The sequence below is a fragment of the Cucumis sativus genome, chromosome 6 (assembly GCF_000004075.3).
Source record: "Cucumis sativus cultivar 9930 chromosome 6, Cucumber_9930_V3, whole genome shotgun sequence".
NCBI lineage: Eukaryota > Viridiplantae > Streptophyta > Magnoliopsida > Cucurbitales > Cucurbitaceae > Cucumis > Cucumis sativus.
In genome coordinates, this window is record NC_026660.2 from 586,552 (window position 1) to 723,647 (window position 137,096).

General features: G+C 32.0%; 16 protein-coding genes, 1 long non-coding RNA gene and 3 other non-coding genes across 24 annotated transcripts; 11 read left to right on the top strand and 9 right to left on the bottom strand.

The window, feature by feature from the left end:
* Positions 1-7,634: 7,634 nt before the first annotated feature.
* Positions 7,635-12,665, bottom strand: LOC101218841 (E3 ubiquitin-protein ligase TRAIP). Of its 2 annotated transcripts, none has more exons than XM_031888204.1 (9): positions 12,348-12,665; positions 11,971-12,237; positions 10,651-10,752; positions 10,226-10,308; positions 10,012-10,128; positions 9,675-9,777; positions 9,004-9,607; positions 8,693-8,886; positions 7,635-8,224 (listed from the first exon to the last, which is right to left on the bottom strand). In XM_031888204.1, the coding sequence occupies exons 2-9, from the start codon at positions 12,112-12,114 to the stop codon at positions 8,135-8,137; spliced, it is 1,437 nt and encodes a 478-aa protein (XP_031744064.1). In that variant the 5' UTR covers positions 12,115-12,237; positions 12,348-12,665; the 3' UTR covers positions 7,635-8,134. The 2 variants fall into 2 exon arrangements, with proteins under 2 accessions (XP_031744064.1, XP_004138487.2); XM_004138439.3 differs by having other exon boundaries at positions 11,971-12,244.
* Positions 12,666-13,328: 663 nt separating this feature from the next.
* LOC105435724 lies at positions 13,329-14,259 on the bottom strand. The gene has a single exon (XM_011658058.2). The coding sequence runs from the start codon at positions 14,127-14,129 to the stop codon at positions 13,470-13,472; it is 660 nt and encodes a 219-aa protein (XP_011656360.1). The 5' UTR covers positions 14,130-14,259; the 3' UTR covers positions 13,329-13,469.
* Positions 14,260-15,480: 1,221 nt separating this feature from the next.
* On the top strand, positions 15,481-17,582 carry LOC105435725 (reticulon-like protein B5). Its single transcript, XM_011658059.2, has 5 exons — positions 15,481-15,700; positions 16,168-16,348; positions 16,446-16,587; positions 16,968-17,037; positions 17,118-17,582. The coding sequence occupies exons 1-5, from the start codon at positions 15,481-15,483 to the stop codon at positions 17,282-17,284; spliced, it is 780 nt and encodes a 259-aa protein (XP_011656361.2). The 3' UTR covers positions 17,285-17,582.
* A 589-nt stretch (positions 17,583-18,171) lies between these two features.
* On the bottom strand, positions 18,172-31,101 carry LOC101211976 (golgin candidate 4). The gene is made up of 15 exons (XM_004138408.3): positions 30,608-31,101; positions 28,565-28,663; positions 27,712-27,828; positions 25,743-25,892; positions 24,980-25,112; positions 24,770-24,834; positions 22,905-23,072; positions 22,682-22,795; positions 22,304-22,450; positions 21,533-21,829; positions 21,351-21,416; positions 20,550-20,752; positions 19,666-19,720; positions 19,241-19,426; positions 18,172-18,738 (listed from the first exon to the last, which is right to left on the bottom strand). The coding sequence occupies exons 1-15, from the start codon at positions 30,830-30,832 to the stop codon at positions 18,397-18,399; spliced, it is 2,367 nt and encodes a 788-aa protein (XP_004138456.1). The 5' UTR covers positions 30,833-31,101; the 3' UTR covers positions 18,172-18,396.
* Positions 31,102-33,605: 2,504 nt separating this feature from the next.
* LOC101215907 (delta(8)-fatty-acid desaturase 2) lies at positions 33,606-36,368 on the bottom strand. 2 transcript variants are annotated; one of them, XR_004217404.1, is made up of 2 exons: positions 34,556-36,368; positions 33,606-33,964 (listed from the first exon to the last, which is right to left on the bottom strand). XR_004217404.1 is itself a non-coding variant. In XM_031887268.1 (2 exons), the coding sequence occupies exon 1, from the start codon at positions 35,964-35,966 to the stop codon at positions 34,623-34,625; it is 1,344 nt and encodes a 447-aa protein (XP_031743128.1). In that variant the 5' UTR covers positions 35,967-36,368; the 3' UTR covers positions 33,606-33,964; positions 34,604-34,622. The 2 variants fall into 2 exon arrangements, 1 of the variants encoding a protein (XP_031743128.1); XM_031887268.1 differs by having other exon boundaries at positions 34,604-36,368.
* Positions 36,369-40,464: 4,096 nt separating this feature from the next.
* On the top strand, positions 40,465-40,537 carry TRNAA-UGC. The gene has a single exon. It is a non-coding gene; the product is annotated as a tRNA-Ala (tRNA).
* A 2,659-nt stretch (positions 40,538-43,196) lies between these two features.
* Positions 43,197-43,269, top strand: TRNAA-UGC. The gene has a single exon. It is a non-coding gene; the product is annotated as a tRNA-Ala (tRNA).
* Positions 43,270-46,232: 2,963 nt separating this feature from the next.
* Positions 46,233-52,308, top strand: LOC101215664 (UDP-D-xylose:L-fucose alpha-1,3-D-xylosyltransferase MGP4). Of its 3 annotated transcripts, XM_004138424.3 has the most exons (6): positions 46,233-46,387; positions 46,487-47,307; positions 47,955-48,116; positions 48,493-48,708; positions 50,726-50,976; positions 51,900-52,308. In XM_004138424.3, the coding sequence occupies exons 2-5, from the start codon at positions 46,828-46,830 to the stop codon at positions 50,933-50,935; spliced, it is 1,068 nt and encodes a 355-aa protein (XP_004138472.1). In that variant the 5' UTR covers positions 46,233-46,387; positions 46,487-46,827; the 3' UTR covers positions 50,936-50,976; positions 51,900-52,308. The 3 variants fall into 3 exon arrangements, with proteins under 3 accessions (XP_004138472.1, XP_011656364.1, XP_031743972.1); XM_011658062.2 differs by lacking the exon at positions 51,900-52,308 and having other exon boundaries at positions 50,726-51,221; XM_031888112.1 differs by lacking the exon at positions 51,900-52,308 and having other exon boundaries at positions 46,254-46,387; positions 46,527-47,307; positions 50,726-51,221.
* A 2,984-nt stretch (positions 52,309-55,292) lies between these two features.
* LOC101212216 lies at positions 55,293-64,832 on the top strand. Its single transcript, XM_004138409.3, has 14 exons — positions 55,293-56,072; positions 56,337-56,423; positions 57,151-57,260; positions 57,380-57,430; positions 58,500-58,671; positions 58,972-59,289; positions 59,364-59,567; positions 61,210-61,695; positions 61,805-62,014; positions 62,720-62,908; positions 63,300-63,463; positions 63,566-63,718; positions 63,827-63,905; positions 64,036-64,832. The coding sequence occupies exons 1-14, from the start codon at positions 55,638-55,640 to the stop codon at positions 64,489-64,491; spliced, it is 3,114 nt and encodes a 1,037-aa protein (XP_004138457.1). The 5' UTR covers positions 55,293-55,637; the 3' UTR covers positions 64,492-64,832.
* Positions 64,833-65,264: 432 nt separating this feature from the next.
* Positions 65,265-70,242, bottom strand: LOC101212461 (BAG family molecular chaperone regulator 6). Its single transcript, XM_004138410.3, has 3 exons — positions 70,042-70,242; positions 67,483-69,400; positions 65,265-67,095 (listed from the first exon to the last, which is right to left on the bottom strand). Exons 2-3 carry the CDS (start codon positions 69,298-69,300, stop codon positions 65,452-65,454), a joined length of 3,462 nt encoding a protein of 1,153 aa, XP_004138458.1. The 5' UTR covers positions 69,301-69,400; positions 70,042-70,242; the 3' UTR covers positions 65,265-65,451.
* A 1,768-nt stretch (positions 70,243-72,010) lies between these two features.
* TRNAG-UCC lies at positions 72,011-72,082 on the bottom strand. Its single transcript has one exon. It is a non-coding gene; the product is annotated as a tRNA-Gly (tRNA).
* A 2,920-nt stretch (positions 72,083-75,002) lies between these two features.
* LOC101214146 (BTB/POZ domain-containing protein POB1) lies at positions 75,003-79,279 on the top strand. The gene is made up of 6 exons (XM_004138418.3): positions 75,003-75,577; positions 76,446-76,571; positions 76,679-76,794; positions 76,890-76,953; positions 77,069-77,348; positions 78,233-79,279. Exons 1-6 carry the CDS (start codon positions 75,325-75,327, stop codon positions 79,044-79,046), a joined length of 1,653 nt encoding a protein of 550 aa, XP_004138466.1. The 5' UTR covers positions 75,003-75,324; the 3' UTR covers positions 79,047-79,279.
* Positions 79,280-81,778: 2,499 nt separating this feature from the next.
* On the top strand, positions 81,779-83,432 carry LOC105435727. The gene has a single exon (XM_011658064.2). The coding sequence runs from the start codon at positions 82,301-82,303 to the stop codon at positions 83,195-83,197; it is 897 nt and encodes a 298-aa protein (XP_011656366.1). The 5' UTR covers positions 81,779-82,300; the 3' UTR covers positions 83,198-83,432.
* A 610-nt stretch (positions 83,433-84,042) lies between these two features.
* Positions 84,043-88,707, bottom strand: LOC105435728 (GDSL esterase/lipase At4g01130). The gene is made up of 5 exons (XM_011658065.2): positions 88,325-88,707; positions 86,993-87,262; positions 86,109-86,275; positions 85,666-85,936; positions 84,043-84,608 (listed from the first exon to the last, which is right to left on the bottom strand). The coding sequence occupies exons 1-5, from the start codon at positions 88,587-88,589 to the stop codon at positions 84,340-84,342; spliced, it is 1,242 nt and encodes a 413-aa protein (XP_011656367.1). The 5' UTR covers positions 88,590-88,707; the 3' UTR covers positions 84,043-84,339.
* Positions 88,708-89,079: 372 nt separating this feature from the next.
* Positions 89,080-90,462, top strand: LOC105435729 (S-protein homolog 1). The gene is made up of 2 exons (XM_011658066.2): positions 89,080-89,206; positions 90,015-90,462. Exons 1-2 carry the CDS (start codon positions 89,131-89,133, stop codon positions 90,386-90,388), a joined length of 450 nt encoding a protein of 149 aa, XP_011656368.1. The 5' UTR covers positions 89,080-89,130; the 3' UTR covers positions 90,389-90,462.
* A 2,962-nt stretch (positions 90,463-93,424) lies between these two features.
* On the top strand, positions 93,425-98,767 carry LOC105435731. Its single transcript, XR_969683.2, has 2 exons — positions 93,425-95,016; positions 98,464-98,767. It is a non-coding gene; the product is annotated as an uncharacterized LOC105435731 (long non-coding RNA).
* A 4,670-nt stretch (positions 98,768-103,437) lies between these two features.
* Positions 103,438-105,260, top strand: LOC105435732 (UDP-glycosyltransferase 75C1). The gene has a single exon (XM_011658068.2). The coding sequence runs from the start codon at positions 103,668-103,670 to the stop codon at positions 105,063-105,065; it is 1,398 nt and encodes a 465-aa protein (XP_011656370.1). The 5' UTR covers positions 103,438-103,667; the 3' UTR covers positions 105,066-105,260.
* A 3,380-nt stretch (positions 105,261-108,640) lies between these two features.
* Positions 108,641-110,920, top strand: LOC105435733 (probable xyloglucan galactosyltransferase GT14). Its single transcript, XM_011658069.2, has one exon. The coding sequence runs from the start codon at positions 108,963-108,965 to the stop codon at positions 110,433-110,435; it is 1,473 nt and encodes a 490-aa protein (XP_011656371.1). The 5' UTR covers positions 108,641-108,962; the 3' UTR covers positions 110,436-110,920.
* A 2,120-nt stretch (positions 110,921-113,040) lies between these two features.
* On the bottom strand, positions 113,041-116,605 carry LOC101213660 (selenium-binding protein 2). The gene is made up of 7 exons (XM_004138415.3): positions 116,297-116,605; positions 115,862-116,057; positions 115,134-115,361; positions 114,541-114,772; positions 114,330-114,437; positions 113,900-114,172; positions 113,041-113,490 (listed from the first exon to the last, which is right to left on the bottom strand). The coding sequence occupies exons 1-7, from the start codon at positions 116,421-116,423 to the stop codon at positions 113,209-113,211; spliced, it is 1,446 nt and encodes a 481-aa protein (XP_004138463.1). The 5' UTR covers positions 116,424-116,605; the 3' UTR covers positions 113,041-113,208.
* Positions 116,606-122,302: 5,697 nt separating this feature from the next.
* LOC101212704 (probable acyl-activating enzyme 16, chloroplastic) lies at positions 122,303-133,476 on the bottom strand. Its single transcript, XM_004138411.3, has 18 exons — positions 133,002-133,476; positions 131,386-131,577; positions 129,761-129,875; positions 129,585-129,672; positions 129,057-129,268; positions 128,249-128,367; positions 127,811-127,960; positions 127,279-127,346; positions 126,269-126,374; positions 125,555-125,713; positions 124,618-124,671; positions 124,460-124,540; positions 123,854-123,991; positions 123,597-123,756; positions 123,314-123,393; positions 123,037-123,182; positions 122,810-122,867; positions 122,303-122,681 (listed from the first exon to the last, which is right to left on the bottom strand). The coding sequence occupies exons 1-18, from the start codon at positions 133,176-133,178 to the stop codon at positions 122,589-122,591; spliced, it is 2,196 nt and encodes a 731-aa protein (XP_004138459.1). The 5' UTR covers positions 133,179-133,476; the 3' UTR covers positions 122,303-122,588.
* Positions 133,477-137,096: the final 3,620 nt, after the last annotated feature.

Genomic DNA, 137,096 nt, shown 5'->3' on the forward strand with positions numbered 1-137,096 from the left:
CACATTTCCTTGCTACCCTAAATGAGGACAATCAAATTGGAGAATATATACATATTCTTTCACTCTCTTTTTGTCATTCATTTATATATTTAAATATTTCTGTTATATATATATATTATTATTATAAATAGTAAAATCCATAAAAATATTTACAAAATATAATAAAATAAAAAATTGATAGAATTTATATCGATATGAATCAATGAATGAATCATGACGGATAGAAGTCTAATTTCATGAGTCTTTCTTTATATAATTTATTCTCCACCAACTCCTAAATTTAGTAATATTTTACGCTCTAGAAAGAAACTTTTCAGTAATATAAATAATTTTGAATCAATTGTAAATCTAAACTCAATACATAAAAATAATTAAATAATTTTTTTCCATGCCATGCTTAATTTTAGGATAAAAATTTAAACAAGTGACCTAATTTAACCCAAAACAGTCAAATTGATTAAATTTATTTTTCAATAGAGTCATTTAGATTGAATAAATAAATGAATAAAGTCATTTAGATCCAATAAATAAATGTACAACTTGAATATCTAATTTTGGTGTAAAATTAAACATGAATTTTTATATAATTATAATTTCTAAAAAAATTGTTGTTATACACAAAATGAATAGTCATTTATTTCAACACATAATACGTCCTACTCAATCGTTACACACGTTGGATCTCATACTTAATTCTCAACCTCAAATACAAAGGAAGAGTATCAAAATTAAATAATCAACCATAGCCACAAATTTCTAGTCTTTTGTGTTAATCATAACTTGTTTCAAACTCTATTTTAACTATTCTTGTTTTTTCTTCTTAATCAGTCATTAATTTTTCTATTATCGTATCTTTATCTCAAGCCTTTAAATCCCTTAATTCTTTAACCAATATACCTAAAACATTTCACCTCCAAAAAGGAGAAATCCATACTTTATTAGGTTAAATATTTAAGTTTAGTAAACTCCATATCTTGGAATAAAAAAGAAGAAATAAAAAAACAAAAATGTTTAAATATAATCGATGGGCTTGACTAAGAAAATGTTGAGAAGAAAAGGTGAAACAAAAGGGTTACTATTATAAGTCGGCATCACATGGATTTTCTTATTTTAAAAAGATACAAAAGTTTCAATATTCCAAACTTTCTGTATTTGATACGTACCTTTAAAATTCTAGTGGATTTTCTTATACCTATTTATAGTATAAACGTATTTATATATGTTCTAAGATTTTGTTGGTGGGGAAAATGAAAAGAAAACTCAATGGGGACTTCTATGAAATCAACCCCACGTTTCATTAATGGATAGGTATAAGAAAGGTCAATGGAGAGGTTGTTTGTTGTCAGTCTAAGTGTGATTGTTTTGATTTTCAGATTGGAAGAGGAAATTAATAAATAAAATGAAGATAAATTCAACATGAGTCGAATTAAAGTAAAATTTGGCTTTTGAAAATTTTAGATATGGAAGATTGTGTTTGTGATCCACAATTTTGTTTTATGTGACTTATTGTTCTTAGAATTCATGAAAAGAAAATAATGGAAGGAATCGGAGTAAATATTAAAAAATAGATGTGACCAATAAAATTGAAATATAGAAATATTTTACTTGTGTTGTTGTGTTGTGTGAGTGAATAATTGGTTTGTCATCTCTCATTTCTCTTATTCTAACTTTCTCGACTCCATATATTTTTACGGCCATATTTTTAAAACAATAATAATAATAAACTCTATAGACCTTTTATTTGAGAAATTGAGAGGCTTGGAAAATTAATAACATTTTCTTAAACAATTTTAGGTTGCAAATTTAGGAATTGAAAGAAGGGGGTGAAAAGTAGGGTAGAAAAGAGTAGAGGTTGCATTTAATGAAAAGGATGATTAAATGTAAGCATTTGGAAAGATTTGAAAAGGAAGAAGGAAGGAAACTTACATTTATTTGTTTTTTATTTTTTATTTTTTATTTTTTTGGTCAACTTAGGATCACATTTAGTATTATTTAGTACTATGGTCGGTGGGAAATCCTTAAAGAAAATTATGTAAATATGATGTTTGTATTTTGTTGTTTTTCTAATTTTTAAGAAGAAAATAAATTAATTGTTTGATATATAAAATTAAGTTTTCCCCATTTTTCTTTTTTTAATGTGTTTTGTCAATTCCTATTTATGTGTTTCAAACAAAATTTATTTGTAATTGTTGGCCTATGCAGACTATATACCTACTTTCTTCCTCTTTTCATCTCTTATATATTCTTCTTTCTTTTCTTTTTCTTCCTTTCTAACATTTGTCAAACTTAACTAATTTTCTCTCGCCTTCCTACAAAAAAATTCAAAAAATTATGTTTACTATTAACAACAACTTCCCTAGCTAAATGGTAGTAGTATCGTGTGGCATTAGAAACGTAGCTCAACTAGTATAAGTTTGAGATATCAATCCTTAAAGCTGAAGTTCACTTTTTCAACCAAATATATGTTCTAAAAAAATAATAGTAATATTGTCATGTACATATAAAAAGAAAAATGTTCCTATGTATAATATTAAGTTGCACTACTCATATTTGCATGGAGTTGTACAACAACATTTTATCACATGATAATTTTTTTCGGAACAATTGTAAATATACTAATTAGATTTAAAGTGCAAACAACAATTGTAAATATACTAATTAGATTTAAAGGGCTTTGCATAGATAGCAATATTTTAAAAATTAATTACAAATATAGAAAAATCTATCAAATTAGTCTATAATAGATTATGAAAGTCTAGATTTTGTTTTAAAGTTTCTTCCTTAAAAAATTTCCTTTTAATGTAAGATTGAAGTAAAGTGCAAATAGATTATTGGTGGGACGTTCAACCTAGGATATATTCAAATATATATGGCTTAAACAACAAAAATGGGACTGTTTTTGTTTTATTATGTCAGCCTAAAAATGAGAGGAAGATAAGCATATAAGCATATAAACATATAATTATAATAGCCCAAATAAGCAGCCACAGAAAAACATACGAGTGTGATATAAAAGGTTGATGGATGAAATGACAAGAGACAGCCTACATACATTCATCCATCCATATTTATTCTTCAATCCAACCAAATTTGAATTATCTAGACAATGTGGAAACATACAAATGTAAAATAAAAAGTGATCAAATAATAATGTTGGAATTAGGAAGGAAAGGAATAGAAAGGGAAAAGGAGAAAAGAGAGGGACAAGACGATGGAGGCTAGAAAAAAGGTTGGAAGGTGGGAGGAAGGTGGAGAAGGAGGAGGAGAGGATGATAAAGAAAGAGGAAAAGAATAGAAGAACAAAATATTTTTTTTATTTTAAAACAATCAAACTTTCGGAGTTAAAATGTGGAGTTTGAAAATTAAATTATCAAAATAATGCTACTATTATACATTGTTTTGTTGTTATTTTATCTTTTTGGTCTAGTGGCCACTCTATTAAAAAAAAATTAATATGTGTATTGAAAGGTATTTAAAACTTACATAGAACTCTGAAACAATATTTAAAAGAAAAGAAAAGAAATGTTGTGGCTAAATAGATAGGTCATGAAACATTATGATTGTTGACATCATGTATGACAAAGTTGCTTATGAGAAAGTTGGTTAAGTAAAGTGTTAAATGTTGGTTGTTGTTATTTATATTATTATTTTTTTTCAATTACCTTTCGACCAAATATGTAAAGGGTTTCTTAAACATATTTTTCTAATGAAAAATGGGTTTAATTAAAATTAATGAGATTTGTGTCCGTCACATTTTCGTAACAATGACTTCAATTAATATAGGATTAATTAAAAATTAAATCTGATTTTTTTGGTTCTTTTATTTATTTTAATTTTACTCACATTTTGTGTATGAATTATGTATGTTCACATATACTTTGTTTTAGATAATATCAATTAACCAATCTAACTTATATGACATATATCATCACTGTTTTCAAAACACAACAAAAATAAAAGTAAATATTTATAATTATAACAAATAATTTTGCTATATTTATAAATATTTTTAGCATTTTCATCGTTGTAATAATTTTTCATATACCATTTATGAATTGATGATATAATGTGATTTTGATAATTATACAAGAATGAAATTTGTTTTTACCTTTTGTTTCATCTGGATACTCTATTTGTTTTTTCATATTTGATTAGTTTGATCTAGGTTTTTGGCTTTACTTTTATTAGGTTTTTAAATTTGTCATCTAACTTTGATGGTATTATAAATTAATTCTAATTGTGTCTAACTACGTTATAACTATGAATTAATTTGCTATATATTTTTAAAAATTGATAAGGTGTTGATGTCATGTTAATTGGTATTGAGTTAAGGTCATTTTTGCCAACCTCATTTTCATTGTATTATGCATTTTACATAAACACAACCAATATTGGTTTGATTTCTGATTTTTTTTGGAATAGATATATATAATATCCTTGTAAGAAAATTAAAAGAATAAGTTGAGAAGGAAACTAAAAAGTTTACATGAAGGTATAGATGATTTGAAAAGATGAAAGTTAAAAGAAAACGTTTTTGTGTTTATTCATTCATGATTTTTGCTCTTATCCTTTTAAGAAATATAGATATAGATTTGATAGGAGACATGATGTGTTGTGGATTTAGTTGAAGTGATGTTGGAAAGTTTATGGTCAAAGGGAACAAACTTCAACATTTTGTTATATATATCTTTTTTAGTAAATAATAATAATAATAATAATAATAATGGTGTAGTGAGTAAAATATTTTGTATGAGCTGCCCACGTGGATGGGCTGTTTGGTCCATTTTTCCATTATTTCGCCTAAATATTATGTCCACCTCATCCCTACGTTGAACTTCCACAGACACGTGCACACTCCTCCTTCTACTACAATTTTCTTCATTCTCATACCTACCTTTTCTTCAAACCCTACCTCAACACAAATTGTAACGCACAATACATCATATTCAAAATACCTTTTTGGTTATTGAGTTTTTGCTTTTATTTTATTTGAAATTCATTCATACAAAAAAAAAACACTAAATTATAGAATGAAAGATGGAATCTATCATTTATGTTGATGAAAAGTATATAAAGGTTATAGGATGTTACGTACAACTCAATAACTCACTTAAACTTGAACGTACTATCAACTTGGAAGTTTTGTTACGTACTGTTAAAATAAAAGTTATATTGAAGGTCAAAAGGTGGAGAAGAAGAAGTTGATTTGGAGGCATGTGTGGTAATGTAATTGGTTAAGCAAGGGAAATTGTATAGGTGAGAAAGGGGCAGGTGTATGATAATAAAAGGAGATAGTAGAGGATCACGTTGAAGTTTAAATGCGGTCAGCTTCATCATCGGCGGGCAGCAGACAGAAGAGAAAAAGAGAGAGAAAGAGAGAAAGAGAGAGAGGGAGGGTAGAGAGATGTCACTTTCGGGCAATGCAGGAAATAGAAAATGAGGGCAGCAAACTTAAAAAGTCAAAAGCGTGTATATATATGCCTATACAATTTCATGGCAACTCATGATCATAACACAAACACCCGTTTTTTGTTTCGTATTAAATGAGACAGTAAAAATTTGTTAGATAACAAGTTAGTACAAGACAAGAGATGAGATTCAAACTCATGATGTGAAAGATATAAAAGAGGACAGACATTGCACTAAAAATCAATTTTATAATTAAATAACCATTATTTAATATATTTTGTATTTTTAAACTTCAAAATTAATATTAAAATAAAAAGATCAAGAATATGAGGGGCACGTACTCCCGACCTATTCTTAAATCCGTCCTCGATGCTTAGTATTGTAACCTCAAAGTTAAATGTTGAATTTACTCCCTCTATGAACTTGAAAACTAAAAGTAAAATTATTATGAACTTATTCATTGACTTACTCGAAATCTCACTTGATTCCATTGCGGAAGACACAAATTTTTCCAAAGAATTCGCTATGACATAATATCATAAAAAATGAATACAAATTTTTTTGGCTGTAATTAATCCCTTGTAATTGTATAATTAAATTTTAAAATAAAGTAAATTTTTATTTGATACTTCATATTTATATATATATATTTTTTTTTGTCATCAACACATGCTTGTTTACCTATATTATTAGAAAATGTTGATTGATGTGAAGTTGATCATAATTTAAACAATATTATTGAAACTTCAAAATTTTATTTGATTATGTAAACTTTTTTTTTTGTATATTTAGTTGGTTTCCTAATATTGTTGACTCAAGTTCTATGAATTAACATTTTAAATAAATTAACATTTTCACTTCTATCATTATTAAATAAATTTAAAAACAATATAAAGCATCGGTTCAAATAAAGATTTCAAATTAATATTTTGTTTGTTGTATTTATTTTAAAATACAATTTTATTTTTTTTTGGCATAATTACACTTCTTATTAAAATCTTAGAAGATATAATTAAAAAAGATTATTAAATATTTTAAGTTAAAAAGGTTTTTCATGTCTAAATTTTCATCCAACTATTGATTTAATCTTTTAATAAGTTAATTTCACTTTAATCTATAACAATTTTGTTAATATACTTTCAAATTTTACATTTTAGTCCATACTAATAATAAAAAAATGTTTTAAATTTTAATCAAGATTTCTTACGTATCAAATACACTGATTTCGACTAAATATATTTATAAAAAGTAAATTGACTTGATTACACATTTTACATTTTTAAATTACTAATTTAAGTTAAGAAAATATTTTAAAGAGAAATTATGAATCAAACATATTTTACGAAGTAAATTAAAATAAGCAATTTCAACGTCTTTCATATAACATAAAATTCTCCTACCCTTAATTTCTTCTTCTTATTTTTTATTTTTATTTTCAAACTTTTTGTCAACATTTAATCATTAATTATTCTCATCGAGTTGATTAGACATGTTATATTTTTAAATTTATATTTCAAATTAAGAAAACATTTTTTAAAAAATATTAATCAAACATAGTTTTGAAAATACTTTTTATAAAGTGAATTAAAATAAAGAATTTTATTTGAACAATCTCAACACCTTACTTATCTAGATAAATCAAAACCTTCCAAATTCTCTCTCTCTCTATATATATTATATCATAACTAGTGGATTATAATAAATGTTAAATAGAATGTCAAATGATAGGAAGAAGTTGAAATAATAAAATAAACATAACATATAACATCTGAGAAGTAATAAATAATTTATTTTGACACATCAAAAAAATTCCCCACTGGATGAGGTTGTAATGGGAATATGACTTCAAAGTTCAAATCTTGGACCATAAAAAGAAACAACCTTTTTAACTTGGTTAACTTTTTTTATAAAATGGATTCTTAAATTAGGTTTAATTTTTTTTAATATATAATTATTAGTCCAACAATTTGTATTCAAAATAACACTATATAAATAGTGTTAATTTTTCTTTTATTTCCATTGTTAGAGCATATAAAATAGATGTACTATGGTCATTGACATATAATTGGAATACTTGATTATATAAATAATCATCTAATCTAATCTGTTTAGAAGTTCGAATTCCTACCTCGAAGACCAATCTCAAAGACCAAAGACTTCTTTTTCTTAACAAAAACTAAAAATTATAAATTAGAAACCAGCAATGAAATACAATATCAAACATGGGATGAGCAATTGGCAAAGTTATATCATTAGTCATCAAAGCATAACCAGGTTGGCTTTGAGAGGTAGTACTCAAGGTCGTATTTACAGGATGAAACTAGAGAAGTTGGCACTTGTAAGCAGAGGTGAGTATAAATAAACTAAAAAACCAAGATGACCAACCAAATTAAAGGCAATTGGTTGGAGATAGCAATGGGGTTCAATCAGTGTCAGTTGAAGAAAAGTCCAAAACTAACATTAAATTTAAAGGCTAAACGAACTGATTGACTAACCAATGGCTGGATTGTATTCTTTTGTGGTTGGAGTTGGTTTGAACATTTACTAAGTCGATCATAGTCGGTTGGTGACAGTTTAGTCAAAAATCGACTCCGACTTACTAATGCTCGTCCCTACTTGTAAGAACAAAAATCCTCTCTTCACCTGCCTAATTCATTTCTCTACCTTCTTCAATCTTTTATGAAAACTGACTAAATTTACACCCACAAAACAAGCTATCAAATAGCTAGCACTTTGAAAAGAAGTTCTCTATTCGCATATTAACATTTTTTACTCCATTCTTGAACCTCTTTGTTCCTGCTGATGTGGCGTCACTCTGCACCAATTCACAGACAACAGATGGTCAGATATGGTTTGTTGCAAGCTGCTCATTAAATTCAAATTTTATGTTCTATTCACTTTAGTCCATCTAGAAACTCTAAAGGGATGTTGACTATCGACTTCAACAGTTTGGCATTAGATAACTCAACTCCACCAATCTTAATAGCATTCACTATCTGTGCACCTATTGATGAACTCCATCTTCCTCACTCTCTTTTGCTCATTTTTCGAGAAACTCCAACTCTGCTCCCCAAACAAACTTCCTAACTTCAACTAAACAACTTTGCACTCAAAGTACAAATTTTCTGACTTCAACATATTAACTCTAGACTTTAAAGCTCAACTCAACTGTCCAAACAAACACCCCTAAAAGTGAAATAATCCATTATCCAAGAAAAATAACATGAAAACTAGATATATTCCAGAGAATGACAGAAAAGAAGAAACAATTTCATAAAATTACCAGTGAGGATTCATTTTGAGATCTCAGGACTTTTATTTGTCCACCTCTCCCGTCAGCACCAACGGCAATCAGTTCACCTGAACGTGAACCTTGCATTGCACTTGAGTCATTGGTTTGTCCACGTTTGCACCATTTACCCAAATACATATTTGATCCACTAGGGCCAAGTAGTCCACCAGAAAAAGACATACCTCCTGGATATGGTAATGTCACCACCTCAAATATGTCAGTATTTATCAGTTGCTTTTTTTAGGAAAAAGAAGAAACCAAGTATGTGTTACCAAACTCTACGCTTAATAATGTACCATTACCTAGCTTATTGAGTGATATGTGGCTAGAGGATTCTCGCCTAATGTTAATAAGGACAGCTTCAGGTTCTGCAGAGTCTTCAACCAACAAGGGCATGCATGCATCCCCCGGGACAGCAGTTCTGACTATATTACTGACTGTAGTTGAAGGCATAGGATTTACTGAATTGGTTGTTCTTTCTGATGCCTTTTTCCGGACCAAATTGCAGCTGGTCAACTGCGGATGGTAAGACACTCGGTTTCCTTCCTCACTTATTTGGCTTTCCATGGTAGAATCTTTGGCATTCTCAACTTGAGAACATTCTGAAGTTTTCTTATTCATTGAGGAGCATGTGTTCTCAGCTATATCTACCGTGGTCAAATGGCTTGTACGAGTATCGCTTGGAAAGTCATAAATTTTCTTTTTTCTAGAAGATAACGGTTCGTTGATCTGGCTTGCAGTTGAATCTAAAGTATCTGTTGCAGCAGCGGACTTATTTTTTGCTGATACCATGTTACATTTACAACAAACACTACCCTGAACTCCTAGTTTTTTTGCGTCTTTCAAGCCTCTTAGAACTTCATTATCTTTTTCTTCAATGGCTTTCTCTAGTTCTTGGACCCTTACCTGATAATAATCATACAACATTAAATCGGAGCCAAAGAATAAGAGGAAATTTTTGTTATGAGCTCACCTTCAGCTTATTTATTTTCTCATTTGCCTTCTCAAGTTTCTTACAAGAGCGAGCCTCTCCCCTTCCAAGAAGATTGCACTTAGCCATCAGTTCTTTATAACTCCTGTGGAAAAATTAAGATTTTGTCAAAGAACATTGAAAACGAAGAACTAGCCAGAGAAAATACAAACATATTCCAATCATTGGTCTGATCTTCAAGAAACATTATTATATACTTGAACAACATGGCTTTTGATTCATTAAAGTTGCTCTAAGATTTGATTTAAGGCCAAATAACACAATTGTGAAAAGTTAAATTCCATTATTTCAGATTCCTTAGGTGATGTGAGATATTGACCTATTACGCAGGACCAAGGATTTCCTTAGAATGTCAATTGTATCTTTATTGTCTGCTCCACTACCCAATGAAGAAAGCTTTAGGACCTCCTCTTCATCAAGATCCACTTCAGATATTCTGTAATAAAAATGATAACACTGTTGGTATGCAAAAACACAAAAGAGGAAAAAAAAACCTTTTCTTTTTATTTTCTAGCAACAAAACTCGCACTTACAACTTAAAAGCTGCAAGTTCTTTAGCTAAAGCCATACTTCTTTCGTGCAACCTTTTGCACTCAACAGTTGTGTTTTCGAGCTCCTGCCAGATCAGCAGGCAAACACCATGAATGTATAACATAATCAGTTCGTAAAGGAAGAGATTGCAAGGGAAAAAAACATAAAATCTTAAAAGGTATTGGAAGTAGAGACGAAGAACAAACACAAGTTTTACATGAAAACCCTAGTTCAAGGAGAAAAATCAGTGCAAATCTTTCTTACTACTTTCTTATAAAACTAATGATACAAGCGAAGCGAGAATTAATTTGTAGGTAATAGAAGCCTAAGTAAAATAATGAAAGATATTAGGACAACATAAAAAGACCTTTGGACTTTCAACATACAACAAACAAGCCCACTAGTTCTAACAAAAGGGATTGTTGACCTCAGATTTGAGATGAAGCAGTTGAGACATTGAAGTTTTTTGTTTCATGGCATCATTCCTCAATCCTACTTCTTTCTTCAGTTCATCCTGGCAAAGTTGAAGCTGAAACAAGATAATGTGATTAAGTACCACGTGTATACATGAATGATGAACCCATCAATAGTTAACATGAGCCAATAACAGCAGATAAAGCTTTCTCTAGGAGCTGAAGAATTCAAATTTTGATGTTCAGAAGAAAATCATTGCTGAATGTCTCAAGTCGAGTCGTTTAGGACACAAGTAAACAAAGAAACTATTAGTTCTGAAGTTAGATTATACTGATCCATGTAGAGAAGCCTCCTTGCTAACTACTCAAAAGAATCAAAATATGCATTATTATAATAAACCAAAATGTAGAATAAAAACCAGTTAAAAAATCATTCCTTGAGAAACCAAGTACGTTTTCAATTTTCATAAGAAAGATTAAATAAAAAGTACAAAGCTATAACTAGAAGCGGCGTCGCCATAAAACATCACCTAAGCCCCAACGCAACTAAAGAAATACCAAACATTCCTCAATTACTATCTTATGATATAAGAGGAATAGTTACAAACAGAAAACTCCTATCAACCAAGCTCCAGTAGAGGCCAATAAAAAAATATGAAACTACACCTACTTTCTGTAGCTACCTTACAAAGGCCCAGCATTACTTTCCTATCAAATGTTCCAAACATAGAGTAGTAAAATCATCACACCACACCACAGATGGTCGAGGATCCCACGTTGAAAAAATTAAAAAAAGAAACCTCACATTGTTTAAAAGATACATGGGTTACTCTCTCCATGCCAATTAGTTTTGGGTTGGAATCCCACTTTAACTAATATGGTAATATAGCTTATGAAGCCCAAATAGACATGCAGTCCAAAAATGAAAATTGAGACCAATCTCAAAATGGCGAACCCAAAGAGACACTTGTTGAGTGGAAATATTGAGGATATCACATTGGAAAAATTGAGAAACCGCAAAAATTTACTAAGATGGATTACCTCCCTTCTTTTCAATTGATTTTGATATAGAAGCTATATCCTCCCAAAACAACCACTTATAAAGACCTAAAGAAAGCACCATTAAAACTAAGCAAGTACAACCAAATGACAATTAGTGCAAATTCTATCACTGTGAAAAGAATCAACGCCGAAGACAAAGTGAAGACTAAACCTTTTCAAAGACTGCTAATTTCTAAAGTTGTAAGCATTATAAAGATTAGAAATCAAACATCCAAGCATTCAGTATCAAACATCTAACCGTTCTAGTTTTCTCAACAATCAAACAGAAATACCTCCTCATGAAGCTCTTTGATATCTTTCCCTTGAGTTTCCAATGTCGAATTAAGCACCGATACCCTCATCTCCAACCTCTTGACCTCACTTCTCAACAACTCCGGATCTTTCTCAATCCAATCAGCCGGTTTCTTAGCCAGCATTGAATCATTCGCATCCCCCACAGATTGAAAATACAACCGCGCAACATCTTTTCCCACACAGGTCTGCTTACACACAGGACAACTGTATTTCTTCTTCCCATTCGAACAATACTCAAACCACTGCTGTAAACTAAAGAACCCCAATTACAAAATTTACAACTCCTCAATGTTCCAAACGAACAAGGAAAAAAAAAAGTCAATACAGAGCGAAAATCAATAAATGGTTTCCTTACCAGAGCTCGTGGAAGACATGGCCACAGATTGAGATGGATTGAAGATCCTCGATGATGGGTTTTAGATCCTCGTAGCAAATTGAGCAAATGGTTTTGGCAAAACCGCAACCATTGTCCATTGATTATGCTTTCTGTAGGTTATTGAATGAAGAATTTGGGAAATGGGGTTTTGCAATGTGTTATGAGAAGAGAATTGGAGGGAAATTTTGGAGCGGAAATAAGAGATATTTGAAAAAGGAATTGATTGAAACCATTGTTGTAGAGCGGGAAAGAGTGGGAGAGTTTTCACGAAAATTCAATTTTTCCCTCTTCTCTTTTCTGGGATCTCATTTTGTTCTTTCTTTTTTTTTACAATTAATTACAATTCCACAATTTTATTTTTTCAATTTCTCATTAAAAAGAAAAAAGAAAATAATCAAACATAGCATCAAAATATTTACCCTTTGTACCAAAAAAGTAAATGTAATAAATTTTTGTTGGATTCTTTCGATAAACGGTAGCAATTTTAAGCTTAATAATTAAGTATATAACATCGAATATAAGTGAATATTAATTTGTGTAGTTAGAATTATTTTCTCGTACATTCTTATAATATTTTACTTGTCTAAAAAAACACAAAATCTAATGAAAAATTACTATAAAACTTATTTCACCCAAAGGAATTAATAATAACATGAAAATTGTTTTTGATCCTTTTCAAATTATTAAAACTTTACTTTACTTATATGTGTGTAAGAGTAGGTATCAACCATAAGTTAAAATCAATTTTACCAATATTTATAGATTCTTTATGGTTGAACAATATAATGATAATAATTTGAATATACGTGTAACGGTTTAAATCATATAGTATTTTTTATCGAAAAGTCAAGTAATTGAATCTCTAAATATTTTATATTTACCTAACAATAAGCTTCGTCTTTCTCAAACAATATATAATAAGGTATGTTAGATTTTGATATTTTGGTAAAAGATCAAATGAGTGAAACAACTTTTGTAAAGGCTATTCGTATATATAGAACCAAAAGAATAGAGGATATAAGAAGATTAACATACTCTAAATTTCACAGCGTGTACAAAAAAAAACAGCCTTCGAATGAAGAACAAATATAGTATTAAAGTCTACATCTTCATCTTCCTCTTGCATTTCTGATCCTCAATTGACTTACTGAATATATTGATCACGAATGTACAATTCATCTTGACAACAACGTTTCTCCCTATAAAATGCAACAACTTCACTTTTCCTGGGATCCTCGAGAAGCTTCTCAATCTCACCTTCCCCAAGCTCACATCGTTGTTGAGGTTCGACAAAACTCGATCGGCAACGATGTCAATGGTGACATTCATTCGCACAGTTTGTCGTGCCTTGGCTTTCCCCGACGGCCCTCGTACCTCCCCTATCACTGTCTCATTGATGAATAGAGTTGTAGTGGTGTTACTGTACTTGAACGATGCCATGTTGGGATTTTTTACTGACACATCGGCAGTCAGTGACACGTTGGATCCTGGCTTTGGTATGACATTGTTGATCAACTCCAGCTTTGTGATTGAAACTCTATTCATTTGGATTATGGGATCCTTGATTTGAAATAGAGTGAACATCAAGATGATGATGATTACTATCGTTGGAATCATGAGAAGAGCTACTATGAAACTGCAACATTTTATGAATCTTTTTCGTTGGATTCTCTTTAGATGTAATCTTGTTTCGCCGTTGTCGCTACTCAAACGATTGAGGGTAGCTGGAGTGAGAGGCTGAGCTTGGTCCTTGTCCACCATGGTTATGGAACAGTGGAGAAAAACTTTAAGGTTATGAGAGATTTTAAGTACTGCTTATTGAGTTTTGTTTATAAGGCGATGGTTTAGGGAAGTGCCCAAAATTTGAAGCCATTGAACAATGTTGAATTAAAGGCAAGCAAAGACATGCATGACTTTTAGGCTATGATGTAGTGGTTGTAAATATGCACTTAATGAAGAGAAGAGTGGAAAAAGAAGTCAAGTTGTTCATATTGTATTCTGTGTTTGTGTTAATTTGTAATTGGTCCATGTGTGTGTTTTGTGGGATAAGTAGGGACAAATTGCTTTAATTATGTGTGAAAAATATTGTTTCCAAATAAATTGGATGGGGCCTAAGCTTTGACAAAACAAGCTACAAATAAGTTTGATATCAATCCCAAGTAAATTTACGAGGCTCTAAAATGTGAAAGTTGTTAAAAATACGCGAACCACTTTAAACATCGGGCATCGTAACATCAACTAATTAAACCAAAAAACGACACCGATCCATAAGTTAACTATCACAATTTTAATTAATTTTGGTAGTAGAAGTCATACTTTGTATGAGTGGTCGACTTTGAATGTCATTGTCCCTATTGATATCAGATTTTGGACAAGAAAAAGGTACACACGACTTCCACGTAACATCAACAGTAAATTTATTTGAGAGGAAAAAAAAATGTAACTTATGGAAGCTAAAAAATTTGAGAGTAAAAATCAAATTACCTTGTACAAAATGATAATGATATATTATAGAGAAACTTGACCTAATTTTGTTACTAGAATTTGAAAGTAGCTTTGGGATAATTAAATGATGTTTAACTCGTGTTGGCATCAACCTTGTCAAGATTGAACTTCTTATTTAAACAATATTGCAGATTAAGCATTTAGCAAAGGTTAAATATTGGATCAACTCCAAGCCAACACTTTTTCGTTCCCATTTATATCAAACGTATGTTCCATCATTTAGTCAAAATTTATCCTTAATAATTCTCATTCAATAGGGAATTTCTTACTAATATTTTCTTTAAATATTCAATTAGGTAACATTTTAGAAGTTTGTTCTTTTTATATATCACCCAGTAGTAACATTTTGAAAGTATAAGCAAAACAAATATACTTTTCTCCCAAAATTAATAACAATAAAAATTAGTTTGATATTATCTAAAAAATCCACAAAAAAAAGAGTTTTTGTTATGTGTCATAAAAGTTTCACCGCCACGTGGAAGGTCTCAAGCGTAAACAGCCGTCGTAGTTTGACACTCTGGCCTGGCCACGTACTGTAGAATTGCCACCTCGTTCATCCATTTATATAATAATTAAATTTCTTCACTTACTTTCTATTGCACTATCCATGGCGGACTCTTCAGAAACTGTACAACCCAAGGCGGTGGAAATCGCCGACGATAATATTAACAATGATCAACACCCCATTACTCCATCTCCCCCGCCATCCTCTAATTTCAACAAAATGGACCATTCTCTGCCACTTTCGCCGGAGGACGAGACGGCAGAGAGTTCTCAAATGTTAGAGAAAAAGCAACCTGTTCATCGTGTTCTTGGTGCTGGAAAGCGTACGGCTAATCCCTCTTTGTGTTTTTCCAATTCTTGTATTTTTTTTTTCATCTCTAAAAATGAGTGAAAATGTTTACAAAGTAGAACCAACTTTTATATTCTATGTTTATATTTCATACATAAATTATGATATTTTTTGAAATTATTGTTTTATTAACATACATCATCTTATGTATATATATATACGTATGGAACTCGAATTTTTGTTGGTGCATCATATACTGTTATGCATTTAATTTTATTATGCTTGTTCAGTTGGTGACATTTGGTCTTTTTCTTTTTGTTTTGGAATTATGTTAGTACTTCCATAAGTTTTGTTCAATAGTTTCATCTTGTAACATTGCAAATTCAAAACGACCCTAAGTGCTTATTTTTATCCAAACCAATAAATATTGGAGGCAGCATCGAATGAGGTCGTGCATGTTGATTAACATTTGGCATTATGTAATGATCTTGTTTTTGGTAGTTGCTGACGGGTTGTTATGGCGGGACAAGAAGGTGTCGGTTGCGGTTGTTGGTGGAGCAACGATAGTTTGGGCGTTTTTTGAATTGCTTGAATATCATTTGCTTCCAATCTTATGTTATGCGTTGATCGTGGTTGTTGCTCTCTTGTTCCTTTGGTCCAATGCTCATATACTCATCTACAAGTACGTTTCAATACCTAAAATCTCTCACTTTCATTAAGTATGATGGTAGTGTATGCTTGAACCTAGCTCTTACAAAAAAAATTGAGTGCATTAATAGGAGCCCTCCTCATCTTCCGGAAGTTCGTATTAGGGAGGAACCATTTCTACAGGTAGCTTCTGCAGTAAGGACCGAGATCAATCGGGCCATTGCGATCTTGCGTGATGTTGCATCTGGGAGAGATGTGAAGAAGTTTATTGCTGTAAGTGCTGTTAAAATAAACTGCCCAATGCACTAATTGCCTTCAATACTATATGAACTTTTTAACTTTAGAGCCTACTTAATTAGATTGAACTGCATAATCTTGTTTTTTTATTAATTTTTTGATCCAATGAATGAAATAGCTCCATTCATTTGATATGTTCAGATTATTTGTTTTAATTTTCTCTACAACATTTGTTGTACTTATTATAAGTTCATAGAAATCAATCCTAACCTTAATTAACAACCTACGTGATCATGTTTATGTTTATTTATAAGAGCAATGACGAGGCAAAAAAAGCACCATATGATGGGCTATGCAGCCCAGTTGTAACCAAGTATTCTCATATATTCTAATAGTGTTGAGTTTTACAATGTCAGGTGGTTGTTGGCTTGTGGTTCCTATCAGTAGTAGGAAATTGGTGCAATTTTTTGACCTTGTTTTACATAGGTAAGATTTACTTTCACAATACACCTCGAAACTCCCTGACCATTTCGACATTACTCAATTTTTTTCTTCTTTTTTTACAGTTGTGGTACTGCTGCACATGGTACCGGTCTTTTACGAGAAGTACAAGTACAAAATCGACTCATTTGCGGAAAAGATCGTGGCCGAGATTAGAAAGAAGTATACAGTTTTTAACGAGAAAGTGGCGAGTAAATTTTCCAAAGAACCATTAAGAGACAAGAAGGATTGAAAGAAAGGGAGGAAAAGAGTATAATGTGTGTTCTCTTTTGGACTTGAAAGTCTTCATTTTCGTTCTGGTTAATGTTGTGTAAATGTTTTGATTTGAAGTTCAAACCAAAGCTTATATGTGTCCTTGTACATATCAAACTTTTAGTGTAAGGTTACTTCTTTTCTTGAATTTGATTCGGTAGATGGATTTTGAATAGTGTGGTGAATTGATGTGGTTGTATTATGTGGTGATCGTTGAGACTTGTATGTGACAAAATTGACTAGGGAATGAATGTGAATGGGTATACTTCTGCCTATAATATCTTGATTGTTTGCCAAGTAATGTTTATGATTTATATAGTACGTTTGCAATGGTTGTGAGTTTGAAAATTCAGGTCGGCGCTAAGGTTATATATGATCCGCCTCACCAAGTTCGAAACCAGCGAGTTTCTGACTTCTTTGGACCGTCCTGTCTAACTCGAGAGTACACACTTAATGTATGTAATTTGAACGGGGTGGATCGGTCTAACTCAGAAGTAGACATACACCTTTGCATGATCGCTATTGCTATTTCATTTATCGATCGTAAATTTAGGTTCATTCTTCATAAATTTAGATTTCACATACGTTTTAACCATATCATGGGCATAGTTGCGCTATACTATACAGTAGATTATTAGTCTTATTGTGCAAATGAGTGAGCAAGAATGAGTGTTATTACGCTTTGAGGTCGATGTTTTATTGAACGATCAAAATTGTAAATTTTCTAGTTGCAACTTTAAAATGGAGGAAATATGTCATTTGTTCCTTTGTAAAGCGGGATGCTTATGAAACTTGCAATCATTAGCACAAGAGCTGTGCTCTAGATCGTGATTTTGCACGTGAGAGAAACAAAAATATTGAAACAAATATGAACAAAAACACCCCATTTATTCGATTCTTTGCACAACAAATGAAGTTTCAAGATATCGAAAACATAAAGCTGTGAGACTTGTAGCTCTTCAAACGACTGCACCCGGATAACCCAACACTAACCACCCAGTAAAAGAATAAATTGAACATCACATGGCTTTATCGTCATTAACAAACTCAATACTCTGTAGTTTTCTATTAATTTGAAAACGAAAGAAAATCTCAGTATTTCGGAAGCGGTCTTGAGTTATAAGTGTTCTCAGACGATGATGATGTGAGAGGAACTGTTGAGAACTCAGAATCAGAGTGGTGTCTTGAAAGGCGAAAATCACTGCCAAAAGGAAGGTGAGTCGATTGAAGATGAGAAGGAAAACCTGTTCTTGAAGGATTGGGTGTCGAACCAATCGTCTTCGTTCTGGGATCAAGTAACGGTGAACCAGCACTGGCAACATCTGAGCTGCTAGATTGGGATGCTTCCCGAAGCTTGAGGCTTTCCTCGGCTTCTCTCTTCTCTCTCTCCTCATTCTCCTTGAGAAGAAAGTCAACCCATAAATCTGCAAAGGACTGAAAGGAAAATCCAAGCTTAGAACAGACTTTTACTTTTATTGACGAAGTTAAAAGAATTAAAATGTTACCACTTAGTGGAGATCCCAAAACCATATAAAAATGTAAAATTTCTAAATATGTAGGTTTATTCGAGATCAGTCTTCGAACACTCCGAAAATAATAGCAATAAATTACTGCTACGGTCCCCTGTACTAGCATATCATCATTTTGTTGGATAGATGAATACCATGACCGGATATGTATATTATTAACGAAATGAAGTGAGCATATCTATGGCCATCGTGGGTTTTGGATGTGATCAAAATTGATGATGGAATTATAATATGAACCGAAGTATGTTCTTTCGTGAAAGTGTGGAGACTAAAATGTTTTCTTTTGGAACTTGACCACAATGAATCTGAAAACTCAGAGACCAAAATAGGATTTCCTTGCCCAATATCTCAAGATCTTACCAAAATAGAAGTTACAAATACTTTTGTCATGTAATGAGTTGACACACCTGATTATCAGAGGCCATATTAGCTGGCGTCTCTGTTGTGCTTCCTCCCAAAATCCCGCCCACCAGGCGTCCAGGAAGGCCCAAAACTCCACGTACAACACCTTTGCTTGGGCCTTGTTTAGCAGCTCCTATCCTCAGCTTCTCATCTTCAGAGAATCCAAGCATACGGACCATAAGATCCAAAACCTGCATGAGCAATGCACAAGAACCAAGTGGATGAAAAGTTTTAAGAGGGGAAAAAGAGCAGTTATGATTTTGATTCTAGTCAAACCATTATCTATTCAAATATCATCCCAACCAACCAAGTTGCCTAGTCTAAAATAACATGTTTGTATATTGTCCACATATCTGCAGACATTGTCAATGCAGGGGACATAACACGAAGCTTACATATGGATATGTTGATTAAAAATAAATAAAAATACCTCTTTACTGTGGTTTCTCTGGAAGTACGTCACCAGTAATTTGATCACAATACGCCTGCCAAAACCTCCCAATGATCATCAGTATTACAACTCCACATGGTCGAATTGCACAGAAACAACACAATTGAATTACGTACTTCAAAAGAGTAGATACAATGGGATAGCCAGAGTTTCAATTTGAAGAGACAATAATGGCTAGTCAATCTAACAATGGTTGGTAGCTTATCTTTGTGGAACTTAACAACAGATCTCTCATCTGCAATTTGAAAAGGCAAGTACCATATGGATACCTCGTCTTTCACAGTCCTAATGCATCTGATATATTAGTACCTAGATGATATGTCTTGAAACCATCTTGGTGTTCTCTTTCCAAAGGAATGTATCATTAACTAACAGTGTTCCTTTAGCTAGCCAATATGTCTCTTTGACACAAATTTCAGCGACAAAGTTTCAGCTGTGATTCACTCCTAATTGTTTCAGTCCTAATGCATCTGATATATTTTGTGGACTACAGCTATCTGTTCTTTTTAAAATAAAACACAACTTGTCATTGAATTAATGAAAAGAAAGTAATGCTCAAATCACAAAGGACTACAGCTATCCTGTTAAACCTTTGGAGCATTGAAGCTAAAAAGATGCAACAAAATTTTCAACAAGGCTAACGTTTGAAACAGGGATGCATAGGTATATTGGAACAATTGTTAAGGCTAAATTAACTTTTCACACATCACACGTCAATGAAAAGTTACGTCTTTTTTTTTTCAGAAAAACCAAAAACAGAAGCAAAAGGTATCCAGAAGTAGATTTTTCGAGTGCAATGCCAGTGGGTGAGGGAAATGAGCAGGGGTGTAAATTCCCAACAACAAATATTTACGAGGATTTACCTGTCAACAAGAAAATCTGAATCCACTGACATCCTATTCAGCCTTGTCATACTCTGATCAAGAGCACGGCGCAGCTTTGAATTATCTTCTTCAAGTTTATTAACTCTGCTTTTCCATTCTCCCAATGCTCTTTCAGAAATTGAAAGCTTTGACAAAATTTCTTCCTTCTCCTTCTTTAACGCATCTTCTCTTTGGTTAGCATCCTGAGCAATGAAACATAGCATTAAGCAAAAATGAGAAAAATGAACAAAGGAGAAAAGTGACAAGCGTTGGCAAATTTAACTGTTCACATATCATCCAATCTCGTCGGTAACCTATGAAATCAATGTGACTCCTTAATTAAAAAAAGTAAGCTCGTAAAAATCAGATGTGAGATGATAATTCTGAAAGTCTAGACACTCAAAAGAGTACGAAAATGATAGAAAATCAGATGTGAGATGATAATTCTGAAAGTCCAGACACTCAAAAGAGTATGAAAATGATAGGTCGAAGACAAGTGAGAACTAACAAATTTCTAAAACTATCTATTATAGACTTGCTATATATTAACATTTAATTAGTTTGTATTAATATTAAAAATAAAATTTAAAAAATTCTGGCAAGGGATCCAATCCCCTATTCGAGAATATTCTCTAAAACATGAAATGGACTGGAATAAAGTTCTATTCTACAGAGAAGAAGATTGTCCTTATAATATTCACATAAACAGAAATACAAAGACAAGCCTCACTTAGAAAACTAGGAGCTAAGGCATGTTATTGATAAAAGCATGTACAGTTGTCATAGTCAGAAACAGCATACTTTTAGCATTTGAGATAATTTAGCTTCTTCTTCCCTTTCCCGAGCCAAAACACTCTCCAAGTGTTCCTAAAGTTCAAAGTAAGAATAAGATTGCAGCACAATCAAATAATGGCACAGTTAGATAACCATTGCATATTGCTATAAATTGTAGCAAATTTAATTTAAATTTCATTTTTCTTTACCTTGGCTTCTATTTCTGCATAGTACTGGCCGAGTGCAGTTTGAAGGTTCAATAGTTCGATGTTCTTGGAATCTATAATACTCATACAGTTTGCAAGTTTTCTGTGAAGATCTTCAATAATTTCTTTAGATTTCTGAAGTTCATTGTTACCATACATCTCAGCCTCCTTCTGCATCGCAATTGCCTGATTCAATGCTTTCTCTAAATGCATTATCTGACCCCTCTGGTATTCATTATTATGACGAAGTTCTTCAATTATTCTGCTATCTTCATCCATCTTTTCTGATTCCTCAGATTCCTTGACAGAATTCCAGAAATAAAAAACCACTCAGCCACAGTAGGTTCTAAAATAAACACTAGCACACAGAAGATCCAAAGGTTTGCAAGAACCCTTCAAAAATAATATAGGTAGAAACAATGATAATTAATCTACAAACAGCTAGTCTGAATCAATATAATCACTAAGTACAATCAAGTTCTCCATTAAGGAACCTATAAGCATTGATATTTGAACACAGGCATCTAGTTCCTCCAAGAAGATTGAATCACTGAAGAGATTTCAGTACTCCATTCAAAAAAAGGAAAATGTAGGGAGATACTTTGTGGTTCTATGCACTGTCCTTAACTTATCCCACTTCTTGAATGAACAGGATAAGATTATAACGCATTTAGGCATTTAGGAGTCCAAATTCATAACCATATCACAGTTCAATTAGTTCAAATGACATAAACTTAAATATTGTCACCCACAAGAAGAGTTAAGACAGGAAACCTTTTCCAACAAATGCTGCTTGAGACGTGATAGTTCATGCGCAGCCTTGTCTCTCTCTTGCTGCATTTCCTTCAAATCTTTCTTCAATTTTTGCAATGATAGGTCCCTATCTTCTTTTCCGAGGGAAATTCCAGATGGACCCAATTTCTACTTAAAGAAAAAGTAAAAGAACACAATAAGAAGCCACCCTGAAAATTTTGACCAAAAAAAAAATCAACCTGAACTACATTAACGTATTTAACCAGTATATGCAGGCAATTTTAACAAATGCAAAGGATACAAGCAGACACATTGGCAGTGATTTCATGAGAAATCAAACAATCTGAACAAATGGTAAACAGAACAAACACCCTTCCAGATTATGTGAATCAGAATTACCTCACTAGAATCACTTAGATGCCTATTCACCATTTCCAATGATTTTGATGGGGTTTCGACACCTGACAACTCTTGGCTCTTTTCCAATGTATCTTTGAGTTCCTTTTTCTCCATCTGTACATGAGAAGCATCCAATACTAGAGATTGAAAACACAGAAATGTGTATAATTGAAAAATACATTTCTCACTTATTCCAACCAAAAACTAAAAATGATTTAGTGACCTCCAAAGTACTTTTTTCTTTCTCCAATGTTGTAATTAATCTCTTCAATTCCTCCACATTATCATCAGACTTCATCTTCTCTCTTCTATTCAACTCAACTTGCAATTGCTTTACTTCTAGTTTCTTCTCATTCAATTCTCTAAGAATGTCACTCATCTCCAACGATGCCTGCTTAAGAAAAGGTATAATGTTAATATGCATAAAAAAACAAAGGATACCAGATACAGGAACAAACAAACATCCATATATAGAAGACATATAGAAATATTAAAAAAAATGAATTGACCTCCAGTAAGATGACTAGAAAGTAATCTAATCAGTTCCACTTTAATAAGACAGCCCTCTCCAATTCATCCTCTAAACCTAGAATAGCCAGCAAGACACGTCCTGTTTGAACGGTTGATTCGGGGTGAGTTATGCAAATCCTATATTGGTGATGTTAGGTATTCCTGTAGTCAAAGTGAATGCTAGGCTCACCTAAACTCTAATGGCAAATTACATCATAAAAACACCAAGAAGAGAGCTCTCCTAGTACTTTCATTAGTGTCTACAAAAAGAACAAAAATGCATATAAAACTGTGATTCACTTCACAGCAGTTTTTTTTTTCTCTTGCAAATAGCCAGCAAAGGATAACAGGGACGTTCTATGAGTTGGTTGCAGAGAGAACAGGGAAGTGACATTATGAGTGTTACAAGATTCTTTTCAGAGTGGAACCATCAACGCCCACATTAATGAGACTTATGTTTGCCTTATTCCTAAGAAAGTGGTTACCTCCATGGTAGCCGACTTTCCGCTTATTAGCCGCACCAGTTGTCTTCACAAGATTGTGGCCTGTGTTCTCTCAAGCCACCCTCTCCACAATGATCCAACATACCTCTCTTTTCAATTTACCGAGTCAAGTGGCTCAAAAGGTGGAAAGGCTACATGAATTTTATTTGGGGAGAAAGGTCAAATGTTCAAGCATACACCTAAAAATTCTTTTTGGGCCGAATTAATTTATTTGCTTTAGATGATTTCCCTAACTAGAAGGGTTCTAATAACAGGCTCTTCACTGTAAAATCTTTTTTGCAGGATACGATAATCTTCATTGACCTTATACACTTCTCTTTTGACTGAAACTATTTGAAAAAGAGGCTACCCATATCGGGTCTTAATTTATTCAGACCTCTTACAGAAATGCATGCTCTACACGGTCATCTCCCCCAATTGGTGCTCCTTGTGTAAGACTGGGCTGCAAATTAATCTCAAAGCCACATCTTTCTTCATTACCCCTTCACTCGGGTTTTTTGAGACGAGAAGGTAATACAGTTCGTCAGCAGTTTTTCTATCATCTCCTTGTGGAGCTCACTTTCAGAAACAAACAAAAGTTTTGCTTTGGATGAGCCTCTTTAGGCCCTAAATTGCGAAAGAATGGTTCTTCAACAACAAAAAATAAGCTTTTGATAAGTTCTTTCATCTTGTTACTTACTGTGTTGTATCTTGGTGCAAATTGTCTAATCTCATCTCTTCTTGTAGCTCTGCTTCTCTTTAAAATAAATCAGGGGAGTGTTTCGTAATCATCAAGGATTTTCCATTCCTTTTTAAAATTTCATTCTTATTAACAAAAATAACAATAATTTATCGATAAAAAAGAGAGTGCCATGATTAGTAGTTCTCTTTGATATGTGGATGCATGGGACTTTTGGATCCTTACAAAAGAGGAAAAAATAATTTACACAGGAGAGACTGAGTTAACTTCAAAACAATTCACAGAATACGTGAAACTAAAAGAGAAGCGAAGAACAAGTTGTGCACAAGGTATACTTCAGTTTGAAATTTCAACTCCAAGTAATAACTCATACTAATATTTAAATTTCAAACTTACTTTGTCCTTGTTCATCCGTAGAGAATTCAACTCCTCCTGGAACTTTTTGTTCAATTTCTGCTCCTCTGTAATAGAGGGAGATAAAATCCGATCAGGTATCTATTATCAGTAGCAAGTCAATGAAGGTGGAAGAACTTGAAAATTTCAATAAACAGGAAAATATAAAAAATAGTAATGATAAAATTTTAAATTTTAAGGAGAAAATGTAACCTCGTAATCTTAATTGCACATCTGCCAACTGTTCCCGTTCTTGTTGAAGTTCCTTCCTTAATTGTTTGTACTCAAGAGTAGCTTGCACATCTTGCAGTGATCCCATATTCCCTTCTTGCAAATCTGCAAGCTCCTAGAAGGCATTCATAGATCTGTTTGTCAAGTTCATTCATCATTAACAAATAAAACTAAGTACTCAATTCAAACAAGTGATAGGTTTTCTTAATAGAAGAACATTATGAATATGTTATTGTGATAATAAACAGGCATTAGCAAAATAAGAAATATTAATAACTATTAAGCCAGAGATTGAATGTGGTATCGATAAAAATATGTTATTGACATTACCAGGAGAAAAATTACACAGGTGCTCAAGGTTCGAGAAGATTAATCTTTTTCCAATACGAATCCCAATGGCCAATATATATGCCTACCTCAAATTCCTCAAACCCACTCACTTTATTATAGTTAGCGAATCCCCCAACAAATAACCTAACGTCTAGGATGCTCCTATATCATTAGGGTATTCTGATTGAACAATCAAAACCATATAGCTCGCCCCTTTCTTGACCGAAGCCCAGCCACTGTTTTTTCCTTTTTTTGGAAGAACCAGCCACCATTAATTTGAGATTATTGTATAACAATAAAAAATCCAAAAAATACTTGAACATAAGATTCTTAATTATTTAATTTTGCCTGCATAAATTGGGAAAAATGTATCTCCATAACAGGGAGTAAAGAGTTCCATTACAGCATCCTTTACCTGTGAAGTTGAATGTTCTGGTACCATCTTACTCAGGTAATCAAGTTTTCCAGAGTGCGAAGCTCCATTAGCAATTCCATCCTGCTTAGACACCATACCATTACGCCGGGTCTTCCCCCTAAGCAGTCGGCTAGGTGATTGATCGCTTCCCTACAAAATTATCGAAATACAAATAACACAAAAGGCAAAGATAAATCAAGAAAATTATAATAACAAGATATGTGGCCATGACATCATGATAATCTTTTTAAAAATAAAAACTAAAGAATAATATTAATAAACTATATACAATAGCCAAAAATAATAACTCCTGAACCAAACTACTCCACCACTTCTCAGCGAAAAGGCTTCTTCCAAATTTTAGGCCCCAATCCCCTTAAGCAACAGACTTCCATTAGATATAACTGTAGATATGAAATCTTGGAATTAGCCACTTTGTATATTCTAAAAAACACCCGATTAAAGAGGTGCACATCATGAGCCAAGGATATTTCTAGAAGAGAATTTCTCCCTTACTAACCACTGAGGTGTAAGCTAAGAGGATAAAAGGAAATAATTCTTCCAGAATCAAACTTTAAAATCTTTACTTTGAATCAATTGTCAAATGCATGGGAGAGCCCTTTATTTAAAGGAAAGTAATACAAAGGGTAGTAAAAATGGAATTAACCTAGATTAACCACAAATCCTCCCCACACATCAAATTGGTTTGTACCATTTGTCCACCTCGGAGCAACACTTAGGCCTTAGCAATATTCAGCCATGGCCTGTCCAATTTAGAGAACCATTTCTGGGTGAGGATCCCTTCTTCCTTGGCTGCTTGGTATTTACTGCTATTACCATACTATTAACATTCTTCTCATTCATAAAATGGCCCACATGGCTAAGGGCGATGAATGTTTGCAGAGAGGCCCCTAGTTCCAACTCCACCGGCAAAAAGGTGGTGTTCCACTTGATTGTGTTAGTGGCTCCCTCGCTACCTCGTGAAAATAAAGTCTCTGCATTTTCTCCAGCTTCTTGATAGTCTCTGACGAACATTTGAAGATGAATATACAGTAAAGTGTGATTTTTTAAAGAACTCAATTTGCTTGAGTCAACTTTTCACCTCTTGAGAAGCATAAGCTCTTCCCACTCCAGATCACTGACTCTCCCCGCCCAACAGCATTGCCAGATAAGACTTAAGAGAGAGACCAAGATCCAACCTCACAACCCCACATTGCAGGAATGACCTTCACCTCCCCAACATTCGCATTAAGACCACACAAGATAGGTAGATTGATCCTGAGAGCAACCAGGGCTTCGAACCGTGTGTCTCCTGTCAAAGGACCTGAGAGTTTGAGTTGGTTTGGCTTAACATATAGAACCCATGTTTGCTACTGGGCTGTTAAGCCTCAAGTTTGTTGGGCATACCTAGAGGTTTGAACACTACCCAAACGTTCTTTTCAAAGAGAAACAGATTTCATTGCAATAATGAAATATATAAAATGCTAGTGGAAGCTAACAAAACCCTTCCAATTAGTATAAATCTTACAAATGAAATAATTCAAAAAGACTTGCCAAGCTTACACCGAGTGGCTGTTGTATATTATCCAAAGAAAATACTGCCTAAAATTACCACCACCCCAAACCCACTCCCTCCTTCCAAAAGATATCCCAAACCAAAACTTCTGAAACCTGCCCTTCAAGCTATAACTCTGCATAACGACTACAGAAACATGAGCCTGCGACAAACCTATGTACAAGACGCATCCTCAAATATCATTTAACATCATTCAATGCAGAATGAGATACTTAGGCCAAAGCAGGGATTGGAATAGCATTGTAACGTAATTGACAAAAATGTGATAATTCTGACACACATAAGACAACCAAATCAAACGCCAATCCTACTACATGTGGTGATCTATAAAGCTCACAACTTTCTTTCACAAGAGTCAAGCTCATGATTTTCCATCTGCATTCCAAAAATTACCTTCATTTCACTAGTTCCATTTGCTGGTGATTTGGAACTTTCAGATTTAGGTGAATTTGTAGCATCCAAGCTTTGTTTTAGCGAGCCGTTTTCCTTGTTCAATCGTAAGATTAGCTCCTGCCAAATGAATATGAAACGGGAAATAACAATAAAGGCTTGTTTAGTACGCAGATTTGTTTTCTAAAACTATTCCTTGAAATTGTGATCCAAATTGTAGAAATTTTGGAAACAACATTTTTTAAGTTTTTAGTGTATCCAAATTTTGAATTTGAAATTTCAAAATACAAAATAACATTAAAAAGAATAAACAGCATTGATTATTATGAAGATTTGTTTTGAAAGTACAGAAACTTAAATGGAATAAGTCCTTAGCATAGGGACCAAAAAACTTGATTTTCATTATGGAAAAATGAAATAGTGCACAAGCATACAAAAAAAACCCAAAACGGAGCCAAACTACAAAATATGGGCACCAACTAAGAGAAACAAGACCTATAAAATACCATTTATAAATAACAAAAAATATGCTTATAATTTTTTAGAACTCAAGGACACAGCTATCAAATCTATGGAACAGATCCCGTTAAAGTAAGGTCATTATTCATAAATTAATAATCATTACTAATATTTGAGATTGAACCCAGTATTTAGTTGATAACTACAACAATATTTATGATTTACAAATATGTTATCACACATTTAACCAAGAAAACCATCAGAAGCATTACTACATACAAATTACATTTAATCATTGGATATGAGTCAACTAAATTACAAATTACATTTAATTACTCATTTTATAGAAATGGAACTATGAATCAAAAGGGAAAACTCTAAGGAGCAACTAGAATACCTCTTTTTCCTTTAGCAAAGCTGCATAATTCATTGATAATGATTTAATATTCCTCTCAGATTCCTGAAGCCTCTTAATTTCTGCTTTGTATTGTTCAATCTACGAGAAGCACAGTAATTAAAAATGCCATACATAAATTAAAGTTAACCAGTTCAAAGGAAACTTAAAGAAAATAAAACATAAAAATATAGGCCAGTCAAATTATTAAACCACCAATTCACCCAAAAGCTTAAGTTGGTGGTTGAAGGCAAATTTAATTATATATCACCAATACAAATAATGACACACAGAGGCACAGTATATGAACCTGGATAAATGCTATGAGTTTCAAACCAACGAAAATGGCGTAGTTAGAAGGTGCATGACCAGCTAGAGGAAGACAATTCACAGTCCCTAATGTATAAGAGACAAAATTTCTGGCCTTAGACACAAAGGAACAGTGAAGAAACAAATGGTCGATATGTTCAATCTCTCTCAAACAGAATTTATAGCCAAATGGACACATAGTACAAGATCTAAACTTTATTTGGAGCATTTCATCAGTGAAATATCTCTCAAATAAGTCTCTCCCATTCCCCACAACATTATAAATAAATAGGAAATAAACTGAAATTCAGTGAATATCTTTTCAAGGTTTTCTATAAGTGCCTTTAACCTTATCAACAGTCTATTCAAAGGGCAAGGACCATGCTTGTTAACAATATCCTTAATTCACAATGTGTCCACTTCACGATAGAACCACCAAAGACATTTAGCCTCTCACACTTACATTATCTGTGCAATGCCTAACCACTCTCCAAGTCCAACGGCCTAGAAAACACCTCCTATCCCACGAGATGGGAGCCATAAAAATCTCTCATAAACTTATCAAGAAGCTTGCTAACCAAGGTATTCTCTGCCTAATTTAGTTTAGATCATTATATCAATAAAAGGTATTGTTTTAGTTTCTATAGTATCGTATTTTGAGCATTGTACTTTTTTTATTATATCAATGAAAGGTCTTGTTCCTTTTCAAAAAGAAGCTTATTAACCAAGGTAGGGATTCTAAATGGGGATATAAAGCAGGTTGGAATGCCATTCAGAATAGATTGAAGATGAGTAAAAGTAACATGCTAGGCTTACTGGCTGGCTTCCGTTTTGGTCTTTTCGTTGCATTCAAGGTATTAGTCTCTCAAGTTGGCTTTTTGTTTTGGTCTTTTTGGTGTAGTCATGTTTAAATTGCTACTTTCTAGAATAAATTTTTTAAGAAGTGTTGGTATAACTTATAAGTATAGCTAATATTAAGAAATTTTTTTAATAGGAAAATATATACATGTAGGAACATATATATATAGGACGACTTGTTCAAAACAATTGAGGTTGTTTTTCTTCCAAAATTTATAATTCCAAGTATAGTATAATAAGTCACCTGAAACTGTCCTTGAAAAAAAAAATTCAAAGCTATAACCAAAAAGTTGTATTTTAGAATTAGCTACACCAGTAGCCCCTAGAATTAAGTTTGATTAGAAGAGTGTCACTAATTATCCTTGAGAAGAAAAGTTTGTGAAGTAACAAATATAGACATATATATATATACATGTATGGAGCCCCATGACCAACCAAGTAAGCAACAGTGGCATGAAGCACTAGATCATCCAAAACCACTAGGTATTCCCAAACCAACCACTTACTATTTTCCTTACTTGAAATTAGAACCAGACTATATGTTCTATTAACATCATAATGCAATGCACTTAATTTATTAAACCTTAGACCTTAACTAGCTGTTCAAACCCAATCAATACGCCAGTAGACAGAAATTAGCTCAAAATAGTGTTCTCGATTTGTAACCAAACACTCCCCTCCCTGAACCCAAACCTCTACTTTGCCCACCCATATGCCAAAACTGAAACTTAATTAACTTATAATCTCATTGCAATTTCAAGATATAACTAAACGAAACCAATTCCCAATAACATGGTCATAAACCCCTAAAACCAAAATGCATCATCTCCCCAAAATTCAGCTACAAGGAGAAAACCAAGTCCATAAAAAAACATGCACCTCAGGGTGACGGGCATCTTCAATAATCCCATTGGCAACCGGAGACCGTGTTACAGAATTCGAATGAGCAAAGCTATGCGAGTTCCTCCGATCAGAGACCGAAACGTCAGCATCACCTCTATTAGAGCCATAGATCGCAAATTCCTCGTCTTCGTCATCGTTGTGCACATCGAGAGCTATCTTATTAAGATTTTCTTTCAAATTAGCTATGGAGCTCCACATCATTGAGACACCAGAACCCCCAGGGAGTCGAAATGGCTCCTAAAAATCCGGTGTAGTGCCAAGAACAATGGAAATAGAAGGATTTTGCACCGAATTTTTGCAAGAACTGTAGAATAAATCAGATGGAGAAACGGAAGGAAGTGAGTTTCGCAGATCTGAGTCTATGAGTTGGTGATGGCGAAGACGAAATGTAAATTTGGTTCAAGAAATGGAGAAAATTAATTCGAGAGAGAAACGAAGAAGAAAGGATTTTGGTTTTTTGTTTTGTGCGTTATGAAATGTTTAGACTTTGTGAACAGTTCGTCGTCATGCGCGGCATTCTGTCGGTTTGGATCAGTCGACATGTCGTATTTGAATAATAAAGAATAGAAGTAAATAATATAGATTCTAAGGTAAGGGTTATAGGATTTGTTTTTATTACTAAGGTATAGGTTGAAATTTTGCACTTCTTACCTAAAGTAATAATGACAATTAAGAAATACCAACACCAATCATCCAATCATAGTTGAGTGCATAAGTTATTAGTATGTTTAGTTCAATCATAATTTGCACTAGTTTTTCCTTTAAAATTTCAAGATTCAATTTTTCACTTGTTAGTTTTACTAAATATATATATGGTACTAAAAACGGATCATTTGTTGTTAGGTTACTAACAACACTCATCGACTATCGGCTAGTAGTTCATAAGTTAAAATTTACAAAATTAGTCACTATGGTTTCACTTTTTTTCGTTGGTTCCCATAGTTGGAGTTCAATTTTTAGTTTTGTTTGTTTGGTTTTGTAGTTTCTAATTGAGTCCTTATAATTATAGAAATTTTGATAATTTAGATTGTATAGTTTAGTTAAACCTCACAAAATATGATCTCTAAGAGGGCGTTTATAGTGCTAAGTTGGTTAAATATAGACAGTGGATTATAAGAGATGGTGTTTGGATACATTACTGTTTTAATCTAGGTTAAACTACCACCGTGATGTAAATTATTTTTGTCTTTTAAAAACTAACAAACAATATAGAAATGAAAAAGAAAAAAGATGAGTGAAAATAATAAATACGGTAGTAAATAACATTTGAAATAGTATAGATTATATAATAACCCGCAACAATAGTATAGATTATACAATAACCCACAACACCAACTTCTAGTTGGTGCCTCAAATATATGATCTCTATTATGTATTATACATCGACAAAACTTTGGATTTCCTTCCATATCTCATTAAATATACATATGTTATTAGGTGGAGGTTTAGAAGCTTGCTACCCTTTTCGCAATCACACTATTCAAAATGACCTCAATTTTCAACAAATTAATTTCTCCATCTGTGGGTAAATTTGCAGTCACTCAAAAGCATTAAGACCTTCACGGTCAAAAACAATCCAATAGAGCCTTCCCCACCCTCGTCGTCCGATCATACCCTATGAAAATTGAGTTTCCAACAATGATGACCGAACGAACCGAAGGGGAAAGGGAGAGATGAGGAAGCCTGAAAAAGAGAACCAACTAAGCACACCAACAACATTCAGCCCACCCAACACAATCGACATTAATAGGAGGTGTTTCAATATGGATAGCCAATTTGTTGAAGTAAATCTCATACGGAAGCTCCACAAGCAAGCACCACCGCAGAATAGTTAGCATACAATCAATCACGTTCCTTCCCCACAAACCTCTCCATAAATCCATTAGATAATACAAAAGAAGGTTTTGCATCAAAAAATTTATACAAAACACTACTTTAGGTTTTAAACCATTGTGTCACATTTCACAATCATTCCATCTTTGTTTGTTTTTTTAATTTATAAGTTTTTTTTCAACTAACAAATTAAAAAACCAAAGTCAAGCTTTTTTTAAAAAAAAAAATTAAATATATATCTCATTTTGTCTTTATAACTATTTGGTTTTTTCATTTTTCATTTTAGAAAAAAATCATCAACATTACTCTATTGATTTCTTTATTCTTACTATCTATTTCTTTATTTTTGCTATCTAATTTAGAAAAAACAAAGTCAAAATTTGAGTACTAAAATCTTGTCAGTAATCATTCGGTATTTTGTTTTTAATTCCCTTTTTATTTAGGAGAATGATAAATGTAATAGATAGCAAAACCAATCAGAAAAATTATAAATGAAGCTAATTTTTTTAACTTTGTGTTTAGTAAATATCAAATTAAAACAATCTTGTAATTAGATTATTAATTCTATTTAGTAGCCGTTTTGCTTTGGATTATTTTAAAAAAAATAAACTTCTAAAACTCCACTTTCAACCTCCAGATTTCTACACATGTTTTTTAAAAAAAACAAAGTCTAAAGCTAAAAACTAAAAGAAATTGTTTTTGAAAACCGGTTTTGTTTTTAGTTTTTGGATAGGAAGAAAAATGCTTTTTAAAGAAAGTGAAAAGCATATAGCTGAGAAATGGAGACAAAACAAGGGAAAATTTCAAAATAAAATGGTTAGCAGACCTAAACTAATGATTTAAGTGAGTGTTCATCTTACTGCCATTTGTGTTATAATAATCCAATCAAATTGTGTCATATATGTATATCGTGTCGAAAATTAGTTCAATCAAAGTTCGCCATGTATGCATGTTTTTAACACTATGTGAATTGTATTTTATTCCTTAATTTCATTTATTTTTTAAAAAAAAAGAAACTATGTATATGGTACAATAAAGCATAATGAATGACATAGAAGTATCCAATAAGATTAGTATAGCATAAAAGTTAATGGAGTCTACACGAATTGGTCCAATTAGATTACACCATGACGCATGTCACTAGAGATGAATTAATTCAATCATATATATCTTCAACTCAAAAGATAACCTCTCAACTCCACGTATCGTTGAACAAACATATAACGTATAGATTCAATTAAACATTAAAAGAATATAGGAGACATTGAAAGGCATGGAAACAAATTTACCTGTATTTATACAAGAGATCAAGAAGATTTTATTTTTCTCCTCTAAATTGGAATTGGAATTAATTTACTCATAAATGCAATAAAGATTTGTAGTATGTAGACTCGGAAGTCTTGTTTGATCAACTAGAGCAATATTCTAACAAGATCACTTGAATCGAACCGAACTGTGGACACATTCAAACCGCGTGCTCTACAGAAGCCCAGAAATGACCTAAAAAGAAGAGAAGGGGAGTGGTGAGCCACACCTTAGACAGGCTGGTATAAGGCAGTGAGGTGGCCATGTGTGAGGTAGGGCCAAAACTCCCAAATGGTAAAATAGAAACAGACCATTTTCAACTCAAAATCTCAACAAAGCAACCCAATGGAGACATAAAAGAAAAGATTCGTAATCACAAGACACAACTGTCCAAATGGGGACAGTCCTCAGCTCCTTTTCACAGTAAACACACAAATCGGATCTTTAAATAAAAAAATGGCATATTCTCTTTTCTCCGTATAAACAAGAAGTTCAAAAACGCCAGTGCTGTAGATTCTAAAAACAGGGAAGTTCAAGTTCAAAGAAACCCAGATCATGGATTGGATTTTATATGGCAAATTTTCATTCAATTCAAAAGTTCAGCAGAGAGAATTGAAAGGCAAATTTATAGTAATCAAATAAAAGAACCAACAAGAGGAAGCTGAGTGTAATGTTTTTTCAAGCAGTTCAAACATATCCTAAAAGGCCCATAATACGAAAAATAACAGTAAGCCCATAAAAAATAAGCAAACAAAAGGGAGGAAAAAAAAATCAAAAAAGAAGAACCTGCTGCCGTTCTTGAGAAATCTAGATAAGAACTATGAAGAATCTGACCTCATCTTCAACTTCATCTTCATCCATGAGTGTTCACAGCTTCCCAGAGCAAGTTCTTAGGAACAGGATTGGTCAAATCTCTAGCTTGCAAAGCAGCTGTTCTAAGAGTTCTAATGGTGCGGACATTAGCATCCCAAAATGACAAGCTTCTGTATGGAAGATTGTGTTTCTTGCAAAGTTCGACCACAATTGGAGAGATTTTCCTCAACTGGCATCTGGGCATCCTTGGGAATAAATGATGTTCTAGCTGAAATTGCAATCCACCAAAAAACCAATCCATCCAAGTAGAACAAGAGATATCCAAAGTCCCACTTGCTTGCTTCTCAAACCAATCATTCCCAGTGGGCTTCCCAACATAAACATTAGCAGAGAAATGGTTGAGGCAGAATTGGATGTGCTGTAGAGAACATACAGCAAAACTTGCAAGAACAAACATGACTCTCTCAGGCCAATTAGGGAGATAAGAAACTAGAAGAGGAAACCATGTCCAAAAGACAAGAATCCCCATTATGTTCAATGCTCTATCAGGAACTTTTCTAGTGGAAAACAAGAGCAACAACGTCTGCACAAAGAGATTCACTCTAGCCACACACATCACAGGGTAAAATGTGAAATGCTGGTAGCTAACAAAGAATCTAGCCAAGGAATCAAACTCCAGCTTCCTACCATAGAAATGAGATGTCAAAGTCCGGAAGAAACTAGTAGAAACAGCAAAAACAGGGATGTGTTGAAGATCTGGATCGTGGTCAAGGCTATTGCAGGAGATGTGATGAGCATTATGAGTCCATTTCCACCAGGCTATACTAATCCCCGTCAAACAATTTCCAGACAAAATTTGAGCCAATTTGTTAAATCCACGACTCGACATTACATTAGAATGTCCAGAATCATGACCCACATAAGCACTTTGGATCCAAAGCATACCCAAAATCATAGCACAACCCAAATGAACCAAAACGCTCTCCGATTTCAAGACCCCATAAACCACAAGAAACATCATCACAGCAACAGAAATCAAAGAATACATAGTAACATGCCCCTTCTTCTCAAACAAACCTTGTTTGGAAAATTCAGACGCAAGCTTTCTGTAATCCTTAGAAATCTCCGAGACCTGAAAATCCTTGAGATGAAATCCAGTAAACAACCGATCCAAATACGCCCAAGCGGTGCCAGGATGATAAGCAATGAATGCATCGGTCACATCATGACCCGCTAAATTGATAAAAGGCGTATCACCACCAGGATGTTCTTTAGCCCATTCTGTGACATTATAGACCTTACCCTGAATAGAGATCCATAGATCTCCTGGTTTGTTGTGCTTGAGAAGCTCCTCAGAGGTAATGTACTTCTTCTCCACCTCCATATCCAAACCAGACCTTCAAAGTTTGGTAAAAGGAGATCAAACAAAGAAAACAGGAGAAACCCAGATGAGAATAAAAGCAATTTTTGGAAGGTTTCTTCGTTTTTTTTTTTTTTTTTTTCTTATCGTGGAGTTGCTTTGGATGGAAAAATGCAACCCACTATTCGGAGAAGAGAGGGGGGGAAGTTGGGTTCGATTGATTCAGAATCTAGAATAGTGTGAACCCCTCTTTCTGAATTGCATGTTGCATTTAGGAGACTTTAATATAGAAAAGAAGAAAGGGATTCGAATGAATGAACAGAGAAGAATGAGAGGTCGTGATTGTTAACAGCGAAGTACACGGTACAAAAACCAACCTGGGCTTTAGGCTTTAGGTGCCGTTTCCCCCGCATCTCAAATTGGCTTCCCTCCTTTTAACCTCACCCGCGGCTCACTCAAATATATCCCCTCTTCTCTTCTTTTTTCCTTTTTCCAAAATTACAAATGATGTTTAAATTTTCACTTTTGTCCCTCTTTTTTTAATACACTTTCTTTTTTAAAATCAAATTAATCTTTTAACAAATATACTCCTTTTATACCCAACTTAAACCCTAAACCAATCATTTCATTAATTAAAATTACTAACTTTCCTTAAACATTCTATTATACCAACTAAATTCTCAAACTTTCATAAATTAATTAATTCAATTTTAAATTGGCATTTCCCATTTGGCAAAGTCTACCGAAAAAATTAGTTTTAGTATTATCGGTTGTAAATAGTTTGTTCTTTTTTTTTCTTAATATTAGAAAAAATATTACATAATATTTTAAACTTGATCTCTCCCCTCTAAGTTTTTGTTTAATTGAATACTTCTTTTGTGAGTTGAACCGGTGGTGGGGTTTTGATTTTCTCATTTTCTATTAGCAATGGATTTAACAATTCATAAAATGAATGTGCATTTTATGCACCCAATGTGAATAAATAATAATAAAGATAAACCATTTAGTTGGTATTTACATTTACTAAATGACTTAAATAATGGGTTTTTTAAATAAATTCTTTTATCAAACATATCTATAGTTACTCAAAATTCATTATACATTGATGTTATCTGTGGTCTAATTGCAATCTTTTTATGATATTTTGATGCTTAGCTAAAAAATAAGAAAGAAAGAAAGAGCTGAACACAATGTTTAGATTTGTTAACTGTAATTATTTACTTCTTATACACTTAAATCCCCATTCGAGGTTGTGAAGATAGTTCTTTTATTAATACTATCTCATTTTTATACGAAAAATTTTCTTTATCACTCTAATATGCATTGAATTATATGAGAAAAAAAAATTCAAAACTATTTCCATTTATCATCATCACATGCTTATTAGATATCATACTAGTTTTAGATAAATTTTCTTAAGAAAAAACCTAAGTAAAATAATTTATATTTTATTAATCTATTTATAATTTGAATATAATCCAATTAACATAAAAATTGCTCTATCAATTATTTCATTTGAGATCACAACATTGGCGGTATTATTGTAGGGTAAAAATGGAGGAGGAGGAGGAGGGAAAAGGGAAGCTTTATTATTGGATGGGACGCACAATTATTAAATTAAAGGGGAAAAAAGGGATATACGGAGTTTAAACGGAAAGAGCGATTAAAAAAAACAAAAAATATAAACAATAAAAGAGTCGGTTAAAGAAATATAAAGAAAAAGAATGAATTTTCCGTAACGTGTAGCGTCATGCGTAGTGAGTGAATGACGGGTGGAAAAACGACCCCGTCAAGGTAAAATCGTGTGGACATGGATTAAAAGAATGGACGGGTGAGATGCGAGGGAAAAGAATATTACTGTGGACGAACCACATGTCGTTTTTTGTTTTTTTTTAATTTTTGGGTGAATGATATTTTGTTTCTTTTTTTAAAATATGAATATTTCGAGAGATATTTTTGGAGGAGGTGCCAGTCACTCACAGCTGTTTCTCTTTCTTTTTTTAATTTCTTCTATTTTTTAAGACACTTATTTATTTTATTTGTATAAAATTATATAAATTCATCAAATTAAAGAGGGAAATTTTGTTTATTTTAAGTGTTTGTATTGTTGTGAAATTCTAGCAATAGTTTTAGTTTTTTTCTATGTTTTGAAAAATCTCTATTTTTGTAAATTTTGTCAATGGGAATTTAACCAATTTAGAAGAAGAAATTTACGTTTTTCCTAATTTTCATTACATATTTCTTAAGAAGTAAGATTGTATTTTTTCTTTCTTTTATAGTTAGTTTGTTTTCAAGGATGGTCTTTAATGTCAATATAACTTAGTAAGTAAGTCTATATATATAAACTTATTAATTAAGAGATGTGATACAAATTAAAAAATTATAAACAAAATGAATAAAAACGTTATTCAACTGACAACGATTTCAAATTTCGTAAACAACTATGATTTGTCTTTTAGTATGAAAATTACTTTGAAAAGTTTAGTCAATCTTTTTGACATAAATACTTTTGGACTAGTTTGTTTATTATTTTTTTCTAGAGAAATTTTACAATTTTTTAGTTTCTATAACATTTATTTTAAGAATTATTTAAAAACACCAGCCAATTTTCTAGTTTCTATATGTTACTGAAATGGTTTTTTATTTTTTATAACACTTAATTTGAAGAAAATATGTTTCTTTTAATGCTAAACATTTCCCGAAAAAAATGTTCATTTTATTTAAAATTATTTTAGAGTCTTAACTAGTTTTATTTTATATTAAAATATCATTTTGGTTGGTACCATTTTGGAACTTTTATTTATTAATTTATTTTGTTGAAAGCTCAATAAAGTAAAGAGGGTGTAAAACAGTGGCACGTGTGGCATAATTTACGAAGTTTCAATTGTGTTTTCTTAACTTTCATCTATTTGATTTGTGTGATGAGGAACTCTAATCTTTTATATTTTTTATGGTCTACTTTTACGTTGAAACTTTTATGGTATTTAAAATCATATGGGAGTAAGATTAAAATAATATTAAAATTGTGTTTGTTTTCAATCAAGGGTCAAATCAATGCAAGGCAATTAGATTGATTTACTACTTTTGGACTTGATTCGAAAAGCTGCTCCTTACCAACTTATTTTCTAGCTAGTACACAAGTAAAGAGTTCAAAACAATTATAAAATTGTAGATGAGAGGATTGAAGTATGAGCAAGTATGATTGACTAGCCTAATCATAACTCAATTAGAGGTTATGGGTTGGAATCTCGTACATTTTACTTATTGTTGAATTAAAAGAATAGGTATGGTCAATACTAACACAAACATAACTCAATTAACATATGTTTGTATTAAAATTAAAATTGTTGACATCTTGATCAATGGTACACATTAATTAAAATCAATTCGAAAGTTATTCACAAAACTATTATTATTTTGTATTAATACAATTAAACAAGGTGTTCATACACACTGGAGACTCTATGTAGTTCAGCTAAACTGAAGTAAATAGATGGAAAGAAGTGGTTTAGTGAGGTTAGGTAGGATTTGAAATAGATGGGAAAAGAAAGAGAGAGAAAGGAAAAGGATGGTCTCTCCCTAGGGGGAGAGGGAATGGGAAGAGACAGGAGGAGGTGGTGGGACTCACGTGCCTTTTGAAATGGGGCGAATTGGGCTATAAACAAAAGTAAAGGGACTGGACCACAAAAATAAATAAAAAAGATGATACCAATATGATGATGAAGTAGAACATGGAATACAATGCGTTTGCCACCTCAGATATCCAGCTGGATCTATTTTGTGGCTGTTGCATTTCCTTTTCAACTCACCCTTTAAATTAGCCTTTTCCTTTTCTTTCAATTCTTCAAATATCAACGGGTTTTTCTTTTTTTCTTTCTTTTATTCCAAAAATATCTTTTCAACCTTTTCAATTTTAAGTACTTCCAACGTTAGTAAATTTTATTTTATGATAATAAGATTTATCTCATTATATTTTCTAAATTGTAAAACTATAACTTCGATTATCATTGGATAGTCTCATGATTACGTATCATAATCATCTATATAACTAATTTTGTTATATTTACATATGCATATGCAAAAAATAAGTGTCACGAACTGATTTTTTTAAAATAATTTTATCATTTAATGCAATTTATTTTTATATTTTGGATATAGTTTTCATTTCACTCGAAGGTTCCTAAATATTATATATTATTTTGGTACTACAATTAGAATATGGGATTTAAATCATAAACTCCGTGGTTATTGTCCAAGATGTTACATTTTTATTTGTTTAAGATTTGAATTTATTTCTTAGATTCAAAACTTTACTAGAAAAATTGAGTTTAATTTTAGTTTAAATTATGACTTTTAGATTTATGCTTTTAACCTCTTAAGTAAGAATAATTTTTGAAGTAAAAATTATAAATTAATTTTAATTTCGATAAAAATACATTGAAACTAAATCAATTGTCAAGTAAAAAGAAATATATATTCAAATTGTATTAATAAGAACTTGTATTAACGTTCCTCACAAAATGGGGATGTAGCTCAAATGGTAGAGCGCTCGCTTTGCATGTGAGAGGTACAGGGTTCGATCCCCTGCATCTCCATTTCTTTTATTCTTTTTTTTTTTGTATGTTTAAAGTAGTGATACAAGAGTATGGTTATTGGTTAGGCATAAGAGAATAAATAATCATATACATTTTCATATAAAATATATTCGCATGTATCATATAATAAAAGATTATAATATAATAAGGTTAACATGAGGTCAACTAGGAATTATAATTCTTTTAATAACAAATCTCAAATTAATTTAATTGAAGAGAATGTGGTTCCCACTTCCACGCCTTTTGCAAATTTCATTCATTAAAGATTGAAGCATGCTTTTGAATAATCAATCTCTATTAGTTTAATTCTTTATTTTATTTATTTTATGTCTTATTACTTTGGATTTTAAATTGGACCAATTTCTTGAATTATTTTTTAAGTGAATTAAATTCAACTATATATATTTGCTAAGTAAACCTTATAATTTTCTAAAACTAAGAGAAAAAAAAGTTTTTAGACTTTGTGTTTCTAATATTAAATATATTTAAAAAGAGCGGATATTACTATACTATATAAAGTCAACAATATTTTGATTTTATTGAACTTAAAAAGAAAATAGTTTATGATATATATATATAGATAAATATAATTCTAAATGGCCTCAAATTAAAGATTTGAACTCTAATTTTGGATCGGAGAGAATCACGAAACACTATGAAAGTTGCATTAACGTTAGCTTATTAACTTTAGTTTAATAATATGGACTTTATAAATTATATTGAACTGTGAAAGTAACAATATTGTTTCTGTATTTGGAGATTTGCTCAAATGTGTTTAATAGATAAATAATTGTCATTCTAAATATATTAATGGTTTGATTATATCTTTTATATATGGTTAAATCTCTTCCATACCATACCATGATGCACCCCATAATTACATATCCAAGTATTATACACTCATGAAGAGAAAAAAATATATGTAGTTTCTGGATGTTTTTCTAAATCAAAATTTTGATATACTAAACTGAAAACGGATTAAATTTTGAAAAGAAAAAAGAAAAAGAAAAATATCAAGTATACTTTATTTGATATGTTATTAATTTTACATGACAGAAGTTTTTTAACAACAAATATTAATAATACTTGATGTTACTTGATGGATGAACGACTTTTTCAAAACGTAGATATCTAAACAAGAAATTATAAACTAAATTAATGAAAAACAAAATTTTAATATAGATAAGAGGGTCTAGTTGCCCACAATATATAATATATAATATATATATAAATATATATATGACCATGAGGATTTGATATTGGTAGTATATTTGTATGGTATTATTGTTATATGGTATCATAGAATACAATACAGTAGAGTTGCATATAATATATAGAATATGACATTTGATAATAAAGTAAAGTGTGTTAGTCATGTATAGGGTATTACATACTTTAAATCTGGAAGTACTTAATGCAATATAGCGTCGTAGTCAAAGGTTGGATGTTGGTCCTCTAACCATATGTATGAAGAAAAAAATGGCTCTCCAACTTTTCAACACCCTAGACATTTTAAATGTTGAGAGTGATGCCCATTATCTTCCACAACTTGTAATTAGTAAACACACAACAAAAATAAATAAAATGGAAGATTTTTATTTTCATTATTATTATTTTGTTTGGAAATAATCGTAAAATAATATTATTATCGTTTATCTCACATTACACAATTTGAAAACTCTTCTAGAGGTTCGAAAAGACGAAAATTTAAATAATAAAAAGAAATAAAGACAGAGACAAGTTCCAAAAGTCCGTACCACTTATTCATTATGAATATAACTCCAAACAAACCTCAATTCGTCTCTTTTGAAATGGAACTCCATAAACAAAGGAGGGGAAAATAAATCAATTACTTCTAAAACATTTCTCATGATGTATTAGTTTTGATTAAATAATTAAATGATAAATTTAGGATTGATTATTTACAAAATAACGTGGATAGTTGTATTTGTTTATTATTCTAGTAGTAGTTGTTAGCTAGTTGCTAAATCACGGATTGATTATAATAAGTGTTTTATGCTTGTTTTGAAGTTGAATATAAGTGGAAATGGAGGATTCAAAACTTTGATGACCAAGTCTCGAATTCTCTTTTGAGTCTTTATTTGTTAGTGCATTCAAACTTTTTTGCTTTGAAATAGAATTTCAATTTTTTTAAATAAAGAAGAGATAGATAACGACTACTTATAATGTACCATTCTAATTTTGAACTTTGAAATGGTGACTGCAATGAAGATGTCATGAAATTACAACTTTCTGAATAGCTTTAAACTCTAAAATGAAGAAAGAGATTTGAGAATTAGAATCGAAATGCACATGACACGTTTCAAATGTACTTTAGTTCATTCGAGTTTTCCTTCGACATACTTTATGCAAAACACTAAAGTTTATCAAATATCTGTCCAGTGTCTTCAAACTTCAAATTGCATTTGACTACCTAGATTGAACAACAATTTTTGGTTTCAAACGATTTCAGGAGCTTGATCGAGTGATGCTTGCCACACAACTTCCATTACTTAAGTTAGTTCGAAACTATTTAGAAGAAGCAAGAGGTTAAAGAATAAGAATTCACCTGCTTTTTATAGAGTAACAACCATGTATATATATATTAAACTTTTTAAATTTTTTATAATAAATTATAAAATATTTTATTTCTCAAATTGGGGATGTAGCTCAAATGGTAGAGCGCTCGCTTTGCATGCGAGAGGTACAGGGTTCGATCCCCTGCATCTCCATTTTTTCATATACATCATTTTTATTTTCATGTTAAACTTCTTTTATGTCTTATGACATATTATTCATCATATCTTAATATTTACTAGTGTTGAGACTATATATATATATATTATAATTAACTATACATGTACATTCAAATAGTCATATCTTAGTTTAAATAACTTGATATCAATTATACCTATCAACTTAATAAATGTTCACACTTTCTCTTATTTCTACATTCTAATTTTAAAATTGAAAATTTTATTTTAAATAACAAAAATATTTAAAACTATTTAAAAATATAACAAAATAAAATATTATAATTAATATTTGTAGATTATAATAGATGAAAAGAAGTTACTTTAAACGTTGAAGTGATATTTTGTAAATATTTTGAATAATATCTAATCTCTTTAATTTAATTTTTACAACTCTAATACGTTTGAAATGTGTAATATAGTTTCAATTTGTCCGTGTACTAAAAAAACAACTTTAGTTTTATGGTAGATTCCAAATTGATATGTTTAAAATTAATTGTTAGAACATAAATAAAAAATGAACTTTTATGTTTGATAGTTTTCATTGATTATGTACGTATTTAGAATTTTAAGATTTTGTATTAAAATGTAAGTTTGGAAACATCGAACCTTTTGATCTCGAGGTTTATTATAAATTTAAACCATGTGTTTGTTGAGCTATATTTAGTTTAATAGTCTAAACATAAATATAGATGGGTATACACACCTAAATATATTGGAAATAAAAACAAAACATTACTATATTGGTACACAAATATTACTTTCCTCTAGGTAACCTCGATCATGTGACCATCCATATCAGTGAGGTGAAAACATGATTAGATTCTTAGACAAGTGGGTTTACAGGTAAAGAAGAGTAAGCCAAGTGGAATTTGTAGAATATATTACATGCCAATGGGAACAATAATATAGCCACAAAAACCCTAGATAATGTTCCACGTATTTGAGATCATAGTATCTTTACTTGAATACAACAATGTTATCCTTTCTATAAAGAAGAGAGAATTTAATTAAACTAGAATATTAACTACACAAAGATAAGATGGAATATATTAATTATCTTTACACATGAATGCAATAATTTGAAAAGAACTTATTCCCATCATACAATTTGACTATAAAATTTGAAAGAAAACAAATATAAGAAGTGGAAGCTAAAAACAATATTGTTATCCAAATAGATAGGATGACCTATTTTACCAAATTTATTATAAATTTATCCTTTTTTTCGTGTGGAGAATTTAGAAGAGAAACGTTAAGTGTGTTTTAGTGAATGAGTCCACCACTCAATGCATTTTGTTTCTATTTGGAGCATCGTATCTAAACTAGGTAGTGATTATATAATTTAACTAAATAGAGTATTGGTCCATAACATGTATTTTAGTTTTGAGCTCGAAATATCAGTCATTCTAGTCTACCACTGTAAACAGAAATATTGATTTTACATAAAGAAATTTAGAAGTCTATTTCTCAAAATTTGTCAACAAAAGAATATATGATGGACTAAAAAAATGGTAAAAATAGTAGAATAGTATAGTGGTTGAAATGGTTATAGAGAAAAGTTTGCACAATGAAAAAAAGGAAAAGAGATTCTAAAAAGAACAAATACGATCAAAGGGTTTCCTATTTCATTCTTTGATATCATTGAAAGGGTTTTCTTGTCTTTTTATTTTCAATGGAAATGCCCCCAACCCCACCACTTTGAATGGAAGAAAGTTTTTAAATTTCGTGTCGTAATCTACAAAATTCCAGCAATTTCCAGCAAATTAAAGGACTTGTGGTCCTCAAACTTCTAAGCCCTTCCTTGCAATTGCCAAATGGTAGGTCACTCCACCCCTAAATCAAAAAAATATCACATTAATAACTTTTGGGATATCATGTTGTTGTGGCTGTGCCTCTCAACTCTATATGCATTATTCATATCATAAAGAACAAACCACTTTCTTTCTTCTCCATGCTTAGAATTTTCTAGAGCTCTTTTCCCCTTTTTGATACCTTTTCGTGTATTCTCATTCTTGAGATTTTAAAAACGATTTAATCCAAATGGAATATTTAACATCATGTATATAGGTTGAGCTTTGATCAAATTCACTTGATGCACTAGTGATGATCAGTTAGTTGATATAGAAAATAACGAGATTTGTACGTTAATATCTAATTACTACATTAGTTCTAATGTTTAAATATAAAAAAATTAGGAAGTAAACAAGGATAATACATGGATGAAAGAATATATAGTATAGAAGAAGAGATGAGATAGTTCCATGACAACTATGAAAAGAAGTCAAATCCTTAAAATTTTTTGGACTAGAAGGGTGAATTGCCCTTGAAAACATTTGGGTCTGTCTTTGAGCAAACTATGGAGGAGTGAATTTGTACTTTCAATTACAAAATCTTTGATTTATGTTTGGAAGAAGAAGAAAATGGATGGGTTAAATAGCACTTATGTATATATGCTTTATTTGTCCACTGGACCCAATTGTTTTATGGTGTTTTCTGTTGGACCTTGGTGTTGGTGGGCTTTTGCTTCTTGTATCAATAATTCAATATTGAACTATCTTACTTTAATAGGAGAAAAAAAATTGAACTATCCAAATACAAAGGATAGCACCAAATAGGGATCGAATTTTTAATCCCCGATTAATATAATTTTTTTTTCACTTTTGTCCACCATTATAGAAAAAATGACTGAGAAGTAACTTATTGGTTAACGACATTCTTCTATTTATATAAAAAAAAAGTTATGATTTCGCTAAATTAGATAAATACACTTAGTTGAACTATAGCTGAATTGTAATTCCTCTAGATTTGATTCACAAATTCAACAATGTTACAATTAAAAATCTAAATTTGTAATTAATTTTATAATGTACTAAGAACACAATATTATTTTCAGAAAACCCCCTAGAAATGATCATATTGTTATAATTAGCCCACATCTCCTCTATTTTCTTTTGCTTATTAGTTAATGAACCGCTAAAACAGCTCCCCGCCACCGCTTGCTCTATTACTCCCCTTCTCAGATCCTCACTCTTCACACTCCAACTCCCTCCAGTCTTCAACAACCGTCGGTGGAGCTCCACTTTCCGACGATAAGGTAAAATTTCTAACAAATTTTGATGTATAAGTCATGTGCCTTCTTTGGTTACTTTTAGCTTACCAATTCATGTTCTGAATCATGCCCATCCAATTTCAGATCACATTGTTTCATTGGAATTTCCCCTGGTTAACTGCAGCTGATCTGTATGTCATTGCCAATGCTGTTTTGTTTTCTCTAGTTTCGGGTTGATCCGATTAATCGGCAGGGAAATTGTGACGTCTGGTCTGCAGTCATTTAGAATTGGCCGTTGATTGGTTTTTTAAGCTTGAGTCTAGCTTCGAGATGGAATGGCCCTAATTTGCTGATTGATTTTGCAATTTGTTTCTTGGACGAATGATTTGTGGGTCGTTTTAATCTTCGTCTCTCGGGTCAAGGTTGTAGAGATTTACTTGAAAACGGTTTGTGACTGTTCTGGGTTTTCTTTCTTACGCAAGAAAATGCCGTCGGTCTTGCACCAAAGATCCACTCACAGCTCACTTGCAAATTCATATCCACTTTCTCCTCGTTCTTCCTCGAGTTCTGAAAGATCATTTTCCATATTCAGTCCTATAAACCTACTTGCTCTGCTTTCTCTCATTGTGATTCTTGGAGTCTTCTTGCCCTGGATGAATATACAAGAGAGTATTTTCTCAAGCTCCAAGGTCTCAAACTCTAAATGGCGAGAGTACTCATTGGCTGAAGCTGCGTCGTTCGTTGCGAGGAATGGGACTGTGATTGTTTGCGCTGTCAGCCAACCCTACTTGCCCTTTCTCAATAATTGGTTAATTAGTCTTTCTCGGCAGAAGCACCATGAGAAAGTTCTTGTTATTGCTGAGGACTATGCAACGCTCTATAAAGTGAATGAACGGTGGCCAGGGCATGCAGTGCTCGTCCCACCAGCTCCTGATGCTCAAACCGCTCATAAATTTGGTTCTCAGGTATGCTTTCATGAATTTTTTTGCTATCAGTTTTGATTGGTTTTTTCTATTTGAAATGATAATTTTGATTGCTATATAAACTTATAATCAGTCTTTGTTGCTTCTCTGTTAAATATTTCATCGCATTTAACATTGCCTGGGCAAAGATGTTTTGTTATTGCAACACTAGTCATAACATTTCGTACTTGAATGTGTTTTCTAAACTTAAGATTATTTCATAACTTTTATATCCGGTCTTAATTTATGATTATTAATATTACTACTGTATAACTTTCATATAATGCCTTAAATTTCAATTGATATTATGTGATGGCATTTCTGTAGTGATACTTACCCCATGAAGTATAGAAGCTTCAATTTTATTGCTCCTTCCATCACTTACTAATTTGATCTTCAAGTCATCAACATCATCTCTCTCTTTGTTCTCTTTGTATGAAGCATTTTATAGAACTCAAGAAACTCTTTCTTGAAGCATTTCTTTGGCCATCGAGAACATGTTCACTCAATTTCCTTCCCATCAATCCTGCTTTGCCCTGTCTCCTAATTTAACTTCTCCCTTCTCATGCTCAGTTCTTAGATGTATATGTTTGATCTTTAGCCAAATTCATTGCCTGTATGAAATGAAAATGATGGCATTCACTTTGTAGGGATTCTTCAACTTCACATCCCGGAGACCACGACACCTACTACACATTTTGGAGCTTGGTTATAATGTTATGTACAATGATGTTGATATGGTATGGCTGGCTGATCCATTTCCTTATCTGCAAGGGAATCATGATGTGTACTTCACAGATGACATGGCTGCAGTATGTACAACTTTTCTCTCTCCTCCTCCCAGTGCAATGTTTGTGGAAATGGATTGCTTGCATGCTTGCATATAAACTCTAATTTATTATCTTTTTGTTCTTTGGGCAAGAAAGAGAGTTCATATAAGTCTGAGATGTTTAAATGCAAATGGTGGAGGACTTTAGCTTCCTGATGAAAATTTGTACATTTGCTTATTTCTTTGATCAATCTATAGATTTGACTTGAACATGTGGTACTTACAGATCTCCAGTTTAATAGTTTGAGAACTTGAGAAATATGGTGACACTACTTCTTAGATTTTGATGAAAAGTGTTTGCATTGTTGTTCAACAACGTGCACTAGCTTCCTTTTAATTTTGTCCTCACCTCGTTACAGGTAAAACCATTGCACCACTCTCATGATTTGCCACCTCCGGGGAAAAAGGGCCGCACTTACATATGCAGCTGCATGATTTTCCTACGTCCCACCAGTGGAGCAAAACTGGTCATGAGGAAGTGGATTGAGGAACTTAAAGCTCAGCCATGGTCCAAGGCAAAGAAGGCAAATGATCAACCTGCTTTCAATTGGGCACTAAATAAAACTGCTGGAGAGGTTTGTTTTTCTAGTCTTCTAGTTTTCAATATCATATCCTAATTGAGCTGCTAGGATCCCATATGATAGCAATTAAGCTTACAATACATGCATATATATAATGAAAGGAGCATAAAATTTACACCATGCGAGAACAACAAAGGAAAGTGAATTGTCAAATTATCAAATGATTACATTAATTTAGTTAAAAGTTGCAAACTATGATACTTCCAGTTCCAATAGGTGAATATAAAGAAAGATTTTGCTTTGTCTTAGTGAATGCACCGTGAAAACCGTAATGATACCAGTGGTCATACCAGCTTGTTGGGGCTACCCAAAGGATGAAAGTTTGGAGAGTCGAATAGAAACTGAGGTTCATTTACTGAATTTCAGCTTCCAAACTGAGTCTTCTCAAGTCAAGACCCATGTGCTTGATCTTAGTTTTTAAAGACCAAGCTTTTCATTTTACAATTTCTTGGTCTAGATCTTTAACCTTTTAACAACTTTTTAAAGCCTACAGAGTATAAGTTTTTGGCTTATTCTGTTTCACCCTTCAAAAGTTGGTTAATCTCCAAACGGGTTTCTGCCTGAAACTCAGATCCTTACATTCTTCGAATTGGCAGTTGAAATCTATCTTAAAAACTTCCAAAGGGGACTAAATTTGCAGTGGGGACTGGTCGAGACACAATTTTTTTTTCCTTTTCTGAGGGCACATTGAATGGGATATTGTCCTCCCCCATTGTATTTTCCTAGTTTAGACTTTGGTTGCTGGACTTCTAACATCCATCTTCAACTTTTGGAGCTCCTCTCACTGCTCTTTATTGGTGCAAGTGTGATAAATTAAACGCCCTTTCACAGATATGGTATTTCTTCTTTGATTTTCAATTTGGGATCTTTCACGTTGGTTAAGTCTGTCTATTTAATTTCTCTACCAAATTGCTTTTTTCTTTTCTAGAAAGAAGAAAGAAAAATTATCACGTACTTGGAACCTTTGAAAATGGAAATCCTAGAGTAGGGGTTTTCGCTTGACGCTCCCTTCCGTTTATTTCTAGGATGAACCAGACAATTAGGGACTTTCTTATATCATCCTTTTTTCTATAGGCATTATTGATGAAAGTGGGGTGGATAATCCCTCATCTTTCATTTGGTATGGAAAAGTTTCCAAGTTCCCCCAAAATTACCAAATTCTCCGAGTTCCCCCAAAGTGTTGCATTTTCTTGTGAGAGTTTGTTCTTGGCAGGATTAGCAATTTTGTCTTAGAGAAAAGACGCCATTTTCTTTCCTTCTTCCCTGGCTGGTCTTACCTGTGTAAACAGAATTTGGAGACTCACTCAAGAGTCAATACCATATGTTCCTCTCATGCCCTTATGCTCGTCTTATATGGTCATAGTTATTGCAGATTCTTAGCATCTCCTCCCTCACAAATTGACAAGTTTGCTTCCCATTTTCGTAGGAGGTTTTCCTTTAAAAAATTAGAAGAAATTCCTGTGGCTTCAACTCGGGTGGGCAAGGGATTTCTTTTGGTTAATTTGGTTAGAAAGAAGCAATGAGAAAAAAATTTAAAGGCTATTTTTAGGAATAGTTCGTTGTTTTCTGCTTTCTTGGTGTAAATTCTGCGTTCCTTACAAAAAGTTTAATTCTCTCATTGCCACTTGGAAGACTCTGTAGTAACTTTCTTTGATTGGGGCTTCGGGCTTGGCTTTCCTCCCCTTTTTTTATTTTTAATTTCTTATTTTATATGAAATGGTATATTGCTTTAATTTACAAAACTATTAATATATAAAATTTTGGTTAGGATTTTGAAAGTAGATTATTTCCATCTTTTAGTCAACTAAGCTGCTAAAACCAACTGATCCAGTAGTTTGTTCATACAAGGCCCTTATTACTTGGATTAGATCTCTTAGCTATTCCATGTATGAGGGAAGAATCCTTCAATAATTTTTAGTCAATATGAGACAATGTATATTAAATTTTCTTATGAAGAGAGACTGTGCATTTTAGATAACTACCTAAAAATGGTTACATTGATGATACACAGGTGGATCTATACCTGCTGCCACAGTCAGCATTCCCAACAGGTGGATTATACTTCAAGAACGAATCATGGGTTCAGGAAACCAAGGGAATGCATGTTATTATACATAATAATTATATCACAGGGTTTGAGAAGAAAATTAAACGTTTCCGAGAATTCAACCTGTGGTACGTGGATGATCATACTCTCGAGTCTCCTCTTGGTCGAATATGAGAAATTAATAGATGTTATCACAATTCTTCCCGCAATACAAGGTATACTCTCTTTTAGAACTGTTTAACCTTAGGAAGATTTAGTTCAATTTCCTTCTTCCTGGAATAGTTTTGGGAGTGCGTTTAGGTTGGTACTATATTTCATTCACAATTTGTTATCATGACAACACTGTAGCAACACATAGTAAGATTATTATTATCATCATTCATTGAACATTAAGTATTGATTATTGTAATTTTGCTCTGAGAAGTTCCCTCAGTCTCATTTATCAAATTCCTTTGAAATATTGTGTATAGTAGTTATATACTTGGAACTTTAGGGAGGTGCTTTCTATTGGAGCATAGGAATTTCTAACATTCTTGGTCAAATTTTTACCATGTTACTCCATTTCTTACTAGAATCTGAAAAAATGAAACATAAGGTACCATTTAGTAACTGTTTTTGGTTTTTATTTTTAATAAACTAAGTTTTCCTCTCAAAGTTTAATTTCTAGTCAAATTTAAAAAACAAAGACTGTTTTTTACGTTTTCAAACTTCCGGTTTGGTAAAAAGTTTATAACAAATCGAGAATTTAGAGGGATGGGTGCTTTTAGACTTAATTTGAACCCAAAAAAAAAACAAAAAACAAAAAATCTAAATGGTTATAACTCCACAATTATTTGAGGTACTTGAACTTTCCGCCTACACAAATGCGTTCATATTCGTATGCTCATAATATTATGACATACCTTCATCTTTTTTACTCATTCCTAATAAGTTCTTACATACTATTTTTTAGCTAATTTAAAATTTGAAAAAAATAGAGTGAAACTTATGTTGAACTATCTTAGAGATCAAACGATGGATCAAGTCTTTTGTTTCTAATTTTGACTCCACTTGGCTTTGAGATCTAGTTTTTAAACTTAACCCTCTATTTGATTAGGATAAATTTTGTTTCTCATTCATGATTTGAATGACTTCGCAGATCAAATCCTACGGGTAAGCTATCCTCAACCACAAACTATTATCATGGCAAAGAATTTTAGCTGAGATAACTCAAATGGCCTCAATGTTATTTCAATCCAAATTGGTTCCTGCAAGAAGAAACGGATTTTATACAAACCTTCAAATGACCCAACAAATGTCTAATAAGTAAATATAAAGGTGTAACTTCCTAATATGTCAAATTACATAATGGGTTACTAGCTCGAGTAATCTAATAAATGTGTATAGATGAAACATTTTGGTCGAGGAGATTGAACTTCTTACATAGCAAGCGGCCAAAGTCGGTTCGATATAAGAGGAAATTTTCGATAGATTGGACATCTTTATTGATATGGGTACTTTTTGTGAAACCAAATGCAAAAGTTATGAGAGTTTGTGGTTGTAGTAAACAAGATGGGAATATATCGAGTTTTTGTTGTTTTTAATATATGGTTGAGTCCGGAAGAGATCTTAGATTAAAAGAAAAAACAAGGAGATCCTGATTAACATAGTAACTAGATAAGGAGCGGAATCGTGAGTTGTGAGAAACAATTATTTCCATCACAACAACATTTTGGATGAAAAAAAAAACAAATGAAAAAAGAACAAAGCAAGGAGTAGTTACGTCCAAGGACGACCATGTTGGATACTTTGAAAAGTATTATTTTAGTTGAATTAAACCGTGTGTATTAGAAGCTTGATTTGCACTTGACTTCATTTAATTTTTAGTTGAACTAAAGAGTGTGGTAGAAGCTTGAATTGCATTTGACTTCATTTAATGTTAGATTAAGTTTTAACTTTACACACTTGACTTCAACATGAATTTATCTCAATGAAAGATTAAGTTCTAACTTTACATTCATTCAACACCACTTGACTTCAATATCAATTCATCATAAATGAAGTTAGAGATGCTCTTAACTTCATGAGTTTACTATTAAAAACTATTAAAATGAAGTTCGAATTGATTTAATCAACTCTCTTATGAAATTAAAGCATTTTTATAATAGATAAAATATATCTAATTTTTTGTAAAAGTCGAATTTTAAATGTTGAAAAATCACATAATTAAAATTAAGAATTGTTTCAAGGCCTTGGTTCCAGCTGTATGATTTGATCTCATATAAGTGGTTTTTAATGGAGTTGATTAGTGACCATAGACTATGTTTTCTCCCAACCAAATCCACCTAATATTTTGCCCATTTAAATAATTCAATCTTTTATTTTCTAAAAAAAAATTAACCAAATAATCTATCTTTTTTCTTTTTTGTTTACACGTGAAAGATAAGTGAGTTAATAAAGTTCTTACTTTCGTATTTAGTGTGAAAATGACGTCCAGGTATTTTAATTTAAAATTTAGAATAAATATCTAAACCTAAAATGTTATGTCTTATCCTTGTAGAAAAAGTGTTCATGTTTACGAATATTTAACTATATTCATATTTGAAAAGAAATAAATTAATACTGTGATGAGACTAATTTATAAATTAATATTGTGATGAGACTAATTTAAAATCAAGTACAAAATAACAATATTTATAAGCAATAACGTTCAACTTTACTGGTATTTTTGTATGGACATAGTTAAAATAAGTGCGATTTTGACTGAACTTATCACTTATAGTTGTAAAAATTATATTAATTGACAAATAATCGAAAGAAACTTGGTCGTAAAGCTATGTATCCTTGATGGTGACGATTCTCTTTAATTGCCAATTACATAACCACATACAAGTGTTCCTCTCCCTCCAACATGAAAACATAAATAGTCCTCTCACTTTACCTACCAAGAAACTCGAGATTTCATAAAAAGTGGTTTTTTTTTTCTAACCCATCTCACAATCTTATTACCAAATACAACAATTTGAAGTGGAACTATTCATACTTCAAATCTCTTTGTTCAAATTGATAATTTATGTTTCATTAAACTATACTCTCTTGTGTTTTAGTTCATAGTTAATACTGTACAATTGAAATTAACGTATTTAGAAAACAATGAATATCAACTATACTTTGATTAAAATGTCAACTACAATGATCGGATATAAATTTAGATTGACTTATAATAAAATAATAAAAATAAAGTATTTTTTCCTTTTATTTCTTATGTTTTAAAATATCCATTTTTTGTTATTAAACATTATAAATAAATATACATTAACATTTTTTTCAGTTTTTATTTTTATTTTTTAATTTGGCTCATGTAATTATTTTAGCATAATATAATTTTATTTATTTATTTATCGAAATTAGCTCAATAAAAATAAACATACATAGAAAATTACTTTTGAATAAAGACCATTTTTCAAGGCAATATATCAATACAATAATAATAATAGCAATTTAAACTTTTCACTTTCTTACACTCTTACCTATTGTACTAAGAAAGATAGTAAAAATGGTAAAGTAGCAACTTGTTCGCTACAAATAATTACGTTAAGACGGGTCGAAAGAAAGTGTTATTTAAAATGTTAAAATAATTGTGATCACGATTAAAGGATTTGGATGATAATTATTTAAATTTGTGTAATAAAAAAAACTATTACTCAAATACAAGGATAATTCAACTAATATAAATATGTACCAAAAAATTTGAAACTTTTAATTCTTCAATAAATATTTTATTAACAAGGAAAGAAAGAACAGTTAAACTAAAGGTTTTGTTGAGTTTAACCATTTTAATCCGAAAATTAGGATAAGATAAAATCATTACAAAGACATAAAAACTCGCTGTCTACTAAAAAACAAGAACTAAAGGTGGTTAAACTCAATGGATATAAAATTTACGGGTAACGGCTAGATCCTTCCATTTTCTGCCTATGGTAAATATGATTCTTTTGTCAAGATGAATTTATAATTAATCACGTGGTTCTAAGAGTTAGAATTTAGTATTTATGAGTTGATAAACTTGGATGGAGGCCACCTATAATTTGATTAAAACGAGATTATTTATGATGATTTTATAGATGATTGAATTATTTTGAGTGAATTATCGTACAAAATTCATAAATTAGGGTTGAAAGGAAAAAGAAGAAAAATCCAAAATCCAAAAAGTGTATTTTCTTAATGAACAACCAAAATTTGGTTAAGCAATAAAAAAAAGAAAAGAAAAAATTTCTTGTTTAGTGAGGGAGATTATATGATGGTTTACGTATGTTAATCTCTAAAAGAAGTTGGATACGATCTAAAAATGGAGTGTTGTTGAAACAGTAGTACACTAGAATCTTTCAATTTCAAGAACGTTACTTCAAAAAATAGCTCTTCATTTGTTTTACGTAATCACAAATTAAAATTCTTTATTTGGCAAACCAAAGAAGAGAAAAGAACCCACCATTGCCTGTAAAATCTTTGAAAATCTTTGATCTTTAAGGAGACCCATTGGAGTTGAAGTTTGACGATTCACGACGATGCTTATATCCACGTCAACATCTTTTCTTCTCTCAAACCTCGCTCCCTAACTTCACCAATCTCTCTCTCTCTCTCTCTCTCTCTCTGTTTTACTCAACTCACAAGCATCTTCTACTTATTTGCTTTCAATTTACTGCTTCTACTGTGCTAAATCTGTCTCAGTGACAGACCCATTTAAGCAATTGTCGGCGATTACTGGGTTATTTGTTGCTTTTCCATTCTGAATCTCGAATTTCCCATCTTTTGGTTGTGAAATTGGTGTTATCTGATGCGATTCATTGTGGGATGTTGAGTTGATGCGTTTTACTTTACTGTAATTGGATGGAAGCAAATGGGTTCACTGGAAAATGGATTTCCATTGAAGAGAGACCCACTTCTTCGTTCTTCATCGAGTGTTAGAGGGGAAAGATACCCATTTCTGCAGAGACCCAGATCGAGGTTTTCACGGTTTTTGTTTTTCCGGAAGATTGATTACCTGCAATGGATTTGTACTGTGGCTGTGTTCTTTTTCTTTGTGGTTCTTTTTCAAATGTTCTTACCTGGATCAGTCGTGGAGAAGTCTGAGGTTGCTCTTAAAGATGTGGAGAAAAGTTTAGGGGATTTGAAGTTTTTAAAGGAGCTGGGCATGCTGGATTTTGGGGAGGATATTCGATTTGAGCCGTCGAAGCTTTTGGGGAAATTTAAGAAAGAGGCAAGAGAAGCGGACTTCTCATCTTTTAATAGGACAAGAAGTCGTTTTGGGTATAGAAAACCTCAGCTTGCACTGGTAAGTTTGCTACCACAATCTTAGCTATATTCAGGAATTAGTTCAAATCTTGAGCTCTTGCCATTGTTGTTCTCATTTAGTTGTTTTCTCTGTTAATGCTTGCTTTAAGTTCTTCCATGGATTCTGAATTCATCTCTCTTACTTCATTGTCTTGTGTAGATTTGACAGTACATATGAGTCTTATACTTCAATTGAATATTACTCAATTCATGTCTGATGTCGTTCATATTAAAATTCCTTTTAATGTCATTGTCTCTTTTGTAGGTATTCTCAGATCTTTTGGTCGATTCTTATCAAGTGCTAATGGTAACCATTGCATCTGCTCTTCAGGAGATAGGATATGTATTCCAGGTAATTCGTTTTTGTAAAGACCAGAATGTAATAGTTGTTACAGATTGTCTTCTTTAATCCCGATTCACCTTCTATTATGTAGTTTAGTTTTTGTGGGATTTGTTGGTTAGGAAAGGAGTAAGCATGCAGTATTCCTGGAATTCCCAACTTCAAATATCTTGATGCTGTTAATACTTGATACTGTTGATACTGCTGTTCTTCATACATCTTTAGAATTTCCTCACAATTGTTACTGCCTCGCTGGCCATTCTTATCTTTGATTTTGTTACTCTATTTGTACTTAATAGGATAATAAATGAGAAACACTGTTGGTTTTTTTCTCTCTTGAAATCCTATGGATGAACATAAGTTGACGCTATCGAACAATGCAACATCAAAATATAAAGGTTGTATCGTTGTAGGCTACACTTTGCTGCAGGATGTTGACTTAAATATTATTGTGAAGGCATTTATGAATTTGTTCACCGTTCTATACTTGATACCCCCCCTTATTGCTATATCATACCTTATCCTCTTCGTCTTCGTAGATGCATATTTGAAACTACATTATTTGCTCAGAATTCAAATATTATTTTTCTTGTTTTGTTGACTTGCCAAATTAGAAGTCTAGAACTAACTTCATCAGCATAAAGTTGCCTTATTTACTTTATATGACATCTGCCATCATCTGCCATGGAAATTATATACACAAGCATATAATTGGACAATTCAACTGTTTGCTCTACAGGTTTATTCTCTTCAAGGCGGGCCAGCAAATGATGTTTGGAGGCAGATGGGAGTCCCAGTAACTCTAATTCAAAGTTGTGATGAGACTGAGGTCATGGTTGATTGGCTAAAGTATGTTAGTGCTACTTATCTCAATATTTTGACCGAATGACATTTATCTCTACAACGTTATATTAAATTAGTTATGTCTTGTTTCTTTTTCTAATTATTTTTATGATGTTTTTTTCCAGCTATGATGGCATACTTGTGCACTCTCTTGGAGTGAAAGATGTCTTTTCCTGGTAAGAATGAGTTTGGTCTCTCCCCTTTCCCTTTTTCTATTTCCCCACCAAGAATGAGTGTAGTCGTTTGATTGTCATGAAAAAGTATACTGCTTCATAAAATGTTGGATTGGTGTTGCCATTGCTTTAATAGAATTACCATGAGTTACATTCAGAAAAGATGGTTCTTCGAAAAGATGGTTCTTCGAAAAGATGAACTTTGGTTTCATAATTGGGGGAGAATTTCCGTAGTCTTCTGTTCATTTGTGCCTATTCTAATAGAATTACCATGAGTTTTACATTCACATTCAGTAAAGATACCGATTCCATCCTTGCCAAGATACCCAAAATAGGCCCTTGCAAAGTTAAACCACAGGACTTCCTTTTCTTTGCTGAATCAAGAGATTCCATCTGCCTTAGAGGGCCTGTTCGTAAGGCGACGGCCCAACTAAAGTTAGATAAGCATGGTTTCCAAAATAAATCAGCAAAGGTGCATTGTACAAAAAGATGGCTGATTGATTCTTCTTCACTATGTTGGAGAAGGACAGAAATTGGGAGAAATAAAGACCCAAGGACTGTGCCAGTGAGGCCAAGACTAAGCTCCCATAATTTTTATTTTTTTATTACTTGTTATTATTATTTTTGAAATGAGATTCTTTCTGCAAAGAGTTGTAGAAAGCCTCATGAAGTTAGTTCCGCAAAGAGTGTTCACACAAAACTGGGAGCTAATGACTAATAATATGTACCGTTTTAAACTAAATTTGATGACTTAGGGTTAAATCATCACTTTTTGAAATGCCAAAACTGAAATAGAACCTTTTCTAATCACTCAAAGGACTAAAAGGGTATATTCTTTTATTTTTTGAACTAAGAAATAAATTTTGTTCATGTTCCCTTGATTTTTATAGTATAGTTCATTTTTCCTTTCTGTTTTATTGTTCTCTGTTTACCTTTTTGCAGCTAAATTTGTCTTCTTATTCCAAGAATTGCATATAATATTTCCATCATCAATCCATCTTATTTGTACTAATAATTTGGCAATATGCAAAACTCTATTATTTATTTCAAGGAGTGGTGTTTCTTGTCGCAGCTATCTGCAGGAACCTTTCAAATCCTTACCACTCATCTGGACCATCCATGAAGAAGCCCTTGCCATACGATCTCAAAACTATGCGTCAGATGGGTTACTTGATATTTTAAATGATTGGAAGAGAGTATTCAACCATTCAACTGTTGTCGTCTTTCCTAATTATGTTATGCCGGTAATGGTTTGCTTAACTGCTGATTAATATTAAGATTAAACACAGAGATGAACCAATTGACTAACCTGTATATTGAGAAATTGTTGGTTAGGATTCATGCTTTCAAATGTTGCACAATTCAAAATAAAGATTTTCCAAATGACTTATTTGGTATGAAATTTGTCATTCGTATTGTGTATGCCATCTTAAAACTCATTGGGTTTTCAACTAAAAAATCATTTTTCATATATTATTAACCTGTGATGTAATGAAATTTTCAGTTCTTATTAATTGGTTTTATTATATCTAAAATTTCCACAGATGATATACTCTGCATATGATAGTGGTAATTTCTTCGTGATTCCAAGTTTTCCTGCTGAAGCATTGGAAGCAGAAATTGATGTCACCTCAGATGCTGATAATCTACGTGCAAAAATGGGCTATGCAAATGATGACTTGGTTATTGCCATTGTTGGAAGCCAATTTTTATACAGAGGCATGTGGCTGGAACATGCGATGGTTTTGCAGGCCATGTTGCCACTACTTCATGAGTTTTCTTTCTATGAACATTCCAATTCTCGTCTCAAGATATTTGTTCTAAGTGGGGATTCAAATAGCAATTACACGATGGCTGTTGAGGTGCATGTCTTCTTTGATTTACATCTCTTGTTGATGAATTGCTAGCTTTTATTGACTCGTCCGGTTTCCCTTAGGCCATTGCTCAGAGACTGGAATATCCAAGGAGTGTTGTGAAGCATTTTCCTGTTGCTGCAGATTCAGACAAAGCTCTAAGTATGGCTGATCTTGTTATATATGGTTCTTGTTTGGAAGAGCAATCTTTCCCAAAGGTTTTGGTAAAAGCCATGGGAATGGGAAAACCAATCATCGCCCCAGATCTTGCCATTATTAGAAAACACGTATGTTTTTAATTTCTTATTTCCTACTGTCTGGTAACATGATGCAGACAGGATGATGCTTGTTCATATTCTCACCAGTTCTAACATGTCATACATTTGTTTTTCTTACATATTAAAAAAATCATAAGTAAGAACCAGTATACAACAGAATGGAAAGATCGGATAATCCTTGGCGAAGCCAAAGTCAAATGAGATTGGAAGCAAGCTTCAAATTAAAATTATTGTAAGTCAAAGTATGGCGTAATTACCGAAATCTTAGGCACTTAACAGGACAGGAAAAAATAAGAGTCCCATGAAGTGTCAAACTTCTGTCTTCCCCTAAGAAAAGTTTCTCTCTATCCCTAGCTATGCTAAATTCCAAAATGAAGCCTCACAAATTCGAACCTCAGAATATATGAAGCACCAAAACAAGAGATGGATCTTAGATCAATGCAATAGTATCATAGTATGTATGCAACTTATTTCTTTTTAAATCAGCCATCCACAACTTATAGTCCATGAGCCAAGTCTAAAGGATGAAATTAACATTTTCCTAGGTGATTTCTTTCCAAAGCACCTTGTAGAATTCCACGTAGAGAACCTCATCTTATCGGTTATGGTCAAATTAGTAAACAGGAATGTTACAAGAAAAATGGTATGCAAGAACCAATTTCAAACTGATAGGTGGCATCTGAAGATGCAAACCTCCAAGAATTAGAGTCAGCCTCAATCACTCTTCCACCACCCATCATTGACGTTTCATCTCAAGAGCAAGTGTTATCCTTCAGGGTTTTAATAATTGTTGGAGTACAAGATTTGTTAACAGTTAGTCTAGGCAGAGGAAAAAAAATTCCACAATTGTTTTTGAAGTTTGACCATTTGTTCAAATCCTGTTCATAACATCCTTTACTTCAAGGAAGCTAACCCATGGAATAGTCACCTCAATCCTATGCATATACATCAAGTTAAAGCTAATCCATAGTTGATAAACTAGCTTTACACCTACCATGCACACAAATCAAGATAGTATGACAGAGGATATGTTCTTTCTCTGTGACTACAATAATGAACAAAGAAATTCATTTAAAAATTCTTCATATATTGACCCTTGATTCAGAAGTTGGAATTTTGAGTCTGAACAATGTGATGTTTTATCACTTAGAGAAAAGGGTAAAATGTATTGAACCTGCTTTTTCACCCTCTCACAATTGAATGTTTATAGACTAGCTCTATCATGCTCTTTTTATGTGCTTGACTTGATACTGGTTTAAGACCTCTCTTTGGAGATTCTGTGTTCTTGCTTATATGAGCATATTTTTGGTTCCTTGTTTCATCTTCCCTCTCTTCTCCAAATTATCCCAAAGACTGTAGCATCAGTGTTCTCTCAAGGAGGGACTTTTGGAGGATGTTTGGAATGTGGGTTAGTGTGACTGTCTTTGCTACCCCTCTAAATTGCTTAGGATTTCAAATTTTTTATTAATGACAATTGGAGTTAAAACTTTTTCCCATTTTCACAGTCCTTGTAGTTGGTTGAAGTCTTTTCTGTGTAGTATCTTCCTTCCTTTTGTACTTGTATGATGCCTTATTTTTGTTTTAAAAGAATACATTTTTAATATGTGCAAATCCTGGGCAAAGTACTGACTGCACTGGCAATAACAACTAGGTTGATGACAGGGTAAATGGCTATCTGTTCCCCAAGGGAAATTTCAATGTACTTTCCCAAATTATTTTGCAAGTGATCTCGGAAGGGAGATTATCACCACTGGCTCAAAGTATTGCTTCAATTGGAAGAGACACTGTGATAAACCTGATGGTTTCAGAAACTGTGGAGGGATATGCCTCACTACTTGATGCTGTTCTTAAGCTTCCATCAGAAGCGGCACCAGCTAAGGAAGTTGCAGAAATCCCATCCAAATTGAAAGAAAAATGGCAGTGGCAGTTATTTAAAGGGGTATCAAATTTGACTGTCCTGCAGAGGAACGAAAAAAGTTTCACAGTTTTAGATGAATTTGAAAAGAATTGGAACCATACTCCAAAAAGGAAGCCTGGTAGTTCTTTTGCTCTTAATGAGTCATTTATATATGGTATATGGGAGGAGGAAAGATATACTGTGATGTCTAATATCAAAAGGAGAAGAGAGGAAGACGAGGTAAGATTAAAAGCAGCACATCTCCAGTTCTCTATAATTTATAACGATTTTTTTCTCTTCAATATTGATTTTCTTTCTTCTTGTTGTCTTTATTACTTGAATTTGGTAGATAAAAGATAGAACTGAACAACCTCATAACACATGGGAGGATGTGTATCGAAGTGCTAAGAAGGCTGATAGGTCTAAGAATGATTTGCATGAGAGGGATGAAGGGGAGCTTGAAAGGACCGGACAGCCATTATGCATTTATGAACCTTACTTTGGCGAAGGAGTTTGGCCTTTCCTGCACCGTTATTCTCTTTATCGTGGAATTGGGCTGGTGGGTTTCATGAAAGATTTATCCCTGCTTTTTTTTCTATGTGCAAATCTGAAGCTGAGATATTTTCTGTAACTACCATTCCATGACAACTTTGTGCATTTCTGCATTATGAATCATTATAATGATTTCTTAAAACTTCAATGGGATTCCGATGTCAACTGTTAACATTGATTCTGCTTAACTTCAATGATTTTCAAGATCCGGTGTTGATTGATACTTGACTAATTTAGAATATAATAGAGAATGAAGTCTATGTTAATCGTTCTTATGTAATCTCTAAATGTTGTTTTGAAGTATTTTGGTTTTTGCCTCAAGATGGAATGTCTTACGTAGAGAGTTTTGTAATTGTTTTCCAATTTCTATCCATGTCAATTTGGAAGTCATCGGGTTGTAGTTTCTATCCTTTCAACTTCTTATGTCTTTTCATCAATCAAATAAATGTTTTCTAATTAAAAAAAAAGTAAAAAGGGGAATTGTTGAATGTGTGCTGGATTTAAGGTGTTGGGGGTAATTTATTATCTTCCCGTAGTTTCTCCTGTTTCTTTTCCCCTTTCTCTCTTTAGTGAATGTTTCTTTACTAAACAAATATATGCTTGATGAAAGTTCAATGCACTTTTCAAATTTATGAAAAGAACATTTTATTTTTGCATCAAAAGCTACTCTATTTACCATCTTAATATAGACGTTCAAATGTTATTGTTGCAGTCTAGTAAAGGCAGGCGATCTGGGATAGATGATGTTGATGCACCTTCACGACTTCCACTTCTCAATAACCCTTACTATCGTAATGTACTTGGTGAATATGGAGCTTTCTTTGCAATTGCTAACCGGGTCGACCGCATTCACAAGAATGCTTGGATCGGTTTTCACTCTTGGAGAGCAACTGCCAGGAATGTATGTGACATTTCTCCATTCAAGTTTCTTTTGAAGTTTTGTATCTTGAACTCACTTTTACATTCTGTAGTTCTCTTCTACTGAAAATAAGAAACAGACTACTTGAACTTGAAACAATTGCTAAGGTTTGTGTCCATGCATTAGCTTGGTAATTGGAAGTTGGAAAGCTAGGCTGCTGGCATGATCTTTAGATTATTTACACAAAAGAAGTGCACGTTTACACTGTCAAATAAGAGATTACAAAACTATATCAGCAGATACCTCCCATTATCTTTTCTGCATGAGCGTGAGGCAAGGAAAATCCTCATTCTTGCGATCTTTCTGGATTGCAGAACAACTTTTTGACAAAGAAAAGCAAGTCTTTTGTCTAACCAATGGTGTGGTTCAACAGGTATCACTGTCAAAAATTGCAGAAACTGCATTATTAGATGCAATTCAAACACGAAGATACGGAGATGCACTCTACTTTTGGGTTCGCATGGATTCGGATCCAAGAAACCCACTACAGCTTGATTTTTGGTCATTTTGTGATTCCATAAATGCTGGAAATTGCAAGTAAGACATGAGAACTCATGGCCCAATCTTTGTACAGATTCATTTGAACTCTATGCATGCATCAGATATCAATTCTTTTTACTAAGCCATTTTTGGTTGTAGGTTTGCATTCTCCGAGTCTTTGAAGATGATGTATGGTATAAAAAGTGATCAGGAATTTCTACCGCCCATGCCTGCAGATGGATATACGTGGTCTGCTATGCAGAGCTGGGCTCTCCCAACCAGATCTTTTTTAGAATTTGTCATGTTTTCAAGGTTTGCTAGAGATCTTTCTCCTATCTTCACTGTGCTATGGCTATAGTTCATTCATTTGTTCGCCATTGTTCTATTGTTTAGGTTTTTTTTTCTTTCTGGTATTTGCAGAATGTTTGTTGATGCATTAGATGTGCAGATGTACAACGAACACCATTCAACTGGACGATGTTATTTGAGTTTGTCCAAAGTAACTCCCCTCTGCATTTGTGTTTCTCATATGTGAACATGGAACCATGAGCATTTTTTAGCACTTGCCGTGTAGATAAATTTCAATTGTTATGTTGAAATTCCTAGAGTTGAACTATACTTTTTTGCAGGACAAGCACTGTTACTCCAGGCTACTTGAGCTCCTTGTAAATGTTTGGGCATATCACAGTGCAAGGCGTATTGTGTATGTGCACCCCGAGACTGGCGCAATGCAAGAACAACACAAGTTTGATATACGGAGAGGCCAAATGTGGATCAAATGGTTTTCGTACACTATGATAAAGAGCATGGACGAAGACTTGGGAGAGGAAGCAGATGCCGATCACCCCACGAGACGGTGGTTGTGGCCGTCAACAGGTGAGGTTTTTTGGCAAGGTGTGTATGAGAGAGAGAAGAATTTACGATTTCGGCAGAAAGAGCACAGAAAGCAAAAGAGTAAAGCTAAACTAGACAGAATGAGACACAGGAGACACCAAAAGGTGATAGGGAAGTATGTAAAGCCTCCACCAGAGATGGAAAATTCAACCACAACAAATGGTACAGAAACTATTTTGCAAACTAATTAACTTGATGGAAATTGGAGGGTTAGTCAAAAGTAGAGCCTAATCTTAAATTCATTTCATTTTTAACATCTTTTTTTTTTCTTATCATTTTTTCTGGAAGGATGTCTTTGGGTTTTGTTTTTACCTCCTTTCTTTTGGTTCAAATTTTATTGTTATTATGTAAAAACTACATCCTTCTTGACTGGTGCCATTGTATCTTTATTCACATGTATTATATCGTGTTGTTTTTCCTGTTTAGTCCATTTTTATGGCAGTTCACTCCTAAATGTAATATATACTCTTTGGAAGTGAGTAAATTCGGGTTTTTCTTATCTTGATCTATGATGAAAATATTATTGGAAACTTATATTTTTCTCCAAGCTGTGTGAATTTGGTTTATCTTTGAAAAAACAATTGTGGTATCTTTTTATCCTGAAGCTACTTCGTTCTTTTTCCGGGATTTGTTATGTCAAGATTATTCTATAATCTATTTGTCTCGTTCAACAAGTATTTAGACAGGGATAAACATGGTTTAAGATCATAATCTATTATCGTGTTTGAATTTTCAACAAATTATTACTTTACAAAGCCATTTGATTGGCATGGATATAATTCAACCATCAAATGTTCTAAACTTATGAATGCAAAGTTTTTGTTTCTAAGTAGGCAATATTTTTGCTTAGAAATTTTTACTGTCTGAACGGGGCACGCACTCTTGCAGCACACCTCAATGAATGTATGGTGAATAGAGGAAATTAATTTGGATAATTGTGAACAGTAAGTTGGAAAGATACTTATGAACAACAATGACTATCGATAACAAAGATACATTTTATTTTTATATCACAAAGATTCATAGCGGGATGAAATATCACAAAATATGGGACTTCACCACAAACATACATGAATTCTATCTCTCCGATTTACTTGAATTGATTTTGAGAACTTTATTTCCTTACAAATGAGAGATATCACAAAGTAATATCAAGCTTTTATGCGACCATTCAACGTATGATGTCTTGACATAGACACGCCACATCCCCGCCTTTGTTTCTTCTTCCTCGCCAGCCTTTTTTCCAAGTCCTTCACTCTTCCACTCAGTTTAGATATGATGGCTATCTGTTCTTTGCCAGCCTCCATCAACTTATCCACCATCTCTCTCATTTTCTCATTTTCTTCAACCAGTTTTTCGTCCATCTCTCTGTCTCTTACCAAATCATGCTTGTCCACCGTCTCCCGCTGGGCATTCGGCAAAGCAGGTAGGGACACTTCACCCATCTCAATAGAGGTTGCTTCCCCAGTAGCATGTAACTCGTTAGCCTGGTTATCTAACTTGCAGGATGGGATATGTTCGAGTACACATGGGTCTTGTAGCACGTCTTCTGCCATTTTATTTTTCGTATCTGCAGTTTGTTGTTCATTTTCATTGGTTACCATCTCGTTTTTTATGTTCTCATTACGGTAGGATTCTGATAATTCCCCTAGCGATTCTGCAGATTGATCACATGCTCGTCTAGCCTGGTGGTTGTCCCACTCATCTTCCAGCACCTTCTCCACCTCATCTGTCTGTTGTCTGTCTTCATCGGTTAACAATTCGTTTTGGATGATCAGGTCATCATTAGAGTTTGATTGCTCCCCTGGCAGTGCTGCAGATTCATCAGGTGCTCCTTGCTTCTCAGTAGGGCTTCCGTCACTATCTAGTTTGACTGCTAAATTATGTGAATTCTCTTCAGCCTCTGATACCCCTCTCCTCATCTCAACGTGCTCAAGCTTGTCAGTTTCGGGTTTATTTGAATTGCCATCCTCTCTCATTGGAAGTTCCATATCTGCAGCCTTTTCATAAGGTGTTGAAATGGTTATCTTATCAATTGCTTCAGGTGTTTGTCCTGCTTGTGCTCCCACTTGATCATCAGAATCGGGGCTCAAAACATGAACTTCCAAAGAATCTCTTACAGGATGGCCATCTTCTGAAAAATATCGGTGATGATGTAAAGTTTCTTCATTCATGTCCATTTGAAGAACTTCATCTACATTTTCCTCTGCATCATTGACCAGCTTCACATTCTGTTCCATCTCAGCTCCTGATTCATCCTCATCTGCTCGCTTTTCCCCCATTAGCGAAGGCATAACTTCTTCACCCTCGATTTGGTTGGAGAAGTATTGAGAAGACAATCCGGAGGTATCTTCATTTTGACACCCATGTTCTCTCGGTTTTGCAAGTTGTTCTGCTTCAGACATGGTATTTTGATCGATTACTTCCTGTAACTTGCCATGTCCATCCCTTGTCGGCTCAAGTTCTTCGCCTGTGGAGGCCTTCATGCCTGCAAAGCCAGCCATATCGTCAACTCTGACAAGAGTTTGAGCTTCATGCGACTCCCCCAAAAGACTGTCGCTTTCATTTACCCCCTTGGGAAAGATTTCACCGGTTGATACTACATCCTTCTGCTCCTGCTCCTCCTTTATGTCGTCATGGGTTTCCACATCAAAATGCTCAGTAGGTTTTTTTATGGAGGCTTCAGGTACTACTTCTGTAGGCTTGTTAATCACCATGCAGTCAAGTTTTTCCTCAAGAGCTACAAGTTCTTTTGCCAAAGATTTCCGAAACTCCCTTATACTTGGATGCAGACCCTATTGAACGCAAAAGTAAAGAAGATAACTTAGGATAGGCCTTCAAATCTATATTTTAGTTTCAATTTAACAAAACGTAATTGATAAAGGATAGAGAGGGAATCTTAAATTTTAAATCTACTTCAGCTCGAACTGCGTTTAACCATGGATGGAAGAGAACTATACATTCTAAAACCACAGATATGTTCAGACTAAGATTTTCAAGATTTTAACAAATTTATTTTCACATCCATGGCCAGCAATAACTACTCTACATTTTAGAAAGATAAAAGTTACCACTAAGCAATAAAGGAAGCCAAGGCATTTTGCAGCAGGAGTTTCCAAATATCGTTTATGCAATCATTTTTCTAAAAAAGGAAAAGTAAAAATTGAGCGTTGATAAAATACCTGTATGGTGTCAAGTTTTAGCAACAGTCTCATTATCATTTCTCCAACAAACAATTGTTCTTTCTCATCTTGAGGAGCCAATTCCAGAGCTTTCACTCGATTTTGAACCTCTATGACCTTTTGACGAACTTCAACAAGTTGCTTCATTTTTTTCAGAAGTTCCCATTTCCTAACTCCATAACCACGGTAAGCTGACTGAATAAGCACGGCTGCTTCATTATCTGACAAGTTAGGTTTTTCAAGTTTCCCTTCTTCCTGAGCTGAGCCCCCTGAGCTTACCTCCAATCGTTCATCGACTGCCTTCTCAGGAGATGCTTTGCTTATTGCTTTGTCTTTCTCTCCATATTCTTCCCTGTGACTTTCCTCTTCTTCTTTGCAGAGCTTGTCAGCAGACTTCTCTTGAGACTTAGACTGCGTTGGCAAGCTTAGTGGCTCTCCAGTGCTAGAGACACTCTCCTTGTCCACTTGGTGATTACCATCAGGGGTCTCATGGGTTTTCACCTCTACAGTCTTGATGATCTTTTCACCATCTGGCTCTCCAGTAACATTATTGATCTTTGAATCCAGTTGAGAACTTCCCTTCACAGCAGTCGATTGTGGAGAACTCGACCTTGAACTGCCGTTGCCATTTTTTTTCTTTGCAGGAGGATCCACTCTAAGACAAACAGGGGGCAATCTTGATTTCTTTGGCGAGGATGAAGATCGTCCTTTCACATTATTTCTAGACAGTTCCTCCTTTTCCTCATTATTTTTTACAGCCTCCACAGGGATGCATCTCCTTTCTTTATTTTTCTTGGTGTCTTCAGTTTTGTGAATCATATCCATTTCAGGAATATTGATCTGATTTACAGTCTTCACAACTTCAGGACCTTCACTTGTAGCATCATCTTTTTTCAGCATATTTGTTGGCACCAACTTCCCAGCATTAAAAGGTTCATCACTAGGTCTTGCAGGAGCATCAAGATTTTGAACATCAGCTTTTCTAGCAGCCTCCTCTCTACCAAAAGCAGGCATCCAAATAACAGGAAATGGAAACTCTTTCTTTATGTCCTCCTGTTGCTTATTTTGCACACTTTGGTCCCCCATGCCTGCTGCATCAGGCAAGAATGATCCAAGGCGACTCAAATCAGACAGAGGCCAACCACTACAGAGCTTCGGAGCCTGTTGGAGAGATTTCAAATTCTCCGTCAAATTCAAGCCACGGCGTTCCTTCTCCTGCTTTCCATTTCCAGTTTCAGAAGGCTCTCTCTCTTTTTCACTCCCCACATGGTCAGGCGGAATCCACACAATTGGGGGCTGGTTATTTCCTAATTGAAATGGAACCAATGACCCCTTCCTTTGACTGTCCGGTTTCTCCTCCTCAATCTTCACACAATTCTCTCCCTTCTGGTTCTGCCCACACAAACTATTAGGACAGCCACAGCAGTGACGATTCCTCATCATGCTCTTATCAAACTCATATCTGGGCTGCTCAACGTTATAATGCGTGGGAGGAACATACCGGACATAATACGGTTCGGGGCAAGGTGGGTAGCCACCGTAGCAGTGCATATGCTGATGGGGTGGAACAGGAAGATGCGATGGTCTAAAATTACAACAACCAGGGAGGAAATTACCACTATTACAGCAGGAATAAGATGGCATTGGGTACCCACAATGCCAATAATTACGCCCAGAATCATGAGGAGGCATACATGATTTAGTTGGATCCATCATCGAGTAAGAAGGGATAGTTTCCATGCTCGGATACTGATAAGTGAAAGGTGTTGTACTTTTCTGGAATGGATTTGAGTCCATGTACCTGTACATGGGAATCATTTTCTCTATTTGATCTGAAGTCCACAAAAAGATCCAATAGGCTTACAGGACAAATAATAAGCCTGCTCAGCTAACACAATCCTTAAAATTTTTGTTATTCCTGTAAAAGTGAATTATCAAAATCACATTTTAGAGAGACGTTATGAATGTCCAGGCAATAAATATACTCAACAACAAAACATTATCATACGATGCAGATTGTCGCCCCTGGACCCGACTCGCTGACCGGGCAGCGAGACCCGTACTTGATAACAAATGGATTCATAGCATTCCAACATCATTTTTCTGTTAATGTCTTTAAGAACAGAATAGAGAGTAATTTTGATCTCATTCCATGAGTTTAAAGCCTTTAAATTGCAACTAATACCTTCTCAAGTCCGGGATAGAAAATTGTTCATGACAACGAGTAACTCACCCAAATTCAAGTAACAATGAAAAAAAAAAAAAAACCCAATCAAAAGAAAGCTAAAGAAATGGAAACTTGCCAGACTGACTCATAAAAGGATAGGATGGGTTGGATATAAATTAATCGCAGCACTATTCAGGATCATCAATTCACATTGAATTTATAAGAAAGAAAAAAAACAAAGATTCAAATCCCATTTTGCATTTGGATAACAAAAGGGCGCGATTCAAGTTCCACATTTCAAATTGGAGAATTTCGAGAAATGAAACATGAACTACACAACACCCAATTCAAAACAAAAAACGATAGAGAAAATAAAGAACAGTATAACTCACCACCCAGTCTAGGGTTTGCAGAAGAAGTACGAAACAGTAAGTAAAATCCAGCCAGTCGAATCCAACACAATCCAGATGACTTAGATTTCGGCGCGAAAACGGCCCACCAACCCAGAAAACAGAAATTTGAATTTGCTTTGTCGCTTAAAAGACGATCAGAAATACTCGGCGATACAAGAATTGATTGTTCTTGGGAACGCTGAGCCATTTTATACATCGGGAATGGAAAAACTCTCCGGTGTGTTCGAGATTGTTCTGGTGTGTCTGGCCGGAAATATCTGGAAACAGAATACCACGTGTATGATGACGTGAGCTAATTTGGGTCCTAAAGCTAAAACTAAAAATGTCCTATTATTTTTATTTAAATTTCAAAATTATTATACTATAACATTATTTTAACATTTATTGACAGACCTATTTTTAAATATAGAAATATTAATCAAAATATTTTTTAAAAAATATCTCAATATCAATGTCTATACTATATGCTATTACATTACATTTATAAGTGTTTATATTTTAAAAAGTTTTAAAAAATTGTCATTTGATATAATTTCTGTGTGAATATTTTTACCTATTGTATTCCTAGAAAATAATTATATATTTTATAGGATTGTTTTGAAATGCAATCTAGTAGAATTAATCATTGATGGAACCAAATTTTAGTGATATTAATAGTGATATTTTATAAATATTTTAAATAATTTTGGTATATAAAATAATTATCTTTGTTTTTTTCAATTTTAATATAAATTAACTTTGAAGAATTTAATTTTAATATAAATTAACTACGAACATTTATATTATTTATAAAATTGTAAACTTATTCAAAGTTGAGATTATGTACTAAAACTAAACCATGGAAAGTATATAAATTAATAAAGGGATCAAAATAGTCCTTTAATATGTTATTTACAAGTTTAAAATAAAGACTCAGATTTTTTTTAAAAAAAATATTATTTTGATTTAAACTCTTGAGAAAATGTTGAAAAATATTTTAAAAACTATTTTGGGTTGTTATTGTCAAACACTCTAATTTCTTCAAAATGACTTGTGTTTAACAATTTTTATAAAACTTATTTTGGTATGAATTTAATCTAAGCCTTAATAATTTAGTTCATACATGTTACATTATGTAACGTCTTAGCCTCTATTATGTGCAACATTATTAATATTTAATAAAGTAGATAAAAAAATGAGCTGTTGTACACAATATACATAAAAGAAAAGTGTGTAATTAATATTGACATTCAATATTTAAATGAGCATAACTCAATTGACATATTATTTATGCTATTATGTAGAAAGGAGGAGTTTGATTTTTCCACCTATATAGTAAAAAGATTGACACTTGATTTTCTATTAAATAAATTGTTACAAACCCAAAATGAATAAATGAACCAAATTGCAAACCAAAACTTAAGGCAAACAAATGTGTTTCTCAACAATAGTAAAAGTGAACATACCAAACAAAGTCGGGTGACCTTTAACATTAAGCTACTATTTTAGTTTGTGTTTCAACTTTCGTCTTTGTATTTTCCAAAATTAGTCCATGCAGGTCAATAAACCGTAAAAATAGTTTGGAATTGGTTCAACTAAAAAAATCTCCATGAGCATTTTTTTTATATTTGATTAAAATACATTTATATTATATTTTGTTGCATGAAAATTAATATTATTTTCTTTAACAAATGAAAAAAGAAAATAAGTTTGAAGATATAAAATTAAGATTTAAGGAAAATATGTGAACAAATAAAAAGAATACAATCTAGTCAAAATTAGTTAAATAAAAGATATAATTTTTATACATGTGCGTATTTTCTTTTTTGGTAAACAATTAATTTTTTTTAGAAGCACTTGAAAACGACTATTAGGGTAAAAGTATATTTATAATCGATGTTGCTTTTAATTACGATCATGTATAATCAAATCAAAATAGTATTTTGGGAAAAAGAAAAAGTGTTTGAAATGCGTTTGCCGGGAGTCGAACCCGGGTCTATTGCTTGGAAGGCAATTATCCTAACCGTTGGACTACAAACGCAGATGCTTAAAGAATAATAATTAGTTCTATAAATCTAATTTTTGAAAATGGAAATGAAAATATTTGAATATATCTACAAAACAATAGAAAATGTTTTAGAGTTCAATAATTGTTGGTGTAAGATCAAATATTCAAATTTTAAAATGAATAATCCATGTATTATTCACCAAGTGATGTTGACTAACAAGGCAAATAGTTAACCTTATAATCGCATGCTAGTTATAAAATTGATAGCTCCAAAAATACGACATTTAATTTTAATAATGCTCACGAATGGTAAAATAATCTTTAATTTAAGAAAAAAATGTTATTTAGAATTTATTTGATAGAGTGATTATAATTTGTGGCAATCTTAGAAATAATAATGAAGTATATAGCAACATTTTAAAAAAATTGCAAATATAACAAAATTTATTCGTGACAGACTCGTATTATTGATAAACTCGTATGATCTATTAGTAATAGACTAATATTTACAATATGGTTTATTAGTGATAGATTTATATCCTTGATAGATATCGAAAGATTTTACCATATTTGTAAATTTTTAAAAATGTTGCTATATACTTAATTATTTTGAATCTAATTACTATATTTATAACTATTATTTATTTATTTATTTTTTAAGTTTTACTTATTTATTAAAAATAAAGGTGCAATTTCTTTTTGTATAAATTTAATTTTCAAAAACTAAAAATGAATGAGGTGAATTGTTAGTTTTTGTTTTGTTTGTAGAGCATACAAATATCCCATCTAACCCTAAATTTCTTATTTTTTTTTATACATAGGAAGTGCAAAAATAAAAGTAGTTTTTAAAAGTTTGTTTTTTATTTTAGAATTTGGCTAAGAATTCAATTCTTTCATGGGGAGAAAAATATATAGGATATTTTAAGAAATTGATAGAATATAATGTAGTTTTAAAAAATTAAAAACTAATAATCAGAAGAAAAATGGTGAAAAATAAAACATTTGACAAAATATTTACACCTTATAAAAAATCAAGTGTAATAAATTTTATCTTTGGATTTATGAAAGGAAATAATAACTTATTTGATTTATATGTTTTGCCTTCCTCTAGTTTTACTAGTGTTTTCAAAGTCAAATTTGAAATAGGAAAACTAAAAGAGAATATATACGTGAATAATATGTTTTATACCTATTCATTTCTACTATAAAGTTGATTAGTCTTTCTAGGTCAAAATTTGAGTAATTTATTTTGAAATTCAAAATGTAGTATAAATTTAACCGTAATAAACAAGGAATCACATTCCAATTCTCTAGGTTACGAGAATGGAGAACTCAAAAGGGGATGAGGAATGAGATCCCGACCTTGTCCATCCCACCCAATAGACAACTCAAAATGTCACATCATACATGTGTTTTTTTTTTTTTTTTTCTCTCTATTTGTTCCATCATTTATAGACCATTTCAACCCAAAGAAAAATAAAAATAAATCAAATGATATTTTCAAAAATAATTTTGAACATCCAAAGCTAATTTATATATTTATATATATAGACATTTAAAACATACTCCAAATGGAAGAGTAAGCTTTTTTTTTTTTTTTAATCCTACCAATTTTATAGTTGATGTCTAAAATATAATAAAAAAAATGATAGATTGCATAAAGAGTGCTAATACTTTATTTCAAATTAATTATTTTAATACAATATATACAATAAGCCTAAGAATATTCAAAATATTTAGCCCTCAAGAGGACATAACATTATTTTAGTTTCTTAATTTTTTGATCAAATTTATTTGAAGTACTTTGTTTGACCATAATTACATCCATTTATTTATTTAACTAATGTTTTATATTGATCATCCGTTCATTGATTTCTGCAATAATATTGGACACTTTCATTGGTTTGTTTTATACCCATCTCTTTAGCCCATTGGTTATTTTACTAGATTTAATGAACATAAAAAGTAGAAGAATTAAGACAAAATATCAAAACAAACAATATACTATTAATTTCTTAGAAGGTGGAGATGAACCAAATTATACAAAACAATACTTTCACAAACCCCTCAAAGTTGACCACTTGACTTTGTCTAAGTTTCCTTTCAAATTCATGCAATTCTATACTTCAAATAGTTCCCTACATTTCTTAGTTATTTTAAAGATTACATATAACAACCTACTTTCCCTTCCTTGTATTAAATCAATTTTAATTTGATTTCTTCAAATATATATTCATTATTTTCACTTTCAATTTGTAAACCATAATCATTATATAATATATTACAAGAACTCTCACCCTACACACATTTTAAATTATTTTTGAACTTTTATTTATGTAAGGAAGGGATTTGTGTAAAAGACTACTTAGACTAAATGATTCGTGACTTTTACTAACCCTCCAATGTACGTTAGCTCTAAAAAGTAATCATGGATGGTTGAGAAATTGAAGGAATAAAAGTTGTGATTCTCATATGGTTGATAATCTCAATCCCATAGGACAACCTATTGTTGTTGAATTAGATTTGTCCAGTAATAAATGAGCTTGACTTACTTGAAGCACAAAATATAATTTCCAGAGTGTTTGTTGTTATATATCTAACAATATATATCTTTTATTTTAAACAATAAAAATAGTTAACAAATAAGAAATATATACATTTTCTCCAAATTCAGTGCCATAATTAAAATTTATACAAAAAAAAAATGGTTAACCACAAGTTAAGTAGAAATTGGGATGAGAAAAAAGGAATTCCAACATTGAATAATAAATACATTTAAAATCAAAGTCAAATTTTATGAGATTGTAAATAGAACAATTAAATATACAAATTGATAACATGTATATATATATATATATATATATATATATTTGTTTTAAGAATAATAAAATTTATAATAACGTGGAAAAGGATAAAAAGAAAAGGGAAAGGAAAGGAAATGGTTAATTAGCTAAGAAATCTGGTAAAGTCAGTGATGAGCAGCCGCGAGTAACAAAGACAAAATTAACAAACCAAACGGAAGCTGAGCGGATGTGGGGAGAAATGGAATGGAGGGTTTTAATTTTCAATTCAACCCAACCAAATCTTTCGTCTTCTTCTTCCAAATCTATCTCTCCCAATGTATAAATTCTCTATCTCTTCAACCTGAATTTCTGATTTCTTCCTCCTCTTCTTCTCTTACCTCTTTTCCTCCGCTTTCCTCCTCAGGGTTTTAGGGCCTTCTAGATTAACCCTTTCTCTTGATTTCATCTGCCTTTCATTTCCTTCCACCAGATATGAAAGATCCCAACACTGATTTGTTCGACCCCAGAGCCACGATTGACTCCGATTATCTTCTCAGTGCTTCCACTTCTTCCCGGGATTCTGATTTTGGGTTCGCTTTTGACGATAGTAACTTCTCTGATCGTTTGCTTAGGATTGAAATCGTTGGTGGGTCTGATGAAACCGACCCGGAATTTGGTGGGTGTAGCAGTGTCCTCGATTGGGCTCGTCGAAAGAGGAGGAAAGAGGAAAAGAAAACGGAAAATGGTGAGTTTTCTACTTATCTGTTTTCGTTTCCCTTTTTGTGTTTCGATAATTATTCTTTTTTTGCTATATTTAGACTAGTTGGATTACTGTAGCTAGCTCCATTACCGATTCTGTTTTGTGAGGAACCTTGAAGAATTTGTGAAATCTATTTCTTTCTAAAAATAATTGTGGGTTTTAGGGCTGTTTCTACTAAAACACCAGAGTTTGTTAACTCAAATCTATCTGGGTTTATGGATTTTCTTATGTGGGTTAGACCATGTAGAAAATCATTTTTCGAATTCAGAATCTTGGTTATATGAGTTCCCGTTGGATGCACGTTGAGCTGAGGAAACGAAAGAGGAAATGTACGAATTTAAAGTCTACGCTGTTAATTTTAATCACACGCTTCTGTTCTTTGGCGAATAACAGATTTTACCACGGTCCATGTTCTTTATTTTATATTCTTTATGTAAAGAACACTTATGTTGGAGTTTTTAATTTTCCAGTTGCCACGAATGGCAATTTTTTTCATTTTTTTGTTCATACTGTACACAGTTTTGTACCGGGTTTCTAATATTAAAATGTTGGTGTTGAATGGTTATAATGGTTGATGCTTCCTGAAAGAATAAATAAAGAATAAGGGAATTGGTTACTTTGATTTTAGTTGTCTAAGGAAAACTGGAACTTTTCTACAGTCTCTTTAAATGTATAAAATATTGGAACATCGAGAGATCAATTTATGTTTTCAGTGTGGAGGTTTTTTATTCTCTTCTAATATTTCAGTTGGGATTACTTTCTTGATGCATTGATGGTTTAACCTTTCTTTTGACCATTTCTTGCATAGAAAAATTGACTGGAAAAATTAATTCCTTTTCCTTTTTTCATTCAGCTTTGGATCTCAGTAAATGCCCACAGCAGCAAGTTTTAACCTGTGATCAGCCTGATATGGTCGATGTCTTGTCCTTCGAAAATCCAGATGAGGGACCTGTCGCAATGATTGAAGAATCACTATCAGGTAATGGGAAATCTGTTTAGAATTTCAGCAGTCGAATACGAAGTTGATATGATCAGGTTCAGGCTTTTATCCAAACTTTCGTTTGATTCATGGAAGTGTTATTGTAGGTGATGAAGGTGCCAATACCAATGATTTAAATTTGGATTCTTCTACAGTGATGAGGGTGAAGACTTTGCATATTAGCTCTCCTATTTTAGCGGCCAAAAGCCCATTCTTCTATAAGGTAAAGGTTAATTGCCTTTTTTGGTCTTGTTTCATAACCATCGTGCATAACAATCCCAAGACAGTTTCTTGCTCACTCCATCTTTAAACTTTTAGCTCTTCTCAAATGGCATGAAAGAATCAGATGAACGGCTTGTGACCTTACGGATCAATGCCTCAGGTGAGAAACAACATAAAAAATTTCTTTCCAATTGAAAATTGTTGATTGATTGTTTTTTGGTTTTGTTATACAGAGAAATCTGACTTTCTATATGATCTTTTTTTACTTGGAACAGAGGAAGCTGCTCTGATGGAGTTGTTGAACTTTATGTACAGCAATAGCTTATCTGTTACCACAGCTCCTGCTTTATTGGATGTGCTAATGGCTGCCGATAAATATGAGGTTTCTTCATGCATGAGGTATTGCAGTAGACAATTGCGAACTTCACCTATGACACCTGAGTCTGCACTGCTCTTTTTGGAGCTTCCTTCCAGTGTTTTAATGGCTGAAGCCGTCCAATCACTGACTGATGCAGCAAAACAGTACCTTGCCACTCGTTATAAAGACATAACTAAGTAAGTTCACATTTCACCTGAAGATCATTTTTTAAAAATTATAATTATTGTTTTTCTCGGTATTTGATGCTCTGTGATCTATTGGTTTAACCCTAAGGTTTGTTCTCTGTTACTTTAGTTATTTTTTTGTTGTTTCTCCTTTGTGATCGTTTGTAGGTTGTTTTCCCTTTTGTGCTACTCGAGTTCATCTTTGTTTAGTTTGTTTGGATGATATTGTCTTTTGTTTATTTTGCTCTTAGTATAATACTATTGTACTTTGAGCATTAGTCTCATTTATTATTAATAAAGGGACTTGTCTTCATTTCAAAAACATCTAGATTGACGCACGTTTGAAATTTATGACCTATCATCGTTTATTCCATCCATTCTTCTATAGTCTTATTTGCGAACTATAAAATGTTAAAATCTACCACTGAACTGTGATTTTGACTTGTCTGTTATTTTCTAAACATCAATGTCAATACTTTTCAAGTTTTGTAACCTCTTAGACATAAAAGTTGAATGTTTTGGGCCACCTATTGGACACTTTTTCAAATTTAGGAAACCATGCATACGCAAACTTGAAAGTTTAGGGTCTAAACTTGTAATAACTTAAAATTTTCAATTGAAAATTTGAGCTGGTCCGGATATCAGAGAAGTCAATCTGAATAAGTAATCCTGAGACATTGTGAATTTGAATTTCCTCCTAATGTAGATCATATTATTACTTGGAAAGGACTATAGGTGTTACTTGAATCGTACTCTTTATGCCTTCTTTTGATGTTACATTTTATGCGGCACGTAATCTTTTTGGTACTAAATCCATTGGGTATGTAACAGCGGCAAAGTTAGATCTTTCCATAAGGAGACAAAATTTCACACTTTGACTATAATGCATATGTCAGGCACCAAGAAGAGATATTACTGTTTCCGCTTTCTGGGATAGAGGCAATATTATCTAGCAATGATCTTCAAGTAGCTTCAGAGGATGCAGTATTTGACTTTGTTTTGAAGTGGGCGCGGGCACATTATCCTTTGTTAGAGGAGCGGCGAGAAGTCCTTGGTACTCGTCTTGCTCAATTCATTCGCTTTCCTTTCATGTCCTGCCGGAAGCTTAAGAAGGTATTGACATGTATTGACTTTGATCATGAGGCTGCTTCCAAACTTGTGCTTGAGGCACTCTTTTTCAAAGCTGATGTTCCACACAGACAGCGAGCCTTGATTACTGATGAGTCTACTTCTTCAAACCATCGGTTCATTGAGAGGACATACAAGTATCGACCTGTAAAGATCATTGAATTAGAACTTCCTCGACAACAATGTGTGGTATACCTGGACTTGAAAAGAGAAGAATGTACAAATTTGTTCCCATCTGGACGAATTTATTCTCAAGCATTTCATTTGGGAGGACAAGGATTCTTCTTATCTGCTCATTGCAACATGGACCAGCAGAGTTCCTTCCATTGTTTTGGATTGTTTTTGGGGATGCAGGAGAAAGGTTCTGTGAGTTTTGCTGTCGATTATGAATTTTCAGCGCGATCAAAGCCGAGCGAAGAGTTTCTCAGTAAATATAAAGGCAACTACACATTTACAGGTGGGAAAGCAGTCGGGTACCGAAACTTGTTTGGTGTACCCTGGACTTCCTTCATGGCTGAAGACAGCGTTCACTTCATTAATGGCATTCTTCATCTAAGAGCAGAGCTTACCATCAAGTCATAACCTTCTCTTTTGTTTCTCATCCCACATTTTCTATATCATAGCTCATGATTGAAGGATTTATTTTCATGCTTAGTCCTTTTTAGATATTTTATGTATGGCAGGAAAAAGAAGAAAAAGAAAAAAAAGAAAGAAAATGTAGGCGTCAGTTTTATACTCCATCCTATAACTTTAGAAAGTGTACTACTTTTGGATGTGTTCAGCAATTCAAGAGAATATCTTCTTTGACACCTTAACAGCGACATTACCTCCGATTTTAGGTTGATGAGGAGAACTCTTATAGATGTTATCAACAAGTTTTTTACTTGTTTTAATTGGGTGGAGCCAAAGTTTTCCACTAGGGGTAAAATCTTATCTTCTAGTTATATGTGGAGAGAAGTGTAATCTCTCCATGTAGAAATATAAACTCTATTTATTTCTTGAAATAATTTGGTCTTACACAATATAATCTTAGATTATATTGTGTAAGACCAAATTATTTAAAGAAATAAATAGAGTTTGAAGGAGAAAATGGAGATATATCAAAATTGCCCAAATCCAAATTAAAAAGTAAAAATAATTTAAATTAATAATTAGTTGTTTTAAAAAAGTTCTTAATTTCAAATGAAGTAATTTCGATATTATAAAATATGAAAAATATGGAACAAATGTTAAAAAAAACTAACTTCAACTTCAAAAGCAAAATATTAATGGATCAGTTGAGATTAAGTCATAGTTTAGTTTTAAAAAATTTGAGTATTATTTTGGTATATAAATTTTGAAAAAGCTATCACTTTTTGTTTATTTATTTATACAAGTTGCTCAGTAGATTAGATAACCAAGCAATGCGAGACAATATTTGAAACCACTTGTAATTGTTTTGTTATATATCTAAGTTTCAAAATAGCCTTAGGATTATGGAAAAATGATTACTAAAAGAAATTATTAAAATTTAAAGGATTTTTCTTAAAATAAAATAAATTAAAATAGGGGTTTATGCAAAATTGAGGGATTGAATATAAAAGAAAGTATTTAAATTGAATATCGATTGATTTTTCCTAAAGGAATACTGGTTGATCTTAATAATTGAAATTGATAATTAACATGACTTGTTTTCTAATTTGTATGAGACCAATAATTATATTTTTTACGTATTATAAAATATTTTTATCTAATCAAGGAAACTACACTATATATATATATATGATTAATTTTCATAATATTTATTATCTCGACAATAAAATCAAAATATTTATGATATTTTCATAAATTTCAGGTTTGTCCGACAATATTTTGAACGATTTTTCATACTCTTTTTTTTTAATCTCTTTTTCATATTATCACTTCTTCCCCATATTCTCACTTGTCTTAGGTTCGTGATTTCTTCATTTTCTTCTCTAGATTTTTTTTTTCTCTTTTCACTTCTTCAAATTCCCGGTTCGTAAACGATTTACATTATATCTCATATGTTTTTCTCTTTCATATATAAACGATCTTGGTTTAAATTCTTGCAGGTTGACTAAGACATTTTTTTGTATTCCCCATTATGGGCCTCCATTTTTAAATTTATTTTATGTAGTGCAAATATTTGTTCGTTTGTTATATTTTTGAAAAAAACTATGTATATTTTAAAAATAAAATAAAATAAAATTGAAGGAAGATTTTTATTTTAAAAGAAAAGATAATTATATTAGGTAGATAATGATAAGTGATGTTCAATAATGAATGGGTTTCCATTACAATGTATATAATTATTTAGGGTTAGTTGGTGTCGTTTATTGATGATGAATAAACAATTTTATGATGTAAAGGGAAAACCAAAACAATTAAAGAAATTATCAATAATGATATATATGGAAAATTTATTACTCATATATATACAACAATATATATGGCAAATATTTCATTATTACCCTATATGCAAATATTACTCATAAGTTTTTAAAAAAGTAAAAAATTAACTACAAGAGTAGTTTAAGAAAATAATAAATACTATTGTTATGTTATTAATTAATTAACATGCTATTTAACTAGCCAAACTATATTCAATATTCATCATTATATTCTCGGTTTCATTTATGGTGTGAGATATGAAGAATATAGAAAGCAATTTTAATTAAAGTAATACCTTTTTCCTTTTTGTTATATTTGTTAATATTGAAAAATAAAAATATTTGGAAGATTGTTTTAAACCGTAAAATTGTTAGAATAAATTTACAAATGAGAGTCAGTAAAATTTGATGACAAATGATGGAAAGTGTAATTTTAGTATTGGTATAAATAATTAGCTGGTTTTGCTATCTTCAAAAATATATCAAAATATTAATTAACCTTACAATTTAAGCATAATTTAACGTAAAAATATTACTAGCTTTCTTTATATATATATATATAACATCTCATCTCTTAATCGAGCAAACATGTTTCCATGTCAGTGAATGTTAACTTTATTGTAATTAATTTGAGTTTATGATATGCATATCTTAAATAAAAATATAGTTGTAGTGAAAAAAGTAATTTAAAAACACTTTTGTTTTTGTAAATATTAATGAGGAACGATATAATCTATATACTATAAATTTATAAAACAAAATTTAAACCATAATAAAAAACAATTTAGTTTGAAATTTATAACAATTTAGTCAAATTGATTTGGTCAAATTAGGTCAAAGAAAAGTATTATGTAATAATTAATAACCATTGAAGGTATGTGAAAGGATGAAAAGAGTATAAAATGGTGAGCCACAATGTGAGCGAAGGGCATGGACATAACGTATCAAATGGCCCTCCTCTCTTTTTTGCCCCAACCAACCCCAACTTACTAGGAATGGAATCAAAATACAATTCAAAGAAAAAGAGAGTACCATTAAAACAACTCAAAAGGCGAAGCAAGTTCTTCTTTTCAATGGGTGCCAGGCTAACATGGCTTCTTCTTCCTATAATTTCATAATCATAGAATATATATGTGTGTGTATATATATATATATTCAACCCACAAGTTAAATTAATCCTTCTCAAATCCCATTAGTCCCAATTTCTTTAATACCATTACTCTTCTGGGAATCATCACACCTCTCTCCAATTTAACACACCCCACCACCGTCCACGGCGGCTCTCGACGACCATACTCCGATCGAGGTGATTTTTCCTTCGGTTCCCCAAACAACCCATTTGGTTTTTTCGATGAAACCCATCATCAATTTTGCCCTTGAAATCAGAAATTCTGGTTTGCTTTTCAAGAAACAGCTTATTTGATTCATGGGTTTTGCTTCTTACTGATGGAACTAAGGAGAAACTGGTACGATTCTAACATCTGGGTGGTGTTTTTTTGTTTATTGATGTTGATCTCTTGCTCTGTTTCTTTTGAAGATGTGGATTCTTTTAATGGGTTTGTTCATAAATATGCCAATAATTCTTTGTCAAAGCCTAGAACAGGGATTGTATATAACATCTCACTGCCTTCAAATTTTTCTGGGATTCAAGTTTCTTATATTAGATTGAGGAGTGGTAGTTTTTGGGTTAGAGGAGCAAATTTGAGATGGATATCTATTCCTCCAAGACTTACTTCTGTTCCATATGTAAAGAGACTAGCCATAATTTTTGAGAATTTAGGGAATTGGTCTTCAACTTTCTACAAAATACCTGGTTATACTCTTGTTGCTCCTGTGATTGGGTTCACTGTTTATGATTCTTCTACGAATTCAAGCACATTAAGCAATAAAAAACTCCATTTAATCATCTTGGGAAGAAAGCCCATTTTAGTAATGTTTCCTAAAGTTGAAAATAGTGGGAAGAAGCCACAATGTGTGAAGTTTGGAGCTAATGGAACTTATGAATTGAAGAACATGACAGGACCAAATTTTTGTTCTGCAACTGATTATGGTCATTTTTCTCTTGTTATTCCAACTCCTTCAATTGAGAAGGAGGAGAAGAAGAAGAGGATGTTGTGGGAATGGTGGGTGGTTGGATTTGGTTGTGGTTTGCTTGTGTTAGCTTTGATGGTTGTAGTTTTAATTACAGTTTTGAGGTTAGTGAAGAAGAAAAGCATCAAGGGTATGGAGAGGGAAGCTGAAAGAGGAGTGAGTTTTGATAATGTTTGGATTGGTAAAAGTAGAATGCCTTCTGCTTCAATGGTAAGAACACAACCATCTCTTGAAAATAGTTATGTTCCTTGATTCTTTCTTCTTTTTGGGTGGGGCATTTTTGTTTTTGTATATCTGTTCTAATGTTTACAGCTCTAGATATGTTCATCATTTCAATAAGATCATTCATACTAGTGTTTCATCTGCTAAACTATACCGATTTCTTTGTGTTTTATGTTCTTTGTATCGTTACGATGTAATCGAGAGAATAGAAAAAAATCAAGGTATGTTTGAATCGAATGACGAGCAGTCTCTTAGCTCTTTCTTATTTGTTAGAGAATCTATTTGGTTGAAGTTTAACATATTATAGAAAACAGAGTGGATGTAATTTAAAAGTTCGGTAGAACAGAACAGGTTGAGCTGAAATTAATAAAGACTGGCAGAAAGAATCATCCAAACATAAGAAAATGCTAAGAAACAAACTTCCACATGGGAATACAATATTATTAAGACAAACCAAACATTTTCTCTTGGAGCTTACTTTTGCAGTCAATGCATGAAGAGGATTTTGACATTTTCAGTATATGATGAGAGAAACGCAAAAGGGAGAGGGAAGAGCGCGAGAAAGAACATTATTTAAACGTTCTACGAAGTATTCAACTAGCTTTAATTCGATCTATGTTGTTTGAAAGATTTCATTTTGACTTTTGAACTTCAAAGTTACATGAAAAAATCCTTTCTCAACTTCCCCTATAATAATACAAATATTATAGAATCAATAAATAAAGAAACAGAGAATCGACACATAAATTTAAATAAATGTTCCCGTAGAGTTAGAAAGTTTAATTATGTTGTGCACTCTTTAAAACTCTAGAGTTAAGATTGTAAATAACATAAATATAGTAAATACAAAGCACCTAATATCAAGACATTCGAACAATAAAAAAGAGTACAACTATACAATTGGCTGTAATTTCTCTTTACTCTTTTCTGTTTGCTCAAACAAAACCTAAAAACATTGTGTTTAAGATTTAAAGCATATTAACGAACAACATTGTGCTATTTAGAGCAAATGCCAACACTTGTTACTTGTGATGAATTTCTTAAAAACAACGTAAAACGGACATTCAAAAGGAGTACGATTGAAACCAAGGACATCTTGGTTCACATCTTATTCCGAGAAAAGGGAAATCTTTGTTCACATCAAATAGGTTTTATTTAAGATGGATTATTGATCAATCTAGAGGTTGGAGATGACAAAGATTTTGAAAGGAAAAGGGAGGGTCAGAATAAGAGCCATTAAGAATAGCCAATGCAACAAGTTTGTTTGCAGCTTCTGTGGCATGAATTCCATCCCAACTTACATAGTTATATGGATCAGAGCAAGCTGTTGCTGTTAAGATTTTATTGTTTATCTTCTTACTATTTCCACAAAGAATTGTTGGGTCAAAATTATAGGGTCCTCCACCATGACCACAACAAGCTTTGGTACTATATTTAAGACCTGCTACCCATCAAATAAAAGCAACAACCTTATGTTAGCATGTTTGATAATGATTTTAAACAAATCAAATTTGAAAACTGTGAAAATATTGTTGGTTTAAAAGTGCGAAATGAAACTTTTTTTTTAAAATGGAAGAAGTATTTATGTAATTTTTTTTTCTGACTTATGTGCTTCACTTGAAAAATAATTTTCTTTCGAACAAATATACCTTAGAATGATACCGGAAGAAAATACCTTTTAAATAAAACCACCTTTTTCTTAGTTAGCATCTTCGAAAAGAATTTAAGTAATTTATAGTATCTCGAGTAAAACCATTTCTTCGTGAAAGAGATTGATAAGATATCAAAATTGATAATTTTTAGTAGTTGGATACATCGATTCTCGAGAGGAAACACAGTAACCCATTTTGGTAGTAGAAGCACAACTTTAAAACAATTTTCCTAAAAGATGTAACCTAATGCATAATTAAAAGCATTTCAAGGAAAAAAAGATGATAAACCAAAAGATATTCCAAAACTTGCCGTTATTGTTTGTTGGGTTTGAAAAAATATATATATATATACAGACATGACCTAATCAAAGTTGTTCTACTTGATCCCAATAATTTGAATTAAGTGATGAGTTTAACTCAACCTAACCCTATTAATAACCATATTAGTATATACTTTGGAATTGGATTAGGTCTGTAGAGTATTATTATTATAGTTTTGAGAGTAATATTTCTTTCCTTTCAAGACCTACCCTAAGCAATAAATCAATGTTATTAGCATTATTATAGTTTTTTTGAAATATAATTTTTTTAGAACATGGTTTGACTTTTCACATGTTTAATTGAAGTCTTGATCTATATAGTTTGAATTTGTTTATATATATATATATAGAAAAAAACTTTTTTGAATAACTTTTCCAAAACATAGCTTGAATCTTGAAAGTTATCTCACATCACTAGATTTCTCAACCACCCCACCCTCCATATGAGTAGATACATGCTCTAAAACTGATTCAAAACGCGTAAGGTAATTGGAGAAAAAAGAGAAACAAGAATCCATATACGTACCATAAGAGTTGGGATGTTGAAAGAGTTGCAACAAAACAGAGTGAGTATCGAAGTAAATGAGTGAAGCTTTAGGGAGGGTGCTTCTTGCTCGCTCCAGCTCTTTCTTAAGCATGGCATTATAGTCTGTTACAGCTTTATTGTAAGAGATAAAGCAGCCATATTGATCAATGTCTGAGCTTTCAAGTGGAAGCTGAACCAAAAGGGCAGGATAACACCCCACCGGAGCCATATTCATTACTAGAAACGTTTCTCCTCCCAACTTGTATAGCTCCTGAATTACAAACTAACAAATTAAACTTAAGTAACAATTATAGTTCACTTCATCCAAGATAAATTGGATATGGTCAAAGACTTGGTAGTAAAATTTCGAAGTGCATCAAAAAAATTGAAAGTGAGAAATGACATGATGGAGAAAAAGAAAAAAAGAAAAAAGATAGACTAACCTTGATGGTATCAATAATTTGGGAAACAACTTGAGGAAGATATTGGTTAACACCTTGAATTCCAATAGCTTTTAAGTTGGAGGTGAAATCATTTTGACCAATGTAGAATGTATACAATGCCTTTCCAAAGATGTCCGGTGCTGGAAGTTGGCTCCATCCTTCATCACCTACATAAACATTATCAACATCTACCTATTAGGAATGAATTAAAAATAATAATTAAGATATAGCTACCAAAATCAAAATCTATACGTGATAGATAACTTTTTTTTTTTTTGCTAGTAAACTCTTATAATTTATGAGCGTTATACAAATATTTACAACATAGTCTATCAACATCTTGTCAAATTTTGCTATATTTACAATTATTACATATATATTTTTTAAAACGTCAAAAAAAAAATTGTTTTTAATTTTGAAAAAGTAAAAAATCATTTTCAAGTACTTATAATGAATGATAGTGACTATAATTTGACATACGATACAATAATGGATGAGATATTTCATTTAAAGACTATTTTTGTTATGCTACATTGGGGATATATATACCCAATAAGTTATTATTATTATTATTAATACAAATTTTAGTAGAAAATTTGAAGTACAAATCTCTTGGTTCACAGTACATGCATACAAATGTCAATTGAGTTAAACATTTGTTGGTATCGTGGATATCATCGTGTTATTAATTCTTACTAGTCTTTAAACAACATGTCATATCAACATTTTGGCATAATGCAGTTAATAACAACAAAGATCTATTCCAATTTCAAAGTCACGACTATTTTTTTAAAACCAATGATTATACAGGCATAAAACTAATTAATAACTTAAATAAACAAAGTATGTATTAGAAAGTGAAGAGAAAAGAAAATGAGGATCACCTTTGAGAAAGGAAGAAGAAGAAGAGGAAGAACAAGAAGAAGAAGAAGAAGAAGAAGAGGAAGAAGAATAGTATTCATCAACTCTAAATTTGAATTCCTTCATTTGGTTGAGCTGAATGGCCAAAGAGAAGGGGCTAATTCCAGTGACAAATAAGGAAGTGTTTGGCAATAACACTGTTGAAGCCAATGTTGCAAAGTTTGCTCCATGTTTGAAATCTGAACCTATTGCTTTCAGATATGGGCTTATAAATGGAAGTCCAAGCGAGTTAGCTGCACTTCAACCACTCAAATAGGTTACAACTTGAAACAAGTTATTTGAAATCCCAGAAAACAATAAAGATTGATAAGAGATTTAATTACATGCTTTACAAACGAAAGAAGAAAGAAGAGATCACTCTTTATTATTAGAAAAGAAGAAGTATCATAAAATATAGATTACAAATTCATCAATCGGAAGAAAGAAGTTTATATAAAGCATATTTGATCTAAATAACCTCAAGTCCTAAATTGTGTAAGTAACACATAAACAAATACAAAGTAGATTTTAGGGGCATTGTTGATCATTTAGAGCAATATATATAATATCACACATCCAAGACATTTCAATTACATTGTTATAAAAAGTAACAGAAAAAAATAACATGTACGACTAAACTAGTTCAATAAATATACATGCACGACTCATCAACAAGTTGAATGTTCGAGTCTCTCGCTTGACTTGTACTAAAACTCACAATTATATCACAAATTTTATAGTTTAGTAGTTATATTAAATTATTAATAAACCATTACATCAACTCACTAAATATCTAAGTTGTTATACTAGACTATTATAAAATTATCAAATTGTGAAGAGATGTGTAGCATGATTGGAAAATTTTCATTTAATTGTATTATAAGTTTATGATAATGATCAGATCATATGAGAAAGATAAGAAAGATGTGAAATAAGTCCATAGGTGTAGGACCAGATAAGGTTCAAAAGTTCCTCATTGGCCATTTGAATTTGATGGTCAAATTGGCAAAGTACTCTTCTTTTTAAACTCAATACCTTTATGTGGAACGATGTGCTTGCCAATATTCTCAAAAGCATCTTCAAGCAAAAAGAAACCCACTACCTTTTTTCTCAATCTCTTTCTTTGATAAATTAAACAAAGACTAATTAATTATCATCTTTAGTGTCTGTAATATGCATATATGGTCTCTTTAAAACCTCCCTAGAAACCACAGGAATCAAAACAGTCATGGGAAATTTATGTTTGTTAAAATAAAAAGAGTCGCGGTTAAACATTTGGGATTTGTTTGAAAATAAGATCACTAGAAGAATATTACCAAGGAAATCGATAATGAGCCTTCCGTCGGTGGCACGGCCGGTGGGCTTCTTGAAGAAGGTCATGCCATTAGGTTCATGTTGCGGAGGAAACACTGCCCAAAACCCGCCGGTGTCGGAATTAGAGTCACCGAAATTGAAGATGGCTTCAAATTTGCATTTCGAATGTGGCGTGGCCGCCGCAGATGGTGCTGTAACGGTAAGTAGAATAAGGAGAAAAATGTTGAAAAATGGAGGGGAAGATTGGGACGGGAAAAGGAAAATCATGATGTAGTTGTAAAAGAGATATAAAGGAGAAGAAATTGGGGAGCAGAGGAGAGATTGATTGGTGAAATTTGTTTGTTAGATCGCTAATGGTCTTTAAGACTTGGGGGTCCATCTTTTTTTGTCTCGTCGGCAACTTCACGCATGCAAAAGAACTTATTGAAAAATCAATTGAACTTAAACAAGAAAAAAAAAAATGAAAAGAACCTATTTTTTCCTAAAGTTAATAGACTATACGTTTAAAAGTTGGCCAAGAAAAGGAAAAGAAACCACTTTCACTTTCATTTATAACCCTTTGAATTGAAAGTTGGCCAAATTGCTGTTAAATTATAAAGAGATCATTGTTCATACAGTTTCTAAAAACGGTAATATTAATTTATAACATATTTATGAATTGTTCGTTACAACGTCTTTTTTTACCAAAGATAACAATGTGCCCTTTGAATTCTTAACTATTAAAAGGAAGACGAGAACAGTATAAATACGTCCTACAGAAAACATATTTGAAAACAAAAATACACCATTGAAGAAGATCATATAGATCATGGAGGCTCTCAAATCTTTTGCCCTTTTGATTTTGGTTTTGGCATTTGCAAGCAAAGTTGATCAATCTTATTGTGGTATGTTTACGTTATTATTATTATTTAGTGGCATAGAAATTTTTTGATTTAGATAAAAATAAAATTAAAGTGGAATCGATTGGGTGGTATTGATATGTACACAATTGTGTCTTTAGCTGTTAATTGATTATAAGTTATATAATTCAAATTATGCATTCATACATTTTCACTGCTCACAAGAACACAAGTGCTATGATTTCTTTTTCACATTTGAAAAATATTCCTTTTTAGGCAATTTGTTTTTAGTTTCTTTAATTTGTTTTCCATTCTATCTTCGTGGCCTTTTAAATTATTTTGATAGTTGTTTTTAAATAGAAGAATTTTCAAAAATAGTAAATTTTACAAAATTTTTATTTATTTTGTTATTTTTAAAAATCCTCCTTTTAAATATAACAAAATTAATTAACCAATTAGCAAGATTAGACACTGATATCTCTATTAGTAGTTCTCTCTAAAATTTTGCTATATTAGTAAACATTTTCATCTATAAAATAATTTCCCTTGATTCATATTGTATTGTTGATCAAAATGAAAAAATTTCCTAAAATAAATCTTCTCTATTATATTCTTTCTTTAGATCTAATTAAGTTTTCATATCAATTTTTACCTTAACTTTTTTCATATAAAAAACAATCCTTCCTTTTTGAAATCTCATATGTATATGAGTTATTTATAGGGTTTATATCTCCTATGATTCGACATTTGGGTACTTTATAACCAAATATATAACTCATTTCTCTTATAATAATCCATTGGGACGTCATCCTCATAAAATCAAATAATTATCCATATTTTATTTTTGTTGCAGGACGAGATTCGAAGTACCAGCTTCCATTGACGGATTGGACAGTAACGATTATAAACTATCAAATAAATGCATCTCTACAGGTTCATTGCAAATCAAAAGACGATGATTTAGGCGTACACGTTATACAGAATGAAGGAGAGCATTATAGCTGGGGATTCAAGGAGAATTGGTTGCAAACAACTAAGTATTGGTGTGACTTTCAAAGCAAATTAGGGCATGCTTCGTTTGAGGTATTTTGGCCAGAGAGAGGAACTTGGTTTTCAGATCGTTGTGGTAGTAATTCAAATTGTGTCTGGGTTGCTGCCCATGATGGCTTCTCTTTGCTTAATGCTCCTGCAAAAACTTTGGAGTTTCAACATCCATGGCTACACTAGAATAACAATATATGTATAATAATTTCCTATTTACTATAAATAAAATAACAACCCTACTAAACTTCTTTGCTTTATATTAAGATCATACCATGAAGCCAAGAAACTTCCTTTTATTCAGCTTTGGCAACCATGCATGGCCCCTGGTTTCATTGATATATCTCTCTCATCTCTAGCCGTCCTTAATTATTTTGTTTCGGTTTCGTTATCAAATGGACTTCTTCTTTCTTTTTCTTTTTGAACTTTTTCTTTTTTACATGTTTTTGAACTTCAAGTTAAACATATTACTTAGCTTGCGAACATAATTTTAATTTATTGAATACTATTACACCATATATTAAAAACAAATTGAAACATCGTCAATAATGCATTTTGACTAAACGGTGTAAATTTTTGGAGATTTTGTGTGTGATACCATTAATGAAAGTTTGTCCTCTTGAACGAAAAAGAATGCTTATAACTAATGAAAAAGATTTGCTTGGTAGGACTTGTATTCAAAACTGTAGGGCCAATGATACTAAAAAACAAAGAAGATCACATTGCATATATGATATATGGTGCATGTGGGCATATATTGTTGAAATTTTGCACTTTGGTACACTTTCTTAATCAAAGATTAAGAGATAAGATTGGAAAAGAAAAGGGTTGATTAAATATTCAATAATCCAAAAAGTGATGTCTACTTTATATATATTTTAAAGTTGGATTTACAAATAAATAGTCGAGAAATGTACGTAGTCATCTAAAGCAAATATATATCACTTATCTATACGTATATACTTTACCTTTGTTTAAGCAAAGAGTTATGTTATGTGTGAACTTAAATTTAATGATGTTATAAAACGTAAACGGAGATTACTTGAAAAAGAGTTTTTCCTTTTTTATTTTACAAGACAATGGTGACATTGATTAAGACATCATGTAACCATCGAAAGTTCATAATTTGATTCTTGAACTAATATTATATAAACCATTAAATATATTTAAAAAATATAGTTTTGGTATCCAATATATAGATGGTAAAACTAGTTTCTATTTGGTTTATAAGTTTTGAAAGGTAAAACTTTTAAATTTGATTTCAATTTGAGGCAGAGGTGCAATGGATGAGATTTGAGTTATTCATTCTTCACGCTGCTTTGATTTCTTTACCAAATATTCACTTTAGTTTTTGGAGTTGTTTATTAATTAATTTACAAGAATTAACAACAATTCTACTAGAATTTTGTCACTTTTTATTGATCCATGCACATAAAGAAATCATACATATATCTTTTGGCCATTTAAAAAAAAAATATATATATAATAAAATACCACCACGATAGATTACTCTATAGTCTAGTTACTCTATATAGTCTCTTGTAGATAAGATTATGTGATATATATTTTGCTATATTTATAAATAATTTTAAAAAATTCATGTCGGTTGAAATAATTTTTAAATATTTGATTATATATACATATATTCCAAAATTGAGGTTCATCGTGAGATATAAAGAAATAAAAATAAATATAATGTTTAAATCTTGTTGAATTCAATATTTTGCAGCCAATAGAGTCAACTACGTACTAACTTTGGTCTTCATATAAAAGTTAATTAAACATCACTTTTAGTGGGGAATCCTTTGCATAGTGTACATAAATGGACTTCAAATAATTTTTAATTTGTTCGAATCATATATGATTTGGTATTTGTTTTCTTTTCTAATTTCTAAACTTTATAATGTTGTCTTCCAGTTTTTCTCTAAATTCCAAACATTTCAGTAAAATACTACATTGTCTTTTGCCAATTAGATTTTGACACAAATTTATTTTCTAAATCCATGAAGTTAAATATAATTTTCTTTTTAATGCTATGATCTAATACTACACATTGTTGCATTGAAAAAAATAAAATGTTAAACTTGAAAATTTAGAAACTAAACTCTAACTTTAATTAAATATGTATTTATTTATTATACTTTACGTACAAAATTTATAATATGGAAAATGGACTAATTAGGTTTATTTTTCAAAGTTTCTATTAGATTGTTTATTAAGAAGTTGAATAAAGAGCTAACATGAATCTTTCAACATAAAGGAAGCAAAAGAATGATTACTACTTGCATATATGTAAATTAAAGATACATCTTGGATTTTTTTAGGAGAATTATATAAAATAGTCTCCAAAGGAATTTCCTTTTGAAACATTTCTGTTTAGTTATTAATCTTATAAAATTATCAATATTACTCCTACATTAAAATTTCTTTTAGATTATTTTGTATAAATTTCTCAAATTTTGTTAAAAAAATCTACAATGATTAAGTTGATTGTTTTATTGACATAATTGAACAAGTGTAATTCTTATCCTACTTATCACATACATAAAATTTTATACGAGTAAAATCAAATGAATTTATATATAAAAAAATTCATAAGTTCCAAAAATGACAAGATATCACATCTCTTAAACATGTCTACAAAATTCATGGGTTACGTAGCAAATGATATACGTGTAGTAAAAGAAATTTAAGCGAGCCTAACTCAATTCATAAAGTTTCACTAATTTGACTTAATTCAATCTATATAAATTGATAACACAAATTAAATTGTAGATAGATTGAATTTGAGTGTGGGAGTCATCAATTATTTTTCTTTTTTGATTTGGGAAATATTCAACCCTAAAATAAGATTACATATTTATAAAATTTGGTGCCCCTCTTGCCAAGCCTCCTCGACCACCCCTAGACAGAACACTAAACTCTTTAATTAACTTTTCTTCATATTTGACTCTTAATTTGGAAGAATAATAACCTAACAAAAATGCCATACATTAAAAATTATTTGCCACGTCATTGGCTGCCCAAAATGTAAATATTAAAGAAATAAATTCCGTAAACAATAAGTACTACGGTGTTTTGAAGATTACTATATAATATATATATATATAGTACTATACACACATACTATATACTAATATACTGTGAACAATAAAATCAATTAAAGAAGAAAAGAAAACATACCTATCGCTACATGACATAATCAACTAATTTATATTTATTCAACTTCCATTGTAGTCTCTGTTATCCTTACTCTCTCACAAATCTCCATCTCTTTCCTCTTTCCTCTCCATTTCTCTTATGAAAAAGCTCCGACGCTTTAAGCTTCGAAAGCGTCTTATTCTTTTCTCGAGGTGGTTCGGTCGAAATATTCGACCCATGACATCCTTGTCATCGGTTAGATATTACAGACTGACCCAGGAGGCTAACTCGTTGAAAGAACCCAAGTTGTCCTCAAAGCTCCTCAGTTGGGGTCGCCAGCTGAGTTTTCTTCGACAACGTGTGTCGACCGAGGAGAAGCCTGATCACCTAGTGCCGAAAGGTCAGTTGGCCGTGTACGTAGGAGAAAGCGGAGGAGGATTGAGCCGGGTTTTGGTGCCGGTGGTGTATTTCAAACACAGGCTTTTCATCGAGCTACTAAGGGAGGCAGAGGAGGAGTATGGGTTTAGACATGAGAAAGGGATTACTTTGCCTTGTGGGTATTCGGAGTTTGAGAGGATTCAGACTAAGATTCGGGATTGTCGACGGAGTTGGGCGCGGTGGAGAAGCTCCGGCAGCTGCTGCTCGCCGGAGAGGGGTGATGTTGATTTGTGGAGGCTCTTGGAACTTTGATTGAAAAGATCAAGGGATGAGTGGTTTTTGACTTTTCTTCTACAGTGGATGGTTTTGGACGTTTTTTCTTTTTCTTTTTTGGGTGTGGATGTGATGTAAATTAGTTTTTTAGTTTATACTAAAAAATAATATTAATCTTTTGAAAAATTAATACTTGCTTAGTGGGACTGCTTATATGTGGTTTATTTGTGTCATCATATGCTTCTTTCTCTTGCACATGGAACTTGATAATATAAATTTATTTCAAATTAACTTCTAATTGTTCAAAAAAAAAGAAAAGAAAAGGAAGAGACTAAAATTGGAAATAAAGTAAGCGGTTGGTATCTTGGACGGTCAACTTATAACTGCCTACTCTCAATAGCATCTCGCTTACAACTACGTTTTCTTCCTCACTCAATCTATGCTCTCTTCTTCTTCTTCTTCTTCTTCAGTCCATTCTCAAGCATTCTCGCAGAAGCATCTCTCTTTGATGCTATAAAGTCACGCAAATCTGCTTTCTTTTCGTTTTTGGTTCTTCTTTTCTGCACATGCATGAAGTCTAACTTTTATGGATATGGCGGCCTATTTCCATGAAGGGATTTTTTCCCCTTCCTTTTGATTACAGGAGAATTTCGATTTTCCGTTGCTTCATTGCTTTAATTTTTGATCGATGGGGGTTTGGGTTTGTTATATCTAATCATTTAGTTTTGTGTTTAAGGGATTTCCACCATTCTTTTCGATTACTGGAGAATTAGGTTTCCCGTTGATTCTCATACCAATTTTATTTTTTGATCGATGGGTTTTGTTGTATTGAATCATTTAGTTTCTTTTTGCAACTGGGGTTTCTAAGAATGTGCTTTATTGTTCTGAATTTTCTCTTGCTAACTTTCGTCTAGGCTTTGACCACGAGCGATGTGAGAGATATGTACTAGTGCGTGGATCAATTACTGAGATTTATTTGAGCACAAGACAGAGTAATGGATGTCAATTTGTTGAAACTGAAGGTACTTTTACCACCATATATTCTTTGTTTGGTATTCGGTTCTTCTGGATTGAAGCGTGATTATTTTGCATTTGGTCCATTTAACCAATTTGTTGAAACTGAAGGTACTTTAACCAACCAGCCGATGGGCGCGGGGGGGGGGGGGGGGGGGGGGGGGGGGGGGGGGGGGGGGTGGGGGGGTCGAAATGGTCCAGAGAATCCCCGTCATGAAATACCTTCAGCCTGTGCCCATTTACCTTAAACACTTCGCCAGTTTCAAGACTCTGAACTTCCGCTGCACCATTTTCCACTAATACAAAAAGGGCCTGTCCATTTAGAATGAAGTGTACGTGGCATAAGCTTCAATTAAGAGTTGTAAAGGAAGACTTTTTGCCCAACTTCAAACTCTTTCGATGCTTTCATCAAGGAATCTTCAAAGGATTCCAATTTAAGCTCCTTAAGCTCGTGCAATTGAAGAATTCAACCTTTGCTGGTCACCTTTGGATCTCAATTAGATTGTTTAACAGCCCAATAAGCAGGATGCGATCTCCACAAGTAGGTGACAAGCTTTCCCATAGATCATCCTATAAGGAGTCATCCCTATGAGAGTCTTGATATGCCCACAGTGCATCATCCAATCACAAACTCCAACCTCTCCTGCTAGGGTTCACCACCTTCTCTAAGATAGATTTCACTTCCCTATTAGAAACCTTCACCAGCCCATTTGTCTGAGGATGGTATGGAGTGGCAATGCGGTGTTGCACACCATATTTCTTTAGGAGAGCTGCAATCACCTTATTGCAAAAGTGAGTACCCTGGTGCTGGTCACTAATGATAGCTCGTGGAAAACCAAACCCATTAAGGATGTTAGATTTCAAAAAACTGCAACCACTTCAGAATTATCAGTAACAGTGGCTTTTGCTTCAACCCATTTGGAAACATAGATCACAACAAGAATAATATATTTAAATTCACAAAATTGCATAGGGACATGAGACATTTCATTCCTACGAGACAATCCCTCAAACTTCTGAGATCTTTCACATGTTTTGCAATAAAAACACGCATATCTAAAAAGTGTGTCTCAATACAATCCTGAAACTATGGCATTTTGAAGGTTTCATGGTTGGAAAGGAGAATATCCACATTCCCATCCTTCATTATGCCAATGACACACTCCTGTTTTGCAAGTATGATGAGGATATGCTCTTCAAGCTAAAGGAAGCTATTAGATTGTTTGAATGGTATTCAGGGCAGAAAATTAATTGGGATAAATAATCTCTCAGTGGAGTTAATGTGGATGATGAAGTTCTGTCTCAAATGCCCGGGAAATTAGGGTGTAAGGCGGAAAAACTTTCATTTTTGTACTTTAGGACTTCCCTTGGGAGGTTATTCGAGGGAAATAATACTCTGCAACTAGTGATTGACCGGGTTCACAAAAAACTGGATAGAGAGAAGAAAAGGTTTAATATCTCAAGAGGATGAAGGCAAACTTTATGTAAATCAGTTTTGGCTAACCTTCCCACTTATTACTTGTCTCTCTTTGCCATCCCTGACAATGTGGTTTCTTCCTTGGAAAAACTAATGAGAAACTTCTTATGGGAAGTACATTCGGGAAGTAAAATAAATCATCTGGCGACTTGGAACAAAGTTACACTTTCTCAGCTTGATGGGGGTCTTGGCTTAGGAGGCATCAAAATTCAAAACACAGCTCTTCTTGCTAAATAGGGCTGGAGAGTCTTGATGGAAGGTAATTCATTATGGAGGCAAGTTGAAGTATTCGTGGTAAAGAGCCTTTTGATTGGACATGGTGGGTAAATCAGGTAATAGTTTGAAGAGTCCCTTGGTTAGAATTTCAAGAGCTTGGAGGAAGGTGGAAATTTTGGCTTTGTTTAAGCTTGGTAATGGAAGAAGAATTGCTTTTTGGACAGACTTATGAATCGGTAACATCCCCCTCAATCTTCAATTCCTTTCGCTCTTCAGATTGCATTGTTGCCTAGTGATTTTGTTGCTGCCCAGTGGGGCAATTCCACTATGTCTTGGTCAATCTTATTTCAAAGACTTTTAAAAGAAGACGAAATCCCAGATTTTCAATCTCTGTTATACCTACAGAGGGTGCTAAATTCGGATGATAGAAGACATTGGTCGCTCACTATGTCGGGCAGATTTTCAGTTAAGTCCCTTTCGGCCCATCTTTCTCCATCTTCCCTGTTGAGAGGAACATTCAAAGCTCTCTGGAAATCCAGCAGGCCAAGGAGAGTTAATATCTTGATCTGGTTTATGGCTCTTGGCCTTCTAAATTGCTTCTCGATTATGCAAAGAAAGATACCCATTTGTTGTCGAACTGGAGATTTTCCCTCCTTGATTGGGTTAGGTACCCCGTAAGTTTTTTTTGCTAATCAAGTCGTTAACTTGTTGCTTAACAACTCTGTATTTGAACTGTAGAGTCCTAGAAATTCTGTTTAGGGTGAGTTTGTGTTTTTGTTACATATTTGTTTAAAATCTAATTTTCAATTGCTTGATTTCTTTCTCTAGATTTTGTTTTGTGAATTATTCAATTAGTGTTGGATAAAAGTAATTTACATTTTCTGTAATATGTGAGCAAAATGTTTCCCTGTTCAACACAAGTTTTGTAGTGGGAGAGAAAAACTTCTCCTTGAGTTGAATGGACATAGAGATGGGAAATGTTTTCCATTCTCGTCTCCTCGCATTTATTATTATATTTTAGAAAACTTATACGTATAGCCCATTGCCCTCTTTATATGTAATTTTTAACATTCTCCCTCAAAATAGTCTTTTAAGTCTCTTGATCTTTTCATTAGAGATCTTTTCTTTTTCTAATGTTTGGGATCCTCAACCTTCTCAAGATTCATACAAGAACTATTTAAATGAAGATTCAAACGAGGAATTTCAAGAGAAATATTGTAGGGATGGAGAAAGAAACGGGGGTGGAGATGAAGATAAGCCATCCTTGTACTTGTACATCTCCAATTTTTGTTCGTTTAATCTGTTTATTCGGCTTAGGATTTCAAAAATGACCTGAAAAATCAGAGGATACAAGGACTTCAAATCCTTGCATACAAACCTTAGTTCTAGTTTTTTCCATAAGGTCCCTACTTGTTAGGTGTGTGGTGTGTCTTTCTTGAGTCAATGTGACAGGTAATATAAAGTTATGTTATGTCAAAGAAAAGTTAGACGTTATGATATTTATTTGCTTTTCCCAATTTTTGTTTCTACGAACAGACAAAGGAAGTCAAGCTCAAGTTCAGTGCTCTAACTATGTCTTCTCATATCCATTTTTCAATAATGACTAATGGAATCTAGACCTCTAAAGTTAGTTTTTCATGAAACTAACATGAATTATAGTTTAATGTTCATATAAAATCTCCAAATACAAAATAGCCATTGTATAGTGTATGCTTGTGGTTATTTTTTTAGCAACTTGATTTCTGTCATTTTTTGGTTTCAGTATGGTTTGATTTGCTAATAATGTGGCGTTTGGGTTGAGTTGGGTTGCAAGATGTTAATTCTCTCAAGAGGACGAAGACAAGGAAGCTTTCCCTACGTTGGTCCATGAACATCCCTAGTTTTGGAAATGGAAGACTCTTGTTCATGACAAAACCTTTTAACAGAACACATGCTAAACTTGAAACATTATTGCATCTTATATATATCAACATGAAAAGTTTTCAGTACTATAAAATTATGTACTTTCTCCTTTGAACATTTAACTCGATTTTAAATTAATTAAGAAAAAATATCGATTTATTCTATTCTCTTATACTTTGAAGATTGGATCAATCTAAACTCTAAACTTTTGTAAGTATATTAATTTGTCAGCATTAGTACTAAACATTGTTAAAAGTGAGAATTTAGTGAAATTTTGAGATTAGAAGTGTAAATATTAAAACTTATCGATCAAATTAAAACAACTCAAAATTTAAAAACTGAAAGAGCGATACTTTGAAACATAGAACTAAGAGGATTTCTGGAAAGTAATACTAGAACTTTTGAGGAAATTTGTTTTTAAGAAAACATGTAGCATTAAGTTTTCTCAGCAACAAAAAAGTTGTTCAAACAGCCTGTCGGGATCGAAAGAAATGATATTTATTCCCTTCCAAGCTTTTAGCAAGTAGGAGCATGTAGTCTCCATTGGAAACTTAGAAAGAGATCTTAGCCTTAACTCGAATTCAAATGATCACAAGGGTTTTGAGAGTTTAATTGCAGTGAAAATAAATGGGAAGGATGTAAAAGCCTAATTGGGATTAAAGTCGACCAAATGAGCTCTAGCTTAGGGTACTCATAATTCCTTCATATTTTTTTGGTTATTAATCAAACTCACAGAATTGATTGTATACCAATTCTATTCTTGGCTCGTTTGTTTGACTATGAGATCAAAGCAGCCAAATTCTATAGTTGAACTAATCAATTATTTAATTAGTGTAAATGCACAAGCCCGTTCCAATTAAGTTATTAACATATAAACAAACATACTCTAACCTATGTTCTGTAGAGATTAACATACCTACATGCATTTTTCTGTGTACCAAGCAACAAACATACTATACGTTCACAATGCGAACTTCATCCCACCCCTAAGATAGAGAACTTACCTTAGCTACTCATAATGTGCCAAGTGAGTTTTAGTGTTCCAATATATGAAAATACCAAGAAGGTAAAGGATGGGATATATTATCAGAATTTATAAAATGTTGTCCACATCGTGATAGCGTCGTAGAGATAGGCACTCTTTTCCGTAGCACAAGTTTAAGCGTTGTTATCAATTTCTCTGTTCAATATCTACAAAATCTTAGAATAAACATGTAAAATCATTTAATGAATCCAAATTAAGACTAGAAAAACATGACGTTTTCAGTGTTAACTTTTCTCCATCCTCCTAGAAAATTTTATAGCAATACAATAGTGTACCTACTACTCACCTACAGAATATGACATACTCATCAAATGTTGTATTCATTTATTATGCAGATCTCACACGATTTGTTAGTTCAAGCAATGAAATGAATTGAGATACTTCCATCTTACACTTTTTTCTCCTATCAAGAAAAGCTTGAGTAATATGAAAAAAAAAAAATCAAACTCCTTTTTTATTTATCCGAAAAGGTTCCTTTTAAGTGCAACTTAGAACTTTGAATCTCTTATTTTCGAAAACATATGTATCGTTTTCGGTTGACACAAAAATATAAAATTTAATAGAGTGGTAGGATATGGTTGAATAATTTATCCAACCCATTGGGATGGCACATCATGTGCATACGTAATATGTGGAACGTCATCAGGGTGACAATTCAATAATTTGGTGAAGAGGCCAATGCTTTTGTAAGCGATGACAACACACTTCCCATTTCTTGTGTTTCAACAAATTTGTTCTTTACTTTTTCAAAAAAATTAAAAGAAAGAAAGAAACCAACTTTTAATTGAATGCCACTCTCTATCCATTCATTTCAAGAAAAGAATATCTCATACCTAATTTTTATATGTGGCTATATTACATTTTTTTTCTTTTTTGCAAATATAATGGAGTTGGGAATATCGAATTTCGTTTCTAATTACCTTCTTGTATTTTGTTAATTTTTACTTTAAGACTTTCCATTTTCTTATAATCAAATTACTAAAACGTGTGTATACTTTTTAGATACGTTACTAAATCCTAGTGGTTATTTAAAAATTATAAAATTGTTTATTTGTTATTTCTTTTTATTTTTTTGGTTTTATAATTCTTTAAAAAATATTTTAGAAGTTGATTTTTTTTAATCAAAAGATGGTAACATTGACATTTTAAAACTTTGTTTTAAGATAATTTTTCTAAATAATAAAAATTATTGATAAATTTATTATATATATATATATATATATAGTTATAGAGGGTGGAGTTTAATATTTTGGTATATTTATAAATATTTTGTTTATTTTACTGTATTTGAAAGTAATTGTAATTTTTATTCATTCCTCTAATCTCTATACATGCCTTTGTCATCTTGATTTTATTCTAATTAAATCTAATCACATTAAGTAGAAGCATCTTTGATGAAATCATTTTCGTAGATCTACAAATTATATATAAGTTTTAAGAGTCTATAATTGCATTAGCACATTAAACGAATATTGAATAATTTAATTTGTATATATTTTGAATTTTTGTCGACCCAATTTGGAGAATAAAATTGAGCAACTTTTCATTTTAAGTTATTTAAATCCTTTGGAGTTATCTCTCTCATGGTAAAGATGGTGTTAAGACGTTACCAAACTAACTTACAAAAAGCCCTCAATTTTATTATCCTTTTGGAAAATTAGGTTTCCTTACTTCATCTTATAACTACATTTCTTACCTGTTTGACATAAAATAAAAGAAGTTGGTTATTATAATCTTTTTAATGAAAGGTTTGAGTAAGCAAATATTTATTATTGTTTTATTCTAAACATGCATTCTCACATACATTCATGAGTGAGTTTCGGCCTAAGGACATCTAAGTTTTGGATGGAGTACTGGTGCCGCTTGTCGAGTGTGGCGAGGAAAGGAATAATATAATATATTTTTGCTAGAAATTATTTTTCAATTTTTAAAAATCGTTTCTTATGTTATAAATGTTTTTGTAAATTAAATTTTCAAAATGTTTATTAGTTTTTTATTTTGTTATTAATATTAGAATCGTTGAAGTCTCTCTCTGTTTACTATATATGTGAGTCTCATTCTTCTCTTTAAAAAATACAAAGAATAACAACACAGTGATTTCTATTTTCAAAAAGTTCTCTCGTTCTCAGTATACCAAACATTAGAGTGTCTATTAAAGCGTTGAGATTCCGATTAGTTTCAATGTAAAACTAATTGAAAAACACATATGTTTTATTCTGGGGATGACGGGGCAACACAAATTTGTTTGCACAAAAGAGCATAGCCGCGAAACGTCTTAAAGAAAGTGAGATTCGCAACTCAGCCATTTTCTTCTAACATGTTTTCATTTTGCAGTTGTTGTTTTGCAGTTATATATATATGAATTATTAGTTAATTGATTGATTGATTAAAAAATAAATATATTTCATAAATGGTATAAAAAAAATTGAAGATGGGCAGTGAACACTACAACGTGCGTTCCATATTATATAATGCAGATTCGACGAACAATTTATTATTCCTTTATTCCACAAGAGATTTATTAAAATAATAATAATAATAAAAAAGAATAGGTAAAGCATTATCCTCTCTATAAGATATGCTTTTTCTTTCTTATTTTATTTAACGATTCTTACGTTTTCTATGAATTTTTTCCATATATAAGTAGACAAAGCAAGAAAGTAGACCAAACAAAAATTAGTTACTGTTAATAATACTTAATTTTGAAACTTCTATATATCAAATGAACGATTGTGAAGTACGTTAGATATGCATGTGGCCATGTGGGTAGGTCTTTGTATACTCATTTTTCTCTTCTCTATTTCACAACCATTCAGCACATATGGATGGTCTCTACGTTTTAGGTTTTGGTGTTGTCCTTCAACCACATCTACTGCTATACAATGAATCTTTTATATTTATATTAAATGCAATGACACCCTGTAGAAATTTAGAAACTTTTTTCTAATTATTTCGCTTTTCATTCTTAATAAATCTACAAAGTCTACCATAATTCACTTGTTTTCAAGTTTTATTGACTACATTTTAGCAAAAAAATTGTTTTTCTTTTCTTTAATCTAGTTCAGGTAATTCTTGTATTTAAAAATGATGCATATTATTATAAAAATATGAGAGAAAATAGGTTTAATTTAACGAAATAAGAAAGTTGTTCTTTGAAACAAATTTAAAAAGGAAAAAAAGAAAAAGAAAAAATTGTTAAACACAATTAAAAATTAAATAAATTATTAGATACAAGTTTAAGGGTATGTTAAAAGGTGTTAATTTTTAAGTGCTTAAAAATTAGTTTTTTAAACCATTAAAAAATCTCAAAGGCAATCCTAGTAATGAATAATTTGTTTAATCTGTTTGTTCTATATTATGACTAGGTAACAATATTTTTGTTGATTTAAGTTTTTTTGGGTGAAATAAGAAGGTAAACTCAGTAGGGGATTATATATTATGTCCAAAGTTGATAAATACTATAGTTGATATTATAGAGATATGTCAAGCTCTTTTTGCTCTTAAAAAATAATTATATCAAAGTCATCACCCTACCTAGATGATTTAACCACAGGTAAGTAAAATGTTAGAAAGTAAGTTGGGACGACCTACAAAAATAGTTACAAGTTAGAGGTTCGTTCATGGTGAGGTTCATGCAATAATATAATAATCTAACCGAAAAAAGACGAAATTTGTACGAGACCTAACAAATTGGTAGCTACTTTAGAGTAGACTCAACTCCAGTAGTAATTTTCTAGATCAGGAGGATAACATTTTAAGAACGTAAATATACAGGGTGAGAAACAATATTCTCATTTGTATACAAAATTTTGTCTCGAGTGTGTGAAAATAAAAAGAATCCAAAACCAAATTGGACAATTACACATTTAGTTATATTTGTCCTAAATCAACATATTCCCAGTAACAGTTTCAAATTTTCTGGTGTTTGTACTAAAAAATTTCGCTATAAATATGTTATCCATCCAATATCTCTAAACAAAACTCAAAAGGAGAGAACAATTTTCATATCATTAGTTTCCATGATGGCACCTCACGTCCTATTTGTAGCATTAGCCACACACGGGCATTTCAATCCAGGCCTCCACTTCGCCAACATCCTCTCCCACGGCGGCCTCCACGTGACCTTTGCCACCTCCTCCTCTGTCTTCCGCCGTGTCCCCAAACTCCCCTCCTCCCCACGCCTCTCCTTTGCCTTCTTCTCCGACGGCCAAGATGACGGCTTCAAACCCGGCGATGATGTCGTTCCATTTCTCTCTCAATTTGAGCTCCAAGCCTCCAGAGCCATCCATGATATCATCTTGAAGTCCAAAGCCAGTGGAAAGCCAATCACTTTCGTTCTTTACTCTTTGCTCACTCCGTGGATGGCCAATGTCGCCCGCTCTTTCGACCTCCCGACTGCTCTTTTCTGGAATCAATCCGCTGCTGTCTTTGCCATTTACTATCATTTCTTTAATGGCTATAGAGAAGTTATTCAAAATTGCTTCTCTCATCCTTGTATTAATATTAACTTGCCTGGCCTTACTTCATTGAACTCTAAACAACTTCCTTCCTTATGCAACCCAGTAAACTCCAACTCTTTTATTCTTAAACTCTTTGAATCTCATTTCCAAGTCCTCAAACAAGAACCCCACTTGAAAATTTTGATCAATTCTTTCGATGAGCTCGAACATGACGTTTTTAGAGCTAATAACATGGGGAATTTGATTCCCATTGGACCCGTATTGCCCATTAAATGTATCGAGCAAATGAATAATGAAATTTTTTTAGATGCATTCAGGGTTGCACCCATAAGTTTCAGCTTACACAACAGTCAGGATGAATCTAAGTATCATTCGTGGCTGAATTCGAAGCCGAGATCTTCGGTGGTGTACCTGTCGTTTGGAAGCATTGCGGCGGTATCAAAGGCGCAATTGGAGGAGATTGGGAGAGGGTTGTTGGATTATGGTGGGGAGTTTTTGTGGGTAATGAGGAAAATGTCTCATGGGAATGAAAGAGACATGTTGAGCTGCCTAGATGAGCTAGAGGCCAAAGGGAAGGTAGTTGCATGGTGTTCGCAATTGGAGGTTTTGTCGAACCCAGCGATTGGGTGTTTCTTGACACATTGTGGGTGGAATTCTTCAATGGAAAGCCTCGTGTGCGGGGTGCCGGTGGTGGCGTTTCCACAGTGGACGGACCAAGGGACCAATGCCAAGATTATCGAGGACTTGTCTAAGAGTGGAGTGAAGTTGAGAGTGAATGAGAATGGCATTGTTGAGAGAGGAGAGATCAAGAAATGCTTGGAGATGGTCATGGGGAAGGGAGATGAAGGGGAAGGTTTCAGAAGGAATGGTAAGAAATGGAAGGAGTTGGCCAAGAAAGCTATCACCAAGGGAGGTTCTTCCCATCTCAACATTAGAAACTTTATAGATCATCTTTAATTTGGCGAAGTGATGGAGATGTGTTCTTTTTTATTTTAAGGTGAATCAAGTCTATAAATTAAATAAGTTTGAATTGTAAAATTTATAAAAGAAAAAAAAAAGAAGAAGAAGAAGAAGAAGTTAGAATGTAGTCTTAAAATCGAATTCCTATCACTATCAATGAAAACATAATAAATGATTCATAGTTTGATAAAACATTTCGTAGTGATGGTTTTGGTCTTGATCTTCAAACAAAAAAAAAAATATATATATTGTTGGGATTTGTTTTGATAAAATAAAAGTGAGGGGGAGGGGAGATGATGGGCAATTTGAATACCAATCACATGAAAAAAGAAAAATGATGTTGATGTCAGATGAGTTTGAAAGGTATTACACAAGCATTGGCTAACGTGGCTTTTAGGCTCATATCGAGTTGACACCAATCAAGAATTGTCGGTTTTCAACACATGGTCAATATTGCAATGTCTTCTTTGGAGTTGGATTAAACCATTCATTCATTTTGGTCGGTTCAAACTAACACATTACAAACTTGGTCGACCTCATGTAGTCGGCAAACTAAATAAGATAAAAAATAAAAAAGAAAAGGACGTATTTTAATTGGCAAAATATTGTAGGTATAAAACATTTTCAAAAATTGAAAACCTCCCCACAATTTATCATAACAAAAATATAAAAATTCGTACATTTGGTAGCCAATCATTTAGTTTTGACTATTTTTAAGATTTTTAGTTTAGATTTAGCCAAACAAATTCTTTTTAAATAGTTTAAACAATTTTTTAAAGATTATTTGATAAAATAATTGTTTAGATTTTATATTTTAGGCATAACATCTTTAGATTTGGGTACAACTTTTTTTTTAATCTTTTATACTACACGGTTTGAACCCATTACAAAAGAAAATGAAGAGAAAAAGATGATGAAAATGCAAAAGATAAAAGATGGAAAGAAAAACTAAAAAAGAAAAGAAAAGAAAAAGATAGATGGAGATCAAAAGAAACAGTGCAAAAATATCCTAAAAAATAGTCAATTTTTTATTTTGTTATGCAACTGCAAATATTGTGGTGTTTTTGTTATATTCATAAAACAAAAAAAAGTCTAAAAAGGAAAAAAATTATTGTAAATTAATATGAATTTTAGAATAATTACAAATATAGTTATTATATTTAAAATAAGCATAAGAGTCCATCATTGATACTTTATGATTTTTTAAAAATATTGCTGGATATTTAATTATTATTTTTAAAATAGAAATTTGGTTAAATTAAAGAAATGCAAACAGTAAATTTGGATGTTAGATCCAATTTTTTCATTTTCTAACTTAAAGGAATGGAAGCCTATTGAAAAGAAGCCCAAACTGAAACATTGGCCCAAAGTCTCAACAAAATCCAAGAAACATATACAAAATAAAATAAAGATTAATCAAAACATGCACTCTTTATTCATCTACATTTTATTATATTATTATCATTGATGACTACTAAAATTGTTAGAGCTATTCTAACAACTATGACTTCAACTCAAACTTTAGCCACAAATCTAGAGTTGGGTGTTTGGTTGTTTAGATTATTCCTTTTTCAATTTTAATAACATTTTGTTCAAAACAAATATTTGAATTCTCCCTGAAATTGTTTTTTCTTAATTTAAAAATTTTGGATCACGATCATAAACATAGTAGTTTGCGAACTAAATTTCCATAGTTGTTGTATTTAACATATAAAAATGTAATATGAGAATAAATCTATTAGACACTAAATTATAAATTTAAGCGCATATTAAAATAATTTTTAAGGTCGAAATTATACATATGAAAAACATTTATAAAAAGTTCAAAAACTAAATTTGTATTTAACTCCAAAAGAATATGGTCCATTGGCAAGGTATAAAGTGAGGCGTGTACTAAGGCTTTCGTTAGCCACTCGACCAAGAGATATTTATGTTGTTATAGGGTAATTTATAATAGGTAGTACTTTGAGGTATATTAGTGATAAACTCTTGTATAGTTCTATCAATGATAAACTTCTAACATTAATAGATTTCGACAGATTTTGTTATATTTATAATTGTATTAAAATGTTGTTATATTTTTCGTTAATACTTTGAATCTAATTATTATATTTACATATCTAAAAAGTTAGTCTCGTATATTATTACTCCAAGTCATGCATATTAAAGAGAGGTGTATGGAAGCATAGAATAGAAACAAATTAATTTCTTTGAATATTTCTTTACCATACCCAAGTTAAAAAAACAAACAAAACATTGATTAGCCAGGCTACCAAATTCTCAATATATTTCTCCATACCAAAAATAAACCAAACAAAACGTTTATTAGTTAACCTGCCTGGTATGGTCTCGATTTGCTCCGCAACTAATCTTATATGGTTTCGATGTCTATAAACTTTTTATGTATTTTAATTGAAACTATTTATAAAATAAAGGAAAATTTAAAATGAGTTATACAGAAGGAAATATATTTTAATATATATTGGAATAATGGTTCTTTTTTTTTTTTAGCTATATTAGAAAATGACCATTTCAAATATTCGTTTTGATGAAGTTGAACCATATTCATATCTAGCCGATGAATCAAGCAAATAAAATTCAAACTTCTATGAATGAGCATGTTTATGCACCCATAAAGATTGACATTTATGTTTAAATTATTTGTGGTGACTATATGAAGATTTAACCCCTGGATAATCAGTACATGTGTCAATTACTAATGCAATTCTAGTTTTGTTAAATTAATTTGAAAAGTGAGAAGGTTAAATGTCTAGAGTATACGGAAGACACTTTCCTCGGATAAAAAATATTATTGAAATTAAAAAATTTATAACTTAACCCTAAAGTTACATTAACAAGTTATCACCATAACTTTATCGCAATTATCTCAGCCTTCATTCACATTTCTTATCAATTTATATTTTGTCAAGATTATAACTTATTTATTTCCGTACAAATTATTCACTAAAAATATAAACTTTTGAACGTCAGCTTTGAAAAATGAATTTTATGTTCATAACTCTTGCTTTTTAAAGAGCCAAGAGAGAAGAACTTATTTACCATAAAATATTCCTAAATATAAATATAAGGAATATCTCTTATCTTCTTCGTTGGAGATATTTAAGGAATATCTTTTAACTCCTTATTTATAAATGATCCTAAAGATAAGGAAGATCTTTTTTCTTTCTTTAAATAAAAATAAAACTAATTTCAGATAAGGAAGATCTTTTTTCTTTCTTTAAATAAAAATAAAACTAATTTCATATTTGTCAAATAATTTAACATAATTAAAATAAAGAAACTTTTAACCTCAAAAACAAATTCAATTATCGAGAGTTGAATTAGGTTTATCTCGACGTTAGACTCTAATTTCAACCATTTAATACAAGCAAGAATAATATTATCTCCTAGAATTAAAATAGTTTGAGTTATATGTAAAAGATGAAAATGTTGAAAGGGTGTTTTTAAGTTACCAATTTGATAAGTTGAGGTGAAATAAACTCAAATGTGGAAGATAGTATAAACATTCATTTTTATCTTTTCAACAATTTGTTTGAACTCTACGTTACAATTGGAAAGCAAAAGATGGAAAATTGATATCACCCCACCATTTACTCACTCACAGCGTAGTATGCGTTGGTAAATTGGAAGAGAGATCTGCCATTACTCTACGTCTCTGCGTCTCTACCCTCCCCTTTCCCATCGTTCAACAATAATCAACACTCTTCATTTTACACTTTCAATCACTGTAACCGACACTTTTCTTTCCTCACTTGCCTTATCAATGCCCTAAACCCACCAATTTCTACTCTGTTTTCACTCTCTGTATCCCCATCTTCTCCTACTAAACTCCTACATGCCTTTTCTTTGATTCCATCAACAAACCTTCCTCCAATGGAGAAGAGGCCCTTCAGAACCACTTGCTCCACCGATATCTGCTTCGCCATTTTCATTTCCTCTGCCATTGTTTGGATTTTCTTATGTTTTGATTACTCCACTTTCCATCCCTCCAACAATGGCGTCCGAGGGATCAGTTCTTCTCTTAACCCTAATAAATTACTCCTCAAACCTTCCCCTCTCTCCGCCCGGACTCTCGATCCTTGCTCCGGTCGTTACTTGTTCATCCAGAATATTCCGTCTCGATTCAATTCCGATTTGATCACTAACTGCCAATCTCTTACAAGAGGAACCGACAAATCCGATATGTGTCCCTATTTTGTTAACTCTGGACTCGGCCCTGAAATTGAAGATTCTCGTGGGGTTTTTCTTAACAATAGTTGGTTCAAGACGAATCAGTTTCTGTTGGAGGTCATTTTTCACAACAAGATGAAACAGTATGAATGCTTGACGAATGATTCGGCTATGGCGTCTGCTGTTTATGTACCGTTTTACGCTGGTCTTGATATCAGCCATTATCTATGGAATCCGAGTATTACGATTAGGGATTCTTCCGCTAGGGATTTTTTGAGTTCGATTTCTGAAAAACCTGAGTGGAAGAGGATGTTTGGGAGGGATCATTTCTTCGTTGCCGGAAGAATTTCTTGGGATTTCAGACGACAAACGGATGAAGTCTCTGATTGGGGAAGTAAACTCAGATTCTTATCCGAATCTCACAATATGACGATGCTTTCTGTTGAAGCAAGTTCATGGAAGAACGACTTCGCGATTCCGTATCCAACTTATTTTCATCCATCGAAATTGAGTGAAATAGTTGAATGGCAGAGTCTCATGAGAGCTAGACAACGCCAACATTTATTCACCTTCACCGGCGCTCCACGGCCGGATCTTACTGACTCGATTCGTGGTATGGTGATCGAGCAATGTCGAGGTTCATCTCTTTGTAAATTCATAGATTGCAGTTCTGATGGGGTTAATTGTGATGATCCTACTACCACCATGGAAGCATTTCAGAGCTCGATCTTCTGCTTGCAGCCACCGGGAGATTCATACACAAGAAGATCCATATTCGATTCGATTTTAGCTGGATGTATTCCAGTTTTCTTTCATCCAGGTACTGCTTATTCTCAATATTTATGGCATTTTCCGAAAAATCAAACAGCTTATTCTGTGTTTATACCAGTGAGGAATGTGAAGAAGTGGGATGAGAGTATTGAGGGGATTTTGAGTGGGATTTCTAAGGATAGAGAATCCTCCATGAGAGAGGAAGTTATAAGAGTCATTCCAAGTATTGTCTATGGAGATCCGAGATCAAAAATAGGGAATTTGGAAGATGCATTTGATTTAGCTGTTAAAGGGATTCTTGAAAGAGTTGAAAATGTTAGGAAAAATATTAGGGAAGGGAGAGATCCTAGTGAAGGATTTGATGGTCCTGATCATTTTAAGTATACATTTTCAAACAACGACTGAGAAAATTTTGCAGCTTTTTAATGAACATTCAAAATTTGGGATGCATGCCATGGATTTTGATGGTGGGATATCCTTCACAAAGTAAGATTTTGTGTATACATGTCCTCCCAATGGTCTCTCTTTTTTTTTTTTTGCTTCTCTTAGCCCATAATACGAGTGAAATAGTCTTATATTGTTTGGTTGAATAGACAGACTATCTGTGGAGGATATAATGGAAATTCATGTAAATTCAAAAGGCAAAAGATATGTTTGTGGATTCAAACGATTATGATGTTTTATATCATATTTGTAAATATAGGTTGTGGTAAACATGAATAGTTTGCAATAGGACAAAAGATGTAAAATGGATGAGTGATCATACCTCCATTTCAACTCAAATAGTTGCAACAAACGTAAGACGAAACAGAGGGATAAACATTATTTTATAATAATCTTTTATTTATCATCTAAACAAATAAGAATAAATGGATGGCTGCATTTGTTAATGAGAACATGGAAGAATGACATATATTATTGGTTATGTAGTTTTGTGTACTTCTAACTTCTATGTGGTTATGAATGTTCTAAAGATGCGCTAATGAGTGTGCGAGTACACCTCAAAATAAATTAATAATATCATATTTGTATCTGTATCTATTTTGGCTTATACCCCTTTTCTTGTTTCTCTCTTTTAAGGTTTAAACTAAATATAAATATAATTTAGATTACTAGAATGTTGTCCTATTCTTATCTTATTTATTTATTTTGTTACAATCAAACATCAATAAGTCAGGAAGTCACTATACCCAACTTTTATATAATATATATACACACACACAAAAGAATTGTTAGGATGCTAAAATGATTTGAATAGTCCACTCAATACCAAGCCAAACAATAGTGCTAAAGTCAAGAGCTGAATTTAAGGATTGTGTGATTGCAATTTGTCACAAAAAGTGGAAACAAATAGATTTAAAAAGGCATCAAATGCTTCTTCTTTTGAATAGCCTCTAATCATTTGTGTGCTTTTTCAACAATGTTCTCAATAGGGTTCTCTTTTTTTCTTTCTCTTTTGGTTTTGCATGGCATTTCAATGATTACATGTCTTTCGTATTCAAGGCTTTGTTGTATTCTTTTCAAGTATTTCTCAGTTTCCCCCCTTGATTTTGGCTTTAATTTTTTAAAAGATCTCAATTAATTGATAGAACTATGCTAAAATATGTTATTAGAATTGTTTTTGAAAATTATCCATGCTAATAGCTTGTACATACACCTAAATTTCTATATTTATTTTTATTGATCTACTCACTTAGTGGTTTCGAAAACTTAAAAGGTGTTCTTGAAATCGTTTCTGTTTCTAATTGACATAATATAAACATACATTTGAAACACATGGATCACTAGAAACAAGATCTTAATTATTGTTTTAAGCTAATTTTATATTTAATTAGAGGGTAAACAATTGTGGAATAATAAACCACAAAATTTAAGAAGTCTTTTCGTAGTATAATCAACAACCTCCTTTTAAAATATATCTGAGAGGGAACATTCGGCTTTGGCTCAAAACATATTTTTTTATTATTTGAATTATTCAAGGTTTTGTTTAATTCTCAGCTTCCTTTTACATCAATTTAGAATAATTTTTACTGTTCATGTCTCATCTTTACTCATCATCTCAAATGTTAATGTTTAGAACTATAGATTTTGTGTTACATTCTAATTTATTTAGATCTTAAATTCTCGAAAGGACAAAAATTCTATTTCACTTTTATTGTGTTATGAAATGTAAATACTTTATTCACTTTTGCCATTGTTGACAACTCCTCTAAACCAATATATTATTATTTATCAACTCAAACAAACATAAAAAGTTCAAATATCCAAAACAAATATAGGAATGTTTTTTAAAATATTGTAAATATAATTAAAGTATATTAATGATAGGCCTTTAATGCTTCTAAATTCTCAAAATCTATAAACGATAAACTAATTCGTGGATGATCCACCGATGAAGTAATGGTCGACAAAATTAGTAAACTTTACTATAACTGTAACTTTTAAAAATATTATATGCATTGGATTGTTATTTGTGAAATAAGTTATTACAGTTTTTTTATATAAAAAATATATTGGGTGCATGATGTGGGACCGAACAATAAATGAAAATTGGAGCTTTAGGGCCTTAGCACGACAAATGGCCGAATATATTTATGATTCTAACAATTGCCAAAAATTTTGTGTGGAACTTTGTCATTTATAACCCACAAACACATGGAAAGTTGTCAATCTTTTAAAGATAGAAACAAATTTTGCCTGCCCAAATCAATAAACATGGTTGAGTTTATCGAGGATTAAGAGATTCCAAGTGAATGGAAATGGTTTTTGGAAGATAAAAATGTTTTCATGAACGGTGATCCCCCTCCACCCATACAATTTCGAGATACCTTAATATTGTCTTTAGATTTGAACTTATCTCAGTTCATAGTCTCGAGTTGGTCGACTAACCCAATATCGTTTAATAGATCAATGACATTATTTGATTAATCAAAATTTCATGCCTTTTAATTTAAGGAACACTGGTGATAATTTTGTAATTGATCTAAAATATCCCAAGTTTTCCTGTGAATGACAATATTGAATCTCGACTTCGATCATTAACATTTTATTAATTCCATTGTTTAACACTGCAACAAAAGCATACAGTATGAAACGCTGAAGGAGCATACATATTCGTACATCCTGCTCAGAGTTCTATTGATTCTTGAGAAATTTCACAAACAGACATGCTTTGAACTTAAATCCATATATCTGAAGTGCAATCACCTCCAGGATACCTCATCTCGTGGGCCAACGAAGGACCATCGGGCTCGGTCGCAAAGTCCACAAAGAAATTCGGGTTAACACTGAGCCCACCTTTCTGTGTATCAACATCAATCTGCAGCATATGAGAACCTTTCTCAACTAACTCAGGATAAAACTGCCGATCCCATGTGCTGAAAAGGGAATTGGTCACATAAAGGCGCTTCCCATCCAAACTCAACTGTATCATTTGAGGCCCCCCTCTTAAACGTTGTCCCTGAAATTCCAATGAAACTACTATAAGAAATCAACTAACTTCCATGTTATAAATTGTGGAGCTATGCTTTGTCTAATTGAGACATCCTACAACAAATCAGCAAGGAACTACTAACACCTTCTGGGTCAATCAGAAACGTGATAGCAAAATGTCCAAAGCATCTTGGATATTGTTACCAAGAATGAGTTTATGCATAAAGATGGGTTCAAGATCAAAACATAACTACTAACATGGAAATGAGAAGAAATTAGATATTGAAGAAGTATGAACTCAAGATCATATTGTGTTGAATCACCATCGGATTCAAAGGCTTGCAGGTTTAATCTCAAAGAAGTTATTGAGTTAAAGGATCAAATCATCTTATTCAAAACTATAAAGATTGATTATTTCATAGTAGAGAAATGAAGACCTTGATTTCAGGGACATCAAACTGGAATGTTGTGCCATCTTCTGCCTCAGCTAACACAGGACTGCCCTTTTGGATCAGTCCACCAACCCACACTTGACCCACTAACTTAGGACTTTTAGGATCCTCAATGTTGTACTGTCTCACATCTCCATGTAGCCAGTTAACAAAGTACAGAAAGCGATCATCGAGTGAGATCAGAAAGTCAGTAATGAGACCAGGCATTTCAGGAAGTATCCAATTTTGAACCTTCAATGCTTTTACTGAAATGGAAACCTGAAGAGGGAAAAACCAAACAATAGTCATACAGTGTCATCTAAAAGTTGGAAGATATTTGAATCTTTGTTTTTCAAACTACGCAGGAAAATAATGGTTGGATATAAACAAGTACAACAAGCACAACAATGAGAGCGCAATTGCTGTTTGTTTAAACCTCATGACTCCATGTATCGTCTTGGTTCTTGTAAAACCGCACCATGTTACTTGTTAATGCACAACCAACATAACCTGTATCTTTGGAAGGATCGTGCAAGAATCTTGTCTGAAAATGGTGAACATAGACACAAACAACAGTCATTAATGACAAATGAAAATAGTTATAAGCTCTAAGAAAGAAGTCTGTATCTGAAAATGATTACACTCACTTCCAAGGGTAGAAGTCCAGTGTCGCCAAGATCCAGTGTTTGTTTCAATTCACCATCGGGCCAACTATACACATGAAGATGCTTCCCGTACAGACCATCAGCAACATGTTGAAGGTTGAAGCCTTTTATGAAAGCAGAAGGGGCACCCCATGATGAACTAATCATTGTCTTATGCCGTGGTTGGTACCAAAAGTCATATCCAAACAGGGGACTATTCCCTGGTTTTTCCCACCTGGTTTATGGTTAAGCAAAAACTGATCAAGAAATGCTTTGCAAAGTGAACCAAAATGACAGAGTTCATTTATTCTTAAGCTGTTATCTTGCAAAACAATTTAAACCAATAACTTGATGGTGTGGATTCAACAACAAATATGTTGCCTGAAATCTTTGATTCATCAATGCCTAAAGACTTTAGTATCCGAACTTTCAAGTTAAAATGTAGATTAACTGTGTTTTGAAACACATAAAAAGAAAATCGTTGGCTTATCAAATTATGAATCAAGCCATGAAAAAGGTTTAAGAAGAGGTATATTTTGTGTTTTTCCTTATGGGAAACTTCAGTTGTATGCTTGGATAAGCAAATTATCCAGTACCTTCCCTTGACATTAAATTCTGAATCGAGAAGAAGGAACCCATTTCCTTGTGCATTTCCATCTTTATCTCCCAAGCATGACACCATTATATCTCCAGAAGCGAGGCAGTGAGACGTGTGTGGGAAAGCTAATCCAGTTTTCTGTACGATGTCTTCAGGTTCAACAACCTTGTGCAAAGATGGAGCAGTGGGATTTGATTTTGTGTCAATCACATAAATGCGACCCGATCTGCATGTAAACAGAACCCACAATAAATTTACACAAACAATTGATAGCAAATTAGCAATCTTTGAAATCATGAACTTTCCAGTAATGGGAACATCCCTAAACGCTTATTTCGGATATCAAAATCATGTAGTTCTCCACTGTGCAACACGACTTTGAAAATTAAATCATCTAAACAAACGAAAATACATTTAAACTGTTGGTCAGAGAATAGAATCAGATTCTTCACTTAATCTCGTCCCACTTAATTTTCTAGTACAGAGTATATCCCCGACTGGGCCGATCGAAAAACCAGTCTTGAACTTGGAATTTTAATGAGAAAAAACAGACTGAGCTTTATACACTCTCGCTAAAAAGTAGTTTAGAATGATCTCCTTGTTCGTTAAAAACACTTGACAATCTCAACGATTCTAGAATTTCTCTAACACGAAAAGGAGAACCCCTTTAAAAAACAAAAAAAAAAAAAAAAAAAAAAAACTTTAAAGAAAACTTCAGTATCTTACAAAAGCGACGGAAGGATCAAAAAACGTCGATCTGCAGAAGGATCTCCATGGCAAGAGCTGCATGAATTCCACCCAGAATGATGCAATTCATCTCCAAGATACGGAAAAGACAATCGATGGATAACTTTAGAATAATTAGGAGAATTAGGATCAACATCCACCGTAGCTAGATAATCTGGCTTGTTTATCCCAGTCCCTGTTTACATCCAAAAACAAAAATTCAGAACAAACATCCAAAAACACATTTCCACCCTTAATCCAAGTAAAAATCCAACACTAAACTCAGTATTCAACTCTCCAACCTCTCTCTCCGTCCCTCACTCACTCTCACTCAAACAATTTCTAAAAAAAAACAAAAAAAACAAAAACAAAAACAAAAACGAGAGAAACAAAGAAAAGAGATGAAGATACTCCGGTGGTGGAAATGGAAATTACCGGAGTAAACAGCAGTGACGTAGATCAGAGTTTCTCTGGGGCCGGACATGGCTTCGAGAGGAGTAGCGTAGCCGGGTCCATGGCGGCAACAAGCGTTACCATTCGAGTTGCTGGTTCCATCCGCCATAGCTTGTAGGATTGAAGAATGAGTCAGTGTGTAAGCTTTTTTGAAGAAAAAATGGAAACAAAATTATCGGTTTCATGGACTTCACAAATGACAACGTCGTCTATAAATAACAAAAAGAGAGAGAAAATTATTCGATAAATCCCCCAGGCGTTACACCGTCGGATGAGAGACTAAAGCATCCAAACATTTGAATTTAATATAAAGATTAAAAAGACATGCAGTTTTATTAACTTTCATCCCTAAACCATCTTAATTATCACAAACCCAATCACATTATCAACCTTTTTTACTATTAGTAAATACTTTATTATTATTTCATTTGTTGTATGATTAAATTCTACCCCAAAATATAAGCATAATTCAACTCAGTTATTCAGCCTCGGTATTTGTTACCAATGATTCCTTTTTTCAAATATTTTTCTTCACTAATTACACACACTTTCTTTTTATTAAAATAATATGTAATTAAATTTTCAAAAAAACATACATGTAATCTTTAAAGTTTAAAAGCAATTATTTTATAACTTTGTACACGTGGTCGCATTTCTAATTAGTGAAATATATGTGTGATAGGCACAAAGTAGAGTAGCTCATCAAACCTTTTTATGATATCTCATGTGATTGATTTGTAGATTATGGTTTATTGTGTGCATGCCAATAATCAAACTTTTACATTACCTAAATAAATAGATGATATTGGATATATAAAAGGAACAACAATCATTCGTAGTTTTTAGTCATATGAGTGAAACCAAATGTAAAGTTAAGGTGATCGGAGAAGTAGTTTGTCGAAGATAAAATTCATTGAAATTAATGTAAACACTATTAATTTTGTTTTTATTTATTACTTATCTTTAATTGTCTAATTTTATTTTAGTTTATTGTTAAAAAATGTTTTAAAATATTAAAACTAGTCTTTTGGAATTAGTTTTCTTAATCTAAATTAGCCAATCTATGAATATGTTTATAAAATTTATTAGAAGACCTAATAGAGACTATTTGTTTCATTTGTTTAAGAAATTAATTAATTTTTTTTAATTCTAGAAAATTTAATAATAAAGGTTAAATTATATACATAAATTATGAAATTAATTAAACACTTAAAATGTAATTTTAGTTTTCTTTTCCTAAAACGGAGGATTTGAATAATAAAATTGATGCATTTATTTATATATTTCAATCTTCCATTTCGATATTGACACGTCAAACCTTTTGACAAGAATATTTTGAACTTTTACCCAAATGTATTTAGACGTAAATGTTGTAATTGTTCCATAATTACAAAATTTGTACATATTCATATTATAGTATTTGTTGAAAGAAGTTTTGAATCAAAAAGTGCAAAAAAAAAAAAAAAAAAAAACAAAAACAAAATATGGATAGACACCCATCAACTTTTATCGATCTCTATCAATACTTCAGTTTCTATCATGATCATAGTATTAATGATAGACTTTATGATCATGATAGACTTTTATGGATTTTTATCACTATTAAACGTTTTTCAATAATAAATTTTTATTAATTTTTATCATTTTATATATATTGATAAAATACTTTTACCCATGTCTATCTTAGAATATTGTAAAATATATAAAATTTTGTGTTATAATTTGTAAATAGTTTGATATTTTTTTTCTATATTTAAAACACCCCTTAAGTCAAATGTACTTCTCAATTTTGTAACAATTTTGTCCATAAAAACTAACAATTGAATCCATGTACATTAAAATTTTGTAACAATTTTGTCTTTATAACATAAATTAATGAGGAATAAGATTTAATGATATTTCAGTTTGTATAAATAAACCGATAAACTAATTAAAAACTCAATATTTTTTTTATAGAATATAGTGTCGTTTAACCTATTATTTGATAAGTTTTTTATAATAGATACTAAATCCCAAATCATTATATATTAAAATTCATGAATTAAATTTTTACAAAATTAAAAAATACATAAACTAAATCGTTACCATCCAAAGTTGAAATCAAAATCTCTATTTTCATGCCAAAAGTGTTTCTTAGCCTTAATATAATTAATCTATGAAAAGGTGATTGGCAATTAAGTTAGTTAAATTTTAAATTTGAAAGATTCAATCAAATTGAGTATTAAACTTTAAGGTGCCAAAAGCATTGAAAAATCTTGATGTAAACATATAATATAATTTTTGAGGTTGGCTACCTTTTTCTATTTTGTATTTTAGACGTAGTATAACATGTATATATAGAATATGAAAGCTATATATATATATATATAAACAACTTTTGTCATTCACTAATTTTATGAGCTTTATCAATAATTTGTTTTATTAGACTATGATTAAACATTAAATCTAGTAAGAGCTAGTAATGTAAAAGAAATGGATATTTTTCTTTAAAAGATAATATGGACATTTCTTACATTTAAACATCAATTGCCTCTTTAATCAAATAATATAAAAATCTAAAATTATTTTTGTCACTTATGGTTAAAGATTATTGCAATTGCTTCCTTCAAAAGGAGCTTTTATTTTTTTTTTCAAACTCTCTTGAAAAACAACCTACACCATACATATTCCAAACAAATATCTATTTACTCTTTCAAATTTAAAGTTAAAAGAAATTATATTAAAAAAACAAGATTTATTTTTAAATATATTATTACAATCTATCTAATACTATTATTTAAATTAAATTTTCTTTTCTTTTCATAATTCAAGTTTACTTTCATTCCTATTTGGTTAATTAGCTATGATTTTTACCTTTTTTTTAAAAAAAAAATTGAATTCTGTCGAATTTGATTAAAAATATTTTATTTTATTTTATTTTATTATATTATTACAATGGTTTGTAAACTAATTTTGACAAAAAAAAACATATCCTAATACTGCCCCTCTAAAAACCCTAATTGAATTTCTAATCAAATCAAAATTTGAACATATCCCCTTCTTCATTTTTTTTAATCTATTATATTGATATACATATACACACATATATAACTTAATTTTCCATAGATTTAAATTAAACTCGACAGATGTGTGTATATATATAGTGACGTGTTACATATCATCATACCATACTTAAAAACGTATACCAAAAACATGTCCAGAGGGAATGTATCTCTAATTTCCCATTTCCTTTCCTTTCCTTTTATTTTATCTGTTCTTTTCAACACTTTTTAATAAAAGAAAAAACTTTAAACATTTTAAATATAGTATAATAGATTAAATTACTTACAAAAATATAATAAAAATTTTAATTTAACGTATGGAATGAATGAAATTTAAAATTTAGTTATATTTTGTAAATAGAGTTTCGTTAATATTTTTTTTTGTTTGAAGATAAAAGTTGGATGTGTATTGTGTAAGTTGTCATTTCACGTGAAGTTTACAAATAACAACTATGCATTTCTCTTCTTATACACTCTTCACCTCTTCTTTTCTTAATTCCAATGTCTTTTCTCACCATCTACCAATATTGATATGTTATTAATATGATCAAATGTTTCTTTTTCTAGACAACCTCATCATCTTTATTTTTAATTAAACAGTATTTACTTCATGTATATATCGAGAGAGAGAGAATAGACTAGATTTAAAGTATCTGTAAAATCAATGGGCTAACATAAGAATATGTTTAAATATAGGAAACTATTTTGTCAAATTCTCTTTAGTAATATTTTGTTATGGTTTCATTTCTTTTTCTATCAAATTTATAAGAATTCTCCTCTAATTAACTAATGACTAATTAATGTTTTGTAATGTGCATAATTTATTAATAAAATGTGAAGCTAAACCCCCAAAATATATTTATGCTCCAAATCTGCGTTATTTTTAATTAGGATTGAAACAAATGAGATGATCCCCAAGGAAATAAACAAATAAGATTTTACAAAAATGATAACATTAGCTGTGATATCTAATATTTAAATTGATGATAGATTAAAATATTGGTGAACAGCTAGCTATATTTATATTAAAACAATTAGAAGTTTGGGTGAAAAATAATAGTTGAGAATCTCATATTAAAAAGAAGTAAAGAACATCTAAGTCTTTTATTTCTTATAGACAAATTACACTTTTCATTACCAATTCAACACGTTATTTAATAATAAATAATCTTTTTTTGTTATTTTAATTAAAAGATAAAGAATTACCTAAAAATGGTGAGTGAAGGTTGGTCAGAAGTCGTTGAAGATGGTGATTCGAAGATTGATTGATGGTAATGGTCGAAGATAGATTAGCGACAATCGCTGAAGAAAGTAACCAGAGTTATTAGACAACGAGTGATGGTCAAAGTTTTTTGCAAATTAGGGAGAGATTAACTATATTACACACACAAAATTCATTTTTCATGTGAAACAAGCAGCGAATATATTTGTTAAAAAAGAGAAAAAGTGTGTCTTGAAAAGAGAGAAAACGTGCACATTGTTATAGTACTTTCGATGGGGAGAGTTTGTAAGTAGAAATTAAGTTAAGAAAATTGATCTAGGTCATCTCCGAGTTTCTATGTCACTTTAGGATAAGTAGCTATATAACCAAACGAGAGGTAACGAGCCATGTTGAGTTTCTATTTGGCTAGGGTCATCCTTGGCTCCATGTCAAGATATACTCCAACTATAACTCTTAATATTTGAAAATGTATACTTACACCCAAATAGCACGTAAACATAAATCAAAGTTTGGATTTTCAACCTGCTACTCTTCTGAACTTATTATAGAATAATGGTACAACAAATCCTTAGTCAAACTCAATAAACTGTACATGATATATGTTGTTGAAACAAAGAACAACAGATTATTGTTGATAATTTTGCCACCATCTAATTGTTTCTTAGCATATTGTAGGCACACAGGAAATGCATATCTTAAATTATTATGTTTTCTTTCACATACTTATTCCTTAAAAAAAAAAATTAGTAAAAATCAATAGGTTAAATTACAAGTTAACCCAACTTTTTAACTTTTAATAATTGTTAATTGCTATCTTAATTAGTTATATTAAAGTTGACGACAACTTTCAAGGTTTTGTTTTGTTTTTGTCTCTTTTTAAAAAAAGAATTGAGAAAACAACTTCCTAAGTTAACCAATAAATTGAAAATTAAAATCTGTAAACGAAATTATTTTTTTAATTAAAAAGAAAACAAATATGATAAGGACGTTGTCTAAAATAAATAAAAAGTCGTAAAGAACAATTCTATGATATTATTTTTTTTCTTTGATTGAATGATGATGTTGATGAACATTATTAGTAAAGCCAATCTGATAAGTCCTTTGACATTACCACGTGGAAGTCCACTCAGTCAAACGATTTATTGAAATCAATAATTATTAGCCGTAAGAAAATCTAAATAATTAATGTTTTATACTAATTTTATGGATTGGGAGACATTTAAGTTTATAAAGTACAAGATGAACATCATATTATAGCATAGTTTATGCATAAATGAAGTCAATATTTTTGTTTGGAACTTCTATTCTCCTTTTCTCTTTCTTCCTTTCTGTTTATATTTCAAAGTCAGTATTTTCTTTTCTTTATATGTTCTCATTTATCTTTCTAATATTGTATTTCAATACATTTGTAATATATATATATATATATATAATGGTTTTTTTTTTCTAAATAAAGATCAAATTTTATTAGTTGAAGTGAAGTATATCCAAAAGATTTTTCTTTGCCAAAAGTATGAAGCAAGCCCATAATTGATTTGGTATCAATCCACATGGCTTCTTATGGAATTTGAATTGTACAACTTATCTTATCTTATTGTTTCATATTTATTTTGAAAGATTTTATCTTATCTTTGACATTCGTGCATCCCAAAAAATAATTTAAATAAATACTAAATTTCAGTTTTAATCTATCAACCCATCCATAAAAATAAAAAAGAAAGAAAATAAAAGAAAAAATTCTAATAGGTTGTAATAAAGAGAGAGAGGCCATCATCAAATTGATGGTTAACCACATGATGAACAAACTTAGGATAGAAGAAGTCCAATGTTGCTTACCAAAGAGTTAAAATGGCAAGAGTTTCTTTTAGACAACAGTTACAATCTCAAAAAACTTGAACAAAATTTTCATCCAAGTTAAGAGACTGATCAAACATATTGCCTATAAATTTATTATGCTTTCTTTACCTGAAAATCAACATAGCTTTCACTTGATCTACAAACACCCAAGTTATTACTTGAATAGGTTCTCTATTTCCTTTTTGTAATAAGCAGAAACTTTGTCTCGTCGAACCTTCATCGTAGGTGTCATTAAGCCGTTGTCGATCTACAATTCAACATGCTGAAAAGTTAGTGAAAAGATTGGCAAAAGACCAAGTTTTTAGATACTAGAAATTAAGTTGAGACAAAAAGCTCAAAATACAGAAGATGGTGAGCAAGGATAGCATTTCATACTGTGAATGGTTCATTGACAATGAGGATTGGTCCAATTTGAAATGGACATTCTGAAGTCCTGCATGAAACCAAAATAAAGTTGCAAAAGGCAGTCAACAACTCAGAAGAAATCATTTTCAACATAAAGACACCTTTTGGTTTGCCAAACATTGTTAATACTAAAACTGTGCGCTCCCTTAAGATGAAAACAGGAAAAGTTCTTAACTTGGGAAGAAACAAAATCTTACCATTTTCTCACTTCACTATAAATCAGATTTGTCAATGTTTCATTGCTAACATCAGATGTACTTGAATCTTCAGCAGACAACTTTTTTGCTGCAGACAATACTTCTTCCTTGTTCGGAAATACAATTGCTCCTAGTCGTCGTTGATCCTGGATGATGTCATGTAATGGTATAAGAAATTTAACATGGTAGAGCTAGTGAAAAACAAATAAATAAAGGGTAGTCAAGGAAAGCAGACATCTGTACAAAAATATTATATTCATATGATGTGACACTCCACCTGGCCTATAACCACAATCTGTTGTATGAGAGTACTTCTCATGGCAGCTTCTTCAATCACCGTTGGTTCGACATTTTCACCTATTTTCACCAAGAAGTTAAGTTTTGAAGAATGGTGGGAGAAGTGTTGACCAGAGTTTTGAATGAGAAAAAAATATCATAATAGAAAGCTGTTGGACTTCTTCTCTGAGTACTATGTAATGAGAGACATATACATAAAGGGGATAAAAGGACTGAAATAGTTTTTCCTGAAAGATTAATCTACCATATTTTTAGGTTTTCACCTGTTAAGAGAACTATAGTGTCTTTAGCCCGCCCATCAAGAACAATTACACCTCCACAACGACGACTGCGACCTCTTGAATGGTGAGGAGCAATCCATCCAATATCCCCAGAGCTAAACCAACCCTCTTTGTCCAAGACTTGTTGTGTGGCAGATGAATTCTGGAATCAAGTCAAATGAATTTCATATTTTAAATAAAAACATGACAACGTAAGGGTTTTGAAGTGTTAATTATAGGTGATTGAGACGTGAAAATACCTTGTAGTAACCTTTCATCACTTGAGGTCCCCTAACTTCAACAATGCCTCTTGATCCAGGTGGAAGGGCATCTCCTGTTTCCATGTCTACAATCCTAAACTCTGTATGCCGAATTGGATGTCCAACCGAACCAAGAACCTTTAAAAGTTAAGATCTGCGTAACTGTCATATAGTCTGCCAATAGGTGTGGAATTGAACATAAAATGGAGCAAATAACAAAACTAAGCTTAGCACAGTAGAAAAGTACGTAATATTATGTTCTTAAAAAATTGAGCATAAGAGCATAAGAGCGTTGTATGTAGTACGTTGTATTCTAGTCTGCAGGTAGAAATGTCACTAAAATGTTTAAAAGTCATTATATGTCCATAACAACGAAGATTGGATACAAGCAATCTATAATAGTCAGAAGATGTCAGTAAGGAAACTCGAAACTACCTCGGGAGACATTACTAAAACTTGTATTTATCATACAAGTATGTCACTCAGTTAGGGAGCTGCTTAGAATATTACAGTAGTATATCGCCAAGATAAAATGAAATTAAAATACAGATGCATGGTGTTCATCCAAAGAGATTGATCTTAGTTTTTTTTACATATGTTCCTTACATTGCAGGTAGGCCGTCGAGCAGCAACTACAGGAGAGCATTCTGTTAAACCATAACCATTCTGCACTGTAATGCCAATCGCCTGAAAGAATGCTTAATCATATGAATTGTAAGCAAAGATATCTGATTATAATTATGAAACATATTTAAGCACCTTACCTCAAAAAAGAGATCAACGTGTGAAGGCAAACTGCCCCCTCCACTTATGCCCGCCTGCAGATGCTAGAGAAGGTTAGTTACACTTCTAATCTCGAAAGCATGTAAGAGAACAAATAAATAACAGAATACTTCACAATATAAATATAATAAAAAGAAAAAGAAAAAAATTGTTTGGTGACAATTTAATATGAACTGAAAAACCATCTTCTTAGATTGAGTTATTGATTTAAACATGCAAGCTTAACTTGTTCTGAAGACAATTTCGTCAATGAAGCATAAAGTTGTGTCCATGACATGCGTCAGGCATGTAGATTAGAGTGTTAGCAATTATTGTTAGCTTTCTTCTTCATGATAGACATGATTGATCAGTCTATGTATAAAATATACAACACAAACAAAATATGTGCAATACTGTGCTCTAAGTCCTTAAAAAAGCTGTGGGATAACGCCCAAAGATGAAACAAAAAAAAAGAACAAAAAAGAAAAGGAGCAAAAGACTGCATGTGAAGAGAAAATTAGGACGAAATAAGGAAACTATAGAAATGAAAAGTAATAAGTTGACTGAGTTGTATTAGTTAGAATAGACAAAAAGACTACTGGAAGAGAGGCTCCATCCATATCTAAATATGTAATAAATACAAAGATAGACGTCCAGTCCTTATATTATATGTATATTTAAATGATTTTCAACCTTTAAGCCCCACATGTTCGATGAAATTTCATTTATGGAAATATAGTGCGTCAAAATCATGAGTGGATTGAGTGCTGTGGTCAATTTCTAATTATATAGTAGACCTCTGAAGTTAATGAAAATTGTCATTAGAAAAGAAATTAGCACCAAGTTTCCTCCCAACCCTCCACAAGGAAAAAAATTCAAGTGATTATGTTATGTATGCAAGTTATACAGGATTTAATGGACCAAAGACCGAAGAAAGACCTTCCATATTCCAATTGCAGATTGAACTTTACTATAGACGATTATCTTTGCCAACATATGAATTGGCCAAAGTATTGAAGCAGTCATTCTTGCAAATAACCAGTCCAATGCAGATACAAGGTGTGTTGGTTGAACGTTGCTTCTTGTTAGATAGGTTCCCTATGAGAAAAACATGAAATCATACAATAGTAAATTAGATGTAACCAATTCTCAACAGGTATGGCTAAATAATTTTCTTTAAAAGAAAAATAAATCAAATTAAAGGAAAAAGAAAAGGAGAAATAAGACAGGATATCCTTAGGCTATCTATAACACATCAACTGGAAATGAAAACCAATTTTGCAGAAGCAACATTGGGTCCTTAAATTGTCTGGTCGTTGACAATGAAATGAATTAGGAAAATATACTAAAGCCAGATATTATGCTGTCCTTATAATTTAGAGATGGGAAACCTAATTACGTTAAGTACTTGTGATGCTAATACATCACTAATCAAGTCTGGAAAAATTGTCATGTATCCCTAATTACTTTGATATTGAGAGCAAGTTCAGTTCCAAGGCAACTACCAATTTAATAGAAATGTTAATGGAGAGTAAGAATGTAATTGTTCCTAATAGGATATCCAAGATTTCCCCTTCAGTAAATGATTTCTATGAACAAGAATTAAAAATGTAGCTAAAACAGTTCGATGGCAAAAATGTTTCAGTCCCAAACCTCGTAAATTCTCTTCAGCTCCATATAAGCTAAGCTTACGTTAATGAATGCAAGCACAATAAGCTTACGTAAATTTGAGCTTGCTAATATTTGCTTCTGAATTCCACTGGAAAAGAAAACAGATATAATTAATATGTGTGTGTGTGTGTGTGAATGTATGCATGCATGTGGATAAGTGTATGACCAAGCCAAGCAATAACTTGGAAACAGTTCCACCAAGCATAAAAATGATGGGCACTTCTGCCAAATATTCTAATGAAAAAACTAAATTTGGAGAAGTTACAGCACGATGCCAGGAAAAGAACGGCAGTATTTCTATTCTGAAGGACAACCTAGAGAAAAACATAAACAGTTTAGACCTAAAGAAAGAAAAGGACTTATTGACATAAAAGAAAGAACTAAAGAAAGAGTGGAAAAAAGAACTAAATGACGTGTGCAAAGGTGAGCAGAGAATGATTATTATCAAAACTAGATCGATTGGGTAAAGAGGAGAGATAAGAACTCGTCTTTTTCTACTGCCAACTGGTAGCAAGAAGAAAAAAACCATACCATGGATGATTTTGGTGTTGAAGATTCTTTGGTCAATGATTTAGTTTCGTTAGTTTAGGAATGTGACAAATAGATTCTTCTCTATCCTTGCTTATCAGTGCCTTGCAAATTTGCTTCTCTTATTGAATTCAAAAATGAAATTTCATCAACTTATTAGAGATTTATAATGTCTAGGGACCTTATTAGACACAAAATTAAAAGTTCAGACACTTCTATTGAACATTAAAAAATGGTTGGGTCCAAATAGACAAACTTGAGAGTTCAAGAATTAAACCAGTAATTTAACCTAAAAGTGCTTGGGAACCTATAGTCATGTATAAAAAATCCCTAAAACTTCAGGCAAGCAATTCCACGAAAATATGTAATAGGTCGCTGAAATTTCATTTGATAATACAATCATTTAATTTCTAATTTACAATTCCACAAAAATACATCATCACTTGGGTGTAGACCCCTTGTACCTGTATAGTGTTTCATACACCAATGGAACAGAAATCAAGTAGTCGGGTTGATAATGACGAAGATCATCCTGACAAACTCAAATAAGAGTTAAATAAATCTCATTTTCCAATTATGGTATAATTATAATTTCACACTTCCAATGAAATTAAGAAACCCATGTATCTCATAAAATAAATAAAATAGTAAGACCCCACACGATAACCATTTAGAGGGTGTTTAGGCCCCAGCTTGGAGTTGGTGAAGTGTGCTATTTTTAGCCCTTTCCATGTTTGGTACTACAAATATAATAGTGGTATTTACAACTTTTTATAACCTACAATTATCGACAATAATACTATTTAAATTCCTCTTTGTCCTCGTGTTTACTATTTCATATCATCTCTCTTCCCCTTTGATACAGTGCTTGTCATTTTAGGTTTTAGATTTGAAAAGTTATGCTTATAAGCACTAATTCCACTATGCATTTCTTGTTTTCTAACCCACATTTTAGGGATGTATTCAAAATCCAATACAAGGGGAACAGAAAGGTACCTTTAAGTTTCTTATTGTTGTGTAAGCTTGCTCCACTCCAAATGTAAATATGAAATATTCACAAGCCCGTTCATACGCATGCCAAGGTGGAAGCATACTTAGAAATTTATCCCCAACTTTAGCTGGCACAATATCCCACAAATTCTTTATCTGGAAAAATGTTGGCATACAAGCAGCCATAGAGGAGACATCACATTTCAGTGAAATCAATTGTAACTTGTGAGCAAATATTGTACTTTAGATGAACAGAAATTTTAAACACACAGACAGAGATAAATAATAGATAGATTAATTAAACATAATATCATACTGTAACAAATGTAGTGAAAATTATGTTATCTTGTAGTAGCCTTGTATTACCAAAACAACTGAACAGTAAATTTCGGTGCAGTAAATTTCGGTGGGTACTACATAATATCATACTGTAATCAAACCAACCTGGTGCAGTAAATTTCGGTGGGTAAGCATGACACCTTTCGGGTTCCCAGTTGTGCCACTTGTATAAACAAGTGTAGCAATATCATCCGAGTTGATAGGTTCATATGTATAACACTGCTCTGTCAATCAGTTCCAAGAGAAGATTAAAAGAAAGAAAATGGGATTTTGTAGTAACCAAGAACCATGTGGACTTTTAAATGTGAAAAATAGACTTTTTTTTTTTTTGGAAAATGGAAACAAGTCACTTCATTAAGTAAATAAAATAAGACTATTGTTCAAAGTACCAAGAAAATAAGAGGGAAAGCTTCAACTTCACATGGGAGATCAACTGAATACAAGAAAAGGTAGAGGCCAAAAAGGTACTGAATTAATAAGTTGTAAACAAGTTGGTTTTTCCTACCCAACTAATGCCTCCGCTAGATTGTCCAAACCAGTTCCACTTCCACAAAATCTTGATATGGTTTTTAAAGGACAAAAAATGCCTAGTTATTTAAAAACACTAAGTTTTAAGAATCAGAACAATAAAATGGTCAGATCTCATTTTTTTGAAGCAGTTTATTATACTTTGCATCCAAAAAAATTATGAAAAGTTGATTTAACAACTTCAGCTTAAGCTAACATCAGGGATTCCTTCTTTGTTCTTTCTATGTCTTTTAATATTTAAATAACACACCCTCAATATAGAGAGATGGAATGTCACTTCTTATATTCTTGAAATTATGAACAAGACTAAGTTAAAAAGAGATTAAACATAAAACCTGCTATGATTTGGAGTCAGAATTTCTCGTCAAACTGCTAAACAACTTACTAGCATCATGAGAACCAAGCATAACTTTACGACTCTCTCGTCCCATATCCATGATGTCATTGTAATCAAAAACAGTAATGCCATCCACTCCCTCATTAGCCAAGCTTGATTTTTCTCCCCATAGAAGAATGACACATCTCATGGATGTCTTCAAATGGAATGTTTCTACAATTCGATTGAACAATTCAGGGTTGTCCACAACTAATGCAACACTGTGAAGAATAGAATTTAGAATTATTTAATGTATATGATATAGTTTATATATGGAAAATAGTCTCTATCAAAAACTTCACACGTCTGAGGTCTCAATAACATAAAACAAAGGTAACACAATTTTTATAGAAATAAAACAAGGAAATAGTAACCAAACTACGTAGGAACCTAATTATATGTGTCCTAAATTTTAGAAATGGACCTATCGAGTGGCAGGCAAGTCATGTACATAAAATAATGACCGCTCTAAACCTGACTCGGTATATAAAATAAAGTAAACATGTCAACTCCTGCTGAATTAGAATGCAAGCAAACCTTTCAGAGTGATTGTATATTTGTAACAGCTCCTCACTAGATGACCTTGAACCTCTAACAACATTAATTGCGCCCATAGTCATAATACCTTAGTCCAAGGGGAAAAAGTAAACATCTTTAGCTATTAACATATCAAGGCAAGAAAATTAAATATAATATTTATAATCAAAACATACCTTGATCGGCAACAAGCCAGCGACATGAATTATCAGCAAAAAGTGCAATTTTTTCATCTGGCTTTATTCCAATGACTCTAAGGCCTTCAGAAAAGTTCAAGATACTTTGCTCAAGCTGCAAATTTAAAATTTAAACAAAAGTAAATAAGATAAAGTATCTGTACATAATAGATTTTAAAGAAAGTAATATAAGAAACAAGATGGTACGTTGGTTCCCAGCTAAAATGCACCAAAAAGATAATCACTCACTATGCTCAAAACGAAACAGTGAATAGTTACATGAAAGCCAAACTTTTCCTTTAAATAAGGGAATGGTGATCATTTACTCTATTTTGCCTGATTCTTTTAGATGTTAGTTTGCCTCCATCATGTCTAGAGCGCATCACATTCTTGTCCTCTCACGTGGCATTAAGTTCTAGCTTCTTTTTTTGAGCACTGACGAATGGCCTCTCTATGAAAAATCTCACCCTAGATTTCTTCTTTCTGAGTGTGGTACTATAAATTTTAGCAATTGCTCTTTGTTAGAATGAGTGGACTTGGACCAGGGAAGGATCTAACCTAATTTCCTTTTTTATCATAAGCATGTTGTCTATTTATTTTCCCCTTGTATCTTTTGTCAATAAGAGAAATTAATAAGAAAGTTAGATCGTGGTTTCTCTCCCGATACTCAGGTTTCCACGTAACTCAGTGTCTATTTTCTTTACCGCTTTTAATACTCTTGAACCTGCTTCAGTCAAATAGTTGTGTCCAGCTTCCAATTTTTTTGTTAATACACCTAGACATACAAAGTTCTGGCCATGAGTTAAGGTTGCAATAGATCGCATTTTCAGGGTGAAGAAGGAATTTAATCTGTATGACGGCTGCACTGTGGAAACATACAAGTTGAGTTACTGTTCTTAAAGGTTAAATGTCTGAACAAGAATGGATGGAGATTTCAATAAGAGCGGATGGAGTGGATTGCATTATTACTTTATCCAAAATATAAATATGTATTCATTATTTTATCTTTAAATTGATTTATAATTGTTAAATAACAAGCAAATAATGTGAAAAAAAGTTGTAAATGCATTATTCCCTCATAGTCAGAATAATTACCAGCTCTAATGTGAAAGGTGATAGATGGCCCACTTTTAAAATTATATTTAAATGAAAAATGTTCAGAAGTTTGGCGTAATCTTTATCCACAAACTATACTCTACTCCTACTTAACCCATTGACCAACTGCAACGGACATCCTTCTCAAGCTTCTAAATCTAATGAATACATTCCTATAAATGCCATAAGAATCTAATCAATAAATTCCATACTTGCTTAGGTGTCTTTGCAGGCTGCAGATAATTTAGTCTTGGACATCCATATGAGTCTATGACCTTTTGGGCTATTGTACAGGAAACGTCATATCCCAGTGAAATTTACAAGATGGCCATCCATCAATCTATAGGACTTAGTGCCTACCTACAATATCTTGTGCCAGAGTAGAAAATCTGGAACTGTCCTAAACTTTAACCAAATTACGATATCAAGCTCCACTAATTGATGAGTACGTATCTAGGAAAAAAAACTAATTAATAAGTGAGAGGACCAAAAATTAGAGAATGAACCAATGAGAAACATAGAAAGTTAACCTCTTTGTAAGTCATTTTTGAAGCAGGATTATGGTATGGATCCACTAATGCTATCCGATCACCGTACCTCTCTGCTGAAGACCTCCAAATATCAGGAACAGCCTGCCACTCATCGGATACTGTTGCACTAATACCTGGCACGAAAGAACTTTCTAGGAGTGGAGAATACCTCCTTAACTGCAATGTCTCCGTCTATATTATAATTGAGGAAAAAATTCAGTGATTTTCTAGAAAATATAGCATAACAACATCAAAATGCAAACATTTCAACAGGTAAAGAAAAAAGGAAAAACAAATTAAGACAAATCATTGATGAACATAACAACTCTGGCAAAACATCGTGAAAATTGAAGCCTTGTAGGAATTAACAATTTCAATAATTGGTTAATATATGTTCAATAACACAATTCATCACTAAGGGGGTCGGTTTCTGTCAACTACAAGTAAGTTTCGAATGATTTTAAAGAATGGGGATTTTTATGCTGAGCACTCTATCTCAATGAAAGTTGTCCTTTTCATCAAAAAGATGTCAAGCACTTTATCCATAACAACTCCGAAAGAAGCATTTTTACTTCAGAGGGTGCAGGTATAATTTTTTGGAGCGAGGAAAAATTATTTTAGCCAGTTAAAAGATATTATCTAAAATTTTCATGGTGTATGGTCAGACAAGCAAAAGTGATTTCGGGAAATCCTAAAAGCACTGAATTTGCGTCTCCCAAAAGTGTTTGTAGAAAAGTGTCATTTAAAAACTACTTTTTTCAAAATTCATCCAAAACTTACTATAAGTTCTTAGGAGCAAGATCAAACTTGACGGGCATTTTTTTTCTTAAAGAGAAACAGAAAACAAATTTTGTTAAGGTAATAAAATTTACCAAGGGGTAACTGGGGTTGCAAAGCCTTCCAAATAGTACAAATATAATAAAGTAGCTACAAAAGAAATCTCAAGCTTCAAGAAGGGCATTCCAAGAAACAGAGGCAAAGAATCAAACACAGAACTTTGACTTTTTAATTTGAAAAGGCAAAAAAAAAAAAAACACCTTATTCCTCTCCACAGGCTAGATGAATAGTAAAGTACACTAAAGATTAATGCAAGAAGTTACTCTAGAACTATAATTAATCTTCCAGCCAGTAATTTAAAGAAATTTCAGTTCTAAGTACCATATTCAATTCCTTAAACTAAATCAAATGAAGATCTTCAGCAAAATAGAAAACCATCAACTACATAATGGAAAAACAAAGAAATAACCAAGGAAATAAGAATATATTCTGCAAAAAGTTGGCAGAAATTAACTTTTTTGACAATAAAGAACATTATTGATCTCCTTTCTACTAGTAATCTAAGAAATAATTGCACCTTGTTCCTATTCGTTTCATATCACTTACCCCCACCAAAAGGACCAGAATTAATAACAACCGACACTCGTAGGATTTTTAGGAATACCAAAGGAAAGTGTTGCGCAGAAAATGGAAACATTCAGTAAGAAATGTCTTACTACAAAGTGCAACAAAATATAATCGAAATTCAAAATTGAAGAAAAAGAACTAACAAATCACAACCAATTCTCACAATAACCAAAACCCCACTTCGTAAATCCAAAAGAGTTTTCAAAAATTACCTCAGATTGGCAAAAAACTCGACAATCACGAATTGCTGAACGCCGAGCGCCACTTTCAACGCAATTTTGAAGCAAGTGTGAGCCATTATGAGAGAAGAGGAAATGGAGGGGTCGGGTACAATCGTAAGAGGCCAACGAGAGTTGAGTGGGGGTAAAAGGAAGCGCCATAGCCATCATCAAGAGTCAAAGGGCAGAGCACATAAGATAATATTGGAAATAGAAAAACAGAGATGGTTGTTGTATTATATTAGTATCTAAAATATATCGAAAAGGGGAGAAAGAGATGAAAACAGAGGAAAGTAAGAAACAGATTGAGGAAAGTGGGATCATTGAAGTGTCCGAAGAAGTAGGAGAAAATTGGTTAACGAATCATTAATGGAGTAAATCCAAATGCAGTCGCTTTCGCCTAGCAATGGCGATCCACACTTTTCTTGAATTCTTTTGTTTCTTTTGTCTCCCTCCCTAACGAGTAGAGGATAACTATGTTCATTATGAACGCTTCTTTATATCTTTTTTGAAAAAAATTGGGCGTAAAAGGAAGTATGTCTCAGTTTAAGTTTTTAAATGCAAGCTTTTTTAACAGGTTGATTATGTCAGTCATTACCAAAAATTATGAAAACAATATTACTGTGCATGTGCTAACTCATGGTAACGGTTGAAGTTTAAGGGATGGATGTGTATAAAAGGAAATGACATTCAAACAAGAGAGATCTTGAAAGTATGGAAAAGAAAAGCTTAAGAGAATTTAAAGTTACTACTCTATCATCCAGCTTGTGTTTGAGCAACTCTATGTTGAATGATCGAAACAATTCGTGTTGATTTGTGATAATACTAATCTCATTATACTCAAACTCTCATAAAAAAAAAAGCAAATATAAAAGAAGTTTATTGTAAGACCTTTTTTTAGGAAAATTACATCAAATGACAAAAACATTTGGAAAAAAAAAGCTGATGGCACCCTTTTTTTTGCATATGGCATATATGAAAAAATTAGTTATATCACGGCTATCAAACGGTAATCATATAGGTTATTAGACGGTAATCATAGGGTTATCAGAGTGTCTATCACTTTTAAATTTACTACCTTTGCAAATTTAGAAAATGTTGTGAGATAAGCTCTATTATAATAAATTTTTTTGCTATTTTTGCAAAAACTCATTTTTTTTTTATTTAAGTATAGGAAGTAAAATTCGGCGGAAAAGATTCAGCGATAAAATCTTTTATGTTTAAGTGTAAGTTTCGTGATGAAGAAGGGTTCGCAGTAGAATCTACAAGTTTAAACGCTCTCAAAAGAAATAAGTTGTGAAGTTTTGACTAAAACGACTAGGCGTTTGGGTAGTTTTCGCGATAAGAACCTAGTGAGGAAGCCTTGAAGTTTAAGTTCGCGATAAGTGTTTTAAGCGAGTAAAAGTTGCTTAGTACGCGATGAAGGTTTCTTGTAGCAAAAATATAATCACGTGATTATTCGCGAGAAGTGTTAAATAGTTAAAAGTTATTTGTGGTATAGGGTTAAGAAAGGAGCAGCGTCTGGGGAAGAAAATGTCAAATCTGATTTGATAGGGTTAATTAAGAAGTTAAAAGCATGGCTGTGTTGAATATTAAATTTACACGTGTAAAGTTTTAAGTAGAGCTGGCAAGGTGAGAAAAGTTTGGCATGATTAAGATAGTTTAAAGACTCTATAAATAGTGGACTTGGTCATTAAGTAAGCACAAAAAAGATTTTATTTAAAAAAAAAAAAAAAGCTAAAATGCTGCGATTTTGCTTTAATGAGAAGAAGAAAAATAAAATGTTAAGTACAACAATTTGTTCCACGAGAAAGGAAAGAAGAGAAGAATTTTTTATTGAAGTGTGGTGAGTGGTTTTCTTTTTAAAAGTTTTGTTATTCTGTTTTACTATTTTGAAAGATGATTTCAAATAAGAAAGTGTTTCAAAAAGAGATTTCTATGAAAAGTTTATATGTGTTCAAGCATGATTTATAATATTAAAACTTGATTTGATGATTACGATTTCAATGCTATGAAATGGTTTTCAAATCATTAGTTGATTCTTTAAGATGATGTTAACTTTTATGTGCACATAAAGAGTCAAGGTCACCATGGAGTGTACGGACTACATAGTGATAAGAAACTGGCTTTTGCTTTGAAAATAGCATATAAAGCTTAGCGGTCTGAGCAACAAGAACCAATATGTTCTCAGATGTTGTTGATACAGTAGTCAAACGTGAGGTAATAAAACCAAGCATAGAGAACGATTTGGGATCCTTAGCGAAAGGAATAACTATTAACTAATATGTGTTTTTGTTATGTTATAAATGTGTTTGCTAAGCATAAAGAAAGGTTTATACGAAATGAAATGATTTGATGTTATTTATGCGAAATGATATATATGAAAAAATATTACTAAAAGAATTTTATAAAACCTCACTAAATCTTTTAGACTTGCGTTTTAAAAATCTCATCTTCTAAGATAAGGCGTTTAGGCCAAGTAGAGAAGAAGGGTGAAAGATTTGCGGTGAGATGACTCTAGACGTTTTGAAAATAATTAAGCATTGATTATTCAGTCAAAATGTTATAATTATGTATCAAACGTCTACTATTAATGAAGTATACAATTTTGTAGGTATTTATTATATTTGACGTTTAGGTTGACCACCGTTGCATTTTGAGTTTTGTTGATAGTATAAAATGAGTTGAAAATAAGACTTTGTGATAAGAAAATTTCAAAGTTATAACAAACTCGTATCATATTTCTACTATTCGACATTATCATCGCAGTAGAGTTTGTGGTGTGAAATTTATTGTAAAAGAACATGCATGATAAATAAACAAAGAAACACTAAAGTTTGAAGACATGAGGTATTAATGACATTAAAACATACCTAAGTAGTTTAGGCCTCAAAAGTTGAGATTGTGGAAAAAATCTCATTAACCAAAGTCTCAATATGAACATTGAGGAATATAAACGGTGTTGGAATCCTCACATCTTCTTCTACATAAACAATTCTTTTTGGTGGCTAGAAGCAAAGGTTAGAATTTATCAAGAAGTTTAGAAACAACTTGTTAATAAATTTTTTTATCAAGAAGTACAAGAATTTAATCTTAAGAATTATGTATATCAAAAATGCATTTTTTAAAATAATATTAAAAAATTCTTGTCCTTATTTAAATATATAAAATAAATTTTATATACATATTTGAGTTAGCCCATTTACAACGAGTCCATTGGACGACCACCTACGACCTGATAAGAAGAAAAAAAATAGTTACCAAAATGCAAATATAGTAAGTGGATAGACTTTAATGGTTGATAGACCAACCAATATTTTTAACATGATCTATTAGCGATAAACTAATATCGTTAATAGAGTTTAACAAATTTCACTATGTTTGCATTTTTTTTAAAAAAAATGTTCTTATATATACTAATGTTTTGAATCTAATTGTTATATTTGCAATTATCCCAAAAAAATGGATGAAGTGCATTAAAGAAGAAAGAAAAATAAATAATATTTTCAAATATAAAATGAAACAAAATATTCATACAATATAATAAAATTTTACCTTTTATATCTATGCTGAACCCGATAGATGAAGATAGATTGTCATCTATATGAGTGAATTAGGTATTAATTTACCAGCACCACATGTGCATATAAGTACTACAACCACTCTCAACCAACCACATATTATTGGTGGGTCTAACCTCACCTTTTCAAATGTTTACCATATTCCCCTTCTCAACTTCAAGTCCATATATGTGACGTTTAACACCTTAAATTTCACCTTTTCCACTCTAGTAATTATGATGATATAATATTGTTTGACTAGAAACAATAATCTTGATTTCAGTTATTGTTGAATAATATGTTGATCCAAAGAGGATAATTGAAAGTAAAAATTGACATAAGTAAAACCATTGAGAAGAGTGCAAGTCAAGACATGAACATAATAATAACTTTTTATCCCTAAAAAAGGTCGTAACATTAATCTTTTGTGATCAAGCGAGAGAAAAAATTTAGATGAAATATAAAGCTAGAGTGCACAAAATACAAGAGAGTTAGAAGTCCATCAACTTTATAATAAAAGAAACAACAT

Coding starts and splice junctions, on each gene's coding strand:
- LOC101218841 (XM_004138439.3), bottom strand. CDS start 12,466: ATGGACAATGGTTGCGGTTTTGCCAAAACCATTTGCTCAATTTGCTAC. Junction 9,608..9,674: donor AGAAAATAAATAAGCTGAAG/GTGAGCTCATAA, acceptor GATTATTATCAG/GTAAGGGTCCAAGAACTAGA. Junction 8,887..9,003: donor CATATCACTCAATAAGCTAG/GTAATGGTACAT, acceptor TACCATATCCAG/GAGGTATGTCTTTTTCTGGT.
- LOC105435724 (XM_011658058.2), bottom strand. CDS start 14,129: ATGGTGGACAAGGACCAAGCTCAGCCTCTCACTCCAGCTACCCTCAAT.
- LOC105435725 (XM_011658059.2), top strand. CDS start 15,481: ATGGCGGACTCTTCAGAAACTGTACAACCCAAGGCGGTGGAAATCGCC. Junction 16,349..16,445: donor GCTCATATACTCATCTACAA/GTACGTTTCAAT, acceptor GTGCATTAATAG/GAGCCCTCCTCATCTTCCGG. Junction 16,588..16,967: donor ATGTGAAGAAGTTTATTGCT/GTAAGTGCTGTT, acceptor TTACAATGTCAG/GTGGTTGTTGGCTTGTGGTT.
- LOC101211976 (XM_004138408.3), bottom strand. CDS start 30,832: ATGATGTGGAGCTCCATAGCTAATTTGAAAGAAAATCTTAATAAGATA. Junction 28,664..30,607: donor AAGATGCCCGTCACCCTGAG/GTGCATGTTTTT, acceptor TGCTTCTCGTAG/ATTGAACAATACAAAGCAGA. Junction 25,113..25,742: donor CAGAACATTCAACTTCACAG/GTAAAGGATGCT, acceptor AATGCCTTCTAG/GAGCTTGCAGATTTGCAAGA.
- LOC101215907 (XM_031887268.1), bottom strand. CDS start 35,966: ATGGAGGTGGAGAAGAAGTACATTACCTCTGAGGAGCTTCTCAAGCAC.
- LOC101215664 (XM_004138424.3), top strand. CDS start 46,828: ATGCCGTCGGTCTTGCACCAAAGATCCACTCACAGCTCACTTGCAAAT. Junction 47,308..47,954: donor CTCATAAATTTGGTTCTCAG/GTATGCTTTCAT, acceptor TTCACTTTGTAG/GGATTCTTCAACTTCACATC. Junction 48,117..48,492: donor TCACAGATGACATGGCTGCA/GTATGTACAACT, acceptor ACCTCGTTACAG/GTAAAACCATTGCACCACTC.
- LOC101212216 (XM_004138409.3), top strand. CDS start 55,638: ATGGGTTCACTGGAAAATGGATTTCCATTGAAGAGAGACCCACTTCTT. Junction 59,290..59,363: donor ATTACACGATGGCTGTTGAG/GTGCATGTCTTC, acceptor GGTTTCCCTTAG/GCCATTGCTCAGAGACTGGA. Junction 59,568..61,209: donor TTGCCATTATTAGAAAACAC/GTATGTTTTTAA, acceptor AATAACAACTAG/GTTGATGACAGGGTAAATGG.
- LOC101212461 (XM_004138410.3), bottom strand. CDS start 69,300: ATGATTCCCATGTACAGGTACATGGACTCAAATCCATTCCAGAAAAGT. Junction 67,096..67,482: donor TAAAACTTGACACCATACAG/GTATTTTATCAA, acceptor TGCGTTCAATAG/GGTCTGCATCCAAGTATAAG.
- LOC101214146 (XM_004138418.3), top strand. CDS start 75,325: ATGAAAGATCCCAACACTGATTTGTTCGACCCCAGAGCCACGATTGAC. Junction 76,572..76,678: donor GATTGAAGAATCACTATCAG/GTAATGGGAAAT, acceptor GTGTTATTGTAG/GTGATGAAGGTGCCAATACC. Junction 76,795..76,889: donor AAAGCCCATTCTTCTATAAG/GTAAAGGTTAAT, acceptor TTAAACTTTTAG/CTCTTCTCAAATGGCATGAA.
- LOC105435727 (XM_011658064.2), top strand. CDS start 82,301: ATGGAACTAAGGAGAAACTGGTACGATTCTAACATCTGGGTGGTGTTT.
- LOC105435728 (XM_011658065.2), bottom strand. CDS start 88,589: ATGATTTTCCTTTTCCCGTCCCAATCTTCCCCTCCATTTTTCAACATT. Junction 86,276..86,992: donor TTCTTCTTCCTTTCTCAAAG/GTGATCCTCATT, acceptor ATGTTTATGTAG/GTGATGAAGGATGGAGCCAA. Junction 85,937..86,108: donor AAATTATTGATACCATCAAG/GTTAGTCTATCT, acceptor TTTGTAATTCAG/GAGCTATACAAGTTGGGAGG.
- LOC105435729 (XM_011658066.2), top strand. CDS start 89,131: ATGGAGGCTCTCAAATCTTTTGCCCTTTTGATTTTGGTTTTGGCATTT. Junction 89,207..90,014: donor AGTTGATCAATCTTATTGTG/GTATGTTTACGT, acceptor TTTTTGTTGCAG/GACGAGATTCGAAGTACCAG.
- LOC105435732 (XM_011658068.2), top strand. CDS start 103,668: ATGATGGCACCTCACGTCCTATTTGTAGCATTAGCCACACACGGGCAT.
- LOC105435733 (XM_011658069.2), top strand. CDS start 108,963: ATGGAGAAGAGGCCCTTCAGAACCACTTGCTCCACCGATATCTGCTTC.
- LOC101213660 (XM_004138415.3), bottom strand. CDS start 116,423: ATGGCGGATGGAACCAGCAACTCGAATGGTAACGCTTGTTGCCGCCAT. Junction 115,362..115,861: donor TTGATCCTTCCGTCGCTTTT/GTAAGATACTGA, acceptor GTTTACATGCAG/ATCGGGTCGCATTTATGTGA. Junction 113,491..113,899: donor TTGATGTCCCTGAAATCAAG/GTCTTCATTTCT, acceptor TTGGAATTTCAG/GGACAACGTTTAAGAGGGGG.
- LOC101212704 (XM_004138411.3), bottom strand. CDS start 133,178: ATGATGGCTATGGCGCTTCCTTTTACCCCCACTCAACTCTCGTTGGCC. Junction 129,673..129,760: donor CTGGCTTGTTGCCGATCAAG/GTATGTTTTGAT, acceptor CCTTGGACTAAG/GTATTATGACTATGGGCGCA. Junction 123,757..123,853: donor TGATGAAAGGTTACTACAAG/GTATTTTCACGT, acceptor ACTTGATTCCAG/AATTCATCTGCCACACAACA.